Here is a 144,179-nt window from a genome sequence, read left to right as displayed (position 1 = left end):
ATCAATAGGTTCACACAACTAAGATATTTCTCTACAAAAAATCAGGTAACTGATTTATCGTCGATGAATACAAGGAATTAATCAGAGACAATAATCAATAAGTCGTAGTCAACATAGTATCTGACAATAGTGTTCATCAATAGAAGTCGCCAGATCACATTACCACACAAGGTTGTAATTATTAAGATAAAATACCAAAGACGATGAGAAACACTACACAGTGTGATTGTCGTTCGAAAAGGTATGATATCTATACAAGAATACTGAAAATCAATATCTTGCACAAAAGAAAGTGAGTGCTTCTATGTCACTGTGATTGATTATTCGGAAACATGTCGATCAACCACCACTCCCACTCTTCACAATAATCGCATGGACACCTAACAAAGTAGTCTCCGTTGTCAATATGACTCAAAACAATAATCATTAATTTCTTGAACTGATCCCGTGTCTTGATTTGACTATTCCCAGTCTTCGGACCCGCTTCCTACACCAAACATTGTTTCACGTTAATTTACAACTGTCGTTAGTCATGCGTAACTCATGTACCAGCCACCCCAATCGAAGTCGATCCACAACCTCATCAATTAATCAATGATATTTGTTTAGTACCCTATGCGTAACCTCATTATTATTTACTTGATCTTTTAATGACACACGAGCAGTGCTTCTAATATATTTACTAATTAATAATGATTATTAGATGTATTCAACTTGTTGGTGGTCACTAGTCCTATATATTCTGTTGGGATTGTAAAATCAACCTCATGGGTAAACCAATCATTTGGTGGAGGGCAATGGGAGAGAAATGGATCATTTGGTATACTCCTCCTACCTTTTTTTATCCGATTAGTTACTACAGCATCATACAATTATCATCTCTAATTATTTACTACTACAAATGTTTTTTATTTTAGTCCATAATAATAGTCTTTTATTTATCTATCATACATTGTACTCGATTTTTCTTTTCTTTAATATAGCAATATATCTGGCCTAGATAATTTTGACTTGCTTCATCCATCATTGTCAACATCACTGAATATTAATAACAAGAATAGTTATGATTATAATTCATTGTCAGATTCTCCTATCATCAGTACAAGTGATTATGATGATAATATTATCATTGAAAAGTTCTATTCCTTACAACGTATTTACAAACCGATAGTAATTCATTGTCAAAAACAAATAACCAATGAAACTACCACTGACAACAATATTCATCGTCAATTGCATTATGACTTGCATCTACCGAAGTTGCCTAGTTCCGACAGTTTATTATTTCGTATTATTCTTAGTCTGGCCAATTCTGATATTTGGCAAAGTCATCTATTCTTATCGAATTGGTGTGATAATAATAGTAATAATTCAAATAAGTCGTCATCGAATGAAAGTGGAGGTGTTGACAAGTGGAGTACTTTTATGTGTTGCTATGCTGCTAATAATAAGAAGAATAACTCTTCAGATATTTTATTCAGTATCGATGACGATGATGATGATGATTACGGTGATGATGACGATGATGGTGATGATGAGGACCGTAGTCGTGATTATGGACGTGATTTTCACAGTAATATTAATTCTAATAGTAGTGACAAAAGTGTCATTGATAGGAATTTTCAAAGCAGAATATTAACGAAGCCATTGCCTTTACCAAGTATGTTAATTTAATTTCTTCTTATCAGTAAATAAGGTTGTAAAGATTGTTGGGTTTTCTTATTGAGATCACGAATCAATCAATGTTAGACCACCATTGGAAACCTGGATGATCGCGCAATATCGTGGAGCTAGACATTAACAGCGTTCGATCTCAGCTCAGCGGCGTTCGCACGAGCCCGTGGGTTCGAATCCTACGTGCAGGATCTTGGATGCACACTGCTGAGGAGTCGCATACTAGAACGAAATGGCCGTCTTGTACTTCCAGGTTTTCAATGGTGATTTAACATTGTTCGGTTCATGGTCTCGACAAAAAATGATTTATTCTCCCTAGAAAAAATTGGTTTTTTTCAGTGGGTAGCGGGTTTCAATAGGTCGCGTACCTTTGAGTAACATTTGTTGGGCGAATTAATTAGTTGCTCCAAGGTAAGATCAGCCCATTAATTCGCCAGTCATTAGTTAATCTGAACCCTTTCAAGAGGTGTGCAGCCCTCTTGGCTTGGATTTGTGTGATAATCCTGTTTAGTAATTTTAGTTCCTGATGTACATTGCTCGAAATCACAACATTGTAATTTGACTTATTCACTAGGTTCTTATGTTATGATCAGCCATACCCTATAAGTAAGGGCTAATGATACTGGTAACCAATCACCTAAACTGCGAAGTAGTTGGGACGGGGCTGAAACTCGAGACTCAATGGCTAAAACTAAACGTCTTAATTACTGAGCCAACGGTCCACAATCTCGATGACTCAGATGTATTTCATTATTTAATTCTTGTATTTTAATATTATCTCATATGTTTTAATCGCTAATCCCTTTCTTCCTCTTTCAAACCCTCATCGTTCCACCTCTCTGCTTAATTTTGCCTACTTTTAGTGTAATAATATGATTATCTTCACTCATATGTTTTCTGTAGACCTTAGTAATTTTTTTTCTGCTCATATGAAGCGTAGTAGTAGTAAATTAAACTGATGCAATTTTTTGCCAGATCCTATAATGTTAAATGACTAACTGATTAGAGTGCTCAGATTCTGTGTAACTTGAGATATCAATTGCAATTAAGAATTAAAAATTTCTCTATCGCTAAATAAATTTCTATTTTGAACCGATTATCTGGAATAAATCTATGTACATCAGTTTAGCTGAGCATACCTGTTTGGGAAAATATATCACTAATCGATTACTCAAATAAATGCAGACGCGGTTGGGGCTTTGACTTACGAATTAGAGCCAAAGTGTCCACATGTTACCTTAAAGTCGGCATAATAAATGGGTTCCATGCTTTGACTCTCTATAGTGAATAAACCTATCACTTATTTATCCAAGGTCATCATAGTCTGTATAAGTCGAAGATCGACGAAGATTACAAGTTTTGGACCATAAATGTCCTCAAAGAAGTGCTTGGGTATCGTGGGACAACCCGTTGAGTAGTGGTGAGGTTGTGGATCGACTTCGATTGGGGTGGCTGGTACATGAGTTACGCATGACTAACGACAGTTGTAAATTAACGTGAAACAATGTTTGGTGTAGGAAGCGGGTCCGAAGACTGGGAATAGTCAAATCAAGACACGGGATCAGTTCAAGAAATTAATGATTATTGTTTTGAGTCATATTGACAACGGAGACTACTTTGTTAGGTGTCCATGCGATTATTGTGAAGAGTGGGAGTGGTGGTTGATCGACATGTTTCCGAATAATCAATCACAGTGACATAGAAGCACTCACTTTCTTTTGTGCAAGATATTGATTTTCAGTATTCTTGTATAGATATCATATCTTTCTGAACGACAATCACACTTAAATGTTTCTCGTTATGATTGATAGTACATTACTTAGACCCATTTGCTGATTACCTTGTCGATTCTATCTTTTTTGTGGTAATGTGATGTGGAAATCTGGGCTTACCAGCATTTGTGCTAGGATTTTTTGATGACAGTGACTAATATACTGATACGCAATATAATATGGAACAGTAACCAGGGTTAATGTTATGGTCTGTCATCCAACTGCTAAACTGAAGATATAAAAGAATATTGTTCTACTTTCCGCCAACTGTTTGTAAGTAATAATTTGTTGTTCAAGCTTTCTATTTTGTCTTTTTTTCTCTGTACATATAGAACTGTGTGATACTTGTCTACCACCTTCCGCTCCATCAATTACATATTTGAATCAGGCTCTAGGTTCATTGATTTCTTCCAAATATGATGATCATCATGCTTCAATGTGTTCTACAAATACAACAGTCAGCCGAACGTCTGATAATATATGCAAACCGAAATCAATGATATCCAATTCGGATCAAAAGTTTGGGATATTACGTTGTTTAATTTGTAAATTTCGAACAAATAATCATAAATCACTTATTGAACATCTTATCGGTAGTCCACCATTAAATCATACAAAATGTGGTCTATGCGGCCAATTGTTATTTGCTAATCAACCATCACTTTGTTCAGTTAAAGCGCATCTACTCTTACATTTAGGCTGTTTTTTAATGTGCCCTCAATGTGGATTTACGGTAGGTTTATTTATTTAATTATTTTTCAGTTGTGCGCAAAATACAAATCTGTTTATTGACTTTCTACAAGATCATCATAGAGATCCATTCTAATGGTTTCATGTTGTTTTTTTTAAATCATAGTTTGTCATCTGGTATAGAATAACTTAATTGTGATTTTCAACAAGACAATAGTATCATTAATAAATAAATAAAAATAAAATAGATCACATTATTTCAGATCACAAATCATGTTCTTCAAACCTCATATTTCAAATATAGAAAGTTGGTTACTATTCAGTACTTAAAACATTTAAATCAGTCTTTCCATTGTTAGATTCCTGGTTTGGGATCCCACCTTATATACATATATATGATTTAGTCACATAATTTGTACAGAATGTTAAATTTCAAGATAATTAAGTACTGAAATCAGGAAGAATGTGTCCTTAAAGTTTGAAATCTTTCAGGAATATGGGCCTACATGAACACTTGAACTTTGAAATGCGCCAGCGAGCTTAATAAAAAAATAGGTGTCAAGTGTAAGACTAGCTGATGCGTAGCTTCGAACTAGAATGTAATATTCTTTCTTCAATTTCCCGATTTTCAAAAATTTTCCTACTAGAATCTTCTGATCATGGTTGACTTGATAGAATATTACGTAGAAAAAATAAGAACCAGTGTAAGTATATTGTAACTGTAAACGATAGTTATCTTTAAAGTAATCAACCAATCAAAAACCATAAATCAATAATTTGTAAGGGAAAATAATATTAAAAAGAATAATATCCAGATTTCACATTTTTAATGGATTAACTTGAATGTTTAATAGGTTCTAATGTCTTTATACAAAAAGTGTATAGTGTATAAACTCATCTATATGGCTCCATATCATTCACTTTTTGCTATCGTTATAGAACAATCGAAATAGTATTTAAGTTGTTCACACATACCTTGGACATTATTTGTGAGAATATCAGTTAAACAAATGTACAAAATCTTGCTTATACACAACCATTCAAATGTTCATAGATATTTGTCGCCTACTCGATCTTATCCTGTATAAATTACTGTTCGTGAAAGGACGGATTTCTTCACTTCAAGAAAAAGTTTTGATGCTTTTTGATTCCATCCAATAAAAAGATAATTTCAAACTCGTTAATACATTTGAATGTATTTCTGTACACTACTGATATTGTCTGTGAGTGAAGAAAAATGAGACAGTCACGTCTTCAGGTGTCACTATTGTTGTCAATGAAAATCTATAGAAATAAACTGATTTTTCTACAGTTCAAAGCTTACTTAGACAAATGATCGAAATGCAGACGAAAATATCGACGGGACTCATATGGTTCCTGTACTGTACTGTTGTATACTATTAGTATTTAGTTCTAACGAACCCCATGATCTTGATATCAGTATTTCGATGTTGGCTGATTTATCCCTATAGTATAGGCCCATCAAATAACTTGAAGTAGATGGGGTTTTTTAGCCGAAAACACTTAGTCATTTAACCCAAGACTGTCTAAACAATATTACATTCAATCAGCATCTGGAAATGTGTTCTAATGACAGACGAAAATCATTGAACCTTGGTTCTTATAGAATGCTTCTTAAGCTCTTCTTTTCGTCGTTCGCCTGAAACTTGGGTTTCTTGATTCTCACACTCTCCTAATGAAGACAATTTTCTTCTCTCATTATTTTGCGAAGGCTCCTGTCAGGCGGTCTGTGAATCAGATTTACCCGAATGCAGAACCTATAAAAATGCGGCATCATATAACAGCATTTCCAATGAAAGAGTAAACTTAATACATTCTAGATAATCCATAACCCTCCTCCTATGGCGACGAATATAAATAAGCGTTTTCAATATAATATTTTTGTTCATTCAGTGCATAATTTTTAACGTCAATTAATTTGTATACCTTCCCTTTTCTCTCTAAATATTTTCTAATTACAAACATGTTAATAATGAATGAAGCCTCCATTACATTTGCCGCCAGACTGTGCAGAATTATGTTTACGTGTTCATCTGCGTTTTGTTTGTTATCATTTCAATTTGAAAGAAATATTTCGATGTAATTATTGTGATGGGGATGGTAAAGCTTATCCTACTTATGATAACTTGTGTCACCATCATTTGGGACATCATGTAAAGCGAATATATTCATGTTTATGGTGTGCACAACAAACACGTAGTAATAATTCTGAGAGTCATAATAATAATAATAATACAAATTATACTAGTACCAAAGCTTTTCAGATATCAGAGACAACAGGTGATAATGCCTCAATTCCAGTTCATGACGTCTTAAAAAGAAAACTCACATCTGCAGCACACCATACGGCTTCTATTCATATGAATAAAGAAAATATCAAATTGACATGTTCCACGACTACATCCCATACAAATTCACGTTCTAATTCCTGTAAGTTGTGGCTTTTTTATTTTTCCATTAAAAAATTAACATTTATGACTACTGTTACTACTAGCCCAAGTGATGTCTCAGTGATTGTAAAGCGCTGGGTTTTTAACCACTAAATATATCTAGAATGCTATTCTGTCTATTTGGGTTTGAGAGTTATGTTCATAGGTATACTTACTTACTTACTTACTTACTTACTTACTTACTTACTTACTTACTTACTTACTTACTTACTTACTTACTTACTTACTTACTTACTTACTTACTTACTTACTCTACTCACTTACTCACTCACTTACTACTCACTCACTTACTCACTACTACTCACTCACTCACTACCACTCACTCACTCACTCACTCACTCACTCACTCACTCACCACTCACTCACTCACTCACTCACTTACTCACTCACTCACTCACTCACTCACTCACTCACTCACTACTTACTCACTCACTCACTCACTCACTCACTCACTTCACTCACTCACTACTACTCACTCACTCACTCACCTACTCACTCACTCACTCACTCACTCACTCACTCACTCACTACACTCACTCACTCACTCACTCACTTCACTCTACTCACTCACTCACTCACTCACTCACTCACTCACTCACTCACTCACTCACTCACTCACTCACTCACTCACTCACTTACACTCACTCACTCACTCACTCACTCACTACACTCACTCACTCACTCACTCACTCACTCACTCACTCACTCACTCACTTACTCACTCACTACTCACTACTCACTCACTCACTCACTCACTCACTCACTCACTCACTCACTCACTCACTCACTCACTCACTCACTCACTCACTCACTCACTCACTCACACTCACTCACTCACTTCACTACTACTACTACTTACTTACTCACTTACTCACTCACTTACTTACTTACTTACTTACTTACTTACTTACTTACTTACTTACTTACTTACTTACTTACTTACTTACTTACTTACTTACTTACTTACTTACGCCTGTTACTCCTCGTGAAGGAGCATAGACCGCTCACCAGCATTCTCCATCCAACCCTGTCCTGTGCAATCCAATCCAGCTCCTTCCAATTCTTATTCATCCTTTTCACATTTGCTTTTATTTCCCGACGTAATGTGTTCTTAGGCCTTCCTCTTTTCCGCTTCCCCTCAGGATTCCAAGTTAGGGTTTGTCTCGTGATGCAGTTTGACGATTTGCGTAATGTATGTCCTATCCATTCCCATCGTCTTTTCCTAATTTCTTCTTCAGCTGGAAGCTGATTTGTTCTCTCCCACAAAAGGCTGTTGCTGATGGTATCCGGCCAATGGATGTTGAGTATCTTGCGACATCAATCGGTTCATGATCTCAATCAAAAACTTAATAATCTCCACAACCCCTATACTAGTATTTATAAATACTTGTACCTTCTTGATGGTGGTTGTTGTAGTTCTCCAAGTTTCAGCTCCATACAGTAGAACTGCCTTGACGTTCGTATTGAAGATTCTCACTTTGATATTGGTTGAAAGTTGTTTTGAGTTCCATATGTTCTTCAACTGTAGGAATGCTGTCCTTGTTTTGCCAATCCTCGCCTTTACGTCTGCATCTGAACCTCCTTGTTCATCGATGATGCTTCCTAGGTATGTGAAGGACTCTACATCTTCCAGAGTTTCGCCATTAAGAGTGATTGAATTGCTGTTCTCCGCTTTGAATTTGAGAACCTTAGTTTTCCGTTTGTGTATGCTGAGGCCTACTGATACAGAGACTGCTGCTACACTGGCTGTCATTATCTGCATTCGTTCGTGTGTATGCGATAGGATGGCTAGGTCATCTGCGAAGTCCAAATCGTCTAGTTGATTTTGAGCTGTCCATTGTATTCCGTGTTTTCCCTCAGATGTTGAGGTCTTCATAATCCAGTCGATCACCAGAAGAAAGAGGAAGGGAGAGAGTAGACAGCCTTGTCTGACTCCGGTCCTCACTTGGAATGCATCTGTCAGCTGTCCTCCATGCACGACTTTGCATTGTAGTCCGTCATATGGGTTCTGGATAATATTGACAATCTTCTCAGGAACTCCGTAGTGTCGAAGAAGTTTCCATAACGTCCTCCTATCCACACTGTCAAATGCCTTTTCATAATCAATGAAGTTGATGTATAGTAACGAGTTCCACTCAACTGATTGTTCGACGATGATCCGTAGTGTTGCAATTTGGTCTGTGCATGACCGATCCTTACGGGATCCAGCTTGTCGATCTCGAAGCTGGGCGTCTACTGCATCTTTCATCCGGTTCAGCAACACTCTGTTGAAGACCTTCCCTGGTATTGACAGTAGTGTAATGCCTCTGTAGTTCTCACATTTGCTCAGATCTCCTTTCTTTGGAATCTTGACGAGGTGCCCTTCTTTCCAGTCCGTCGGCACTTGTTCCTCCTCCCAAATCTTTTTGAATAGAAGGTAAAGCATGTCTGTAGTTACTTCGATGTCTGACTTCAGTGCTTCAGCTGATGTGTTGTCGGGTCCCGCTACTTTCCCGTTCTTAATTTGTCTGACGGCCATTCTGATTTCTTCCTTCGTTGGTGGGTTGACGTCTATGGGAAGATCTATGTGTGCTGCTTCGATGTTCGGTGGATTCATTGGAGCCGGTCTATTCAGGAGTTCCTCGAAGTATTCTACCCATCTGTTCCGCTGTTGTTAAATTTCAGTGATTGGCCTGCCTTCTTTGTCTTTGACCGGTCTCTCTGGTTTACTATATTTCACTGCTAGTTTCTTTGTTTTATCGCAAAGCTGTTTCATATTTCATTCTCTAGCAGCTTTTTCTGCCGTCGTTGCTAGTTCTTCCACGTATTTCTTCTTGTCGGTTCTAATGCTTTTCTTCACTTGCTTGTTTGCTTCTGTGTATTCAGCTCGTGATTGGACTTTCTCTGCTCGTGTTCGGCTGTTGTTTATTGCTGCCTTCTTGTTCTTCCTTTCTTTGATCTTGTCCAGAGTTTCTATAGAGATCCACTCCTTATGATGGTGTTTCTTTAGGCCCAGAACCTCCTGACACGTTGAAGTTAATGCTTCTTTAATGCCTTTCCAGTTGTCCTCCGTAGTAGTTTCTCCTTCCTTCAGTAAATCTTGTAAGGCTTGGAACCTGTTGTTGAGAGCTATCTTGAATTCATTGAGTCTGTCAGTATCTCGCAGGAAGGCTGTATTGAACCTTTGTAGTGCTGTTTGTCCAGTTGTCCAGTTCTTTTTTAGCTTCAGTTTTAAATTGGCTACAACTAGGTGGTGATCTGAAGCTATGTCAGCTCCTCTCCTGGTCCTCACATCTTCCATTGTCCTTCGGAATTTTTTGTTGATGCAAATATGATCTATCTGGTTCTCTGTAGTGTGGTCCGGTGAGATCCATGTAGCCTTGTGTATACGCTTGTGTGGAAATATTGTGCCCCGTATGACCAATTTGTTGAATGCACATAGATTTGCAAATCCTTCTCCATCTTCGTTTCTCTCTCCCAGTCCATGTCGTCCCATGATATCTTCATATCCGGTGTTGTCTGTTCCGACTTTGGCGTTTAGATCTCCCATCAGAATGGTGAGGTCCTTTCTTGGGCATTTCTCTATGATTGACTGCAGCCGCTCGTAGAATTGATCTTTAATGTCGTCGTTGCTATCATTGGTGGGTGCACAACATTGGATAATATTCATTGTGATCCCCTCCTTTGTTTTGAATGATGCTTTGATGATTCTAAATATGTGAGATTCACATCCTACAAGTGCATTTCGTGCTACTTTGGACAGCATTAGAGCAACTCCCTGTGTGTGTGGAGCATTTTCCTCTTCGTGACCGGAGTATAGCAGCATCTCTCCCGTAGCTAGCCTTTTCTGTCCAGCTTGGGTCCAGTGGGTTTCGCTGATTCTCAGTACTGCCAAATTGTATCTCCTCATTTCCGTCGCTATTTGACTGATCTTCCCGGTCTCCCACATTGTTCGGACGTTCCATGTACCTACAAAAATTTTTGCTCTGGTTGTTAGAAGGGGCATCGGCCTCATGGCTTCCGAAGGAACTCGCCTTTCACCATGAGGCGTCATAATTCTTCTAAATGAAGACCTAACTTCCAGGGCAGAGTTAAAATGGTTTGAATTATTTTTTCTGGTTAGCGTTTTTTAGCGAGTTAGTTTTCTACGGGATGGGGACGCTAACTCCATGCCCAACCCTCCTCCTTTACCCGGGCTTGGGACCGGCAGTAACTCTAGAAGAGCTACAGGCGGAGTTTTCATAGGTGTAGACTACCTGATTTAGGTCCGCGTGAATGACATGTCGCAGAAGCGTTCGCAATAGCGTACGTATATTTACCCTTTATATTCCTTTAGAATATGAGTCTCGAAGTTTCGTAACACTGTTACTACTCGTACTATTCTGGGATATATCTTTAAATAATTCTACCTCGTTGTGTAGCATGACAATTTGAAGTGGTGCATATGTGTGTCAGGTTCTACGTTGCGTGCGATTGACTGACAAACTAAGGTTTACGCGGCCGGGAAAAATATCAGGTACCTAATCCCCCACCCATCCTACACGTAAAGACATGCAGAAGAATGTTATTTATTTATTTTAACACATAGATATCGGTACAAGGAGGCACCAAATAGATATGCGCCACACAAATCATCCGATTTGTGTGAGGGCTGGGATACTGCCCTGGTGCCCAAACCGAGGCAGGTACAGAAAAATGTTTCTCAGAGCTTATAGTACATAAGCCTCCACCACTTAAACTTGTGTTACTACTTGTGGATTTCACAATTAGTTTGAATATCACCGTTCTTAAAGAGCCGTTCTCTAATGCACAACTCAATAGTAATATAGTCCGACAACATTGCCTATCACTGGGTCATCAATTCACAAATTACTTATGAGTTTCAACTATCAGGAGACTCATTTTTGACCGCATCTTATCAGCTAGCATCAAGCAACATGAGCTAAAACATCAAGTCAATCAAACTAAAAGTCGTAAATAGGCGAGCAATTGGACGTTGATACTATTACGAATGTAACAATGGTGATAGATTATTTCGCAAATATTCACTGAATATTTAAATGATCTTTTAATTTCTTTGGATGTTTGACTGATTATTAATGAGAGATTTGGATTATCAAACAAACAACTATCCTCAGTATTGGGTTGTGGAGATTTTTGAGTTTCATTGTAATAATGAACTGATCAATGTTAAACCACTATTGAAAACCTGGAAGCACTAGACAGTCGTTTCGTCTTAATATAAAACTCCTCGGCGGCGCGTCTCCACAACTGCAGACGTGGGGTTCGAACCCAAGACTTTCGGCTCATGATTTCAATGAACTTTAACAATCTCCACAACTCGCTACTGACAATTATCATGTGCTCACCAGTGATTAGAATCGAGAGGGAATTCTTGGAGTTCTAGTTAAAAGCCGTGACCAATGGAGCTGATGATTATCAGGTGTGTGGCGGTTGCCCACTAAAGACAATGGAAGATGGTCGCGCAATGTCGTAAATTGGTTGAAGTTAGATATTGATATCATTGGATGTTGACTCAGTGGTCTAGAAGTTAAGTTTTTTGTGCACGAAACTGAAGTTTCTGGGTTTGAGTCTCGCGTCCATGGTCGTGGATGCGTACTACTGGAGAGTCCTATATTGAGAAGAAACGGTCGGCAGTTACCAGACGAAGCTTCTGCTTCTAACTCTTTGGCACGCTCCGACCACCAGGCTTCTCGCAAGCTTTGCCCAGTTTTATTGCGTAATACTCATCGTTTTCGGTCAAACTCACGGTCATCCTGCGTAGACTGACAGGCTTCAATGAGTTGTAAGGAGCCTGAAGAAACACAGTGCTTGTAGATTTGATGTTTCGCGAAGCCCAGCGCGGTTTGATATTTAGTTGCAACAGGAACTGCAACCAATTTACTGACATCAATCCGTTTATGACGATAAACTTGTTGGCCACTGAAAAGTAAGGTAAGATTAGCACAAACAAGGGCATGATCAGAGTCCAAATAGGTACTCCAAAAGGAGCGGCAGTCTTGTACATAACCACCCCAGTGGTGGCTGATCGCGATGTGATCAATCTGAGTCTAGGTTTGAGATGCAGAGGAAGCACACCAGTTGTCACATCGGTGATGATTGTGCCGGTAGTTAGTGTTAGCCAGAAACATGTTGTAGTCTGTGCACAGTTACAGTAGACAATCACCGTTATCTGTCCTGCGACCAACAAGTCTCCATCGGCCACCCAAACGACTCTCATCCGTGCCTAGATGCCCGACCTGAGCATTCAAGTCGCCGGCTAGTACTACAATATCTGTCGAACGCACTTTCTGTAGAAGAACAGTTAACTGGTGGTAAAATCCACCCTTGATTGCATCCGGGTTGGAATCTGTCGGGGCATAAGCGGAGATGACGAAAAGAGATCGTTTCTCACACCGACTTCTCACTTTGATGGAACCTTCTAATCTAACAGCACATAACCGACTGTTAATGGGGATCCAATCGATTTGTGCTGTCTCATCTCTAGCGCTTAGTGCGACACCAGCGCCAACAAAACCAAACGACATTGTCACAGGGTCCCTGAAGAAACGCACGTAAAACAAGTTTTTTAAAGCGACAGATGGAGAGCGAGTTTTTAGTACTTCACCTGAGTCTTGAATACGGGTCTCGGATAGATAACAGTCGTCGATATTAAGACTTTCCAAAGGCATAGCCAGCCCTATCTGTTGTCCGATTTGCATTAGTGTGCGAGAGTTGAAGGAAGCCAGTTTGAATGCTAAACATGATTTGAAAAAGTTTTTCACTATTCGTATTCGGTGGTAGCATTCAACTTTCGACCAGACAATGACTCGAGGATAGATAGGACAGGGTTTCCATTATAGGCGAGCTGCTGTATAAGTCGTAAAATAAGGATACACAAAGTGAGAATAGAAGAGAGTAGATAATTGACGTAGTACATAAAAAATGGATTGAAGCGAGAATAGTATTTCTCGTATTAATTGTCATTTCATTTGATTTGTGTATGGGCTGCAATAATACCCAGGTGTGCAGACCGAAGCAAATGGTTTTCTTAGGGGTCCACACCCAGAGCGTTTGATCTATAGGTCTAATCCACAAAACGGTTGAGTAACATCAGGAGATGCAGTTGCATGGTAGCCAGTGACTAACGATTGATTCATGCGCCATTTGTTCCTTCAGGATCTACTGATTTAGAGGATATCTTTACGTTTAAACTCATGACTCATATGATAATGCAAGTGAAAATAGAATATCACAACTCACCTCAATAGATGTACATAACAACAATACTTTCAATAAAACCGGAGTAATACACTTAAAGTTAGGTTGACTGTAACATATGAGTCATAAAAAATCAAAATAAATCGATACATTTAGACAAAGACTGTATAATAATACCCTAAAACAAGCTATTTTGATTATTAGAATAGGAATGACCACCCACTTTTCACACATAAGCGGTATTTGTATTGTGTTCTATACTTATGTATATCCATTACCGATTTCTTTGATAGCCATTCCTGACTTGAGTTATTTACATTCTGATTTACGCTACTGAGTGAGATCATTGTAATTTTACCAAATGATGTTAATATTAGCCTACGCATATGAACTTTTGTTTAGCTTAGTCGTAACACTTGTTATTTTCTATGGCCCGCCAAATATCAAGTGACAAAATTGCCAATCTGAATACCGACTCTTGTGGCCTTATTCCTGTGCTAAATCAATGACGCGTCAACCAGTTGTAACAGCCTTTCGTCAACTCTGAATCATCATTGGTCCCCTGTATCACAGCTTCTCGCCTAGCCCTACCTGTTCGGTCCAGAGCACAATATCAGCTTACACTGTATGAATAATATATTTCAGACATACGTGGTTTATATACATGCAAACCAGACCGCATCACACCATAAAATGAAAAATAATAATCATAGAGGATCAAGCCAAAGGTAGCTGCGAGTACAGGAGACTGTGTAACTAATAGATTGAGGAAAAAATAGGAGTAGTAAATTGTATAACAGTAGCCAATAGGTCAAATAAAAGCTTATGATAAAATAGAAATATAAGTGTGTATAATGTAGTTTCTGAATACTTATACAACAAGAGTATATATAATAAATAAACAGTTCCCAGAAGTTACCCATAATTTAATCTTCGGATTTGACAACACTTGTGTAGCGGTGTGCAGTCAATGTTAGATTCTGATAGGGCTATATGTTCGTACTCGTTTATCTCCAAATTCTTTCGACTAGTAGTCAGTACTGCATCACTGCTCCTTATGCAAAATATAAATTTAAAGCTCGAATTTATAAACCATTATTTGATTAACATGTTAAAGTTCCTACAAGATTATTGCAAATATAGTTTCCCAATGTTGTGCCTGTGCTAACAAAATTAAATGTAGGTTTTGAACGTCTTATCAGTTTTGTTTACTCTGTTATAACGATGGTCGAATTTAAATTGCCTTTTTATTTTACTCAATTTCGAATTTCTTTTCGCTTTTTTTTACGTGTTATCAAAATGATAACGTCGAAGCAGCTCATGGTTCGGTCAATAATTCAATTCTTAATAAGACTCAAAATATTTTTCGTTCCAATTCCATCCAAGAATTTTTATGTCATTTCAAAAATGTTCATTGGTCTTCTATAGTTCCCAGTGCTATCGAAAAAACTAATAAATGCGGTGCTGTCCAACATGAAATTCAACAATCATCAGATAACATCTTAACTATTGATGTTCCAGAGTCGCCACCACCACGTTCTCTTCATCCCGCTGTCGTTGTTATAGGTAATAAACAAACATCTTCAGTCAATAATGATGTTCGTAAAGTTGGTAATTGTGTTGGTAATGATGGTGTTACTTCTTCAGATCCACAGAAATCATCCAAATACTCGGATGTTATACAAATGATAGATGAATTACAAAAGATTCACACTAATGACAATAATAAAAATGTTAAAAATAAGTTATCTATGAATTTAGCTCCAAAGGTTGATTATGGTATAGAACTTCAATGTATTGAATGCTCTAAAGAATTTAGTACGAGAGAACACTATATGGAACATTTTCAAGTAAGTAGTTGTTGGATTTTTTGTGAAACCAACATAGAGGGTTTTGTAGAAATTATTCACTATTTTTCAAGTTTTACATCATGGACTAACGACGTTTAACAAAATAATCATTTGAAATTAGATAGAGCTGGACCCAATATTTCATTACCTATCACCTAGAACCTTCGAGCTTCGGAGGCCACTGCGTTACTCTTCAGACCATTGAATTGTAGTGTATTCAATGGTTTCGTTTTCTCGTGAACCATGAATTACCTTTTTTTGCTATCGTTATAGCTTCTACTTTTCAGATTTGTGTTTAGTGCAAAAACTTCGTGTTCTTCTTATAAATTGTTAACTTACTGATTTTCCATTTAACATTCACATTGATTCGATTGTTTAGTACCAGTAATCTACGAATTACTTATCATCTAACCAGTAAACTCGTGAACTTCATTTTTCAAACTTTAAGATGGATTAATCGTATCACTTTCATAATACTCCCCATTTATGGGAATACACTTGCCCAGTATCCGTTGCCATTCTCTATCTGATCCCCAGTACTGTCGTTACATGACCATTTTGCATTCTGGAAACATAAAGAAATCTTGAGGTGTTGTGTCTTTTTCTTCTGATTAGTAGCCAGGTTAAAATTGAATTCCGAATCATCCGTATAGTTTGCAAATGCTGTCGAATCAATATGTACTTTCTTCTAAGACTTTTCATTTCTGCTGTTGTATTTTTGGCGTGCGAGATCGTGGACGCGCACTGCCGAGGAGTCCCATACTAGGGCGAAACAGTCATCCTATGCTTTCAGGTTTTCATTGATGGGCTAAGATTGACCAGTTCATCATCTCAATAGAAACCAAGAACCAGAACATAAACAATACACAATCAGGACAACTTTAATTCCTCGCCGATAGTTTACATTTTCCTCAAAACAGAAATAAACAATTTTGACATTTTTCTCTCCTATTATAGTGATAAAAGACAGCAAGATATAAGCACATTATATTGAGTTTTCTAGCAAGCTCTTCTTCATACTTATTTTATTAATTACAACAATCACATATGGGTTTCGTGGATATTATAGTAATTTAATAGTAGAATTCATGAGTCAATTGAAGTTAGACCACCATGAAAAACCTGGAAGCAATGGAAGGCCGTTTCGTCCTAGTATGGGACTCCTCGGCAGTGTGCATCCAAGATCCTGCACGTAGGTAATAGAAGGGCAGAAATGAAATGATGTCAAAAACAAATATGAATAAAATCATGAGTATCTGAACCATATATATAGAAAGATGGGGGATAATATTTTCTAACATGAGATATAATAACTATGATTATAGCTTAAGGCCAAGGTAAAAGTAAGACCTACTTCTTTTGTACTCACAGTTCTGGCTTCAACTCTTGGATGACAAGAGCTTCTACTGTTTTAAGGAGTTGGATTCGAAGGAATCTAGATAGATGTGAACGAACTATGTAAACAACTTTTAAATCAACCTATGGTTCAGTAGAGTGATTAGAGCTGATTAGATGTTCAAGACTAAAACTTCTAAATGCTTTCTACTCACCCTTGTAGAACTACACTGTGACATGTTCTTGTATCCGAGTTGAAAACAAGCGCTGACTATGCCGTATGTACCTTGCTCCACTTACTCCAATACTTTCAAACTGCCTGACATCAGAATGATAAGTCAAGTTTCCATTCGTTGAATTCATCTTGTAACACCACTCAAGCTGCCAAGAAAAAGCTGATTATAAAGTCTGTTTTACATACATAAAGTTTGCTGATCATCAGTTTTATGATCACCCCGTTAATTCTCACGCGTTTCTTTCCTTTCAACCCTTTCTTTCCCTATGCTATACAACTTTTAACCATTTAGATGTGGTAACACTACACATGATCATCCCTCCACTACTTTGCCCTATTTTTATTATGTCTGGCTGCCTTTAATACTTATGGTATGTACTGTTCGATTAACGGTAGATGTCTACTGAATCAATCAATAGGGTTTTCACCGTGATATGTCCATTATTATTGTGTTACAATAACCATGCTAGTGAATTAGATATTGGTGAACTTTTGCACCTATTACATCATAAATGCTCTAAAAAGTATCATTTTCAAATCAGAAAGGTTATTTGAAAAATTGGTGTAGAGAAATTCAATTAATCAAAGTAAATCATGTGGATAAAATGCATAGTAGGAGAAATTGATTCAGATGATCACATTAAAATCACCCGATGTTATTATCATCATGTGTAATAAGCGAGGTGTCGTCCGAGTCTAATTATGGTAAGCATCTCATGCAAATTATGTAAATTGGGAATGGGGAAGGGCAGATATAAATATAATTAGAGATATAGATAGAAAGACAGTCCAGCTCAGTTTTTCTCCATCGGTTTTTCTAAATAAATTTATTTTGGATTGATTGAAGTTAGACATTGACATCATTAGATGCTGGCTCAACTTTATAGAGGTTAAGTGTTCGCATGTGAAATCGTAGGTTCCGGATTCGATTCCTGCGTGTAGAGCTGTGAATGGTCACTGCTGAGGAATCCCCTATTTGAACGGGACGGCTGTCCCATACTTCTAGGTCCTCAGTAGTGGTCAGTTCGTGATTTCATTAGCGAAAATTTATTTGTTCCAATTTCTCTTCGTTTTTTTTTGTTAATTATAACTTGTTTTCTGCTCACTCCACTCTACCATCCTTTACTTCTCTAGAAAGAACATGCATCAAAATGTAATCGTGAATGCTTTTATCGTTGTTTTGGTGCATGTAAACGTCTTCTACCAAATATTCATGATTTTCGTGAACATTTAACTGAATGTCGTCATGCGCAATCTATATTTTATTCAACATTTGGTCATTTCTATAACAAAGATAAAGCATTTGATTTGTTCAGTGTTGATTCATTGCCAATAAATGTAGAGAACAATAATAATAATAATAAGCAGCATACAATTGATGAACGCCAAGAACAATTAAATGTAAATAATACTGATCGAATATATTCAAGCAACGTGCATAAAATTAATAAACATAATATTGATGATAATAGTAATACTATACAGGGTTGTAAATTATGTTTCTGTGCTTATTGTGGAATTGGTTCACAAAAAAAATCTATGATGAATTCTTCGTCTATAAATTTACCAGATCCAGTATTACCTAGTTTAGAATCCTGTACATCAGATGACGGTAAGATCTGTATATGTATATGTCACATTTGTATTAGGATTTTAATATAATTTCACTTCATTTTTATGCTTTATATTCTTTTGATTCCCCTGTTTATTGTGTGACTTAATGATTATTATATAATTTGGAAAGTACATGAACATTAAAACATGATTAATTTTATAACCTTTATGAAAAAAAGACTAGAATAAAAGTGTTACTTAGGGAATTTTCCTAAAATAAGGCTTCAGAGAGCATGAGTAACAAAGATTGGTGACTAATCACATTTTCACAAATTCAGTGTAATCCAATACACAGAATTATGCGATAAACTTAAAGCTGGATTAAATAATTTAATATTTATGTAACAATTCTCCTACAATCCATTTCGATTATGTTTAATTTTGGTTAAGCCCTTTTATTGACTTATTTAACAGACAATTTTATTCGGACAATAACAATTCATTTATTTCTTTGTACTATTTTAATCACTATCTTGTCTGTATAAATGTGTACTTTTGATCACATACAACAACCTGCGTATATATCTGTCTCTAGCATAAATGTTGATCGCTTAAATATCGCTCGATGATTCATTCTCTTTATCATGTATATGTGTGCTGGAATCCTAATAATAGCCTTTGCCTTGCATTGATTCGATTTGACTATAAATTCATATATCTCTCTCCCCCCCACACACACACATTAGCCTCCCCGCTTCAAATCCACTCGATGTGCTTGTTACTTCGTTATGTGTGCTATCCGTTGATAAATTGTAGTCGCCCTTCTTATTGCCTTCTGAATTCAAACGCCTTTGGGAATTTATATGCTGAAGGTTATCAAGGTGATTAATTAGCGAAGCTAAGCCACTACAGTCAACATTCTATACTATCCTACTCAACTGAAGTTACCTGTAATTGTTTGTATTCTCTCTTCATTGTTGACAATAATTACGGTTGAAATGAATTGATGTCGAAATATACTAAAACACCTGTAACTAAAATGTAATGTTACTGTCAATAGAAACTAATCAACTCCAGCATCGCTAAGACCAACCCCCTACAATCAAATATAATAATGTGAACTAATTTTAAACTAATCAATGCCTATCTGTACACAATAATTGTTTTGTGGTTGTAACACTTTGAAGTATAAAGCAATAACTACTTCGTTAGAACTTTAATGTATGCATCAAATATTAGAATGGAATTAAATCGAATTGACCGAGTCTTATGTAGTATGAAATACTCATCATAGATTCCATTCCTAACCATAATCTTTAAATCAATGTACTAAAAATGGCTAATCAAGGATTGTATACATGATGACATGATTATTAATATTTTTCCATACAGCAGGCCACCATTGATTCAACTTACCACTTCAATCCAAAAACTAGAATAGTATTTTTGGTAAAAGTATAGTATACTGATACTCAAAATGAAGACGACGCAACATGTATTTTAAGCGGAATTTGAAGTGAAAATCGAGAGTATTTGGTTTTTAAAATGTTTGAAATCAATGAAAATATCTATTACTCAATCAGAAAGGGAATTTTAAGTAGTACATGAACTAAATTTCGAAACATACTTGATCTGAAGGTAAATTGTGTGTTAAAGTACCAGGTGTTGTTTATTGTAAAAAGAAGGTTGGTAAAACATTGCGTTATAGTGTATATCAGTTGGTGATGAAAACCTAACTGGAGTGATAACCCTAACTCACAACACTCGCCTGACTCCTTGTGTGTATATTTATTTATGAACTACCTTTTCATAGTTATTTCCGTTACTTTATATTGTTAATTGTTGTAGAACTAGACACCGTTTCCTGATTGGTTAATAAATCGCCCAAGGTCATCTGAGCATTATATTTTTATCGTATTTTTATCATTTTAATTAAAACACTAGCATTTTAACCTCAAATCTATCGCTCCAGTGCACCAGCTTACCTAATTGGATTGCTGTTATAACTTGTTGGTTTGTGCCCCTATCACTGTATAGCGTAATTATATCGCCAACTATAGAGCAGTGAATTATCGATCGGACCAACGACACATAAACCCTGTACGAGCAGTCTAGAGCCCTTATCGATCCTGATTCCCGCCTAACCCTGCCTGTTAAGTCCAGAACATCAATCTCAGCCTCTGTGATATGAATCACGTATTTCAAACATACTGGGTTTATATACCAAGTAAACGGACTACATCGTACCATGAAATGTGAAACAACATTTGTACAAGATTTAGCCAAATGTGTCTGTGAATAAGGGAGATAGTAATTGATAGACAGGGCATAAATCAAGAATGGTAAATCATATAATAATAGTTCATATGTCAAAATAAAGCTCATAATAAGAGGGACACGAATATGAATAATTTAGTAAATTAATAGTTATACGATAAAAATGTACGTATAGTAATAGACCAGAAATAGATCCCAGCAGTTACCATTCATTATTCTCATCGGGATATAACAATTACTTAATAAGTCGAATGCAAATGATCTTTCACACTATTGATTCTTTCTTTTCCACAGGTAATTCTATCCCAAATATCAGTAACATTACAACGAACACCACAAGTAACAATAATGATGATAATAGTAATAGCCAATTGAATAATGGTGTTAACGTTGTCCTACAATCACAGTTTTCAGTAGATAGTTTCAGCACTGGTTATTTATCGGAAGATGATCATACTGGATTTGATACAACTAAACAACCAATGCATAACAACACAATTAATAATCATAATACTAATGTCCAGCGATATAATCTTTACACACCAAAATATTTTTCTAATTTAATTAACTTACACATTCATGAGAATAGTTGTCATTATTCAAGACGAAATAAATTAATTGCATGTCCATGGTGTCATATACGTATGACTTGTAGAAAAAAGGATAAAACTCGTGCTACCCATATGCATTTATTCTCACATCTTCATGAACATTGGTAAGTTTAATTGGTTTGAATTGAGTGGTTTGTTTGATGGTTTACTGTTTTTCACGTGTTTTTCTCGTTTGTTTGTTTGTTTTCGGTTAGAATTGTTGAACTCAGTAAGTAGATCAATCTCTTGGTCTATTAATACTAACATGAATTGACTCTCTTTCTTTATGGATTTCAATGGCATCCAACTGAAATCAATCATAATTAACATAGAGGATTTGATAAGAAAAAAAATATTCATCTTTACAATTTATTACCTTCCACATATTATACGTACATTAACGTAGTTAGACCATCAAATTTCTCTTCAACTATGTATGATTGATATTTATAATGAAGCATAAATATGTTAAACTTTATTCTATATATGGCATCATGTATACATGAATGTATTTCAGTACTTCTGAAGTTAACACAGGTGTTCACCACTCTCCGTATGACAAAGTTAGACAATTTTTTTGGAACAAAATCAATTTCTAAGAAAAGTGTTTATAACAATCGTTTTTTGTTTAGATTACATAACTATATGATTAACTGTTTCCCTAATACTAAGCGTTCTTGCTAATCATCCATTAGATGATCTTTTTCGTTGGTAGATTAAAATTACTATGTTTATATATCTATTAATCTTATCATTATGGTGTGTACTTGACTTTGAGCCATATTCTAAGTGTGCCCCCAAATGCCCTGGTACGGTCGAGAGTGGGTAGAGTCCGCTCTCCTTCTCGAAATGCTTTCACATGGCCACGCATATATAGCCTCTGTCAGGGAAGTCCTACTCACTGCCTTCTCGTGGCAGGGGTGTTGTTTACGAAAATGAGAGGACGAAAAGCGAATGTCCGGCGCTTTAACCGGATTCCAAACCAATGGTGTACATGGGCTCCAGTATCCTCCTGTGGGAACATATGGCGTATGGAACAATCTTGGTCACCGGCTTTTATGGGACTGCATCTCCTCACTATGCTCCACTGCCTTTTGGATCATACCTTCAGGTCGAAGGCTCGGGGTGTGACCCCCTAAGAAAGCCACCTGCTTCGGTTTGGGCACCCGGGCAGTATCACAGCCCTCACACATGTCGAATGAGATTTGTGTGGCGCATATGTATTAGGTGCCTCCTTGTACCAATATCTATGTGTTAAGATAAATAAGTAAATAAGATTCTAAGTGTAAAGGCTAGTAACACTAGTACCCTATTGTCCAAACTGAAATAGATGGGTGGAGTCATTATTCGAGCCTGATATTTAGTGTGTGAAAATTGAATGGATTAATCGTGCACGGAATTACCGCTCCACTAAAATTCCCCGATATTTGTTGTACTGAATTCCGTAGATTTAAAAAAAAAGTAATTCCATAGTTATCTGTTGTTCACATATGTGCATCAAATAAAATGTAAATATATACTGATGATCAACTGATCATTAATGTTCAAAGTAGGTTGTCTACTCGTTCATGAGTAAATAAAACAGTTTTGTAAGAAAAAGTTTTAAAGAGTTCAATGATAGATACATATTTAAGAAAAAAACCACTTTATCTACTCTAATGTGAACAATTTCCGTAGTCTTTCACGTATTGTTTCATTCAGTTATGCAACTTTGATTGTCTGGTTGGACAATTTCACAGATTTGTAGTTATAATCAGCGTACTGAATTACGTTAGTGTGACAAAATCACTTGTCTTTAATAGCTAACTTTTTCTAGGGTTTCCAGATATTACATCTTATTCATGAACTTGTCATGTGTATATTCACATTTGTGTTACATCCACAGTTGAGTAGTTATTTGGTCACAGTAGCTAATTGGATAACGCAGTGGCGTTTGAAGTAAATTTTACTGGGTTTGAATCCCGTAGGGAACGTCAACTCCAGCCGACCAGTCCCAAATAGGACAAAACTCACGTCCTGCACTCCACTGCTAGCCACATGTCATCTGTACTGTATCAACTTGTGTCATAATGGTTATATCCAAGCAATTCTCACATACACTAACCAAGACTGATCAAATTTCAGTCAAAAATGCTAACAACGGAATGATCCAAATGATTTCAAATTGAATTCAAGTATTTAGACAAAAATATATTAACAGAATACTACAATGTATTCCGAGATTATTTTCCATGATATGTTAATTCTCACCCCAATAAAATCATGTGATCGAACTTAGTCGGTTGTTTAATGGGCTCTGATGACATTGTATTGTATTTTGAGCATTTCTGTCTACTCAGAATATAGTCACTGTTTGTTTGCTTTTATTTACTCTCTCTCTCTCTCTCTCTCTCTCACCTATATACACATACTCGTCTTTTTTCTGTTTATTTATCCTCCTTTAAGTATGGCTACTTGGTGTCTTGAACGTATGCGTAAGTGGAATGAGAATGCCAAAGGTTAGTTTTTGTTTACCTTTCTGACAACCATTGTTGTATCTGAATTATTCTTCAGTATATTATATGTGAACAATGAAAATGACATAGTTTCTTGATGATAAAAACAAGAAGTACGAGAATTAATAAAATGGTTGAACTACACAGTCTACAGTCTGTAAACAACATAGTAATGACTTGTAAGCTTAATGTGTGCGATTCTGTGAATATTGACTAATGAATCATAGTTTAATTATCATTATTCACATAGTTGTATCATATTGTTGTCAGCGGTTTAGATGTTACACTTTCTAAAATATACCAAATCACTATGCAAATGAGAAGACAGAGATGGTGGAGAAGATTTGTAGCTCAGGTGGATGATTCAAGTGAAGTTTTGTTTTCTTATCTGGATGGTTTAGTCGTGGAGCTTTCATTGTTCTTCTGAACAACATTATCAGCACATACTTCAGGTAGAAGTTGACTTCACTGAAGAAGACCGAGAGGAATATGACTTTGGCGTAACCCCTTAATTGACTTTCTACAATAGTATGCTCTTGTTCATAATTTCTTATTTATTGCATAACCTTTTGACGGCATATATACCGTGTTTAACATTTTTTCCCTGTATATTTTGTGATAATGTCAACTCATGCAATGTTTATTATACTCTGTTTTGTTTATAAGTTCTGCCAAATTGTGTATGTGGATTGGCTTTGCTCGATTCTCCACAGGCTATTTTATCACATGCCGGAGTTCACTTATTATATACAAACAAATACAGTTCTTCCAATATTATCCCAAATTCACTACAACATCGTTCATACAAACACTCGTTGTCATCATCACCATTAAAATCCCAACTAAATTCTTCTGAAGAATGCTTATTACCCAAACCTAGTGATCATATTCCCTGTCCCATAAAAATCTATCGACACGTAAGTTATGTAAACCTGTTTTAATTCATTACTTAGTCAATCGAATGTAAATATTGAATATCTTGAAACCATTTTGTGATTGCTACACATTCAAAAATTGTTTCCATACTAAATTATATTTCATTATGCAATCAAACATTATACTAAGTGAGAAAAGTAACCATACATCACAAAATGATTATTATTTTCCGTTCATAATCTTTATTATTTTGAAAAATGTGGAATTTCTTTCTTGTTCATACCTTGTTAACATGTAGAATAGATGGAATGTAGCTAGCAGTTGAATCTAGGACGCTTGTTTCAGGTGGATAACCATCTCATAGCCGATACGGTTGCGGGTGGGTTTCCTGGAGTTTTGGTGAGAGTCTAATCCGTGTCAGGTGGAGACCGTTATCCACTTCATACAATGGATGGAGGGTTACACAAGATTATGGATCGATCGAAGTTAGACATTAACACCTTTATAAGCCAACTCAGTGGTCTGGAGGTTAGGCGTACCCGCGCGAGACAGAAGGTCCTGGGTTCGAGCCCCTTTTGTATGTGCTTGTGGATACGCACTGCTCGGGAGTCCTATACTAGGACGAAGCGGCCGTCCAGTGTTTTCAGTTTTTTAATGATGTTCTAGCTTAGATCGACTCATGAATTCAACTAATAAAGTTAATACAATCCCTACAGATCTCCAAAATTGGTGATTGGTCATTTATCACTAGCCTTATAAATATATATATATATAATAAATTAATTATTGCACATTGTTCTACTATGATTCAACGTCATCTGATAGTCTTATTTTACGGTTAAAAAAGATCTACCAGAAAACTGATGTAATCGAATCTCAAACCTTATCAACTTCATTGTTTATTCACAAGATGTTTTTTGTTGTAACACAATAATGTGTATACATTCATACGACGACATATTGTTATTGTTACCCGTTATGTTGGCACTCTCCGTCTTATATTTTTCTCTCAAAACAGTTTCTTTTTTAATCATTAGTATGTGAAAAATGAATCAGGCATGAATTAGCCAATGAATGAGGTCAAAAGTGCAATCATGTGAAAAATTAACATAGATACTATTGCTATTGCAACACTATGCATAATATTATATTGTGTGTTAAATATACATTAATTAACTAATTAGATTATAAAATTACCATGGTATGTATGGTTGGAATATTCTAGTCAATTCTTTTTTGTTATTATTTTCTTATTTGCTTATTATATAAGATATAGATGGACAGTTTACATATGTGTTTATAATTAATTGTGTTATCAATTACGGTTGTCGTTGTTGTTAATGATGATGATGATGATCGTATTTTCTTTCAAAATCTACTTTTCCATTGGTCATATTATATTATTGTAATATTTCATTGTTTAATGCTAACTATTCATAGGATTACATGAACGTGGACTTGTATAATGAACTAATTTTAGTTAGATATCCAATAAAGATCAAGAAAGACAGTCAGTAGTTATTAGTATTAATGGGTTTTTTTTGTTTGAATTCTTGAAATTCTTAGTAGTTGTGTTGTATATTCCTTACACTACCACCAGGTTATAGATTGAATGTAAGAATTCAGAATGAGCATTTTTACTAAATTACCATTGAATAGATTAAATTACTAACATTAATCAAATTGTAATTAGTAAATAACCTACATCCAGGTTTTCAATGGTGGTCTAACATTCAATAATTTCATGATCTCTATGCAAACTAAACTATCTCCACAAACCACCTATACTGATATGTTCTAATAAATAAAGACATTAATTAACATTGTGCTCTCCTTTATATAATACACATTTGTGATGGATTTGTTTATAAAGAAAAAAAGAGATAAACAACAACAACAACAAAATGCACACACACACACGCACACTTATAAAGAAGGTATTCTTCTACTTATGGGGTCATAAATAGTTGTTTTTCTTGTAAGAACTTTCTGCATTGTGTTGTTGTTTACAATAAGCATGATCATTAAGAAAAAAAGGTTTGTTTAAATAAATAAATAAATAATCTTTTTTTTTTAAGAAAGGATAATAAGTTAAACATTCCATTTTATATCTGTTCTGTGTTCTTAATTAACTCACAATTCTGTACTACTGAAATCTGTTTTCTTTTTGTTTTGAAATTTTTGTCGGTCATTTTCGTTTGTTTTTCTTTTCTTTTCTTTTCTTTTTTTTCTAATAGTGATATATTAATTAAAAAATATATAAAGAAAAATAGAATAACGTTTTGTTTGGCTTATATTAAACTTAATTATAACCTATTTTAAATGAGCTAACTAATTAAGCTGTGTATTGTTCTATGTTGACTACAAATATGTTTATCTATCTCTTTCTATTTGTTTATTTTCAATGTACAAGAATACACATATTTATACACCATGGTAATATTATGTCAGAAATGAAGTATATGGGGTGATTATGAGAAAAGGTTATAATGAACTGTAAAAATTCAACACAAAATGTTTTTTGTATTTTTCTTCTGGAATTTTTATATGTTTATTGAGAAGGTTATCTTTTACTTCACTGTAAACTATGTTTTTCTTTTTCTTAGTTAAAGAATTAATTAATACTAATAAATATCTGGTTTATGTTCTATTCTGTCATTCAATAACAGAATGCACTTATAAATACTTGAATATTCAGGGACTTGAAGGTTTATAAACACTTGTCAATATAGTCGATTCTTAAACTATTTTCTTGACAAGTATTCATCAGTCAGTTAGTTAGTCAGTAACAACGTAGAACTTCGTACGTACATACATCATTTCGAGTTGCCATACCACATTAGCACAGAGATGCAGTTGTCGATTCAAATCGCGTAGTGGTAGAAGTAGTAAGAGTATAAACATGCTTGCATTGTTGCTTAGAGTGGTCAGAAGACTTTAGATTTTGTCAGGGTCTTCACCAAATAGAACTATGTCATTGGCATATTCTAGATCAAAAAGTGAATCTCCCGGTAGAAGTTCAACCCCTGGAAATTTAGACCATGTTGATTGAATCTATGGATTTAGTTTAAACTATAAAAGGTTGCTGTGATCACAATTTCATTTTAACATCAATATATCTTACACGTTATTCTGTGTTACGTTTGAAGCGATTACGAGTTCACCTAGTCTGAGAACGGAACAAAGACTCTGTAAGCAAAGACCAATAAGCTAGCTATTCTGACACGTCTCAATCCTGCTAACTAGAGAGAGAAGTCCAAGTTCGAAATAGGGAAATATATTCCGCGAGCGGCCAGAAACACAAGCAGTAACAACAGGCACAAATCAAACGTATATATTCAGTATAAAATTGTCCTCGGTAAGAGGAATTTTTAAAATATAATGAAAAAATAATGTATTTACCAAGTGAGTTCTGGGGATCTAACATCTTCCAACAAACTGAATTCAAGGAAAATGGATCATGTTTATAAAATTTAAAATGATGAAATTTCACCCTAACAATAGATACCTGGTCATTTTTGGTGTTATAAACAGCTAATATTGACATGTTGTATGTCATATTAACTTACGTAATATATGACTAAATTATACAATTATCATCTATATTATTATATTACTGCCCAAAAGTAGAGTAATATGTGTTTGAATATCACTTGAACATTCAAAATACAAGTGTATATGGATTATGAACACTAAACATTGGACTGATTAAATACAGTCCGCGTATCTCATATCTTATTGTCTAGAAATATTCTATATTGAATGATTGGAAAAAGTCGGTAAGAAACTCCGCTTGACATAGGTCTCATGCTAGTTAACTTCCATCAGCAAGGCGTACCTACAGTTATGAGGGAAGTACAGCCACCCAACTGTAAGACGGGAACCCGCTTTACTGTTGGGGATGTTAGATACCCAGAACTCACTTGGTAAATACCTTACTTCTAAAATTTGAATTTCTGTTTTCGCGCCGAAAGCGCTTTTCTTACCTTTATGTCGTATTTCCCATTTGGGAGAATCTTAAACGCTATTGGTCCGTTGTATCTCTTAGTATGGTTTTTTGTAACGCTTCTCAAGGACAGTTTTATACTGTATATATACGTTTGACTTGTGCCTGTCGTTATCGCTCGTGCTTCTGGCTGCTTGCGGAATATATTTCTCCGTTCGAGCTTCGACTTCTCTCTCTAGTTAGCGGGGCTAGGACACATCAGAATATCTAGCTCATCGGTCTTTGTTCCGTCCGCAGACTAGGTCAACTCGTATTCGCTTCAAACATAGCATTTACCCAGCCTCATAGTCTGAGCCGTTACTACTAAGCTATTCAGACAGCGATTGATCTCTTGTAGGAATGAAATGCTTCCAGTTGATTGATCATGGAGTTATTTAGTGATTTATTTAGATAATTCGATGCATTTTAATAATTGTCAGTTGTATCCAACACTTTCCACTTCTTCCCATAATAGTTAGAATGTTTCCACATCAATCTCCTTAGGAACTTGCTACCTCAACATTGTTTTTTATGCTGTATCTACCGAAGAAGGTGATCCATCAGCTTTCATATGACTATTGATTTTTTAACATAATGTCGAATTTTATATTCTGATCGGTTGTCATTAATAGTAGTCATATTGGTAGTATTTAGTTTATTGTACATCTCTTGCCTGTTTACTTATTATTCCACTTTTCACTATTTTTTTTCCTTTAACAGTTGTATGGAATACGAATTATGATTTTCAGTCAAGTTTAAGTTAACAGATTGAGCACTGTTTCCATATTTTTGTTAGTTATCAGTTTTAAAAAGTGTTTTGGTGATTTTTCAATTTTTTTTTTGTATTGCTTTCTGTTACTTTCTTAAATTATTCTGGCTTAATAGCCGACTCTGGGGTCTTATTATTGAGTTTTGTAGATGGGTGGATCATTCATGGTTCAGAAATATCTCCTGTGTAATTTTATGCGGGTTTATGGTTATTTGTACATTCTGAATTTTCCATAAAAGATTTGCGCTTTTCAAGGTTACGGGTTTTCTGTTGATATTAACACGTGTTATTGATTGCACCATACATGGTTTATCTAATCTAGTGATCGCTAGATCAGCAGTGGTAATGTGTTCTAGCTGAAGGGGATTTTTTGGAGAATTGGTTTAATTTGTTGGTTGTATTCATCATAGATTGGTCTCACAGTAAGGGAGCTATTAAAAGCCAGCGGCCGATGAACAGGTGTTTCGTCCTGGTTTGGGACTCTCCAATAATCTGACTCGGTAGTTCCAATAATCAAGTGTCTATCATGAGACGTAAAGGTCCTGGTCTCAGTCCCTGATTGAGTTGTAGGTACGCGTTACCACTGAGGAGTCTCATACTAGGATGAAGTAGCTGACCAGTGCTTTCTTACTCTCTATGATACTCCAACTAAGGTCAATCTGTGATGAATAAAACCTCACAATCATTAGTAATTTCTGAATGTTCCTAGAATTTACTGTTCTTCAAAGATTACTATTATTTTAATCCTATTCACTGAATATTTTCGAAAATGTTCCTTTGTTCATAATTTTGCCTTGTAGTTACGATTCGGTGTTTCCGCGAAATTCGATACCCCTCTTTCCGAGTTTAGTCATCGAAGTTCATATTTCACATGTCCTGTGTGTATGACTAAGCTAAATACTCGTTGGGCTTTAACACAGCATGCTTTTTCTGAGCATTGGGTAAGTGAAGTGTATTATACGTACCTTTTTAGCAATTGTTTAATTGTAATAGAAATTAATGTCACAAAGAGCTATTTGGTTTTATTTTTAACTGTAAATAAGGATAAGAAATTGATTGGTTTCGTAGTGAATCTTCACCAGCTGATGTGCTAGGGATATGTATTATGTAGGCTCAATCACCGGATACCTCGTTGGGCTATATTGGCTGGTGTTAGAGTAAACTTAAAAGATGCTCTAGGCAACCAAATCAAAACTTGGCATCGTTTCATAAAGTTATTTACTGTTGGCCTAAGCCGTGTACGTAGACGTAGATTACCTGGTTGAGGTGCGCATGACTTTCGTAACCAATTGTTAGAGCCTGGGTGACAGCTCAGAATCATCCACACTGGCGCGGGCGCATTCATTGTTTATTTTTCCTTAGTTCGTAAATCGCGAAATCCCATATAAACTTTTAGTTTTTTTCCACCTAACCTTTCCTACCGGTACTATTCTGACTATGATATCAATGTTGATAAATTTATCTTGACGTTCTTATGTGGTGTGCCAACTTGAGCTGACATACAAATGTATCAGGTTCTATATTATATATGATTGAAACAGCATGTAACCATTAAGTGATTTTTAATCCTGCTAGTAATTTAGTACTTGTTCTTCTTATTAGTTGTGACCTTTCCACTCGTGTACCTTTGTATATATGTGCTTGCATGTATTCTGGTATACCTTATTTATTGTACTACATGTAAAGGGATTCAAACTAATTTACAAATTCGTCCGTGGATTTGGTTGGTCATATCAATATCCAATCTACACTCACTCATTTCCTCGTTTCGGATTTGTCTGCCCATGTGCATCCTTAAAATGTATCCATATTTTCCTCTATTATTACAATGAAGTCTAATGATCTCTGTTTGAAAACAATATTGTCAGCTTATTCATTATGTTAATGCAAAACCTTGAGGGATTTTCTTCTTGATTAAACTCATCTTCCAATTTAATGCTTTCTTTTGTATGTTTTTCTCTCTGTTTTCTTAGGGCACTCTTTGTTATATTTGTTGTATTTATACTGTTAAACCGACTGAAGAAAATTCCTCAGCAGAGAGAAATAATCATAATACAAACCCTCCAAATCTATCTACTATATCCTCGTCCTCCTTCTGTCCGTCGTCGTCATCACCATCAACTGCAGCATCAGTAGCAACATTTGACAGAAGTAATCGAAACGATAAATCAAAATCGGATTTATCCACTACAACATTATGGGATCATATATTTCTTTGTATGAATAAACGTCTTGAATTGTTGACCACTTGTCATCACAGCACACCTACATCATCATCATCATTAATAGGATCAAGGAATGATCAAAATAATTCTGAATGTTCATTGGAAGAAATTCAATCAAATTTTGAGAAAGAAAATGATGGTAAATATTTTTATCATTATCATCATAAAAATAATAAAAATCTTAATAGTAATTGTATACTTTACTAATCATCATTGAAATGACGACTATCAGCTGTTTCTTGCGCAAAATCTGAAACGCGATGATGGATAGTTTATACCTTATTAAAACGCAGCAATATTTGTTTATTAACTCACTTCAAAGTTATAAAATGAAAAGGTCAAAATATAGAGAGCATGATGCATAGTTTTTCGAAGGTAAATAGAAGACTCTTCGTATTTGAAATTAAAGAGCTGATTAGGTAAACAGTCGTTTATTTGAAGCTACAAGGCATTCTTGCTGTATTCCTACGAATCTAGCCATTACTCCTAACTCTCATAGTCAGTACTGCATGTTCTAACTGTGAATCTTTATCCCAAGTTAAACTGCAAGACCGATTCGATTCTTTATTCAGAATCATGGATGCTCACTGCTGAAATGTCTCATTCTAGAACGAAGAAACCTTCCAGTGCTTCCATGCTTTCAGTAGTTTAATATTGATCGGCTCATGTTTTCAATGATATTCAATAATGTTTACTGGTTAGTGAAGAAAGCTCGCCTTTATTATTTTATGGACTCCGGTACTATTACTTAATAACGATTGTGTATACTTGATCGATTACTTTTTTGGAGTCATCAGCCACATCCCATCGGTTTTGTTGGCGGGTCGTTCTACGCAATCATCATAATCCAGTGATTGTGGGAATTCAGTATTAACATGTGTCTCATTCATAAGCGAACAGTGACCCACTGATGAGTTCATTATTATTGTGCATAGTTCATATGTATTTGTTTTTTTAATATTTCTTTCCCATGAATTGATTTCTTCTTTTCAAACTGCATACTTTATGTTTAGTCCGTTTTGTATATCATTCATTTCGGTAGTTTCATTTCTCACCTCTCGATAATATAAAATTTCACAATTTGGGCTGATGTAAATTTGCTTTGAGGTAAATAGAGCAAATCAGTGGATTAAAGTGGTTAAGATTTATGTGTTTCACATGTCTACTCATGTATATAGTGCTTATTGATAATGAGATTGGGAAACAATACATGGACCATGCAAATCAAGATATAATATTTAATTATAAAGTCATTGGCTGTTAGTCTAGACAATTTCGATAGCTAGAGATAACAGTCTAGGACCCATGAACTGACTAATCGTAATGAATCCTGAAAGATTTTATATGAAATCGGTCATATTGACTCTGTTACATACATTTTTTTTTGTGTTCCTCTAAATTTTGAATTACATATCTTGACTAATGTAGTGTACTTTTAATCTATAGCTTGATATCATAACATATGAGATCACTGAATTTTAGTAAAGAATCAAATATTCATTTGTATACACTAAAGTACTATTATTATTGCCTTATATAGAAAATATAGTTATAAACTTCTCAAACTTTCATAGTACACAATGAAATAAGCAATAAATAAATCTAATTTATTATTTGTAATATTAGTTGGTTAGACTAATCCACAAGGGATTGTGGACGGATTTTTTTCTCTTGTTCAAAAAGACTTTATAGAGTAGTAATAGTTTTCTATGAATCTGTATACATGCATATCATTCATTAATTCATGTGACTTTATCTTAGAATTTATGATAGATTTCGAAGTACTTCGCCCTTAATTCATAACCATTTCAATTGATGATATTTTCTACCATATTTATGATGTTTCTAATACTTACAGATTTATCAGTACCCAATACTACAATTGTTATTGACAGTTCACCAGAAAGTTGTGATCATGGTAAATTAGTTTCTTCACAGCAAAACAATTGGAGTTCGTGTTCTGGAGTTGTTAATACTTCTTCATCTTCTATCAGTACTAATATCACTAGTGTCATTACTACTTCTAATACAATGCTTAGTAATCCTCCTATTTTTGTTGTCTCAGTTGGTAATTCTGTTAGTTCATCAATTACAACTGCAACATCTTCATTCATGCCATCGACTGATAATTCTGACAAATATGTACATAAAATTTTCAATAAAAAATCATTGGAAATAAAAAATACATATCGTAAACGTTCCCTTCAAGTGAATAATACTTATGATCATGTTGATGATGATAATAATAATAATAATAATGATCGGGATTATGTTGGGGAAGAGAATGTTATTAGTGATTATGTTACAAATACTGACCATAGTATAAAATCAAAAAATCACATCGCAAACAACTGTAAATTGGTGATTAAATCGAAATCATCAGGATTGAATACTATACCACAGTCCACGTCTGATATTTCTAAAAAACGACGTCGTATCTCAAAAGATTTAGATGATCATACAAAGAACCATGATGCTTGTCATGATGAAATGGTAAAGAACAATTTAACTACTTGTAGTAGTAGTAGTACTATTAGTAGTGCTCCCACTACTCACAACATTACTACTACTACTAGTAGTATGAATTATTCTACCTTTTCTGGTAATTATTTACACAATTCCGATTTAGATGAACAAGAATGCTCAACTATTTGTCCTGATGATAACGTTAATACAGAAAAGTAGGTCTGTTTTTTTTGTGGTTATAAATATACTGGTTTATATTTATTTTAACAGCCTAATAGCTGTCAAGTATGGGTTGGTGTGTGTGTCGTTCAATCCATAGTAGGTAGGTGGGTGGATTTTATTTAGGAAATCATCCTCAAACTGCCATTAATTAACTCTCCGTATTCACTAGTCGGCTTTAGCCTTAGTTTTTAAATAAATAAAAGTCCTTATTCTTTAATAATATATTTGACCATTTAACCACTAATATCGTTTAGCTAAAGATTTCTCGATAAAGATAGGATAATAGCTAGAATTCGATAAGAAATTTGTCTATTTAATTATACTAGTAGTTGTTGATTTATACTCCTAAAAGCACCGACATGCCTAAAGATATGGAATCTCCTTATTTTGGAAATGCTCTTATATAGTCCCACATGTTTATTTCAGGACAATCCTACTCACTGGCTTGACATAGCGAAGGTCTTTTTCTACAAGAAAAATTGAATAGGTCAACGAACCAATGGTTTAGTCGTGAATGCACTTGACTTTCAAGTTAATAAATCACATGTACTTCGATTTGGAAAGTCAGTGAGTAATGTCTCCAGTTGTTGCCTAAGGATTCATATAAATTCAATATTATTCTATCAGACAGTATAAAATATTAAGTTAAAATATAAAACTGATGGATAATATCTCTAATGCATTCATCACAATAAATTATACTGATACGTTAGACCAATCTGGAATCGGCTAAATAATAATTGCATGTGACTGGTCAACAAAAGTCTTAAATTTCTTAGGAATCGATACACCATTCGTACCTTACTTGGATGAGTATACATACATGGTAATTCGATTTCAGTCTTTTCAGTAAAGTAGTCGGTTAGCCTCGTGTACAAGAAGATTGCATATTAGTATGAAGTCACACAGTATTTTCGTTGCCAATGATCAACTCAGTACAAAAAAACATAACTTCTCAGTACACTAGTGCATACTTGATTATTGAGTTGTATAAACTTAGAAATTGACCCTAACTAAAGAACATTAATATTATTAGCACTAGTCTTATCAAATTAATAATGTTAGATCGGAATTGGAGTTTGTGGAGATTGTAGTAATGTAAACAGTTGGATTCATGAGTCGATCTAAGCTAGACCACCATTGAAAAACTGGAAGCACTAGACGGTCGTTTCGTCCTGGTATGGGACTCCACAAACCATCAATCGGATAATATTCATCATGTGCTCACTAGTTACTGGCTTCAAGATGGATTTCCTAGAGTTCTAGTGAGAAGCTATAACCAGTGGAGTCCAATCCGGGTCGGGTAGAGAAAAGTATTTACCTCAAACAATAGATGAATGGTTGCACAAGATCATGGGTCAAGTAATAATGTTAGAGTCTATAATCACACTGTCTGTGTATCTTCATAAAACACATTTTATCAACTACACTTTGAAAAACTCTTCTTTATAGATAAGTAATCAGTATAGATAACTATTATCAGTTTGAACAGTTATAACGTGCTACACAAAATCATAACGTGTACTTACTAATTACTAGTTATAATTTTACAAACGTTTATACCTGTGAATAACAACATGACTTATTACCATTATTATTACTGTTATGCATACTATTACTTTCTGAAATATTTTCACTTCTCATAGAATTTGTGTAATTTGCGGTAAAAAACAAACAGCTGATACATGGGAAGAACATTGTCTATCTCATCGAAATCCTAAAATGGCATGGGACGGTGTTCGAATCTCTCAACCAAATCGACCAGCTTTCTGTGAAGTTAGACCTATTAAAGTCTATAGGTAAATTTTAATTTCCTCTATACCATAGGATTTTTTCAACAATTCGATATCAGGCTGTATTATCTATATTTCATGATGAAGTTTCAACATCATCTTGGTCATACAATACTCTATAGCCTCTTAATTGCTGTTCATTGTACAAACTTCAAATGTATGATTGACAAAAATGGCTATCCTGCAGGATTAATTCTAATTAGTTTTGACTTATTCCAGTTTATAAGGAACGAGAAATCGTAAGAGGAGTTTTAGATTAACTGTGAGTTTTTCTACTTTATTAAGAGTAGAAGGGCTGATGTTGCTACTCTGGCATTCTTACTGACAATTCTATCTCTCTGAGCTGATGGAGTGTGGCAACTCGGACTGATCCATACGTACTAAACAGTTTCTGTATTCGATCTCACACAGTGGTTTTGTGGAAGTGTATTATAATTAGTCATCATTTGTGCTTATAATAACCAACGATAATGTCCACCGATGAGATCTATTGTCGTTCTTTTTTTGAAAAAAAAATGTTCTCAGTAAGATGACGGAAAACTCGAACTACTCCTAATTTATCTTGTGAAGGGTTTGAATCATCTTCTGTATTTTAATCTTTTTTGGTTGACTTTTGATCAATCTTAGTTAACATGTGATCATCCTGTGCAGATCGCCTCGATACAATCATTTTATCATAATTTTTCTATAGGAATAAATAATGGTTATCAGTGGGATCCAGGATGGACGTCTCGTCCTATTTTATATCAACTTGCGACAAACTGACTATATCGGTGCGATCCGCACAACATCCACGTATGCCAACAAAAAGGTGGTCAAAATTCAGTCAAAAAAATTATCAAAAACAGGATAATTAAAAGTCTATACAAAATAAATTAAAATCTAACCCCTATTATACAATCTAGTGCCTATTTGAGCTTAATAGCTCAGTAAATAATGCAGTGAATTCTTGAATTGAAAAGTACATTGTGTTCAAATCCGCGTGTGAATATCAATATCCTCGAATGTTGCAAATACATCTAATTGATAATTTATAAAAATAGAATGAAACTAGCTTCTTAAATTTCACTGATAATCATAATTCATCTATATCCCATCAATCTACTTGTATTGTTTTGTTATCATATTTCAGATGTTACATTTGTTATAGACGATTTACTATTCGATCTTCATGTTTTCGTCATATGACCACTGTGCATCGTTTAAAAAAGTCGCAGTTAGATGCAAATCTTTTAACTGAATTATCTAGTCGTAAGTTTAACTTTTATTGTATTATGATTCCTATTTTATTAGAATTATTACAGTGATTGTTTTAAGATCTAATTGACGAGTCTTAAATAGGACGAAACACGCGTCCTGGATTTCACTGCTAGGCATCATGTTATCTTTGCGTATATCTCATCCAATGTTTCCAATCATTGATCATGTTCATCGATTGTATTCGAACTATTCATCAGTTAGAGTTGAATGTACTTAGCTTCAAGTGTGTCAAAAATTAAGGTAGGTCAAGAGCATGTTTTCAACCTGCTACCTAATTGCTAAAAGTTTAAACTCGTTAATCATTGAATCACTGTATCGGTGTATATGGGGTGAATGCACCAACGTACTTTTAAGATCTACTTTATTTTCAAATTATTGTTTAATTTTTTGATAATTAGTTATTTGTGTTTTCTTTACTCCATTTTAGCAAATTCAAAACGAACAAATTGTCCTGAATTGAATAAATTAAGTTCAGAGTTGGGAAATTGTTCACTTAGTTTATCAAATTACATCAATAATAGTAAAAGTCATATTTCACTGAAGAAACCTGTTAATATTACTAGTACTACTACTAATAGTAGTAGTATCACCACTACTACTACTTCTCCATTGAAGCATCATTCAATTTATAATAATATATCGAATACTGTTGATTCTAAAAAGAATAAAAATAGATCACTAGTGAATAGTAGTATGTCAAAATCGAAATATTATTGTTCTATATGTCATGTATCATTTATTTCTAATGAAAGTTTATCCAGACATTGTATGTCAGCTCATGGACAACAACGTAAACAGAGAGTATAGAATATCTATTTTTGTTTGTTTGTTTGTTTTATTTTATAATAAATTCTATAATTTTTTAACTGCATATTCAACATTACACTATAACATGTACATAGTTTACACATCATTATACACAGATAGATGATAGATGCACATTTTATTTTATTCCTTTTTTTTGTATTTTATATCTCGTTTACTGTTTTTCTTTTCTTTTGAGAAAAAGGGGATTTGTACAGATAGATGTAAGTGTGTGAGTGTGTATGTATGGTAGTAGTGTTCCTTCTCTTTTTTTTTACTTCTTCTTTTTCGTTGTTCTCATTTCCTTGTAATTATTAGTGCTTGTTTTTCTTCTAGATTGTACTTCTCTATTTTCTTTACATCTGTTCTCACATTACATATCAATAAAACACAATACCGTTAACAAATCATGTATGAAATACATGTCAACTATTCGTTGTGTATGTTCTCCCCCCCCTCCCCTTCTGTTCCATAATGTTCTCATTTTCTGTTTATTTATTTAGTAAAAAGTGGAAGAAAAAGCCTGATGTTTAAAAAAAAAAAGAAGGGGTAAATTCACAGTTATTCTCTTTATTGTTTTTTTCTTTTTTAAATTGAACTATTTTGTTTATTTTATTTATTTAAAAAAAAGAAAAAGAAAGTGTACAGTTTATTGAAACACAGTTGAACGTTTATGGTATCTGGGTGTGTGTGTGTGTGCGTATTGTTTGTTTATTTATTTATTTATTTGTTTTTAAAAGAAAGAAATTATCTTTAATTAAAAGTAAACAAGTTTACATTCAACTGAATAATAATCATGATACTACTGTTGTTATTTTCTTCTGTTTAACAATCGAATATGTTAGAATTATAGCGTGATTTCTAGTCTGATAACATGAATGTATAGTTTTATGTAATGAAGGAGGAGGGTAGAATAAATTCTATGCGACTATTCATATCTACATTTTCTGTTGTTTATTTTATATCAAATTAAAGAAAGTTAAAATTCTAATATGTTTGTATGTTTAAGTGATACCGTCAATGGTAAGAATTATTTAATTAGCAGTTTAAACAATATGAAAACAACTATTCAGTTCAATTGAATCACTACAATTTTGTGTATATGAACGTTTCTGTGCTAGAATTCATGAGATCATAAGTAGACAATGGTTCTTACTTGTACTCAACTGGTTAGCTACCAAATTAAGCCGCTTTGCTTATTCTGTGATGATATTAGTTGATTAATTTATAATATAATCAATTTGTCAACTTTTAATCAATATAAAGTAAATTAATGAAAAGAAATAATTGAATTGATAAAGATCATCTTGAATTGATTATTATGACATTAAATGAATCTTCATCTTTTCTTCCTGATGTTTCTTTTTTCTTTATTCTTGTTCGTATTCGGTCACATCTAGGATCCATCTCTTTTCTTTTTTCTTGTTTTACAATAACAAATTGATTTCTATAATAGTAAATCTTTTGGTACACATGATTGATGAAAACAAATTCACCTTTGTAGTTAACCGTCATACTCTTATACTTTCCTTGATTTTTCTTTCCTTAAAATATGAATATCATTTTAGTTATATAATTAGAAAGTTGAATTTGCATTAGGGTTTTTACTGATTGAAACTGAATAATTTTCATAGAAACTATTGTTTAACTTAGAATTAATGATCATTATTTCCACTACTACTACTACTACTACTACTACTACTACTACTACTTCTACTACTACTACTACTACTACTTCTACTACTTATTATTATTATTATTATTATTATTATTATTATGCAGTATACTATTCATGTACTCATAGTAGTTTTACAAAATATGTAAGTTACTATTATTACTGTATTAGTTTGTGTTGTTATAATTTTGTCAGTTTTGTATAATATAACAATGTTACTAATGATTAGTCTGTTATTAAGCATAAAAGAAATTGTAATGAAGATTTTATTTATAAAAGACCCTTATACTGATACAGATTTTCTATAATGGTCTATCTTTAATTGACTTATAATTTGAACTATTCAAATTACTATAATATCCACAAATACACCTTATGATAAAGAAGATATATGAATTTATAATTGCCAGTAATATGTATTATGTCTATCTAATACGAAGTTGAAAGTATAATTTAATCTATGTTAAGGAGATAATTATTTTATCTGTGTTACATATTATGCTGCTATACCTGTTTCGTCAGTTAATCTAGCTGAGATATGTGTTATGTGAACTCATTTACTATCTACTTCAACATGTAATGATCATTAGGGTTGATTAGATCAAAACATTATATCAATTTATAAAGTTTGATAGACTGTTGATCTTGGTGACGTTAGAAAGTGTAAATTTTCTTGTTGAAGTTAATGAAATAATCAATTGATTTTAATGGCTCTATATCTAATTCCAGATCAGAAAGCATTGTGTTTGAATTATGTTCGACTCACCACTTTAATGGTTCTATATCTGACTCCAGTTAAATCGTATGTTTGTTATTGAAATATACGTGATGCCAACACTCGTATATTTTTATCAACTTAACTTGCGTTAGAGAAGAACAGAATAAAATAGGCTAAATACGAGGATAAATCTTTATTGCGTATATTTCGTACACGTTGATTTGAACAGAGAATCGAAGTGAAGGAAACGAATGAATGAATAGGATGAACAATTAATACACATACGATCATATAAAAAACGGTCAGGGTTAATAAACGAATAATTGACAAGGTTAAAATGTGACTTGAGAAGAATAAATAAATTGGTCTGTTCAAAAGTTAGGATGGCCTATGTAGGTTTGACATGGTAGAAGCCTCTCCCGGCTTTGTGTAACTCGAAATTGGTGTCCCTGATCCTAATTTTGTGTATTTGTCTTCTAGATCTTATGTTTAACTATTCATTCTTCCATTTTATCTAAGTATATTCTGCATGTTTTATTGTTTGCTATTACTTTCGTTTTGGTTTCATTTTTTCTTGTCATCGGGTTGATTTAATTGGGTCACAGTGTTAATGTGTGAAGTGTGACAGCTTGGAACATTTAATATATCTACTAGGCCTCATGTGGATTACGACTAGTTGTATGTATATTACGATTTGTTCATTTTGATTACTCTGAATTGTGGACGATTGAGAGATTTTTTTTAATACAAAGAAGGATCTCCACGAAATAGGCAGATAGCACAACAGTATTGAGAATCAAAACTTGCGATTGAAGAAAGAAGACGATACTTCATGCGAGCTTTTACATCTCATGAGTATAGTATTACTTTGTAATTAGTCACCTGAAAAGCGTTGTTCGTCACGAATGGAATATCAGTTTCGAAGCTTTTGAAAATCAATCAGATACAGACGCATCATGATTGTAAAACTGAGTTAGGACCAGTAAAATTTGGGATTTATACAACGCAAAATATACAGAACGTATAGCAGCTCACATGCATTGAGTTTGTTCACATTGGATTTGGTTAAACCATTCTATTAACTTATTTAACAGACAGTCATTCGAACAACAACAAAAACATCTTATCTATATCATTGTAATTTTATTATTGTTGCGCTTGTATGAACATGTATGATTGAGCATGGCTTACCACCTACGTACATATTCAATTTGCTGGGTGTAGTGTTAGTCGCATAAATCATTCGATGACTCATTCATGTCACCTTCACTCGGATTGAAATTTCTATTCTTGATACAAGTTTGAGTGTTTAATGGTAACTTAACCAGAACCTTTGTACAATTTATTCTGTTGTTCTTTCCTCTTCCCGTTTTTTGAACTGCACTTTCCAGAGGATCAGCAAAAAAATACTTTCCAACCATTTAATTAGTGGTAGTATGTGAAGATTTCACATGCTCTATATTGTTTTGTTCACATAACTTCTTAAACTGTTCTGTTGCCAGAGTAAGTAGTATGTACTAATCCAAAACCACCTCGCCAAGATTTTGAACCATATCTGCAGAAATTTCAGTGACAAAAATAGGAAATATGTTATGATTATCCCTCAAAATCCATGTCGAAAACATGACAAAAGTTCTTTTGGTACTGGCCGTCGTTGTAATTCTGCTGTAATGGATAGTCTCGATGATTTTACACTTGTGGGATTGCCTTATGATTTCTTATGTATCTTGACTTATAATCAGTCATCATACATAAGCATAAACTGTATACTTAACTAGGTTTCTTCATCAATCAACACCCGAAACTTTGTAAACTATCAAAACTAGGATATCTGTCACGATTATTATCTACAAATTAATCTCTGCAACTGAAGTTCAAAGCTAAATTTCCCACTGAATATTGTGTTATGAATTCTCTTATTACAACTTAACTACTCTTATTGCTTAGTATTCTGGGCCACTCAATTCGCTCGACAAATTCCCAAATCAGAACACGGTTGGACAGGATACATAATTATATTCCAAATAAACAAGGTTCAATGAAAGTAGAAATCACAATTAGAAAAACGCTAGTATGTTTATGATTTTTACGTAAGATTCTAGACTATTCCGCAATATTCCTCTAAGAAATGACCAGTCAGTGTGCTCCAGAACAATCCTGTACGAAACATGCTTAGTCCAATCTATATCGCGCTAATCAATTGATTTTATGTAGTTTCATTTAAATGTTCTCATTTAGTGTGATTTCTGTTATCACTGGTTACAGTTAAATCGACAGTTTAAGTGAATCCCATAGCTGTTCAATAAACTTTATTGATTCATTTGCTGAGTTTCACTGATCACGATGCTTACCGATTGTTATAATTTATGGGAAAAAAATGGTTACAAATGAAGTGCAGAGCGTATAACAAGATAATGCTAGTAAATTGAATGAGATAATGTAAAATGTATTTTTACTGGTACGTGCGAAAAAAACATCAAATTTGGTTATTTATACTACTGTAGTTCAATCTAAGTACGAGTTTGAATGTGAATATGAACATATGAAGAACAGACATAAAATTATTAGAATAATAGAAATTTGTAGATCAGGTAAATTACTTTGATAGTGTTTCATCCTACCATTTTTACAATCCAGTCGGGAAGCTGTCATTGTCTGTTTTACTTGAAGTGAATGCTGATGATGTTCCACAGAACAATAAGAAAACCGTCCAACTTAAAGAAAACAATACCATTAAATAGAGAACTGTTCCCCGATTTACTTCATGAGTAAAGAATACGAGTGTCAAGGTCAACGTAATAACATATCTTAACGTTTATTACCAAAAGTAATTGGTTATTTCGCTGAAGAATTCAATATAGAAACACGTCATACAAAAATATTGATAATCGTTGTGTAAGATACCTATCGGAAATCACCAAATCAATTACTTTTCTTGCGAAAATAACATTTTTGCTTGAATTATATTCTCTATTCGAAAGCAGATGCAAGAAATTTATATTGAAACTACATTCAAAATAAATCGGTGATATAGAAATAGGAAGTTAAACTTAATTAGCCTGTATGGATGAGAAGCAAAATTAAAATGTTGTAGGAAGCAATTTCCTACAGGTTCAACTCTAAGCTATTCCCTAGACTGTCGAACACAGAATCTTGGTTCAACCAAAGTCAGAACAACTAAGCTATTTGGCTTGATAAACTTGATCTGTTTCGAACAGTAGCTAGAGAATAGGAAAAATGAGTCAACAAAGCTAATACTGTTTTATAATGAACATCAAATTGTGAATAAATAAGATACAATCATACAAGGTCAAGGAAGTTAGTGTGGTAGTGGACGTTTCACTTTACTATTAGTGAGTTTGTTTATCGATCGCATTTTACAAATGTATTTACATTGTTTTTCTGCATACGCAAGGTGGTTGGAGGTATTCAACAGAAAACTGGAACTAGGTTTCATGAGGTTTGGTATTCGTCAGAAATCCAAACCTGTGATTTTGCAGGAATTGATATTCCCAGTTCGATTTGAACCCTATAATGGATGCTTAAAAAGGAAAATTCCACTTGACCAATAAACTATCTATATTGTTATATCCTACTAAAGATTAAACTACGGGTAACTTCTGAGAACTATTAATGGACTAATATTATATATGTTGTATAACTGTTCACTAACTAGATTATGTTTATCTATATTCCTCTTATTATAAACTTTATTTTGACCTATAGATCACTTTGAAAAGAGCAAGAACAAACTTTCTAACAGAATAGCATGAATTCATTTTTATTTCGTTGGTTCTCGTCAGCTGCTTATAACCTGTGATATTTAAAGGTCATAATTACATAATGAATTTAAATGACTTACATGAAAGTGTTTGATTGGAAGTTATATTGAAGATATAGTAGTATAGTATAGCAAGGGTGTAAATAAATTGAATAGACTGAATATTGTAAATATATAACTTATGTGATGAAAGAACATTGTGACAACAGTTCAAACGGCCAGAAACAAGTAAACATTGATAGGGATAAAACTCAATGATGTGATCAGTGCAAGAAAGAGTTTTAAAGAAAAAAGAAAAAAAAATATTAAGATACAGCGAAGGAATATTAGTCACCAAGGGAAGGAAGGATTAATAACCATTTCCTTTTGAACACATAAATCAGGTTTTTGGCGTCTGATAGCAACTGCTTCAGAAAACTTCAGAAGACTGGAGTTTGGCTGCCTACTAATCACCTTGAATGATTGCAGTGTATCAACCTGATTTCCTGTATCAAGAAGATGTTTGGTGATTGCACTATTTAGAGTCTTACTTTCTCTTGTTCTGAGGCCTTTTGGAATATGTTCAAGAAATCTGAGATATGCTCTTCTTTCTGTTCGACCAATGTAACTGCTTTGGCAGGTACACGTAAATTTATAAATACAATTAGCGGTAACATGAAAAGGATGCTTATCAACCTTTGATTGAGTTATTGAACATGTTTTTTTTATACAGAATTAGAAGTTTGGCCGCCGGATACGTTATCATACGATTTACTGTTCTTAATTTATGTTCAGTTAATTGATGATTACCGTCTCCACCGTTCACAACCACTTTTTGGCTTGATCTTTTACAAATGTTTTTTCCTATCTTATGGTGTGATGCGGTCTGTTTAGTTGATATATAAACCAAGTATGTTTGAAATAAATGAGAGCTGTTATTGGTGTTCTGAACTCAAGTGGACGGGTTAGGTAAACAAAGAATTAATAAGGACGCTAGGCTGAACATCCCGGTCTATTTAATCTGTGCAAATTAATTCATTATTGACATGAGTAATGTCAAATCAATTCATAGTCTTTACAGTGTAATTTATTCATTTATGTTTAACACCATTTCTGTACCTTGTACACTTGTTTCATTGTGATCAGACTGTTTGAAATATGATACTTCTCCATAGCTCGTATTTCAACCTTAATATTTAGGCCATGGATGAATACCATTGAAAGTGTTTTGGTCATATAATAAAACAAAGTATTCAGGATAATTAAGCATCATCTTAACACTATAAAATAATAGTTCACGTTTGATTTAAGTCATATGAAATACATTTAATTTGTTAACGGAATTAGTACTTAAATTTACTTGGTATTGTTTACTTGAATCTTCCGATTGTTATTTAGGACTGTATTTGCTCAACCTCTTATTGGCATATTTTTGTCCTGTGTGGACAGCCTTGATATTGCCTTAATTCACAAGCTTTATAAGCAAAGATGGATAGCGGTTAGGATTGGAATCCAGGATGTGCGTTTCGTCCTATTTGGGACTCGTCAGGTGGATGCACCTGCATCTCAGAGTTGATATTCACTCTGCGACTCGAACCCAGTACCGTCCGCTTCAAACGCCATCTGTAGTGAACATTCTACAATCTAATGATAACATAGTATTTGTAGTAAGCCCTATGTGTTCGCACGGCGGTTTTTCTTCATTTAATTTTTTTCACCCCTTTTGAAATCGTTTTTCATCCCATTTCCCAAATTTTTCATTCCGTTTCGTCCAATTAAATGGTTAGTCTTAAATTTGTTATAATTGGTTGTTTATTTCTTAAAATTGATGTAAATTAGCAGTACTTGTCGATAGATCACCTTTTCTTCAAATTATGGACGATAGTAACGTACAAAATACGAGCTCTATCGTTTCTAGCGTTGTCGTGAACACATATAATATGTTCTTGAATACATTGTATCTGGTAGCGTTCCAGTCACTTGAAGCATTAAACAGTGTAATCAGAACTTATGAAAGAGCGATGTACTGCCGTTATGCAGTGCGAGATTCTCATAACTTCGCTCATCAAGTGGTTCACGGAAGGATGTCTCCAACGCTGTTGACGTTATCTCCAGCAATCGAGTCTCAGATGTAAGCCTCCACGTCCATGGATGTTACAATTTCGTCGAACCAACAGATGGGAAGTCTAAACTGTCAAACAAACGTGGATTTAGATGTCTTGTTAAGTAATGACAAGGATGAAATTGTCTCCATAAACTCAGAAAAAGTCAATGAACGAGACAACAATACTGACAAAAGTACCCACTACAACAGACTGTATGAAATTTACAATCTTGGATTTCTTGTCGCTTCAATGCAATGTTTCATTCATTTTGTGCTTGCGACGCACAACCACAATTCCATGAACTCCAGTCTGATGTGCGGTGTGATAACGAAGTAATAGTTACGCCATTGTTCAGGACAATCTGAAATGTTAAGGGACTCAGTGAAGGCCCTTTTCAGAGCCATGCACAATTCGATTTAGATTCTTGTTACAGTTAATTAAAAAAAGGCACCAAACAAGTTTTGTTCATCTCATTCTCGGTGAAGTAGTTTAACTGTTTCATTTGATAACTCCTTTCCTAAGTACAATAATTCAGTTACCACTGACGAAAAGGTCTTTTTATACCTTTAAGTGTTTACTGAAAATTAGTGCGAGTAAGTGTAAGTTATCATTAACGTTGATTTATTATACTCTCAGTCGGAAATTATGCACTAAGATCAGTTCACTGGTACAACAACATTGTCAAGTGAAGTAAGGCTGATGAATTATAATCAAGCCATAGTAATTAAGCTATGTAATCATTTGGGATTAATAATAATGTGATTATTGCTCACATATTAGTAATACCATTTTATCGAACTTTTTCCACGTCGTTGTCATCTAATGAACACTGAAGTGTTTAACACTAGTACATGCAAAAGTTAACAAGTGTGTTCCAATGTTTTTTTTTACATTGTTCAGCTAAACGAATATACGTTTTTATTTAATAATTTCAATGATTGAGATCATGAGTCATTTGAAGCTTGACCACCATGGAAAACCTGGAAGCACTGGACGGCCGTTTCATCCTATTATGGGACTACTCACTATTGCGCGTCCACGATCCTGCCTCATGAGATTCGAAAACCTATCGGTCTCACGCACGAACGCTTAACCTCTAAACCACTGAGCCAGCATTCAACGGTATTAATGTCTAACTTCAACTAATCCACGAAATTGAATGACATATCCATCACTATCTTCAGTGAGTTACTATCTCACAACAAACCCTCATGAATTATTACATTGAAATTAAACGTTGCTAACTGTCAATTGATACAGTTAACCTTATTCGCATTCAGCTGTATATAATGGACATAGAAATTTATTATGTCACACGTAAACCTGTTAATTTACACTTAATACAATCAATATGTCGATTACTTATCAAAAATGGTTGTTATAGTAACGTTTAACTGTTTCAGGTTTGATGTTAACTTATTCCCATAGAATTTGTTAGTGTCTCCCGAAATATGTTTAACAAATAAATCGAATAATTTAAAGAAAAAAAATGATTCCAGACATTAAATAAACAAAAAAACTGATGGAATACACTACATGTTGCTAATATATCGAGTCAGTGTTACTTTATGATAAACTAAATGGTGTACAGTTAACAGTAATGAATTTGCCAGCTTCAATTTCTCATATTTCAATTATGGATACCATTTACATTGTCATTTGGAAATTATATTGGAAAAATTAAAATAATGATTTGGTCTTATTGTATACTTACAAAATATTTGCTACTGACATTACTTAAAAACACCTACCGCTCACTTCCAAAGCTCTACGTTGTTACTGACTGACTGACTGACACTTCCAAAGGACAATAACTGATTTACATTACTGTACACTCAGAGAGGATTTATTGTCATAACTATATATATATATTGCTCAACTACATAGAATGGACAATGTTAAGTTGAAAACAGATTTTACTTTTGATGGATTTGCAAAATTACGTAACAACTACTCAATTATTTGTAGACTACTATGCTGATATACTACTATTATACTACAATATTGCCTTTATTATTGATACCGTTTTCAAAGAGAAATAAAACAACTTTTTTATATTTCGATAATGGAATGAGAAGACGAAGTTTATCAGAATTATGTGATGATATATTTACGCAATACATTTCGAACAATCTGATCACACCTAATATACTTGTTAAGAACATTTAGGTTGACATTAAATGGGCGGCAATTTTGGTTCCCTATCACCCATTTATTAGAAATTGTAGGGTGTGAAACAAAATATAGGAATCGGTGATTGGTGTATTTATTTTGCAATTGTGTACTCAAGTGATAATGAACAAACATTTTGTCACCTTTAACAATGTTGTAATTGATCGTAAACCGTTCATCTTTGTAATCTGATTAGTTGGAATCGAAATAGCATCAAGTGCTTTGATTGGATGTCCGGATTTTCATTTATTTACATTTGAAATTTAATGATAATGAATAATTCTTTTTGTGTAATCTTAGTCTTGAAAAAAATTTAGACTTTTGAAGAAAAAGACACCAACTTAATGGCACTACCGTGCAATCCTACTGTTAGTGAATGTGTATTAGGAGAAATTTTTGTTTTCCGATAAAGTATACCTTGAATTGAAGTCATTAGTTATCTTGACACGAATACTGATATGTATCACATAAAAAGAAAGTTGAGTGAAAAAGGGAACTGAAAATCGGTTTGAATATTTGATAACAGTGATTACTGAATTCGGTCGGTTGTCTAATGCTGAATACCAAATTAATAAACAAACTATCACCAAAGTGCGTGCATAAGTTTTTTACTAACACATATTCTGTTATTGGGAAAAAGAGATCAACATATCAATAATTCATTATGATAAATTACTGATTACAATATGTATAAATCAGGTGAACCAACCGTAAACCATGGGTTAATGAGACAATTTTGACGGTATATCAAAGAAGTAATAATGTTTCCGTAATATGCACTGATTATTTATTAAATGGTTGTTTTGTAAATGGTCATTCTTAATAAGAATTAGAAAAAGGTTAGATTTCAATGCGGTTAATTATAAAAGTCCATTGAAACGATTTATTGTTTTCACTTGTTAATTATTTGTAGTAATAAAAACTAGTGTGTTTAATCAGTCATGTGTGAATATTGTTAACCTCCGTAATATGATACCTGAACTATATCTACACATTAGGAATGTAACCATTTTTGACAAGCATTTGAAATATCAGTTTCACGAAGTGTCAATGAACAAGCCTACGTTGTTTGACTGACTCAGCAAATATCTATCGACATTAAACGTATAAATATGAATAAGGTTCCTTATTATCATTATTTTTGATTATCTCACATCCATCATTCCCAATTCGTTGATCATAATTACTTTGATAATCCCCTTCTTGTTACATATTACATTCAAACAAAAATTGTATTATTATCTCAATTGACAAGATTCAATTCTCCTACTAGGCATTTTATTCACACAAAGTTTTTTTTGACATTTTCAGTTTTACTATCATACTATTCTCTACTGATTGTGGCTGTAAATCATCCTGACCTTTATTGAATGACCTTTCTAATTTGCAAATATTACAATTTTTTGAAGTATATAGATATATCGTAACAGATGCAAACGTTCACCATTGTTAACACATTACATTGTCAAATTCATTAATGCCATGCCTTATTTTTGACCTTTGTAAAATATGATAATTATGGACTTATAACTGTATAGTGTGATGATGAAGTTACTGAAAACAATTGTTCGCTCAAATATTTATCATTTTTGAATATTCTATGGGAATTTTTTTAAGTGCTAAAATGTGATTATAGCAATAATTAATAGTTATAGAGGTGTGAAAATGAATACGGTGACAGAATCAGTATTTATGGATAACAATGAAGGCTTCGTTGACGATCAGACGTATTTCATACGTACGCATAGTTCTGGTTACAGGTTCATTTAATATAAATCCTAACTATAGCGCGCTCGTTTCAAAAAGGGCAGTGATTTTTGTACTTGTTTTGATTATACTTGCTTTGGGTACTTATTGCACCAAAAAGCATTCTTCGTCTACTTTAACTTAAAGTACTTTGGTTAAAGTTTGAAATTTTTTGCTAAATTTTGTCCTGAGTACCTTTTTTTTTACTCCTGACTAACACTTGTGTTCACATTGTGATCATTTTGTGTTTTTTTAAACCTTTAAAATCGAACTACAATGGTTGGTAAGACTCACAAATGTGGGCAACCAAATTGTTTGTTCCCCGTGGAGGAGGGAATGCAATGTGACGATTGTAAAAAGTGGTACCACAAAATGTGTACACGCCTAAGTCTGACGGCTTACAAAAGATGCTCGAAGCCTAACTCGCATTGGCTTTGTATGTTCTGCTGTACGGATAAAAAGGTACTAATTCAGGAGGCTATGTGCCTATTGGCTTTGGCCTGCAAGAAAAACGCTGGCGGAAGTAATAATAACAAGAACACTGACGGAGAAGAATGTGTCAATGTAGTAAGTGCTGCTACCGGACCCGTTAAACACCTGACTGCGGTTGACGGGAACGTGAAACCTCCGTTGACATTAACGAGGAATGAAGTGCCTCTTGATATTGACATTGGCAGTCATACACCTCTAGTCGAAATAGAAGATCCGGATAAAACTGTCACCGTTCCACGTAGTCCAGGTGTGGCTGTCCTGAGTGGTGATAAATGGACTTCAGTAAGGAGAAAAAGAAATGGACAGAAAAAGACTGTGGGCAAAACGCAGCTGGTCAGCAAGGCATTGGAAGGGATGCTATCAGAAGAAAAATCCTCACTGCGTGACAAGACAGATCTCTCTGAGAGATCAGTCATTTTTCATAAGATAAGAAAATCTTCAGATAAAGAACCAAAGGCGAGATTTGAACACGATCTCAATCAAATTAAGACATCACTAAGTAAACTAGTCCCAGATACAGTTTCAGGAGTCAGTATTTGTAAGCTTTATAGAATAGGAAAAAAGGTGGATTCCGAAAGTCCTCCGAAAAACCGCCTCCTGAAGGTTACATTCAACACGGTGGAAGAAAGGAACCTGATTCTAAGTAATTCACGTAAACTAATAGGATCCGGAATATATGTCCGTGAGGATCTCATCCTAGCAGATCATATTAACAGACGAGCTACAGAAGCGGAAATAAATGAACGTCGCCAAAACGGGGAACGAAACCTTGTTCTTAAGGGTTTTCAAGTTGTAAAAGTTGGGAGCAAAACGATCCCCAAGCCACTCTGGGTGGCAAGGGAAAGCTCTCCACAGACTTAAAGGTATGCTACACAAATGCTCTCACCCTACTAAATAAAATGGCGGAGCTCAAGTCAGTGGTGGATAAAGAAAAACCGGACGTTATTGCTGTCTCGGAAACTTGGTTAACGTCAGAAGTATTAGATAGTGAAATCCAGTTGACTGGTTTCATAGCCAGTAGGGCTGATAGGTTAAACCGTAGGGGAGGCGTGGTTATTCTGTACACGAAAAGTACCCTAACCATAAGATTAGCTGAGACAGTAGCACATGTTTCAGGGACATGTGAACTAGTGAGATGTAAGTTGAAATGTCGACGGCAAGATATTGAATTAGTTGTAGTATATCGCAGTCCAGAATGTGTAGCAGATGATTTTCTCCTAAGTAAACTTAAGTCCTGGTGTAACAACGGTAAAAGTCTTGTAGTAGGCGACTTTAATGCACCACATATAAACTGGGTTAACTTAGAAGTAGGGTCATCCATATCGTAGTTCGACTGCAAACTGTTAGAAACCTCGATTGGATTAGCATTATTCCAACACATTAGAGATCCCACAAGATACGACTTAAGAAACTCTTCTTCTCTTTTAGATTTAGTTTTCACACACGGCGATGACGTTGGTCAAATGGCTTTTCTCCCACCACTTGGGAGAAGTGACCATGCAGTCATCTTATTCAAATTCATGGCTGAGATTGCCTGTTAAACAGTTGCACCGGCCCTTCCCAACATATGGAAGGCAGATATGCAGGCATTTAACTCCGCAGCATCGGCTGAAAACTGGGAAATTGACTCAAAGGCATCAGTACAGGAGGCATGGACTCTATTCAGGAAGTTATACGATCGGGTAACTCAACCATACATACCCTGGACAGTTCCAAAGAAGAAGAAGCACGGTCTTCCCTGGATAGGCTGGGATATTCGACGTTTACTAAGACAAAAGAAGAAATGTTGGAACGTTGCTATCAGTCTTGGCACAGCAAGTACAATGGAATGCTACAGATCGGTAAGAAACACGTGTATAATTCAAATTCAGGAAGCTCAAAAAAACATGAAATACAATTGGCACAATCTGCACTCAAGCAGCCTAAGAGAACATTCTCATACATAAACTACAGAACAAGGATGCATCATTGGATTCCCAACCTAATTAAAGAAAGGAATGAATCTGAAATGATAGAGGAAGATCAGGAAAAAGTATAGTCTATGGCTGACTATTTTGGGGCAGTTTTCACTCAGGAACCTCCTCTAGACAAAGAACCAGACAAAAATAAAAAGTCAACAAACCAGCTGCTCACCGTGGACTTCGACCAAAACGATGTGCTTAAGGCTCTTAGCACCCTAAACATGGAGAAGTCAACAAGACCAGATGAACTACACCCCAAAATCTTGGGACATATTGCCCAATATATCGCAGTCCAACTGACTGTGATATTCAAAATGTCACTTGACCAAGGTGTGTTACCTATGGACTGGAAGGACGCAATCGTCACTCTCATACATAAAACAGGTCCACGACAAGTTCAATCGAATAACAGACCCGTAAGCCTCACCAGTGTGGTAATTAAAATACTGGAAAGAATAATCAAACGGACCATAACGACATTTATGGAAACCAATAACTTGCTGAACATGGCACAGCATGGTTTTAGAAAGGGTCTATCCTGTACAACGAACCTCCTTATAGCAAGGAAGTTCTGGATTATTGCGCTAGACAACGGAAACTCAGTGGATGTTGTCTACATAGATTTCAGTAAGGCTTTTGACAAGGTGCCAACTAATAGACTGCTACTGAAGTTGGAAAACCTTGGTATTTCCGGACCTCTTTTAAAATGGATTAAAGATTTCCTAGTACGTCGTAGACAAAAAGTAAGAATAAATTCCACCTGGAGACCAGTACTTAGTGGAGTACCCCAAGGTTCCGTCCTAGGTCCTTTACTTTTTATAATGTAGGTTAATGATCTTACAAGTATAGTACAGTCTCCAATGTTATTATACGCTGACGATGTAAAAATTTGGCGAGTAATAACTGGAGACAAAGACGCATTTACTCTTCAGACAGACTTAAATAATATGATAAACTGGTCTAAAGAGTGGCTGATGCCTATCAACGCGGAAAAGTGTGTCTACATGCACTTGGGGGATTCAAAGGTTAATACGTACAACATAGGGGATGTGTCATTACCCGTAGTCCGGTCTCATAAGGATCTAGGAGTGATAGTGAGTAATGATCTTAAGACGTCGGCTCATTGCCGGGAGGTCTCAGCCAAGAGGTTTCGAACCCTCTGGGCTTTAAAAAGGACATTCACTAAGTTAGATACTGCCATTTTCACCACAGTATACACATCCTTAGTGAGAACTAAGCTAGAGAACTGCTCTCAGGCTGCAAGCCCCTGTTTAAAAGGTGACTCGGACATACTAGAAAAAGTACAGAGGGCAGCTACCCGTGCGATTCCGGAACTCCGGGGTTTATCATACAAAGAGCGGCTTGAAAAACTGGACTTCTTTACTCTGTCCTATCGCAGACTAAGGGGAGATATAATTTTGATGTACAGAATACTGAGAAATGATTTCGGACCTAACTTATTCTCTCTCTTTCTTCCCACTAGATCAGGACACCTTAGAGGACATAGCAGGCGAGTAGAAAAGCCAAGAACGAACAAAATACCCGTGACATACAGGTTTTTACACCGCGTCATCAATACTTGGAACCTGCTGCCTGAAGCAGTGGTGTCCGCACCTTCAATTGACTCTTTCAAGGGAAGACTGGACACTCACAGAAGCATACTAGAAAAGAAATAACATAGGCCGTAGGCCTTCTGTCCTTACTACACAAATCTGAAATCTGAAATCTAATATAAAATTATTATTTTTGTATTCATGTAATAGAGAATATTCTTCTTTCTTTGCACACCTACTATATGACCTTTAATCACATGAATCATTTCAATGATGATGGCTTCAACTTGTTTTATATTGTCATTATTCTATTCATAAAGAAGATAATTTTCTTAATTGTGTTTACTCCTCTATGAGCTTTAATCACATTGATCATTGTAACCATCTTATTATATTCACTAATAAATGTAATCCTAAATTCATTGACCTAACGACAAAATTACAATTTTCACTATATTGAAATATTCCTATGAAAATGTACTAGAATGTACTATTATTAGATAGTTTACAAATGTGTTACTAATACATGAACGGTAATCACATTATTTTTAATCTAAAATTACTAGAATAGTGTTCATTAGATGACAAAATATTGTCTAAGTTTTCTTAACCTTTATATCTAATAAACGTTAGAAACAAGTTAACGAATACATGAGCAATAATCGCTTTTCGATTATTATTCTCTAAGGCATATCAAAATTCATTAGACATAACTAATTGCTTCATTACTTGACCTTTGCCATAGAACAAAAAAGGGAGATGGAAACAAAAAAATGTCAATCAAATTGTGGGCGGCCCCGAAAAGGGTCTTTACTCGTTCTCGCGGTCGGACGGCGTAACTATCAGTTGGTTATAGCGCCACACATCGGACAGTTCACTGCTCGTACTTTTGGTGATGGGTCGTAAGCACAAAACCTATGAAACATTGCTTCGCAAGGACAAAAAACCCAAGCAACTGCATCACCAGTTTCATATGGAGGCCGTGCAAGATTACATATATTAAACAAACGGTTGTCATCATTCTCTTCTTCATATTCGATGTCCCGTTCCGTGAACTCTTCGGAGTTAATAGAAACTACTTCCTCCTCGTCGTTACTGAACGTTTCATCCAAATCCACATTTCCTACATGCATCAAGGGCATTGGAACGTTAGTCGAAGTTCTGCATACAAGTTCAACGGCGTTGGTGGTAGTCTACCGTGAACTACTTGATATAGTTATAAACTGAACTTCATTGTTCCTCAGACATTAGCCTGACTAACGCATGCACCGAATTCTTGATGCTCGGCTGTCTCAATTGCATTGCGAAGTAATTCTCAATCGCAGTATGTGTTAAATAACTATCTGACTGTAACCACCTGCCACGTTAACATCAGTATTACTGTGTGTGCAGTAAGCCAATATGTGACGACATGGTATTCCGTTTCGGATATTTCGACCAATGATAATAAATTGTTAAAACTACAAACTAATGTTATGTAGCTTTTGATTTGCCTTTCAACCGTTCGAGTGAACATCAGGCGAAAAAAAGTTGTATCACTTTCGATCGTACCCTCTGCAATGACGGTTAATGGGTTAATGTTAATGAACGAAACACTTACCCTTTTTATAACACTTGAGCACACACTTGCAAAATAAATACACCAATCACCGATCCCTATATTTTGTTTCACACCCTACAATTTCTAATAAATGGGTGGTAGGAAACCAAAATTGCCGCCCATTTAATGTCAACCTAAATGTTCTTAACAAGTATATTAGGTGTGATCAGATTGTTCGAAATGTATTGCGCAAATATATCATCACATAATTCTGATAAACTTCGTCTTCGCATTGCATTTACGTAATTTATCAAAGGGACTAATTGTTTTTCATATTTAGAATTATTGTTTGCAAAAGCACCCAAGTATAAATATTATTTAAGAAAGCGTAAATGCTTATTCATTCGCCGATCCTTGACGTTTAGCGTGATTATTATATACCCTATTCATTATCCTATCACGATGATCTATTGTGATAATCAGAAGTATTTGAATTATAGTACGAACTAAGAATCCCAGAAATAACGTAATCGGATCAAGAAGTGCTAGATAAGCACGAACGAATGTACTGTATTTAGAATTCGAAATCAAGCATTTAACAAGTACAAAGCAATCATTAGTTCATTCAAACACCACATCCGTCACAGCTTAAATTGCAGTCTAAGTGTCTGTAATTGATTCTACGTCTTCTCAAGTTCATCCTGTGTCTGTCTGATAGTGTATTGGATAAAAACTCTGTAGTATCTAGAATGTGCTCATTAGTATTAGAATTAACAACCGAAATCGGAACAGACTCACCTGCTTCCTGGGATTGTGTAATCAGCATGCCGGTTGTGTACTGAAACCTCTGCTACCTAGAATTTGAACCATAGACTTAGACTATGCTCCCCCACGAAATGATGTTGGATCTTTATATCCCCAAGTTATGAACGACGTAGCTTCATTTAAAACATATATCTCACATTGACTAGAGTAAACATTAGAACTGTTTTTGTGATAAGGGTAAACAGTAGTTGATATGAAATCATCTGAATTGTAATCAAAATCGAGCTCACTTACCACTTGTGCTTCGCACTGACCAAGTTTCCCACAAGAAACAAATGCATTATGAGGACAAATAATATTTGATAGAACATCAAGATTTGATTTTTCTGAAATAGTTTCCTCAAATTTATCAAGAATGTCATTGCAAAGTAAAGGATCGTTAGAAAAATTAGCATCTTTCAAAACTACATCAGGTTTTCGATCATGAATAAGTTCATTCCAAAATCTTTTAATGATCTACATATTACTTCTCTTATCATGATAACTAACTGATAAGTCTTCTAATTGAACGATAGATTCGGTTCCTATGCTCTTCTAGTAACCCCCAGGTTAGATCTACACAACAACTTGAACACGAGAGTAAAAGCGCGAAATATGGAAGAAACGCTTTACTTTAAAAGGTTCGTTTATGTACAGAAAATCTAGGGTTTTTATAGGACTTTAGATGTCCTTGGGTTTCCCGGAAATTCTGGAACGCTAATAAACATAGCAGCAGCATAGGTAATTATCCAATCAGAAAAATGACTTGTGACTTCTCATTTTCTAGATGTTTCTGGCAAAACTTCTAATGAATGCTGATTGGATAAGATGCTGCTCAGAGTTTTCAGAGACTTTTTTGGTTGCTTTCGAGAAATTTTCTGTATCTCCTCAACACTAACGAAAGAGTGTATCCCGAGATATATTCACATACAGGAGTATAGCAGGGTGGTTAAACAGAATTGGTGTGTACCTTTTTCAGAAGTTAAAATTTTTTTTTAATCAAAACTTGGATGGACACAGTCAGACAGAATTATTGATTCAAAATAAAATTCAAATGTAAAAATGCAAATTATCATATCCAATCAAAACACTTTGTGCTATTTGGATGTAAACTAATCAGATTACAAAGATGAACAGTTTACAACCAATTAACAAATGGTTACAAATGACAAAATATTTATGCATTATCAAATGAGCACACACTTTCAAAAGCGAGTTTACCAATAACCTATTACACATTTTTTAAATCATAAACTAAAATTTCTCATCAACGAGGAGGGGGGATCAGAACCGCCGTGCAATAATTGTTAACCATTATTTGTAACTTTTTTCATACTGATACACTTTCATGTTTTGTTACCGTTCCTATTAACCATTTTGTGCCTATTCACTTAAGAGTGGTTATTCTCTTCCATAAATGTACTTTTCTATTTTGTGTATAGTTGTGTTTATATCTGTTATCCACTTACCTTAAAAGGTAGTTTGGACTGAGTCGCTAAATGACACATTGATCGATACATTCAATCGATCCAACTTTACAATATATGCATTTCTATTTGTGTTCAGATTCTTGATCCTGGGTTCGAGCCCCGCGTGATGCGGGATCGTGGATGCGCACTGCTGAGGAGTCCCATACTAGGACGAAACGGCCGTCCAGTGCTTCCAGGTTTTCAATGGTGGTCTAGTTTCAACTGACTCATGATTTCAATCTGTGAAATTTTCTATTTGTGTTCAAATTCTTGATCCTCATTTATCTGCTAACACCCAAGCGTAAAACAAATCATGACCAATATATTTTATACTGGACTTTTTCATATAACTCCGGCATAATTTATGCAACGGATCCACCCTCAGAATGTATAGGAAATTAATCTTGGATTAAAACTATAGTAAAGTCAAACATATTGCAGTCAGATGGTTTGGTAATGACCATCATAGCAGATCACATACATTTGAGTTTGTTCACATTGAATTTGGTTAAACCATTCTATTAACTTATTTAACAGACAGTCATTCGAACAACAACAAAAACATCTTATCTATATCATTGTAATTTTATTATTGTTGCGCTTGTATGAACATGTATGATTGAGCATGGCTTACCACCTACGTACATATTCAATTTGCTGGGTGTAGTGTTAGTCGCATAAATCATTCGATGACTCATTCATTTTCCCATGTATATATTTAGGTACATTTTAATCCCGTTCATTCGGCTCACTCGCTCGTTTGCTTGCTGTTCGGCTCTTGCATATCATTCATTCTTGCTTTGTATGCCTTTGGTTCTTGTGATCTGTATGTGGTGCGAGAATAAACGTAATCAACGCTTCGTATTCGTCTTCCGACTTAAACACCGTTGGGTGTTGTCTAGTAACGGTTATCAGGACGAGTTGTATTCGAAGTTTAAGAATTATATTGTTAACCGACCACCACACCATTTATAATGCTGAAGCATATTAAACACTTAATCAAAATTTTAATCCTATGGTGAATCGATATGATAGATTTATACAAATGGTTGTGTGAACATATCCGATCTTTGTATGTCTAACTGTAACTTTATCGATTATATTGAGTGAGTAATTGTGACTCTCCATTTGTCTACTGCTATATCCGGACGAAGACTGAAGAAGAAAGACTGGTAACTTCCAGGACTAATTTATAGACTATGTATGTATATCCTTACTGTATTCAGTAGCTAGATTATTTTTTTTATGATGAGCTTTCGATTGACCTATAAACTGCTATTGTATGACATACAATCATTAATTGTTGCCAGTTTATTAATCAGTCTCACATAGTCATAGCCACTTTCTGGCTTGATCATGTATAATTGTAATTTCTTTTCTCATGGTGTCATGTGATCGGGTATTTCTGTATATAAGCTACGTATGCTTAAAGTGTAATATTCGTACAGTGGATGCCTATTACTGTGCTCTAGACTTAACGGACAGAGCAAAGAGAGAAGCTACTGATCTAGGACCAATAAAAGCTTAGTGTTGACTCGAGGTTATTAGTACGGAACGGATTGTGATTGGTGTTCTTGTCACGTGAATTTAGACAGTGGCCGTCAATCATAACACCTACACTGCTCTATCTATTTTCATATTTGAATGAATTCACATTTAAATGTTGTGAATAAACTAGACGTGCTTCTTCAGTCTGTATCTATCTCTTGTCGCTTATCTGCTCAATTGCATGCAAGAAATATACGTTTCTGTAACACTTTCATATTTGATGTAGGATTTAATGTGTCCTACAGATATTCTACCAGAACTGTAAACGTGATATTGACGACTTAGAGTCTATGCAAAAGCTATGGTCAGAACAAGACAACTTGGTTTTAAACTTTATCTATTTCTAAATGTAAAAATAACAGTTTGATTAGTACAATAATTAAAGGAATTAAAGTCACTAAGTGAAACACATGAACATACTGACCAGTATTGAGTGTCTTGTTGTGACCTACTTTTATCAAGAGAACGCGATTGGTTTAATGGGAACAATTATTATTATAACCAATTGTACCAGTGATTGTTTCACTGTATTTGTTTGTTTAACTGTACTAAAAACATCCATTCTTCTTCCATTATCCTTCCGTTCTTACGCTCTTACGTTCGCCCACTGATTCCACTTGTACTCCTTTGGCACAATCTCGGTATTTTTTCGATACCACGAGATCGCCAACGAATATATCTCGTTATAACCTGCAACCGCCTTCCAATTTCTGGTACGCAACCTCCTTGTAGTGGTGTTCATAGTCAAATGCGACTCGACGCCACACTACAGTCTCATCGAAATGAATAAAAGTTGTGAGTCGCATTAATATGATAGGATAATAATATCCTTCAATTGGTAGGTCACATACAACAGGGATAGTTTACATACAATTCAGACCAGATTGACGTGGTGGACATAACTAACATTTGGCTTATTTTATCTTATAAACACTAAGGAGTTATTAATCAAAGACTATGTACACGAAGTTTTTAAGGATATATATATATTTATCATTCATCATTGTAATTTTATAGAGTCAAACAGTGCAACAAAAGTTTGATCGTTCTTACGTTTGTATAATGAATGATACTCGTTAGCTTTCTTAGTGTTGTAAATGAACAATTTAAAAAATATGTAAATATTATTTCGATAGAACAGTGTTCAATTCTGACACAAACACACAAATATCTTATACACGAACCCAATCAGTTAAAGAAGTGAGAAGGGAACTTTATTGACTTTCATAGAGTTTTGTTCTCTAAGTTGGATGGTTTTATCGTGGAGCTTTCATTGTTCTTCTGAATGAAATCATCAGTACTAATTTCACGTAGAAGACTGAATTGAATCAAGAAATATATATACACAGAATAGAAAGTTAAATCTTACTCAGTAACTTGTATTTGTCATTTATTCAATATGTGATTGATCCAATATATCAATCTGATATATGGGTGAGAATAATAATGATTAGTTGTTTGCTTAGTCAGACATGTAGGTAGTTTAACAAGTGTCAGATGAATTATATATTCCCTATCCTTATAATTATTGACTATTGATTATTCATTGTTCTTGGATTGTGTCGGGTTTTTGGTGTGGAAATATACTTACGTTCTAGTCAGGCTAATCACGTGTTCTTGATCTGAGTTGTGTTGAAGTCCAGTAGAATAAATACTGGAGGGGTGAGTCTAGTATAGATATTCGTCTAAGGTAAATTAACGTCCCATGCATGTAAATGTGGAAAACCAACCGTTATAACACAATTATATCGGTTTTACTTTGTCTAATGTTATAACGGTTGAGTTTCCACATTTACACGTGTGGGACGTTAATTTACCTAAGATGAATATCCACACTAGATTCCATCCCAGTGTCTATTCTACAGGACTTCAACACAACTCAGATCAAGAACACGTAATTAGCCTGGTTAGAACGTAAATATATTTCCACACCAAAAACCCGACACAATCCAACAACAATGAATAATCAATAATAAGTGGGACATGAATATGAACAGTTTAGTTATTGAACAATTATATGATAAAGATGTACTCATAGTATTGGTTCATAAATGGTTCCCAACAGTTACCATTTATCGTTTAAAGATCCCCGTCATATTAAAAGACTAGTATTTGAACGATGAATATTCTTTTCGATAAATTCTCTTCAGGTTCTACAATTACCCCATGTCCAAATTAATAATCCGAAAAATGGCCAGGTTAAGGGCAAAGTACATCGTTTAAAGCATGTGAATTTAGGATTGTGATAAACAAAATACAATAAAATTTTGATTGAGATCATGAACTGATTGATGTTAGACCACTATGGAAAACCTGGAAGCACTGGATGGCCGTTTCGTCCTATTGTGGGACACCTCAGCAGTGCGCAGTCACGATCGGTTCATGATCTCAATCAATAATAGTGCAATTACAATTCGATCGAATAAGTAAGACGTAATACGAAGGGATGAATGTGAAGTGAATGAATCATGTATAGGGGAGATTAATGATGTTTAACCAATAATTCGAATAATAATAATAATAATAATGATAATAATAATAATACGAAGATTTATGAATAAAAATAATAGGGACAATTACAATTGACTAAGAAAGGTCGTAGTCAAATTAGGTTATTCAATAGTTAAGATTACGATTGATTAAATGACCTTGATGTTGGCCAGGGGAGGAGGAGTGGTTGAATATATTTCTTCATCCGGATAGCTACTGCTTCAGCCGTTTGAAGGACTTTCAGTCTGACCAGTTTGGGCAAAAAATTACTTATAAATAATTGAAAAAGATTGGTTTATACTGGCACTATGAGCGGTTTGTACTAAATGGGGCAATATTGAGCTGTTCACCTTCTTCATCAAACCTTTGTTTAGCCACGCTGGAAGGTGTTCATGAGCACGAAAATGTAAATTCCTAGAACTTCGAACAATACAACTCGCTCCACAGGAGCAGTCGAACTGATAAATACAAAATGAGGTGGTCATTCTAGGTAATTCATCTTTTAGCCTAAGTGTCACCATTCGGCGCGTAGAAAATACTTATCGCAGTTCTCCGGCGTTAAAAGACTTTTGTATTGTCCTACGTAATCTCTGAGTTGGTATTTCACTAGCCGCATCCCCTCTGAATATTCGTATTATTGGTTAAACATCATTAATCTCCCCTATACATGATTCATTCACTTCACATTCATCCCTTCGTATTACGTCTTACTTATTCGATCGAATTGTAATTGCACTATTATTGATTGAGATCATGAACCGATCGTGACTGCGCACTGCTGAGGTGTCCCACAATAGGACGAAACGGCCATCCAGTGCTTCCAGGTTTTCCATAGTGGTCTAACATCAATCAGTTCATGATCTCAATCAAAATTTTATTGTATTTTGTTTATCACAATCCTAAATTCACATGCTTTAAACGATGTACTTTGCCCTTAACCTGGCCATTTTTCGGATTATTAATTTGGACATGGGGTAATTGTAGAACCTGAAGAGAATTTATCGAAAAGAATATTCTTCGTTCTAATAATAGATACCATTTATCATGATTATCGGGACATAACAACCATATATATTCGTACATGATCACTTAGTACTTTTTGGTTAAATTACGTTATTATTCCTGAGATTCCTAATTTGTACTATAATTGAAATACTTCTAATTATCACATTAATTCTAGTTTCAATTATTAGATTAACTTTATCTTCAATGTGTTATTGTTAATTATCGTGTATGTTCTCACTGAATTGTTGGTTCAGTATGTCTTCTTTTTTTCTTTTTGTTGTTGTTCTTTTTTTCCTTTTTTTTCTGTTTCTACATACTTTCACATTGATTTTCTAAATAGTTGGTTATTCATTAAAACTCATTTGGATAATGATTTCTCCAATCCTCTTTACAAAAACAAACGATTATTAGATTCAAGCTAGTTGCTTAGTTTTTATATAAAACGATCAAAACAAAAATAGAAAAAGAAAACAGATTTGAATTGTGTACTTTATGCTGAACAGAAATGTTGATATCTTTCTAGATCACTATTATTATTATTATTATTATTATTATTATTATTATTATTGCTGTTACCATTACTGTTATTACTATTATTACCACTACCATTATTAATATTATTACCATTACTATCACTGTTACTATTACCACCACTATTGTCATTAACATTACTATTATTATCACTAGTGTTATCATTACTATGATTATTATTACCATTACTATTATTGCCATTGCCATTATTATTATTATTATTATTATTATTATTACCATTTCTATTATCGTTACTATTATTACTTTTACCATTACTACGTAGTGACCTACTTTTACCAAGAGAACGCGATGGGTTTGATGGAAACAATTATTATTATAACCAATTGGACCAGTGATTGTTTTATTGTACTTGTTTATTTAACTGTACTAAAGATATTCTTCCTTCCGTAGATTGTGACCTTTCACGAAATAACGTTTGCTCAGTGATTCCGCTTGTACTCCTTTAGCACGATCTCGATATTCTTTCGATACCACGAGATCGCCAACAAATATATCTCACTACAACCTTCAATCGCCTTCTGATATCTGGTACGCAACTTTATTGTAATGGTAATCATAGTCAACCGCGACTCGACGCCACTCAACAACTATTATCATTACCATTACCATCACTATTATTATTACCATTACTATTATTATAACTATTGTTTCGTCTTACAAAGCATAAATATTTAACGCATATATACCACACAATAAAAAGAAAACACTTTGATGTTAAATTACTTTCAAGAATGTAATTGACTTTTCTACTTTTCTTTATTTCCAGGTATATAGAAGTGGTTAATGAAATCTTGAATTCTTTAACATTTAATGGAATTTAATTCAATTAAGTTATAAATTTTACTGTGAAAATATATTATCTACTTATAAATTCTATTTATTGTTTTATATTAATTAAATCATCATAGAATAATGAATAATTTATAAATAAATAGTTTATCGTTACTTTGTAGTAACCTACTTTTATCAAGAGAACGCGATTGGTGTAATGGAAACAATCATTATTATAACCAATTGTACCACGGATTGGTTTATTGTACTTGTTTGTTTAACTGTACTAAAGACATTCTTCTTTCTTCCGTTGGTTGTGACCTTGCATGGATTCGGTTACGTTCAGTAACCACACTTGTACTCCTTTGGCACGATCTCGGTATTCTTTCGATACCATGAGATCGCCAATAAATACATCTCGACTACAGCCATCAACTGCCTTCTGATATTTAGCCTACGGGGGATCTTATCGGTTAACTGGCACGTAGTCTTCTTGTAGTGGTGTTCATAGTCATTCGTGACTCGATGCCACACAAAAACTTTAATGTGAAGACAACTCATGACTGAACTCAAGGAAGCTCTAAGAAGAGTAGAAAGAGCTGAAGATATTCCATCCAATAATCGTTTGGAAGAATATTCCAGATTCCTTACGTGTTTCTTCCCTATTGGACAAATGCTAAAAACTCCCTGTATGCGGATTGAATGATTATAATGATGATTTGGTTTTTACTAAAAGCTACAAATATCTGAGAGTTCTGCACCATATTTGGCACTGTTTTGGAATAGCATTTCTTTCACTTGTCTTTTGTTTTCTCATTTGTGGCTTGGACGGTTCTAGCGTGTTAGTTATGTCCACAACCAACCAATCAAATCGTTGTTTAAGTGCCCACCACGCTGATCTGGTCTGAAGTGTCTGTAAACTATCCCTGTTGCATGTGACCTACCAATTGAAGGATATTATTATCCTATTATATTAATGCGACTCACAATTTTTATTCATTTCGATGAGACACTCAATACTGGTCAGTATGTTCATGTGTTTCACTTAGTGATTTTAATTCCTTTAATTATTGTACTAATCAAATTGTTATTTTTACATTTAGAAATAGATAAAGTTTAAAACCAAGTTGTTCTTGTTCTGACTATAGCTTTTACATAGACTCTGAGTCGTTAATATCACGCTTACAGTTCTGGTAGAATATCTGTAGGACAAATTAAATCTTACATAGCGTTAGAGTGCTCATTTTATACGCGGTATAAGAATGTAACCACGAGGTATAACAAACGGCACCGGGGATGGAATTCGAACCCACGCAAGGAGACCTCCCAATGAGATTGTTTTAGAAGTTGGCAACTGATAAGAGCGATGAAGAATATGATTATTGATTCATTCAAAATGATACTTACTCACTTCTACACTCAATTAAATTTCGATGGATTCAATTATCAATTACTTCAGTAGTTGGTGCTCTGCTGTATTCTGAGAATGTTTGACTCAGTTTCGGCATTTGTTTAGCATAAAATACATTTTAAGTTACAATTATTTCAATGTATTTAATAATCACTGTCAAAGACAAATTGTATGTAAAGATGTCTTTCTAAACAACATATGTCAACAGTAGTTACAGGACAAAAAATTTTTCCTAATCCATGTGAGTTTGGTCAGTAGTACTGCGGGTTTAATGTGAAAGATCAACTGAGTTTGTGAAACAGTTGTATAAAGCCTTGTGTTAGTATGGTGTTGTGCATCACAGAGCAAGTTATAACAGATTAGACGACAAATGATCCATGACAAAAGTTTAACATTCTGTCTCAAATCAATTTTAATCTAATAAAAATTATCATATCAGCGATATGTTCATCGATTTTTCCTGAAGTCTTTATTAAGCTGGCCAGAGATGCTCGACAGCTATAACCTTTACAAAGAGAAATAAATTCGGTGTTTACTGTTGATTATTAATCTATTTGAGAGTCTTCAAGATATCAACTCTGTGTTTTATTTACATTTTAGATTCTAACAACCACACTTTTAATGACACTAGTTTCTTTCATATATAAGTTTCTGATGTGTGACCAATGAAACTGAGAAGTGATTAGCTAGTAAGCAGACATAAAGTGATACTATTCAACATTGTGAATTCCATTCTACTTTGAGTTTCACTGTGTATGAAATGTTGATACTTTATGTGAATAAAATATTCTGTGTATTATCTTGTTTACAATTTTTGGTCGAGAATTGTGTATCTGTGTTAAATATGATCTTATCTGGTTGTTTGATCATCTCATATCTAGTGTATCGATTGAGTCTCTAATATATTGTAGGCCATTTCTCTTCAAATGATAAAAACCATTTTAACTCATCCGTTATATTATTGAAGACATTGGTGTTTAAAACGGACGTACACAATAATAACATGTTGTTATCACATATCCATATGTAGGTCAAGGGAAGAGTTACTAAGCCAATTTGTGTAAACACGATTAAAAATTACTAGTATTGTGGAGGAAAATGTTGTGCATGAACATTTTTTTTAAGGTAACGATGGTGAAATGTCTGACGATCCATACAGCGTCTCGCTCCATAGGTAATGCCCCAACTTGAAATGACCCATCATTATTTTTCCTAATACATCGTTGATTTATGTCTCTGATGAAAAGTGTATTTTTAACCACTATTTCATACAGCAATTTCCATGTTTACCATTCATTCTTACATATATTCATCCAAGCTTTACCTACTGAATGTCACATGGACATAACACATAACTTATCTCAAACTTTCGAAATTCCACACACCCTTCTTCAGCTGGTTTAAGTAACCAACTCATTTTATCCTTGGGATGATAAACTGTTATGGAGGAGGCAATATTGAGGAAGTTGAGACTTTCGGAGCCATTTTTCAGATTATTATGTCGTGATGAGCGGTGTCCAAGATCTGACACTGATGCATGACGTACTACGCACCAACCTTCCCATCCCTCCAACTGACTACTGAGTGGGAAGACAAGAATGAAAAAGAAAGTCTTTTGGGCCACCGAGTTACATAATAATCGTTTATGTATAAACATTCCTACTTCCTAGAGAATCAGTCTATTTTTCAGTTAGTGGTATGAACTTGTACTTTGGGACATACCAAGTGACCTTCTCACTGCCCTACTATATCATATTATTTATGTAGTTACGGTGTAATTAGTAAATAAATGTGGTTACGTTTCTATATTACTATTGTTTTGAGCTTTCGATGAACTCAATGACTGCTTGATGTTTTACCATTCCTCAATTTTTTGGACCTAATTATGTACTATTTGCTCTGCCCTGCACCACTTATGTTACGGTTGCGCTTAAACTGTAATTTCTTACCTGGTGTGCTGTGTGGTTAGTCATTTAAAGTTTATTGTTGTATAAGTTTTTAGTCATTGTTGGACTGGGTACAACAGATAACTAATCTACTTTCTATCTTCTAACTGGCTATTAGGTTAGGGGGGCCCGAGCACTAATGATTGTTGTGGCGTTGTTTGTTGTTCATCGGTTATCGTGTAAACTCGTGAAATAGGTTATCCGCCCAACTGATAAAATAGTACATGATATCGATTAGAATCCCTAGCCATAGCAAATCAGTTTCCTAAAATAGAACAAAAAACGTTGTAGTGAGTAAGTGACTAATCAGTTATTAAGATCTTTCCTATCTTTTCGAATAAAGTTCGATATTCATTAGGCCAAATCTACGTAGTAATCTTAGCTAAAAGTGCAATGAAATAGGATTATCCAATCTGATACACAGCAAGTGTTTGGAATAAAAACGTAGTTACCAAAGTTAGAGAGTTTAGGAAAACTTGATATTCTTTATTTAATCACTTAATAAACGGAGATGGGTGGTTATAATACAAATTTCCTTAACAAAATTACTATTTGCTGGCCTTATTTAAAATAGTTTGGTTTCTTAATAGGAATTTGTTTGAATTACAGCTGAGGCTATCCACAAGTTTTTAATATACAACAGATTTAATGTCCGATTGATTCCAACAATTGGCTATTTCCCCGTTCATTCAGTGGATGTGCGTAATATCGAAGAGTGTGTTTTACCAATTATTTCCGTTCAAATATCTAGAGTTTCTCCTATTCCCCTGGTATGAACATTTCAGTATTCCACAAGCTAGTGTAGTGACTCACATTTATCACGAGAACACGACTGGTTTAATAAAAACAATTATTATTATAACCAACTATACCAGTGCTTGTTTTAATGTGCTTTTGTTTGACTGTGCTAATGACAGCTATTTTGTGCTTCGTTTCTTTTATTTACACTTTGATTGTAACTTCGCGCGAATTCGGTTACGTTCTGTAACCAAGCTTGTATTCTGGCACGATCTCGGTATCCTTTCGATACCACGAGATCGCCAGCAAATATATCTCGATTTGGTCCATTAATTGCCTTCTGGTATTTGGCTTCTCGGGGATTTTATGGATTTATTTGGTTACGTTCAACCTACGCCTTCTGATTTACTTGGCACGTGTTTCTCTGTAGCGATGTTCATAGTCAATCCCAACTCGACACCACGCTACACTAGTGTCAAATTAATAGTTGTAAAAATAACTGAAACAGTAAGCAGTTTTATTCACGTAATCCTCAGGCTATCATTCCATAACACAATTTTGTCAGCCTATCAGTGAGTTATCAAGAACATCGTAAAATCTCCAAGAGATCATTTGTAAGAGTTCACTATGATCTTGTAGCGTGGTGTCGAGTTGAGATTAACTATGAACACTGCTACCAAGAAACACGTGCCAAATAGATCAGAAGGCGTAAGAAGCTCGTTCCAAATAACTCCATAAAATCCCCGAGAAGCCAAATACCAGAAGGCAATTAATGGACCAAATCGAGATATATTTGCTGGCGATCTCGTGGTATCGAAAGGATACCGAGATCGTGCCAGAATACAAGCTTGGTTACAGAACGTAACCGAATTCGCGCGAAGTTACAATCAAAGTGTAAATAAAAGAAACGAAGCACAAAATAGCTGTCATTAGCACAGTCAAACAAAAGCACATTAAAACAAGCACTGGTACAGTTGGTTATAATAATAATTGTTTTTATTAAACCAGTCGTGTTCTCGTGGTAAATGTGAGTCACTACAGGAGCCCCCCGCTAGAAAGGGTTTACACTTTCGATAAATAATGGTTTAAATCGTGGGACTGATCGGCTGACGAGCGATTGTAGGACGGAAGAATTGGCGAACAGGAAAGCGATCGTTGATCATCGAGTTGCCAACGAAGGTCGTTTTCGGAGAACGGTACCAGGAGCGATGTGCTGTATTTGTTGCTTGAGTTGGCATGCTACACCAGCGTGGTTTGTATCCAGAATCTGAAGAGGGCGTTCGTAGGGGTCCGGACCAGAAACGCTTCAGACGTAGGACGAAACCACGTTGAGCCAAAAGACCAGAAGCGACCGTAACGACCATGTTCGAGACCAAGCGTATGCCAAGCATTCGAAACCAAAATATCGACTGAGTTGACAAGAGCATGGGTGGCCAGTCCAGCTTTCGCCAAAGTTGACTGAAGTCGACGGAACCAAACGGAGAAGGTCGATGGCGTGGGCTCAGGAAACAAAAAGAAAATCAAAAAAGAGAAGAGTGTAGCATGCGTGTAGTATAGGAACAACCCTACACCGTATCGGTTGTTGACTGTGCGGCTAATCGCGGAAGCGTACGGGCAACCGTACTCGGCGACCGGAACGTGAGACGGTAGTCTCGTTCGTATTTCGTGAGCCTGCAATCTCATCCGAGGTCAGAGGCGGCGTGGTCTGCTGATCTGGACGTGAGACTGTCGTCTCGTCCGTAGACGGTGCAGATGACGCGTACTGTTGACCGGGACGTGAGAATGAGGTCTCAGGTGTATCTAGCGTGGGACCTGAAGAAGATTTAAGGATCCCGCTAGGTTTGATAGGTCTAGCATTGAATCTCAGGGTATCAGATATTGCACTGTCATCGACGTGTGCTGGTTTGAGACGATCAATGCTGACGATCTCGACGCGGCCGTGTCGATCAACCTTGAAGGTCTTTTCGTGACGAGCGATCATGTGAAAAGAGCCTTCGTAAGGTTGTTGCAAAGGTTTGCGTACCGAATCTACTCGTATGAAAACATGTGAACAGGTAGATAACTCTCGAGAGAGAGCGACCTGTCGATGTTGTATTCGAGTTGACATCGGAGACAGCGTTCGCATAAATGCAGACAGCCGATGGACGTAGTCTGATTTACCGAAATTAGGTCTGCTCCGTGGTGTGAAGACTTCTCCGGGCAGACGCAATGTCGTGCCGTATACCAGTTCAGCGGCGGAACATTGTATATCTGCCTTCAAGCTCGTTCGAATACCTAAGGGGACGAGCGATAAGGTTTCGTACCAGTTATCGTTCTCGTGTGCTCGTAGAGCACTTTTAAGTTGGCAATGAAACCGTTCAACTTAACCATTTGATGCTGGGAGGTAGACGTTAATGAGTATGCGAATGCATTCCGTACCAAACAGCCGGGTCAGCGAGGAGAATAGTTAATAGGGGAAAATTTCTCGAACAAAGCGTGGAATTCATCGTCACGCGAATAAAGTGACAAGGATTCGGTACACATACATGTGAGTCTATTATATTAATACTATTCTTATCGTTGTCCGTCATGTTGAGTATATTATATATTAAATATGAAAATATACGACAGACGTGGATAGATAAATCATAGACTCACCGAATTGGCTTCTTTGGAAGATTTGACCAGAAGCAGAGGCGTGTTCCAAAATACGGGTCACCAATTGTAGCGTGGTGTCGAGTTGAGATTAACTATGAACACTGCTACCAAGAAACACGTGCCAAATAGATCAGAAGGCGTAAGAAGCTCGTTCCAAATAACTCCATAAAATCCCCGAGAAGCCAAATACCAGAAGGCAATTAATGGACCAAATCGAGATATATTTGCTGGCGATCTCGTGGTATCGAAAGGATACCGAGATCGTGCCAGAATACAAGCTTGGTTACAGAACGTAACCGAATTCGCGCGAAGTTACAATCAAAGTGTAAATAAAAGAAACGAAGCACAAAATAGCTGTCATTAGCACAGTCAAACAAAAGCACATTAAAACAAGCACTGGTACAGTTGGTTATAATAATAATTGTTTTTATTAAACCAGTCGTGTTCTCGTGATAAATGTGAGTCACTACAATCTAATAGAAAACCTGAACTTGAATAAAAGACTTTAAATGGCTCTAAAATCAAAGGAATTTACAAAACTTTAAATCGAGCATTTGTTTCAGACTATGTAAAAAATGTATGACAGAGCATCCTTATGACGAATCAGTACTAAAAGATAATAGACTATTTGAAGTTTTGTTATGGCTTCGTATCTGATGGTCTACATACATTTTACTCCTTTTCTTCGAAACACTGAGGTTACTGGGACCACGTAGAGATGGTTAAACACGATTTATTTTGCAGATAGTTTCTCTTAGTATTTATAACATTCATAATTCCATCTAGTGTGTATATTTTCTGTTATTGATTTATAACAGTATATTTAAGTCGTAATGTTGATTTCTTAGTGCGAATAAACTTTGTTAGCTAGCTACAATTCCCATTATACATACTTCAATACTCACTACATTCACTTTTCTTTAAATTGTTGCTCATCATTTTGGTGTTCAACAAACCTGTTTTAAATATTTCTAGTTAGTGCTCCGAGATTTTCTCGATCTTTATACTGTCACAACACATTTTTGGCATATTAATTTTAATACCATGAAATTCGGATCCATCGGTACTGTTGTAATTTGGTAGCCTACTGTTATTTTTGGTACGTTGTCACCGTTATGTACGCATCGACTCTGTTGAGTCTACGATATTACTGCCTTTACTTAAAAATCAGGAAGCACTGCAATTTCTTAATCCTGCTGCTTATACTGAGAAACGGGAACCACTAAAATTCCCAAGACGTAAAGTAGGAACACGATAAAATGATCAAATGAAAATTTATTTACTCCTCAAATCACGTCTTCAAACAAGTCCCAAATCATATCCAAAACAACACCACCCCTAGACCATAGCACTATCATTTATATGCAAAATCTAATATACACAGCTACCGTAAAAACATTTTGGTGGCCTACTTTTATCAAGAGAAAGCGATTGGTTTGATGGAAACAATTATTATTATAACCAATTGGACCAGTGATTGTTTTATTGTACTTGTTTATTTAACTGTACTAAAGATATTCTTCCTTCCGTAGATTGTGACCTTTCACGAAATAACGTTTGCTCAGTGATTCCGCTTGTACTCCTTTAGCACGATCTCGATATTCTTTCGATACCACGAGATCGCCAACGAATATATCTTGCTACAACCTTCAATTGCCTTCTGATATCTGGTATGCAACCTTATTGTAATGGTGATCATAGTCAACCGCGACTCGACGCCACACTGCAACATAATAAACATAGTTCCCATGAATTGGAACAGGGAAAAAACAGTTAAGTAAATGTCAGAACATTATATCTCAAGTACTCATCCACTTCCTTATTTCCTATGGGCATTATATATATTTTTTCATATTGAACGTTGAAAAGCTTTGTGTGTTTGAAAAAAAATCCTGTGACCCAATGGACTCTCCGTGACTTAAATGAAAACCTCTTCAATACTAATCTGTTTTCTTCGGACGGTAGAATGAGGAGTATCCATCGCCCTGTAAATCTAATCCACACAAAGACTAATGGTATTCGAAATTAATATTTTGTATAGCTGACTCATATTCGTTCTCATTGTTTTTGACTATTTTCATCGATGTTACAGTTCAATTATTTAATTCTTTTACTTGAATTATTTCTGGTACACTACAACCAGTAGATTTCGTGTCACAAGTTTTTAGCTTAGTCGACCATATTTGATTAGAATAACCAAATACAGATTCAATGAAGAGCGAAAAAAGAAGAAGAAAAGAGAGTTTTAAGTTATCAGACTACAGGACCAAACTTAAGTGGAAATGAGAATAAATGCATACAGGACAGGTAAATATTTCAATGACGTCGAAATGAGCCTCAATCCAAGTAAGCAGGTCTGAAATTTTGCGAAGACTTTAACATGAATCATTACGATAACACTCTGGTGAGACCACCATATTCGAGTGGGGGCGATTACATAATGGATTCAATAAATTTAAGAACCCTAGATCAAATAGGTAGACAATACATCTCCGTTGGTATCAAACTAAAAAGCTTCCTCTGAGACATCAAGCTTAAGCTTTTGTGACCCTAGGCGTTCTGTGAGAGAACTGAAGGTCTTAGGTTAGATCCGTAATGGAGGCGTGGGTCAGCGCTCCCTGAGAATTTCGAAACCAGATTGAAACGGAAAGAAAACAATGAAAATCCCTCTGCAGCTTCTTTGCCGAACGGTAATTTCATTTATTTGTTCCTTCTCCCTTTTGTGTATTCCAACCTTTGTTCCGACCTCGTTTAACCATGTCTTTTGTTCTTCAGTCTTCCCCGTTTGAGCCTTTATTGTGTGATTTTGATTAAAGACTTATTTTTTGTTACCTAATTTTCTATTGCATGTTGCCGGACCATTGACAGTAAGGTCGTGTTTGACTAGGCTCAAGGTCACGGCGTGGTTCAGTTTGTGACTGTTAACCTTCTGACTGTCTGCTTGGGAGAATTGCTGCAATCCCTGCAGATAGATATTTGATCCCATCTTATTGGGAATATTTGTATTGATTCTCAGGTATCAAACCCTTTAGTATTAACTGTCTCTTTCATTGTTTAGCGCGCTACTTTGCGTTAGAGAAACTTCTGACTGTATAGCACAGGCTGTACCGTTTGAGGTATTTTGTATTTTTGATGTAATTTGTTCCGTTTTCTTAATTAGAACCGTTTATATTGAGCACAGAGTTTGTGTTTTGATATAATATAATACGAGTATCTCAAAGACGCGTTGTGAGCTATACAGAGGAACTTGGTCTGGTCTAATCGAATAAATTTTGGGTTCGCCAGTCCGTTGTTCCAACCGAATATTGGCTGTTCGGTCGTTACACAGACGTAACATCTCTCGGACCATCAAAATAGCTCAAGAAACAGTTCATGTTTTTTTGCGTACCATCATCTTGAACTAACTTGAAAGACTCAGGGTCTTATTCTGGCTTTCTCGCGGTTAGTAGCTCATAGTTTTTCGTCGATTGAACCTCCACAAAAAGGCCATCCCTCACCTTTGATGCATTATTGTAAGGGTTAAAAATCAGGTCTCCATTAATACTCTCTCATCTATACAACCTTAAATGGTCAAGATCAAATATGTCTGTCACTGAGGTGTTTGTAGCAACTCCATATAAATATCCTCAAATTACGTATTGTAGTTTTTGTCAATTAACGAGGTCTTCATCTTCAGAATAATCAAATCAGACACACTTGTCTTTTGGAGCTAGCAAGGTGCTCAGGATTCAGAGTTAAAATCCACTGAACATATGGGAAAAAATCAAAAACTTGGATAATAATGTCCAGTGAAAACCAGTCTGAAAGATTCCAAGTTCATTCATTCTAGCGTTTGCACTTATTAAGAAAAACTAAACGACAGGTCAAGCCAAAGTTTCTGTTTCTGCCAAGTATCATATATCCTCAATGGATAAAAGAAACGAGGGATTCCTTATGAGCAAAAGCTCTTCATCTCATTTGGGAGCTGATCGCCTAGCTCCAGCGTTTTTATTCATACTTAAATTTATAAACATCAAAACATAGGTGGACAGTACAATCGAACGCGAGGCATATAAATATAGGTAGGTTTTTAATAAACATCTTCGATCTTGAAAGCTTTACTGAACAATTAAGCGTTCAGTGGTAAGTCTCCCGAGTCGAAGATGGGTGATATGTCCATTGTTTGCCAACACATCATTCATATTACTTCTCTCAAGATGACTCAGTCTTGTTTGAAACACTCACGGAATATTTTTTCGGTCCATAGTCTCTACAGAGATCTAAGAAGATTATAAACTAGAACACACGAATTTAGGAAGATAAGATTATGTAGGCATCCATGTCTGGTGACTTTCTGTAAAACGCAACTATCCGACGGTTAACTGAGTTTGAGCTGACACTCAACAATATCTAGCTTTTTAGTACATGAAGCTGTAGAGAGCAGGATCGTGTTTTACGGATAGTCCACTTGGGGATCACTTGACTCGTTCGTTAAGATGCAGTAGAACAAGTAATAGTTATTCTCGTACGTTCCGATTATAATATGGAAAAAATAAACCCCCAAGTCGTCTGATTACTACTCTTATTGAGAGGCGTGCCCTGAAAATCAGAATGAAACGAATAGATTGTCGAACTACCTTGATAAAATATATGGTGTAGAGATGAGCTGATATATTATAACATCAACATTTGAACATAATAACTTTATTGTTATTTTTTAGTTAATATATCTTTCGGTCCACCACAATGAAAGAAGATTTCGGAATAAGAGACAAACTGACTGATTGGACCGAGACTCTTGAATAGTTATGTGGAAGCTTTTAATTAATGTCATATGTTTAAGCTGTCCTCATTTACAAAGGTCGATAATATTTAAACTATTTATTCCATTGCTTAATTTCGTCTGCATTTCATCACTACCCTCTTCGAAAGAGATCCTATTGTAGGGATTTGTCAACTGCCTCGATTGGCTGGACTCTCTGAGCATAGCACAATCATTTCGTGCATACGGACCCCTTAGATTTTTCAGTGCCATTAGATAGGGTTGACTATCAAATTCATTCCCTGCAACTAAAATACGCGGGTGATATTGGATATCTGGTGAAGTTGCTATGAGAGTACCCACGAGGAATAACAGGAACCGTGAGATTTCGTTCCGATTTATATGACCGTCTCACTATGACAACCGAAAAGTCACAAAACTTACTTTAAACCATTTCTCTTTTTACTATTAACTGGCGATTTTCTTATCATCCTACTCTCAAAATCTGCGATAAGTTTATCACCTTAAGATTTAAAATGAGATACAAGATCACCCAGGTATATACACTCTCTCAGTGGAATTAGAACGATAAAAATCTAGTGAAACTTTTACCATCCTAACGCCAGTATCTAGGGTTCCAATATTGGACGACAACGATGCATCAATTTGGCACTTTACATATGATTCTGGCATCACGACTGCAGTTGTTGAAAGAGACCTAGGAACTGCCTTTCAAGACAATTATGGTGCGACTAAAAATTATAATCTTTATGGAATTTTAGATAGCCTGTTCACCAAAATATTTACAGCCCTTATCAGTGATTGCCTCAAAGTCCAAGGCGTCAATGATTGAGTATTTCAGAGACTATATGGCTTAGAAATGGAGGACTAACCATTCTAATTATTCTCCGTCCTTATACGAAACATATTATGCTTTTGGTAAGAACATACTTGTTCTCCAAAGGTTCTTATGAGGCAGTATACCCTGAGTTCCATGATAGGGTGAGTCAACATGGACAATGATTTCAGTTCAACGAGTTTGGTTCATTAGCTATCACCATAGTTGTTACTATTATTATTATTGTTATTCACAAATAACTTATGGGTACATAAGTATTGTGAAGAAACTACTTCGAGTTTCTTCAAAAATGCAGTAATAAACAAGTTGCAATAATGTTAGCATTATATTTGAAAAAGAGAGTAATAATAATAGAATAATAATAAATCAGGTTCTTTGTAATTGAGAAGAATATTGAATTGAGTTTAAGGAAAGAAAGGAAGAAAGTAAAGGAATAGAAATAAAGGAGACGTGAAGTACGCAAGTAGTTTAGCAGGCGTGTTTATGAACACAGAACAAGAATAAACGACTATGTATATATCGTCAAATTAGTAAAACATTTGATAATGTGCCAACAAATAGACTGCTTTTGAATCTGGAAAACCTAGGTATTGCCGGACCTCCCTAAAGTAGCTTAAGGACTTTTTGGCAGATTGTAGACAGAAAATGAGAGTAAATCCGAAGCGCTCCACATGGAGACCAGTACTTTGTGGAGTACCTCAAGGTACTGCCCTGGGTCATTTTTATACTGCATGTAAACGATCCACCAAGTATAGTTGAGTCCTCAAAGTGACTATACGCTGACGATGTAAACATCTGAAGAGAAATAGCAGGAGGCGCATATGCGTGAGCACTTCAGACAGACTTAAATATTGTAATTAGCTGGTCTAAAGAGTGGCTGATGCCTATCAACATGGCAGTGCCTGAATACATTTCGGGGATACAAAAATAAGTAGGTACACCACAGGAGATGTGCCTGTACCCGTGAACTGGTCTCGAAAGGATCTTGAGGTGACAGTGAGTCACGATATTAAGACGACAGCGTATTGTCGGGAGGCCTCAGCTAAGGGGTTTGGAACCCTCTAGGCTTTAAAACGGACATTCACTAGATTAGATACTACAATGTTCACTACAGTATAAAAAACCTTAGTGAAAAATAAGCTTGATAACTGCGTTCGGACTCCAAGCCCCCGCTTAGAAGGAGTTTCATGTATCCTGGAAAAAGTACAGAAGGCAGTTGCCATGCACTTCCAGAACTCCAGGGTTTATTATACAAAGAGCAGCCTGAAAAGCCAGACCTCGTTACTCTGTCCTACTCCAGATTAAGAGGTGATCTGATTTTGATGTATATGATACTAGGAAATGATTATGGACCTAACAAATCTTCTCTTTGTCTCCCCACTAGATCTGGACATCTCAGAGGGCACAGCAAGTGAGTAGAAATGCCACGAACGAAAAAAATACCTGTGTCATACAGGTTTTCACACCAAGTTATCAATTCTCGGAGCCTGTTACCCAAAGCAATGGTGTCTGCACCTTCAACTGACCCATTTAAGGGAAAACTAGACACTTACAGAAGCATATTAAAAAAAGGAATAACATAGGCCGTATGCCTTTTGTCCTTACTAAACAAGCTAAAATCCCAATGTTTTCACTAGTTCAGTACAAAGATATTTAATATCCAATGTGACAAAAAAGTTTATAAAGTAGAATTCATAGATTCAGAAAGATGAAGGCTTGATAAAATAAATACCTTCTATTTATACCATTGGATATTGTTTTGTTTTGTCAAACCATTTTATGAATTGCTAATGCCGCTTGACTTTGCACATAGTTGATATCATGCCACCGAAGAAAGGTAAGAGCAAAAACCCCGTCAAAAAGCCAAAAAAGGTAGAAAAATTGACACCAAAAGAAGCCATTCTTGATTACCAGATAGGTAACCTCCGGGATGTGCTTTCTAGGCTGAAGTTTAAGAGAGAAACACTTAAAAATATGCTTATGGAGAAGTTGCAGATTCTCAACACACTTAAACTGGAAGGCGAAAAAATGCTCAAAGATACTTTATTGAAAGTTTCAAAAGTTTCAACATCTGATGACACTACTGTGTCAAGTGATGACGTAAAAAATTACTTGCTTGAAACGTGGAAGATGAGAGATTTGGAGGAAAATGAAGTTAACAAAATTCAAGATGAAATCAAATTAGCACAGGATCTTACAAAAGATGTTGTTTTGGAGCTCAAACAATGGCAAATGTATTCTGATGTAACGAAGAAATCAAATGAACTGCGTATCCAAATGTTAGAAACAGAGTATACTAATATGAAGCAACGTTTCGGATCAATGGTAGAATATTTGACCAAAGAGGAAAACCAGAGTTATTTGAATGTTCAAACAAATATCGAGTGTTCTTCGGAGCATATTAGAAACTCAGTAATTGAAAATGCTGTCGACACATTAAATAAATTATTTTCGCAACAAATGCTCCAAAACAAATGGTTGAAAATCGAAAAAGAATCACTTGATGAAAAGATGGAACGCATCATGAATGAAATTGGAAACCTTCAGAGAGAAAACATAGCTGCTGAAAAAGACATTTTCCACGTTAACTTCACACATATGTTGATACCTTTATCTTTTTGCGACATTCAGGTTACTGATGCAGATGATTTACATAAAAGTACTGTTCTCGACCTAAAACTAGACCAGGATGTGTTTGGTATTGAAAGTCATACAGGTAAGCGGAAAACTCACAGCGAGATTTTTCTAATCTGTTTTAGCCTTGAAAAACTTTGAAAATAAAACCTACCAAAATAGAAGACACCTAAATACTATAAACGAAAGACTGCTTACTTCTATCTGTAATCCTGATCTAAAGATTCTTCATAGATTAAACGAAGATGAGACATCAAATCAAACTGCCGAATCAGAAAGCCTTACAGCCTTTGGACCACTTGGGAAAAAAGTATGCTTCCTCCAAGGTCTTTCCGCTAAGATCGATCAACAGAGTAACTCATGTTCAGCTGAGCTTCAAGCCCAACTCAAGTTTAACCCAGAACTCGGCAACTGGCCTGTGAATAGAGACATGTTTCTTAAATATCTGTCAAATCACAAATGAAATAGTAATTCAAACATTGTGCTAGAATGTCATGATCTCCTAAGTAAAATGGTAAGTAGTCACCACTCTAGGTGAATGGATATTGTTCAAATATCATATCGGCATGATCAGTTTACCCGTAGTCTGTTGAAGCGTAAATCAGCATTACTGTATAAAATGCACTGTAAAAACATTCCAAATATGTGGACCACATCGCAACCTTTGGATACAAATTGTCTTATTTACTTCATTTCTGTTTATAACTTTTCTTTTTGTATTCATGCAAATTTTTGTTACTCCTTGGCATTACCCGCATTAAATAAAAGCTTAACATAGGATCACTAAGACAATTCTCATAGGCTTGTATAAACTAGTACTAAAATTGTAATTTGAGTTTGTGTTGCATTCCTTCACATGTTCGTTTATGTGCACCTTCCATCTGAAGCTAAACATTTTATAACATTAATTACCTAACCACCGTTTTAGCTTTTAACATTCATGAATTTTGTTTAATTGTGTTCGTAACTCTACTCTTTCAACACCCATTCTAGAACTTGCTTATATGTGAGGACAGGTACACTCTTATAAGATGACAGCAGTCCTTTTTAAATCAGCTTTAACCAACCCGAAACTTGAAATAGATTTTCAATAACCCTAATTATAACATAATATCAACTTAGAAAGATAAAATAAGTAAACTGAATATAAAAAAAGTAAAATGAACGTAACAGTATAACAATGGTGGAAAAAATAAACGAAAAAAAATGTTTTAGAAAAAAGAGTAAACTTTGTGTAATATTGGGATTTCGAAAATATGGGGTGATAAAAAACAAATTTACCAACCTCATCCCAACTGATTTTAAGCCATATCACCTAAGGTTTTCAGTCACTGATGGAAACTCTTATGTTGGCCTTACCCTAGTAGTCTGTACTTACAACAATAGTTTAAAATAACAATCAGAAACTATAGAATAGTCCACACCTTAATTAAGCTCTTTCCACCTTTTCTTTGACTGAACTATTCTTCAATGTTAGCAACCATTCACCTGTATGTTTTGTTTATAAATGTGTAACTGATAAAAGAGCATGTACAATATACCTCAGTTTATCTAGTTATAAGTATTTGATCTTTTCATCTATAAATAATATACGCAGTTTTGAATAATTCGCTGCTATTGAGTAAAGACGTAAGTAATATCTTATCTTACCGACCAGTAGTAATTATAAATGATAACTTCGAAAGCCAATTCGATTAACAGAAACTATCCAGAAGAGTAATAAATACAATTATCAAATGTAAGCTGATGGTTGAGGTTACAAGATAATTACAAACACTTGACTAATTTAAAGACCCTATATATATTATGCCAAGCTGAACGACAAAAAATCGAATGACATTAGATCTTTTACAAATGACTAACCGATAAAACATACCCTAATGTAATCTGACCATTAGATTGATCAGTTCGTTGATTTTATGAATACTTTGGGCAAGTCTTTATTTTTACATCATGAAAACAGATTAGAACGTCACATGGCTAGACGTTTTCTATTTCACAGTCAAACAAATAAATTTTAAGAAACGTTTATTTTATTTTACTTGTTGACACAACAACTTTCAAGCAAGCCTGTCGCTTAGAAGCGTTTCAAACCGACTTGAAAACCGAATGTTCAAGTTATTTCTAAACTTCCCCTCTCTTTGCTGTACCAGCAGGATTTTGAAAATCTCGTTCTCACTAAGAGTGAATCATTGTGAGATCTCACACACACTTTCATCAAAATAAACTTATACCATTGGTTTTCAAAAGACTGGGGGGATATAATCAGGACACATTGAATACTAACTTTATATTATAACTTATAACATACTAACCTATTACTTACTTACCTACACCTGTTACCCCTAGTAGAAGAGCATAGGCCACTCACCAGAATTCTCCATAGAATTATTGATGAATAGAGAATTACTTCATTAACATAATATTACAGTAAACACCAATTGATCGTACATATTTGTATTTATGCCAGAAATTTAATTGTGTAATTTTTAAGTAATGTTCTGCATTTTTCCACAATTTGTTTCGCATTTTAAATTTGAATGAGGCAAAAATGAGAATGATAATAGAATAATTCATGAGTTCTCGCTAGTTGTTCACAACGTCACTTACCTACTTCCTTACGCCTGTGACCTCTCATGGAGGAGCATAGGCGGCTCACCAGCATTCTGCATCCAACTCTGTCCTAAGCGATCCTTTCCAGTTGGTATTCATTCTTTTCTCATCTGCCTCCAATTCTCGACGCAGTATATTTTTAGTTTCCGACTTTTCCGTTTCTCTTTAGGTTTCCAAGTTAGCTCTTGTCTTGGGATGCAGTTTGGTGATTTCCGTAATGCATGTCCTATCCAATTCCATCGTCTTTTCCTACTGTCCTCATCAACTGTAAGTTGGTTTGTTCTCTTACATAGTAGGCTTTTGCTGATGCTATCCGGCCAACAGACATTGCACATATTTGACAGTAATTGTGCTAGCTCTCCAAGTTTCAGCTCCATACAGTATGGCTGTCTTAACGTTTGTAGTTTAGTTATTGGAAAATTGGTGATTCCATAAAAAAACTTCGCTGAAGTAACCTAATGTTCAGGTACTTAAAATAAAGCAATTAATGTAATAATTAATGAACCCAAACAATGTCAGTGGAAAAGAGGGATTATGAATAAAATCATATAAAACAATTCCTTTAATAATCATGTTTGGAATCATGAATAGCGTTACTATTGACATGAACCAAACCAACTAATTATGATTTCAATATCATGCATTGTGTCATTTAAATGACTGATTTTATATACATCTATTTTACTTTTTAAAATAAAGTCATGTACAACGATTTGCTTCAAATCCTATCTGAGCTTCTAATCGAATGAGAGAGTTACCCGGGGAAATTAGAGTCTAAAATAGAGATTTTGTTTAGAAAGCGGTATTGTTATCACGAAAATATGTGTAAGATAGTTACAAACCACTGTTCATAACGTGCCTCAAGTATTCAAAACGTTAGTTTACTTAGGAGTGGAAAATGCCGTCTGAAATAACCATATCAATATCAGCTATAAAACTTGATAATATAAATCATAGTCACCAAGTATGTCTAAAGTAAACAATAACCGTTGGAAACTAAGAACATGCAATATGTTAACTATTATACTTAAACGTACATTCAGTGAATGCGTGAAAACTGAAAACAACTATGATAACTTTTAACTTGCCGTACTAAGTAAACTGAATATTAGAAATTTATGTAAATACTTCAGAATGTTACAGAACGCAAAAGAGAGGTATGGTACGGCATAAACTTAAATGATAAAAGTGAACTAACTACTGAATATTCTTAAGTAGTGCAACGTACCACATAGAAGATTATCGATTGCGGAGAAATTTTGGTGTTTTGTTTTCTGAGCTGGATGGTTTGGTTGTGGAGCTTTCATTGTTATTCCGAATGATATCAGCACAAACTCTTACTTCATTCACCTGAGCCACAAATCTTTCCCACCATACCATTGAGAAGAAATGACGGTGAGATGAATAAGTAGAATTAACAATTTGTCTCACGCAATTATCACTGAAGTCTTTTTATAATCGGGCTCCCTTTTAAATCCAATGTTATTTACTAAACTCGCTCACTTTGCTGTTGTCCTTTTCTCATAACAATTCAGGTTTAAATTATTAAGTTCGAAGTAAAGACCGGTGTCAGGCAAGGTTGCTTACTCTCACCCTTTCTCTCTTTCTCCTTGTGATCAACTGGATCATGAAGACGTCAACATCTGAAGGGAAACACGGGATACAATGGACATCTAGAGTGCACCTGGACGATCTAGACTTCGCAGATGATCTGATTCTTCTATCGCACACGCAACAACAAATGCAGGAGAAGACGACCAGTGTAGCAGCAGCCTCAGCAGCAGTAGGTCTCAACATACACAAAGGGAAAAGCAAGATTCTCCGATACAACACAGCATGCACCAATAGAACCACACTTGATGGAGAAGCTTTGAAAGATGTAAAAACCTTTACATATTTGGGCAGCATCATTGATGAACACGGTGGATCTGATGCAGATGTGAAGGAGCGGAGCGGCAAATCAGGAGTAGCATATTTACAAGTGAAGAACATCTCGAATTTAAAACAACTGTCTGTCAACCAACACCATAGTCGGAATTGTCAATAAATATGTCAAGACAGTTCTAACGTATGGGACGGAAACTTGGAGAACTACGAAAGCCATAATTATACTAAATATAGTAACTCATAGTTGACATCACGGACTGATCTTAGTTGACCACATAAAACCATAAGGAATGATCCTAGCATTGGACTCATTAGTAGTAATACACATTTACGACCCTATCAAACCTAGGATTCTAATGTCTCATAGCATGCACAACCGATGAACTACTGAGTTGGCAATCGATAGTTGATACGTTTAACTTTAATCAGCTCGAAATATTATGTGAACATATTTCCAATTTTGGTACGTAAACCATTAGATACGCACTCAATAATCCAAAGGCAATGCACTGGTTGTGAAACTTGGTTATCCCGGGTTTAATACCTTGTAGTAGGGTTTTAGATGTTTATTGCCACTGAGTGGTCTTATGCTGGTTTCCAACGGTTGTGTACCGTTGGCCAGTACGTGATAAGGATTAAAAAAAGTCAACAACTGGACAAGAAATAGAAAATGTTTTCAGAAGAAGTCAACTAAGGAAAAAGCAGGGCTATACATAATTTGAGATTAAGATTGAGCATAAACAATAATTAATATAATTTACAATAAGTGAAATTGTAGTATTTACATTATCTTTCAAAACTTTCCGAAATGATGTTATCAATCAATAAGTGTGCAGTGACCTTTTACCAAGAGAACGCGATTGGTTTATTGAAAACAATTATTATTATAAATAATTGTACCAGTGATTGTTTTACTGCACTTGTTTGTTTAACTACTAAAAACATCCTTTCTTCCGATGATTGTGACCTTGCACGAGTTCGGTTACGTTCAGTAACCACACTTGTACTCCTTTGGCGCGATCTCGGTATTCTTTCGAAACCACGAGATCGCCAATAAATATATCTCGACTACGGCCATCAAATGCCTTCTGATATTTGGCCTACGGGGGATCTTATCAGTTAACTGGCACGTAGTCTTCCTGTAGCGGTGATAATAGTCAACCGCGACTCGACGCTACACTACAATAGGTCAATATATTTGGTGTGAATGGGGACAAGTTGGACCAAATGACCACGTCCGCAAGGCTGAGCCATTCCAAACCGATCGAAAAGTTCCCGCGTTCATCTCTGTCAACATTCTCTCCCTGTCGAACTTTGACTGAGAATTTTCTCAGTTATCTTATGTTCAGCTTTGAGGATCGTGTGGTTAGAATCAATACCACTAAAAGTGTAATGTTTAATCACCACAAATAATTTGCTACGCAAACTGTCCTCAGTCAAATGACCACTGGAAATCAGGACGTACTGGATATCTCTACCATGTCAGCAAAGAACTCTTCTGTGACAGTGAGCACCATCGTAGGTCAAACTCCGAACCTTCAAATATCTCGGCTACTTCTCAACTAAATTAGTTTCACATATTACAATATTTCTATTAAATTAAGGACTCTTTGTTCAGGATTTTCTCACTTTGCTCTCAATCTGACAACATCTGTTTGTATAGTATCACAGTCTTTTTCCTTCACCAGGTACTCGTCTATCCGTAACCTTTACAGTGTGTTTTATAAATATCTAGAGATTTTCATTTCTCTTACGGCATACATAATAACCTTTGAATAACACATTCGGTCTGAAGATATAACAATGTAGCCGATACAATGATCTGGAGGTTACGTAGATTGACCATGCTTGGATGGTCGAGCTATACCATCTAGATTAATTGTTCCCACATCCACCTAACATTCTTCAAGCGTCCAACGGTTCACTGATAGTGTGATTCAAAACTAATGTCACTACAAGCAGTCTAGTTATCCGACAAGCCTCATCTAGTGGGAAAAACTGACGCCCTTCGAAAGCCACGAGGCTGGTGCCTCTTTTGATAAACAGAGCATCAGTAAACATAGGACACGGAATATTCAAGCAATGTAGAAGTCCAGGAGGGTCTGTAGTGGCATTGGGCCCTAACTGCATAGTCCTCAAAGCTGAACACGAGACAGTTGAGGAAGTAGATATTGAACATTTAACTCGGAGAAAAATCCAACGATGAGGAAGACGGGTACAAGGAATTGAATTAACTCGAGTTGATAGGATGGAATGGCTCGGCCTTGCAGGCGTGGTCCCTGTCAAACGTTACCTCATATCTTTTATTCATATTAAATATGTTGTTCCGTCTCTAGCCTAAGCTTGTCCTTCATCATGTATTGGTAATTGTTACGATGCAGTGAGTTGATCTAGACGATGATGTGACCTCCACGTAAGATCTTATAGATTAGGCAGTTATATCATGACAAATCTACAATATTAGGATTAGGTCTATTATTAGAGCAGTACTAATATCATAGTAGAACATAATTCTACAGGTCCTAAAATAGTCAAAAATGGAAAGATATCTGACTGTGTTTGGAAATGATGAGACTTAGCAAGATCAAGTTAGACAAAAAGCTGACCCAGAGACAGATGCTGTTGTATTTTGGTCATGAAAAAATATACTTTGGATTGATGCTGTCCTCAGAAAAGTTAGAATTCCTAACAGGATTATTATTATTATTCACAAACGGTTAATTGATACATAAGTGTTGTGAAACACACGAATTCATGATCAAGAAAGCATCCTTCAAAACAAAGGAAGGATGGTTTACAATGAATATTGTTTGCAGCTTTACTCGTCCACCAATGATATAAGTGAACATGACAAAGATCAGTTTCAATACAGGCTGCAGTCCATCACAGAAAAAAACACAGGAAAAGACCTAACCATCATAAAGAGGGATCTGAACATCAAGATGGGCTAGACAACACTGAGTGTGGACGTATCATGAGACGATGTGGATTGCGGCAATGAAGTGAGAGTGATGAGATACTGACGGATCTATATTCATTCAAGAACACAGTCAAAGGTGTCAGCGTACTCCCTGCACGTGCATGTCATATGGATACCATTGTACCACACTACGGTAAATCAGTTCGATGACATATGAATAAATAAAAAACTCGCGAAGTCGCATAAAAAATGTAAAACAACGAAAAGTACTTGTATAACTCTAGATCATCATACTGTAGTGAGTGCGTATGATAATTATTGCCCTATATGCGATGACAAGGGACAAGTACATTTAGTAAGTACTCAAATCCCAATATTCCCAAAGATATTTTTAAGCGAGTGAGTTGACTGTGATATGCATAAGTAATAAATAGAATTGTAGCGGCAAATAAACCCCCAAAATAAATAGTTCTGTAGGTAATCGACATTTGATGCTGACCTCATTGGTTTTAAAGGACACATCTAGCTGAATTCGCTTGGTCACGCATCCGCACATACCGTGCTACATATCTCCTACAGACGTTAGCCAGCTTAGATTAACGGCGTTCCGATATATTGGTAGCCTTTCAAATAAATCTTGAAGACCCTTCACTCCTGACTTCCGGTGTGATGGGTGGCATCTTTAGAACCAAAGTAAGATAGAGTTAAATGGACACAAAAGAACTGGAACAATATGAATAATGAATTTATTGTAGAACCAGACCTATATGTAACTGAATTGGATTTATATCAGTACTGTCATTTAGGATCACTAGCATGTGTATTGCTACAGATATAGTATTGGCAATATAATGAAATAATTTTAGGAACTGGTTACACTAGTTCAGTCTGTATTGTATTTAAGTGAGCGCAAACTGTCCGAAGTCTTAGTTGATCAAGGGGTCCGAAATATATGCGAATCAAAGTAATAATGAGATATGACTAATATGTAGACGGATAGACTGTCAAACTGAAAAGGTATATTATAGAGATCTACATGTAAGATATTTGAATTAATCACTCACTGAGTACAGGTTAACTAGCAATTTGTTTGACGGTCACATCTCCAGCCAGATATTGTGTTCCAAAGTGAGTATACAATTGTGAAGATGCAAACGTAGTGTGTGCTACGGATGTCGACAGATAAAAGTATTACCTATCACCAGTCGAAAGTGAAACACCTGGAGGTAGAAGGTTAAGAAGATCGAAGAAAAGAGAACGCGAAAAAGGAATGATTGGTGTGGAAATGAAGGAACAATGAAGTCTGAGACGATTGACTGACATTTTGCAAATGAAATATGAAGTTCCCAGAATTTACTAGAATATTCTGTAATTTTGTATTCAAATACATTCGATTGTCCCCAAATGCGTTCTCGTTCGCTACACAACATGTCTGTATTAGGCGCTATACGGAGCTGTAGCTCAAGCTATAGAAATGTTAGATAGTAAAACAACCAACCCCAAGCCCTACAAAATCTACCAGAAAAGATAATGAAACACTCAAGATAATAACTGAAAATGGTTAAAAAGGCATAAACTTCAACAAATTAGGCTGAACTAGGTCCAAAGTGGTCCCAATATGACAGCAGATAGTGGACATTTTGGGCAAGAATCGCGAAGGAAAAATAAGAAAACCGTAGCAAAATGTAAAGAAACCAGATGCAGCTTATTTTTGAGAGCAGACTCTATTAAGAAGTATTTAGCAAGACATATCGCAATGCTTAAATTTAAGTGTTGGTGGACTTGTGATGCTATCGACTTCGTAAACCTATAGTAGGTATTGACTCAGGTTTTCAATAAATAATATTGATGACTTAATTCATCTTCCAGCTATTATTGGTGTTTGGTGTCTCGTTCTATGTTTCGTACGAAACCACCGCAGTGGTCGTTTAGTGGCCCATGGATCTGACTCCAAGAAGATCGTAATGAATGTTTGTTATCACCTATCCTCGTATACAAACATCGACTTAAATCGCGTTAGTCAATAACGGAATTAAATAAGTCAAATAACGAGAATAGACTTTCGAATACATATATTTTGTATATGAAGCGAATGGAATACAGAAGAGAAAGGATGCAGAGTGGAGATGGTAGGTAAGCAAACTCCATTTTTTAGCCAGGCGTTACTCAATATTTATAGGCAGACAAAATAAACTACAGACATGTGATTAGACATGGGATACGAAGTGTGCACACATATACGCTCATATAAAAACAGTCAAGACTGATAAGCGAATAATTAGCAAGGTCAAAATGTGACTCAAATAGAATGAATAGATTGGGCTGTCCGAAAGTTAGAATAGAGTATATGGACTTAACATAATAACTGACACTACAGTCGCCTACATAAGGACGTGTATAACATTAAATATGTAATAACTCCGGAATTATTTCCAGTGATACAAATCTCTCGCAGAAATCAAGTCGCGTTTGCACCACAACATGAAAGTTGCTGTCAGCATGGACAAAGACGCACACGTCCTAACAATCCATCCATGCTCAAAGCAGTAAGAAAAAAGCTAGTATTATTTTCCATACAGAGCCAGAAAGCTGCCAAATGCGGTTGCAACCCAAATAAAAGGGATTTTTCGCCATGAACCTTTCAACACGTCACTCCTGTAATTTAGTGGCCGATAGAAATTGTACAGTAATTAATGACCACAAACCGTTCAGCTTTTTTTAACAGTCGAGCCATAAGTACTTCCCACCTGGCTTGAGAAACCTAGCTTATCTATATCAGTTCACTTACTAGACTTAACTCGGTCAATATTGTTAGAGATTTCTGCTTACAGTAAGTTCCTTGTATCGTTTCTCTTATTCATATATGGATATTATTTTAGTCCTGATCGTGGTCAATCAAGAGAACTTGACTTTACCAATCCTAAGTTTTAAGGGATCATATATTTCGTACATTTCACTGTGTAAGTCATTTTCCTTTACATTGAAAATAATAACAAGTTGTATTTTCAGGTGATTAGTGCTTTGCGTTGTATTACATCAGGAGACTAGTCAAGGGCGAGTTCATGCTCAAGCCGCTGATTTTAAGTGCGCAGCGGATAAACCTTCTTTACTCTTCCTCAAAGTTTACAACGTTTCGTCACTCATTTGTTATGACCAGTCCTGAAGATCTCAGTAGTTCAGTATGTAGTTTCTTTATGGTCAACATATTCTTCATAGGAAATACAAGCTTTCATCACCAAAGTTAAAAGTTTACCCGGTGGGACTAACATTCAGCAAGATGAAGCTGAAAAAGCGGCTCATTTGTACCTCAGAGCTCGCAAGAGAGATGTGGAGCGTGCTGTGGAATTGTATAAAGCTAACAAGGTATGCAGGTGTTTTGAAAGCATGAATTATTGTGACCTCCACATTGAAGTATATTATTGCTGCTAATTTTATGATAAACTTGATATAAAGTGTGAAAAGTATGGCGCTAGTCCGCTTTTTATTTACCTGCCCATTGCAGATTGCTTCTGCGTCAAATGAACTTGCACTTCGCCTGATCCCTTGCGTGATATTCAACTAGAACTGTCTAGTTTATTTACCGAAGTATCTAATGCTCGATTTAGTCGGAATACTATTGTCTAAATCTTGCTTCTCTCAATTATTAAAAGTAGAAATGACTGAACAAATGTGCTGGAAATACTGATAACTGGATGGTATGAAGCGATATCGAAAATAGGGAGAGGCTTACGACAGCTAGTTCGTTCACTAACTATTAGTCAGTCAGCTACAATGTAGGACCACTAGTAGATTACTTATAACCTTTTGATGTTGAACTTAAGTAAATCATTACCGTGACGCTTAAGAAATGAAGGTTTCTACGGCAGTAAAACAGTTTATATGTAACAATGTAGCACAATAACTATGATACCTATTAGTCTTTTTATCCATTTCATGATTACTAAATACAATAAAGAAACAAGAAAATCTATTTAACAATGTATCAGGAGTCCTGTCCTTAATTTATGAGTACCCTTCAGTTTAAAATGTCACTCAACGATCCAGAATTTTTCTAGCTAATAAACTTCAAACAACTACTTGTTGTATGTGAGTTAGTGGTATCATTCTGCTGCTAACACGAAAGTAGGTGATGCAGAGTTTGAAGTTGCAATCAAAACCCCCTTACGATGTTCAAATTTATTCGGGTTAGTTGACTTATTCTTGTTGCTAAAGTTGGGTAAATTCTGTACACTCTAGAGAAATCCCTTTGTTTTCAGTAAATATTTAGATGGGTCTTTTTTGGCAGTCTATAACTGGTCAATATTTTGAACCATTCTTGAGTAAACATTAGGGATTAATTTAACTGGTATTAATTTGTAGTCCCTTGTATTCCTATAACCTTATTGTCATAATAACCAATTCCATTATTCGAGGTAGCGAAAGGGGCCTAGTGAATTTATGGGTCAGTGAAACTTATCTCTTAATTTTTTTTTATTCTCAAATTTAGCACACCGTTTTAAAAATTTTTCTCTAGTTCTTCTACATAACGGGTTATTTAATATCGCTTTCTAATAAATTCGTCTATTTGCTGCGATTATACCAATCTCGAAGTCGTTAGCAAAAAAGACTAATAAATTGGTAAAAAATACACAACTTACCATTTTCTAGTCCACAATTTTAACCTAACACAATCCGATGTTAGACGTTTTTACTGTTCACGTTGAGTTGTCGTATTTGAACTAATTAGTATTGAAACTTGATCTTCAAGGTTGTGCCAAGAATTTTCATAGTCTTTACATCAAAATATGAACCTAAGTTTGTTGGTCAAATTTATCTGATATAATCAGTTCAGTTTCGAACTATACCATTTCTTCATTTAAAATTTACATGACAAATTTACGATACAATACTTCAGTAAATTAAAAGGGATGTCAATCAAACCAGGCAAATCCAACAATATATTATAATGGGACCCACTTTCCAAGTACAAGTCTATGTACTCAGTTTTGAACCATAGTGTAATGACCAGTAATACGATCCACGGCCGTGCAAACATATGACTAGCTTAATAAATGACAAGTATTTTAACCCAGAAACTAAGATAGAAATAAAACTACAGTGTTTACAGACCGGTTAACTAAATGTCAATCAATGATGAACAATAGAATTTGATCTATAGTAAGTAATGGGCAATCATCACATTGGTTGCAACTTAGTGACCAATCACCATAACTAATTGGGCGAAAAAGTCTTTGAAAAAAAACCCTGATCGGTTCAAACCTCAAATATCATGTCTTACACATGTATTATTGGGTAAAATTGTGTAAGCTCAATGCTTGATTGATGCGTATGACCTCTATATTCGATTTTTCTTATTTAACACATGACGGTTAGTTGAAAAAAGTAAGCTCTTAGCAACTGGAATGCAAGTATTTGAATATGATTTAAAGGTTGCATTCGAAACTGTGCAAGAGGTGATTTTCTGTAGTATAACTTCAGTAATTTTAAACATATTACTAGTGACTACATGTATCATTAATTAAAACTTATAAGACGTCATCAGTCAGTCAGCCACAACATAGGACCAGGCACATATATGCATCGGTCCAAGTTGCCACATCTCATTAGCGCAACAAGGTGAACACCAAATTCATATCAGTCACTTCAGTGATAGTAATGTATAAAAGAAAGATTGTGTATAAGGATATAATGCAGGAAGGAAGAATTAGTTCGTAGAAATAAAGATATGAAGCGATTTTAATCTCATAGTTTAAGGGAAGACAGAGTGTATACACCTACACCATTGTGATCGATTCTGAGTCATATCAACAAGAGTTTCCAGCCATTGGTTACGATAGTCACGCGGACACCAACCAAGTAATCCGCATTTACTAACACGGCTCAGACTAGAAGTTAGTGACTTCAAGGACTGATACCACGTTTTAGTTTGGCCGCCCCTAACTTTCTTCCAACCATTCCCAACACTAGTCAGCATTGCGCGTTGTGGTGATCGGTGTTCAGGCATACGCAACATGTGGCCCAACCATCTCAGTCGATGGAAATTTACAACCTCATCAGTTGATTTACCATCATTCCCTAATACCCTGCGTCTAACCTCACTATTACTTACCCGGTGATCCTAGCAGACGCCAGCAATATTTCTAAGGCATCTGTGGTCAAATACTAGTAGCTTATGAGTGTCTTCTACTCTTAATGGCCATGTTTCGCTGCCGTAAATTAAAACGAAACGGACTGCCGCGCAGTATACTCGTCCTTTTATTGATAGACGGATATCTCGCCTTCGCCACAGGTGACGTGAGTTGGAAAAAGCCAAACGAGCTTTTCGAATCCGTGCTGAGATTTCGTCCGATACCAACCCATTAGGGCTGATCAGACTTCCAAGATACGTGAAGTTGTCAACGCGTTCGACTACTTCACTCCCTATCCTTAGTTCAGGTGTTAACGCAGGCCAGTCCTGAAGCAACAACTTGCATTTAGAGGGAGAGAAGCGCATTCCAAACATCCTGGCATTGTTGCTCAGTGCTACCAGAAGACTGCATTTTGTCAGCGTCTTCACCAAACAGGACTATGTCATCTGCGTATTCTAAGTCGATAAGTGGACCTCCTGGATGGAGATCAATACCCGAGAATTCAGTCGACGAGAACGTTATTTCCATCAGTAGGTCTATGATGAAGTTAAACAGAAATGGAGAAAGTGGACAGCCTTGACGGACACCACTTGATGTTGCAAAAGCAGATGACAGTTCGCCATAAGCTCTGACTCGACTAGTAGTGTTCGAGTAAAGAGCCTTCACAAGGTTTATGTACTTCTGAGGTAAGCCTTTCAATGACAGACACTGCCACAGAACTTCTCGGTTCACAGAGTCAAATGCTGCTTTCAAGTCAAGAAACACCACCACTGTCGGACGCCGATAAGTATGCCTTTGTTCTAAAACCTGATGAATGGTGGATATGTGGTCGATGCAGCCACGACCATGTCTGAGGCCAGCTTGACTCTCTCGTGTTTGCAGTTCACGAGTCTTAGTTAGGCGTCTGATAATTATCGAGGATAGTATTTTGGATACTATATAGTTAAACTAATCCCTCTATGGTTATCACAGGATGATTTTAACCCTCTCTTATATATTGGGACGATAAGTGATTGTGACCGGTCAGATGGAATAACGTCTGACTCCCAGATCTTAGCTAAAATATTAGTCAACCTGATCGCTAAAATTGGACCACCATCCTTAAAGACCTCTGGAGCCAATCCATCTGGACCAGCTGCCCTTCCTCGTTTCAGATTAGCTATAGCTTTTTGAACTTCAACTAGAGTTGGGGGGCCTACTTCAATGTTCCATTCAGGCTGCTTGGGAATAGTGGGTAGTTGTAGAGTAGCTGAAGACCAGCTGAACTTCTCCTTAAAGTGTTCCGCCCATCGTTCTAAACGTCGGGGCTGAGAGCAGATAAGTATAATCTTTTTCCGAGGTCGTCTCACTTACACGTGACTTCATTCCAGTTTCTTTTATTAGTCTGAAAAGCTGTCTGGTGTTACTTACAACCTCTGCCTTTTACATCCCTTTTGCTTTCGTTGCCCACCGCTGCTCACGGTCGTTCCTTAGACTTTTGGTTAGCCTAGATCTGATTTGTTTACTCTCTTCGTCGTGTTCAGAGCCTGATGGGATGAGTTTACGAGAATCTATCAGTGTAATAGACTCGGTAGAAACCCATTGGTTTTTCGTAACCCTTTGGTTTAAATCACTCATAGATGTCGCTGCTGTTTCCACGGTTGTCCGTATATCTTTCCAAGCAACATTTGGATCAGCCTCGTTTTCGGGACTACATAAGTGTGACTTCAGTTGTTCCTGGAATCTACTTTTGTCTTTCTCGTCACTGAGTCCAACTCTATATATAAGACTTCATACCAAAGATCTGTTGTCTCGCACGAGAATCATTCAACTTCCGAACAACAAAATGACTTCGGACAGTCCTTCTAGATCGATTTTTGTGAGGAAACTGTCAGACATTTGAAAAGCATAGGTCTTAAACCCTCTGTTAGTAACGGGACATATTGTACCGAATACATCAAAAACACTAACATCCATCCGATAATGCCAAATGTCTACTCGAAGTGTGTAAATAAATTGATTCCCTGCACAAAAGTTGTAGAAAAATGGTATGAAAGAAGGGGAGAAAGGTTCAAAATAGTTAAATATATGCAGCTCTACTGGCTGGTTGTGGTTTGGAGGTAGGTTAGGAGCCGCCTAAACAAAACGTGGCATTAGTCCATGAAGTCATTAACTGTTGGTCTAAGACATTATTCTTAACAATTTCATTCCGCTGTATTTATGTGCTCTCCCAATCAATTCGAATCAGTGCTCATATGTTCCAGGTTCTACGTTGCTTGTGACTGACTCAAATGTTTTTCAGTCTTGTCCACTACATGAGCACTGTCGACAGAATGTGTAAAAGATAGAGCTATACTCAGTCATGGATATAATCGTTCTATTTATTAATTTATACGTCCATTATATACTGCTAAACTGACTTACTGGTTAAAACATTCATCTTTAAACCACTAAGTCACAAGTTTGAAGTCCACTCCATCTATTTTTTATGAGAATTGAGGAACAGTATCACTGTCCTTCATACAAGTAGTATTGTTTAATATCCTGATTACAATAAAACTACACCTAATATATGAGTTTGACTATTCCTCAAGATCTTAAGCGTTAATGGTATGATCAGTATTCTTTCATCTAATAAGTAATATATATTCAATGCATTTGTATTGTTTGTCTATAAGTAAATAAAATGTAAACCTACTCGTTGTTTATGTTTCTCAATTGATTTTCTATTTTTAGCGAATGCGCTATACTGAAAATGTAGATTCAATCGATCCTTTAGAAGATGGAGTTCGACGTGAACTTTTATCTGGTAAATTTACTGTATTAGTAAGTTTAGTCGGTAATGAGTTGCGACTTTCGTTTTTTGTTTGATTGAAACTTTTTATTATGCACTTTTAATTAATTAATTATTATTTCACAGAATTAATAAGTAGTCTGTTCCTCTTAGTAGTAGTAAGGTTGACTTGTTGTTTTTTGTTTTGTAAAATAAATAGTCGTAGATTTTCATCAGTTCCTTATTCGTCTGTTATTGTATGTTTGAAGTTTAACTGATATCAGTATAAACATAGTACTGTACTACGGGTATGTATTTTAGCAATTTGTCCACCTCTATCAATCAAACTCAACGTAGAACCTGGTGCTTGTGTACATCGTTCCAAGTTGCCATACTCCATTGGCGCATCGAAATGAAACTGTTAGGGCCAATACCAGAGTAGTAGAGGTAGTAACACTATGAGTGGTGATTGGAAAGATTATCCATAGAAGTTATACAATTCCAGAAGTGCATGTGAATTAGTGAAATAAAAATTATGTGAAATTGAGGAACCTAGAATCTGAGGTAAGCCATTTGTCCAACTTTACTTCACATAATTCAGTCTAATCAAATCAAATCAATATTTTTAACCATCACATAATAAGTGTATCGTATTGTATAGTTCATGAGTCTGTTTCATTATTCGATAAACTAATTAAAAAACCCTAAACTTCACAAAGTTTGGTTAATCACTATTTTCTTCACTCATGTTCCCATAGCTCTTTAGTCATTACTCACAGATGTCGGGACTTGGGGCATATGATATTGAAATCATGATGTAAGTAATCCTGAGATTAGGCACAGGGTACTGAGCAAAAGTACTAGATCCATTGACTAGTTTACAAACCATCAACTAAAGTGGTCGAGACACGTTTAACATATGTTTTGTACAACACCACCCACTCTGATGCTCTGCGCCTACTGGTATATAAGTAGGGTAGTAAAAAAAATTAGAATTGAGCAGATCTAATACAATACATCACTTCATAATGATTATTGGTCAGAGCCTTCTTGGTAGGTGAAAAATTCTATGTTGGAATTGGCACAAAAACTTGTTTTTGGCTGGAGATACTGGGTATTGCATTGCATAATCGATTAAGACGGTACAGTTGCGTTAATTTCTTCTCTCTAAATCTTATATTTTGTATCATTTCACCCCACACCTTCATATGTTTCTTTAAACTATATGTTTCCAAGAATAGCTTTTTATTTGCATTCGATATTTTCTCTCTCATCCCTCTCTTGTTTCCAGTTTTCTCTGTTTTCGTGTTGACATAAGCTGTGAAAACGTAAACTAACACACAGATTATGTGTTGATCAGGACTATCTGACAACTGAATGGATAATCAAGTTGTTAGGTTAAGTTAATTTTATAAAACGATAGATCTGGCGAATTTCATGTTTTGTAAATGCCAGTAGTTGAAGTTAAGTTCTTAAGATCATGTTCTCCACTCTATCACAAACCGTCGTCAAGTTTCTTTGCTTTCTATGGGACATTTAAAGAATAACCATTCAGACACCCTGTCTTCCTCAATAATAATGGGTTCTAACCATATTTCAGTTGATTAATGTCCAACAAACTCTTTATTAGACTTTCAGCTTAACCATCATGGCAAAAACGTTTTATCTCGATTTTTTGTATTTATGTATGTATTTTAGTGGTTAACATCTGTTAGCTTGCTTAAAAGTTATTTAGCTCTAATTAACTTCTGAGAAAAAGTTTACTGATACTATATTGAGAAAAGCAGCAATGTTTGTACCAATTTTTTTATTGACATTAAATAACAAGAGTTAAAAAGAAAAGAAATGAAGTTAATAAGTTCAACTAGGTTTATATTCGTTCTAATGATGAAATGATCATTTATGGTTTATCTAATTAGTATGTACAACACGAAAACTAAGTCCTATATAGTGTGCCAAAATACGGAAATCCTGGCATATACAATTAGTTACCTTAATTAAACATATCTGTAGTTCGTTCTTAAAACTATTTAAGTCTGTTTTCAGTAAAATCATGAACAGATCCAAGTCAGACCACCATTGAAGACCTAGAAGCACTTCACGACCATTTCGCTCTAGCATAGGATTCCTTAGATGTGCGCAACCACGACCTCGCGTGCGAATGCTTGACTTCTAAACCACAGGATTCAACGATGTTGATGCCAAACCTCAATTAATCCACAATATCGTGCGATCGACACGGATTTGTTCCACTAGTCATGGCTTTCATTAGAACTCCGGAAATTTCCTTTTAAAGCTAGTCACTAGTAAGGGCATGATAATCGTCAGTAAGGGGTTGTGAAAACTGTTAAATTTGACCGAAATCAACGTTAGATTATCATTAAGAACCTGGAAGCAATGTACGACCGTTTTGTCCTTGCACGAAACTTTGCAGTGCGCATCCACGATCTTGCACATGGAACTCGAACGCATTTTTTGAATAATCAATATTGTTTCACGATCATCAGCTTCTTTTTCTATGTATTTTCATTTGCCTACCTTTAAAGTAAAGGTACCAATTTGGTCTTATTTAAAAATGTCATGTAGCGTTTAAAGTGAAGGAGTTTCGTAGTTCACTAGTATTTGAATATATGTATCTTCAGTGAATTCATGAAAACAACTGAGTAAACAATGCCAAAATTTAAACATTCAATATTTCTGTATTAAATGCTGTAAATCATAGACGATAAAGTTTGTAAATATTCATTAATGCAATGTGATAGCTTTGTAATATTTTCATCGAGTTGTACGTTAATTTTTGCGTGGTGACTGACCTTTAGTTATAACCTACATCATCTTGTAACATGTTAAGTAGTTTCTAATCAAACCTTTTCTCTAATTGGTTTAATTGATATATGGTTTTTTTACTGGCTTGATAATTTTTGCATATTTGTATATGCTTGGTTTGTTGAATATTTTACTGATAGATAATAATAATAATAATACCAATCGACCATCTCTTTAGTAATGATCCTTTGTATTAATTAAACCATCATAAAACAGATTCACCTGACTAAGGTTTGAAATTCTTCGACTATATATATATATATATATATATATATATATATATATATATATATATATATATATATATGACGTATAGTTCTAGTGTTGTTTAACATTTACACCCTTTTCTCTCATTCGACTTTTTTTAATACTTTTCTCGAATTTTGTTGCTTGCCTAAATGCAATAACTGTATCGATTTTTAACTGTAAAATACTATTAAACATTTTACGAAACAATATAGTTACTAGAGATGCTTCAATATCTTTTCTCTATGGCATACACACTTTTTATGTCTTAGGGGCTAATAAAAAAAGTATAGTTCATTTGAAACTTGTTTTCATATATGAACTAGGAAAATGTACCTATTTTTCTGTAGTCATGTATGTGTATGTATCTTTAAAATTGAACGGATGTTCAGAAATCGTCTAAAAATGTTTATTGATGTTGCTTATTGCATGATCATGGGACATTTAACTTTTTTTGGAATTATTCAGCATAAGATGTTTCTAAATTAATTTAGATTTAAGTTTCACACTTGCAATACATGTGATTTCTTTAAAGTGAATAATATTAGAACTTATCAGATGAATCGTCTTCATATACATTTGTACAACTGTTGTCATAAAATACCGTTGACAATAATCTCAACTCTTGTAAGTGAGTGACTTCATGAATCATCTATCCCTCAACAGACTTTCCTTTTTTAAAAATTTGATTTTAAACAAAGTCCTTAACAGTTAGTGAGTTTTTATTCTAGTTGATGAAGTTGCAAACTAGTTGTTGCATAATAGTAAGAATTCAAATCTTAAAATGAATAAACCGGACTTTTTTTCTTGTTGGATAGAGACAGACGACATTCACATGATCATTTTTATCATTAATAATATAACTTTTTTTTCCAGCCCACTCTTCCTGATGATGAAATGGATGCGACTGTTGCTATATTTACAGCTTATCGTCATTGGCCTCCTTTAACTACACATAGAGATACTTTAAAAGGTGTTCTATATCAGTTAGATGCAGTAATGATGGAGTAAGTAATTCTTTCTTTGTGCATTTCAATCGAGAATATATCCGAATAAACTATTTATTTGAATAAGATAATAATAATAACACATTAACATGTGTTCATTTCCCTGTTAATTTATTTGTAAATGCTTATATTTCCCTGTTGTCGAGGTTAATGGCCGCAAATAACTATTTTCTATTTCTCTTCTAATAAAGATTAAACATTTCCAGTCTTATAACTTTAAAAAAAACAACAAAAATTTATCACAATCTAATATTATTATAATTTTGAACTTTTTCCATTTGACCCATTCTCCCTGTTACCATAGTACCATAGTATTTTTTCTATTGTAGTTTTACACCTGTTGAAATTTATCATTAATATTGTTTTTATTTTCTTACAATCACATGAATTTTAATGTTAAAATAATAATTCAATTAGGGTAAACGTCGTCTTCTTGTCGTCATGAGAATATTATGTATGGAATTAAGTGTTAACTTATACAGTAATTCTATTCATGGAAATATATCACTGTCCAAGAAATTCATAATAATAATATACGTATACTTTTAAAAAAATCTTATAAATTAAAACAAAACAGTTATGGATTACTATTGGATTTTTTGGCTAGTCTTTCGTCTAACTGATGAATGCAATCATTGTGTTGACTTTCTTTACAAACTATGGGAGTATTCTGTTTTTTCTTCTGTCTCTTTTTTCAAATGGTATATCATACAGAATAGAAATACATCTAGTTTGATTTCTATTTAGATGGAGTTTTGTTCTCTAAGCTGGTTGGTTTGGTCGTGGAGCCTTGGTTGTTCTTCTGAACGACATCATCAGCACAAACTTCAGGTAGAAGTGAAGTGTTCAGATTTCTCCACATATGACTCACAGCTTGTCCAGTCGACCTCGATCTTGATTGGTTATTGTTGACCTTTAACTTTCTTATTTTGATTGTATCCACAGTTGTCCATATGCATTGATATAAGCGAGGATATGTCATGGTGTTTGACTGCTGGTTGATGTTCGTGCAGGTGAAGATGGAGGGGTCGTCCACTTTGTCCGTTGTAGTGTTTTTCGCAGTTGGAACAATTTATTTTCGTAGATGGTGTTCGGCATTTCTTTTCATTTCGTCCATCGGTATGCATAGGATTGATTGAAGTGATTTTGCTGGTTTGTGTACTACACCTATCCTAAACGGCTTCAATAATCTCGTTGTAATTCCTGACATCTTTTATATGTGGCAGGATGATCCGTTTGTTGATTTCTGTACTTGATTTTGTTTCTGCTGATGCCTTGAGTCGATATTTTTTGATAAAGTTGATTGCGTAGCCGTTCCTTTAAAAGATAGTCTCTAGATATTTTTCTTCATTTTTCCACGCTCCAAGTGTGTTACAATGTTTCCTCGCCCTCTTGAATAAAGTTTGTACGCAGTTGATTTCGTGAGTTCTTGCGTTGTTGCTACTGCAATTGTTTTATAAAATACTGATAATTGATTTTAAAAAATATCTTCTGTACACCCATAAAAGTGGATATGACATGATACTCAAGCTAAATTACAAAAAAAGAAACACTTATCGCTGATGCGGACTGTATATGAAAGTATTTGATGTGATTCAATGCATAGTCAAAGATGTTTGTGTAGCTAAAAGGCATTCTCCCACTTTAAATTCTAGCTCTGAATCTCAACACCTAGCTTTTATAAGTTTATAAACAAAACTGTAACTAAGCATCATTGCATCATAGTTGATGGCAGTTCGTGATGAAAACCCCAACCTTTGTAACCAAAGATGAATAGTGACTAGCAGTGGAATCCAGGATGCGCGTTTCGTCCCACTTGGGACTCGTCGACTGAATGTACTTGCATCTCAGAGTTGATGTTCACTCTGGGACTCGAATCCAGTACCTTTATTTTTTAACTTTAGTTCGCCTAATATACCCAAATTTAACCCTTCTTTGTTTACTATAACCAATGATGCAACATGTAATCACATCAAAGCTATTCATTCACTGTTATGCTATTGCTTTTTGTTGTTAATTCTTCTTTTTAACTAAATATTTTGTTTCTGATTGACTAATTAAGTAGTTCCAGATCATCAGTATACTACACTCTTATCATAATTAATTGAAGGAAGTCAATACAATCTGTTTTGACTATCGATGGTTTATGGAGATTATTGAATTTCATAGGTAATATCACATATAGATTTCAGTTAGACACCCATTTAAAACTATAAAGCACTGGTCAACTATTTCCTCGTAGTAATAGATATACCATAGCAATGCACATCCATGACTCCGCCAGAAGTTGAACCCAGGATTTTCAGATCTCGTGGTAAGCACTACACTTTCAGACCACTAAACAAGAATCCAATAGTTTAGATTTCAAACTTTAATCACAATTCACTCACTGCCACAGCGAAGCCCCATACTAGGATGAATTAGCTATCCAGTGTTTCCTACTTTTCAATGATATTCTCACTATAATCAGTCTATGATGTAAACTATGAAAATCTAGTTTAAAGGGTAAAAATTTAATGAATGAATCAAATACAGTATTATAACATCAATATTTAAAATTCCAATGGTTTACAAACTTCAATGATTATAACTTGTTCAGGTCATTGGTTTGAATTTAGGACCATGTAAAATTTTAGTTTAGACATATGATTAATGACATCACTACTATTGATACGTCTGTATCATTAATAATTTCTGAGGTTGTGTTCATCTTTTGTATCATAACTCTTTCGGTGAAAGTATAATATACTTACACTCTTGAGTTAACTAATCAGAACCAAAATGACGCCTCGTGTTTTGTTCGAAGCTAAAAAGTTCAATGTTAGATAATGTGTATGTTTTTATTAACCAGGTGAAAATGGGCAATATTTGGTTCTTAAAATCAATGAATATATATATTATACAAGGGAATTTTGTATGGTGTTTAAACTGAATTTTGAAACACCTACTCCTAAGGCAGATCGTCTGTTAAAGTACCAGATATTGTTCACTGAGTAATCGAAAGTGTTTAATAAAGCTAGATAATGTTCCCCGTTTCTCACTCTAAGTATCATCCTTAAGTTTCTCAAGTTTGTAAACAGAAGGTTGATAAAGCGTTGTATTGTAGCTGTTTTTAGTTCGTGTTAAAAACCCTGACCGTAATTTGTAAACTCAAATACCTAACCTTGACTTTTTTGCATTATGACTGATATCAGTTAGTGACGAAAACCTATGAGGTGATGACGCTACTCACAACAATGACCCAATCCCTAATACGTATCCATGTATGTAAACTTACTCCCTTTTTCTTAACTACAAGGAATAATTTGAATTTTGACGGTTAATTATTGCAATGAAAGCTGTTATTTCATTATTTCGCATTGTTAATTGTTTTGGAACTGGAAAGCGTTTCCTAATTGGCTGATAATTCACCGAATTTCTACGTCTTTACTCTATAGCTTTAAAAATCGTATCTATTCTGGACATTAAAATATTGGTAGGCCATCAAAACTTCTTAGATAGGATCTACATAATGCAACTATACAAATTTACTGAATCATTAGTTCTAAACTGATTGTGACTCTTCCATGTTCTGACGTGTTCTTAATCACATGCCGATATAGATGATTGAATAAATACACTGTCTGTATTTATTAAATAGTTTGACAATATCGTTAAGGTCTATGTATAATTTAATGAAAGGAACATGTTTTGACAAAATTATTATCGTATTTTGACAATTAATCTAATTAAAACTTTCAATCACTTATAATTTGTACATGCATTGCATAGATTATCAGATAAATCTCTTGTATTCTTAATGAAAATGTTATTTGATTCACTTGATAAAAACCGCTTAGTTTGTTTTTCATCAAGTATCACTGTTTTCATGTAATGAATACATTGATATATATGTGTGTAAACATTTATGGAAAAAAACACATATGATCGTAAACTGTATGTATCGTTATTTTGTATACACACCTTCACTATATATTTGCACAAAATAGTGGTATGGATACTTGTTATATCCTGCAGAGAATATAATTGGTTATTTCTCCATGTACAAATGAATAAGAACGGATACGAGTCGATGTAAAGGAAGAAGGCAAGACCACAGATGGAAATTTTATTATACACCTACCACGAATTCAAAAACTATTTTAATACAACAATTTATATCAGATTTGTCTATCTGATCACTTGGCAAATATAAATATATTTAACTAGGTAGAGGTTGATATAAATTAATCAGTGACTAAATCCATGCACACATTTTACAATTTCAACAGACTTGATTTGATTAATTAACAATACAATGAATTACTGAGTTACATATTTTCCGCTAGTAGTATTAGTATTTTTGCCCCACGGTAAAGTGTATTTACGAAAAATTGAGTATCTGCTTATACAATGCAGAGAATGGGAAACCGAATAGAGTGAACGTCTACCACACAACAACACATCGACGTTAGTAATCCAGGCACCAACATGAGGTAAAGAAGAGATTTTCAGAATTTCTTTATCATCTGAACGGAAGTCAACAATTGAAATTAAATAACTTTGTTTATACAGTAACGTGCGACAACTTGGGAACACATAACGTAGCTAACTAAGAACAACAACTAATCTGATAGCAGCAAGGGCTTCTGCGGAAATGTAAATAGGAAAAGTGTTTGATTGAAGTTATTCCCTAGAGAAAAAACAACGAGACCATAACAGGTTGGAGAGCTAATCAGAATCGATTTTGGGATTTGAAAATCACGACCCATATTCGAATCCATAACGAACACCTACAATCGGTTTACTGGGCATTTCAAAGATGTTTTGATTTAGCATCTGCAACAAATGGGATTGTTGAGAAGCTCCACTATTTGTAATTGTGGAGTCGAAATGACTCCTTCAACCATGTTTAGAGCATTGCAATAACGTAGCATTTCGGTTCATATATGTTGAGGAAGGAAATCATTAAAAATGAGGACATTTCCTCGTTCTCGAGACATGTCATATGTATTTTCATAGACTGGATAGTGAAAGGACCAGTGACTTTGGCTACTATTCTTGCTAATGTTACTGCAGCTTTGACAGTCCAGTGATACGGGTATTACAAGGAAATATGTGTTATCAGCATGAAAAACTTAAATTACTCGTTTAAAGTTGTAGAATGTATGGTAGAAATCGACGAAACGTTTACTAAGAAACGTTGAATTTTAACTTTTCACTTCCGTTTGGAATATAAAGCTATTCTGGAAATCTCTTCTTCTTTATTTATTTTTATTTAACTTAACACATAGATATTGGTACAATGAGGGACCAGATAGAAATGAGACACATAAATCATTCGACTTGTGTGAGAGCTGAAATACTGCCCGGATGCCCAGAACGAAGCAGGTGGTTTTCTTAGGGGGCCACACCCGGCGCCTCCGCCCTGAAGGTCTGATCCATAAGGCAGCGAGGAAACGTAAGGAGATGCAGTCCCATGGTAGCCGGTGACCAACGATCGGTTCATACACCATTTGTTCCTTCAGGATCCTGGAGCCCATGTGCACCATTGGTTTGGAATCAGGGTTTTCCAACTCCCCTAGGTGGACCCTCCATGTTCACCAACCCGGTTAGAGCGCTGGAAATTCTCTTTTCGTCCTCTCAATTTGGTAAACAACATCCCCGCCACAAGAAGGCAATGAGTAGGAGTTCCCTGGCAGAGGCTATATACGCGTGGCCATGTGAAAGCATTTCGAGGGGGAGAGCTGACTCTCCCCACTCTCGGCCGTACGAGGGCATTGGGGGGCCTCTTCTTCTTTACCTCATGTTAGTGCCTGGATTACTAACGTCGATGTGTTGTTGTGTGGTAGACGTTCACTCTATTCGGTTTCCCATTTTCTGCATTGTATAAGCAGATACTCAATTTTTCGTAAATACACTTTACCGTGGGGCAACCGGAAACCCGAATATGTAACCGTTTTTGCAAAAATACTAATACTGCTAATAATAATTATTATTAACTGTAGTTTGGGACCGAGTAGAGAAGTTTATACTTTATAAATGAAAGATAAATAATGTGTTGGTGTGGGTCACCGGGTTATTCTATATACAGGGAAACCATAGTGACTCATATCAATATGGGTCATCTTTAGCTCTATACTGTTGTTGGTATGACTTTAATGTATCGGGCATACAAAGCGTCCATGAAAGTAGTTCTGATTCATGTCTGTAAAACCTGGGCCTTCTGAACCATTGATCTTCAGCGACTTCGTGTTTGATTATCGCCATGCGAATGATTTCTCACATTTGACACCAACACCATGTATTTAATCTTGAAGTTCTGAATCTAAGAGAAAAGCAACCAGGTGGTTAGTCTTCTGCGTGATTCCGTGATGTGAAAGATACCTGTATAGGACTAACATCTATCGGTTACGATTCTTTGGTTAGAGTCCTAAAGCACATACAATTCAGCCTATTACTGTCCTATGATTTCTGAAATTAACTTGTTGTCTAAGTAATATAACATTTTTTGCAAACTGTTTACACGTGCGCTATTTTTTTCTTTCTTTTAAATCCCGAAATAAAATAACAAATATTTACTTAAATATAGTGAACAGTCGCAAAGAAAAGGGCTTGTGGTACTGTACGATATGCGTGATACAAAATATTCCAATTTCGATTATCATCTTTGCATCAAATTGTTGAATTTATTCAAAGTAAGTTTTGTTTTTGGTGGCTTATCTATTTAATTTCATGGTAATCTTCATCGTAAAATGTAATCGTCACCTAATGTAGAGTGCTACTGTAATTCAAGGTAGCACTACTCGATGGAGGTTTGATTCTTATTTACCCAGTGACACACCAACTAGAGATCGAATATGGGTTGTGTCATCAATTCTCACATGAGACGAATAAAAGTCACCTGTACACTTATCGACTGAGTTGAATCGATTATTGAAGAGCTGTTTACAGTTTTTTTAATTACTGTCAGACAATTAGACAAAGTATTATTGGTGATTTCGGTATCGATTGTCACATGCCTTGCCATACGCACACACGCACACTGTTTACTTTCCGATTGATTCAATGTGATTTAGAAAAAATCTCACAGAAGATGATAGTTCGTTTAGATAAAACTCATTAGTTGTTTGTATTTGTGAATTTAGCGAAACTAAAATCTGAATTGTTATGATTGAATGTTCATTGTTTGATTCAATGTGACCTACAGCTTTGCAGAGAGTAAAGGCTTATTTCTGTACCATAGGTTTTCCTCTAGGCTCACTCTTAAACAAATAGGTATCATTATAATCCTCATTTTTAGAAGGAACACTAGTTATAGAGATTATTATTATTACTCGTAGGTTCAATGTCAAGTCATTTGTGTGTTTTCTCAACAAATGTCAAATATTCCCTTTATATTCTAAAGATTTCAAATTTGATGCCAGTAGCGATGGAATAAATGCAAAACTTATTAATGGTTGGTGACTTATTGTTGTCGAGGTTCAGAACTGCAATCAGTCAGTTTCTGTCGCCATACGTACATTCTGAACGAATTGCCTTTTGTCACAAGTTTTAATATATTTAAATTTTAGTTGTCAATGCAAACCATTATGTGCGTTCCGTCCCACCTTAGACTCGTCAATGTACTTCGATTTAATTATTTTTTCATGGCTGTGCGCTAATATATTTATGTATGATTTACAACAATGAAATAATACTCATCGACTAGTTATTTTATGTAATAATTATATAATGACATATTGATTATAAAATAACATTGAGCAACCGGAAGAAAGAGGATTATAATAATCAAAGTTATTATTCGGAAATGAAACAGTTGCTACGTTGCATAATATATAAAAAGAAGAAACTAACAAAATATTTTGATGAAAGGTCAGTATTACAGTAGTTATGTAAGACATCAAGGGACGAATGTTGAGAATAGGTAAAATACAAAGGTGGAAGGAATTAGAAAATAGTCTAAATATTACTGAAAGAGATTTCATCAAAGTTCTGCTACCAACCCACTCCTATACCGGTAGACAAGGTAGCGAGAGTAGTTGCACAAACATCTTTCGGATGTAAAGGTTTAGTTTGTGAGCATGGATTCCAATGGCTTCAGAAATGTGCAAAAGACGAACTCGTAAACCATGTGGTAAATTTGATGGAATATGGTGGATAACCATAAAAGCTTTATTCAATCCAACTTGATGACCTATGTCCACCAAGTGAGCGAGAATAGAACTCTTAATCACTCCTACCTGTCCTTTGCTCAACCAAGACGGATGGTGTTCTGTTATGAAATGATGGACTTGCCGAATTGTACGCCCTATAAAACTGGCTCCACAGGAGTAGTTGAATTGGTAAACACATATGGATGTAGCGAATTCAGGCAATATCCTTACTATGGGACGGTTGTAAAAAACGTCACTCAGTACGGCCGCATTAAGTGTTTTCTGTACCGCTTTTTTTAACCATTGAGTCACAATTTCCTCGGTAGAATCATTTGGGAATTGTAATTTTAAGAGCTCTCTCGAAATGCTTTCACTCGGCCACGCGTATATAGCCTCTGCCAGGGAACTCCTACTCATTGCCTTCTTGTGGCGGGGATGTTGTTTACCAAATTGAGAGGACGAAAAGAGAATTTCCAGCGCTCTAACCGGGTTGGTGAACATGGAGGGTCCACCTAGGGGAGTTGGAAAACCCTGATTCCAAACCAATGGTGCACATGGGCTCCAGGATCCTGAAGGAACAAATGGTGTATGAACCGATCGTTGGTCACCGGCTACCATGGGACTGCATCTCCTTACGTTTCCTCGCTGCCTTATGGATCAGACCTTCAGGGCGGAGGCGCCGGGTGTGGCCCCCTAAGAAAACCACCTGCTTCGTTCTGGGCATCCGGGCAGTATTTCAGCTCTCACACAAGTCGAATGATTTATGTGTCTCATTTCTATCTGGTCCCTCATTGTACCAATATCTATGCGTTTGATAAATAAATACATAGTGCACTCACACATTTAAAAAAATTATCATATCGTTTCGTTTTACCACAAATAAAGTTGTTTAGTTAATATATCAGTTAAAAAAAGCCTAACTAACTTGAGTCATAACTGATTGGTTGATGTAGCAGTGTGCGATAATTTAGTTGCAATCATTCAATAATTCATCATAGTGTCACAGTTGCTATTAATACTTATTTACACTTTTTGGTATGGTATAAACACAAGTAATATTACAGTCACAATGAAAAACCTTTGACTTTGGAACTACACTAGTTTCGGGAACAGATACTTATTACGATTTTAAAACTTGCTTAATAAGATTCGATCATCATTCGGAATTAGACAAATACGAGAATGTTTTATATTCAGCAGTTAATCAGTACAAGTATCTCAGTCACTCCAATAAAATGATCGTTTATTATCCTAATAGTTCATTAGTAACATTTTTCACATTGGTGATGTTAGGTCAAATACAACAGGGAACACCAGGACCCTGAAAATTGTAGATATACACCTTGTTTTGGACTGCCAACTATCATGAAGCCCAAGTTTGATTTCTCTTGCCGATCGCTTCCAAACATATATCATGTTTAATTTAAACGGTCTTTGTATTTCGTGCAAATCAACTCTCAGTTAGTCTTCTCGTTATTTGTCTTTATGTCTCATATAGCCTCTTGATTATAGATACTCAGGATTGCAGCCTTAGACCTGTAAGTTGAAAGTTGATAAGTGATACTCATAATCCGTTGCTCTGAAACTAATTCAGTTAGGATTTATCAGCTTGTCGATGCCACTAATGAACTTTCGATGAAAATGTTCCTTTTTATTCACGTTTATATGTCGATTTTTTATCCCTTGTATGACTTATCTCTTGTGTTATATGCTTAGAGGCAACCGGTAGAAAACCGATCCTTTGAACATGGTGTAATCTGCAATCTTAAGAGCACTTATACTCTTTGTGAGATTCTAATATTACGCATACTCAACTATTACCTATGTCGACGCTCGATGTTTTATGGTATAGTAGTAGATCTAAAAAAGGCTATAGACGGCCAAAACAAGACTTACTATCAATCCATAAAGTCATTGACTATAGTGCTTGGCCCCGTTGCTATCTCTAAACTACCTGTGATTGAAGTCCATGGGATTATCGTAAACCATGGTTTGAGACTTTTGATGAAGTAGGTCCGAATCAGTTCGAATATAGCACGTGCCTTCACTCTTAATCTCCCCATAGTTCAAGAGTTTGTAAATCATATCCTGTACGCCTAATCTTCATTTTTCCTACTACTTTGATATTCATCTTTATAGTTTCATCTCGATTTACTGATTTTATGTGGCAACCAACTTAGACTGGTAGACATAAGCAAAATTTAAAATCTAGTACATATGCCTGTGCATTGCTTTTTTGTGTTTGAAGTTGGACTTACCTATTAAGTATAAATATTAGCTACAGAACGTTTTTCTCTCTGATATGCATTTTTCATTTGTTTTTTTTTGTCCATGTATGTGCAATGTTTATGTCACTCTTATCCTCTACATAGGGTGTTTATCCAGCTCGTCTACGTAAAGTGATTATCATTGAACCACCATTTTGGTTTCGAGCTCCATTCAATGTACTGCGATTATTTGTTCGTGAAAAAATGCGAGATCGGGTAAGTTTTTAATTGGATTCTATTTAAATAGTCAACAATTATCAATTTTAGTATGGGGATTTGTGATGATTGTAGTATCTTAACAGTTGCATTCACGAGTTGATATAAGCTAGACCACCATTGACAACCTGGAAGCACTGGATGGCCATTTCGTCCCTGTATGGGACTCCTCAGCAGTGCTCATCCACGATACTGCATATATATATATATATATATATATATATATATATATATATATATATATATATATAGAGTAGATGATATTCGTAGGTTACTAGTATTTGATCATAGGTGTCTTCGAAACATTGCTCGTATATCCTGGGACCATCGAGTAAGTAACGCAGTTGTTAGGAAACGGGTACTAGGTAAGGGTGGCAAATCAATTGATGACGTAGTGAAACTTGAGATGGCTGGGACATGTGTTACGTATGCCCAACCATCGACTGCCTCGACGTGCGATGTTCAGTGGTATATGAGTGGAGTAGGTTGGAAGAAAGCTAGGGGCGGCCAGATCAAAACATGACACAAGTCCATGAAGTCACTGACAAGTGGACTGAGTCATGTTGGTAGGTGTAGACTACCTGGTTGGGGACCGCGAGATGATAGCAACCGATGGTTAGAGACCCTGAATGACATGGCTAAAAATCGTTTGCAATGGCGCAGGTGCATCCACTCTCTGTGTTCTCCCAAATTCTAATCTTCTGAATCCTTCATGTCCGTTTCTTCCTGTTTCCAAATTTATTTCACTGGATTACACTCTTTTAAATAACATCTCCAAACCCTAATCTTCCCGATTACTGCTTATACTCTTATTACCTCTACCACTACGGGATTTGAATCGACAACTGCATCTCTGTGCTAATGTGGTGTGGCAACTCGAACTGATGTACGTACGTACGAAGTTCTACGTTGTTATTGACTGATGTATATATATATATATACGATTTGATAAGAACTATTTTATGGGTGGAATTACCAGTGTAAAAATGTCTTAAAGTGTAAGAGGATTTGTTGAAATATTCCATGTTTCCTACTCAAAATTCATCACTGTAACGATAAATGTAATATGAATTTGAATAATAATAATAATAATAATAATAATAATAATAATAATAATAATAATATTATTATTATTATTATTATTATTATTATTATTATTATTATTGAATAACACTAGCACATGATCCTATACTCAATTATTATCCACAGTTTTGCGTGTGTGTGTTTGACAGAGAGATACATGGAAAGGGCTAGTGAATGATATAGTCTAATAATTGCCAAAACTGAAGTGAATAGAAGAGAATTTTTATTGGAAGTTTTTATTGACTGTAAGGTAAAAAATATTTTTAAACCATTCATTAGACCTACACAGTTGTAATGAGTTTTAAATTATATCACATTTAAGAATTATGTAACTACTGATTTTTACTTTCTCTTATCAGAAGTTTAATACCAGCGTGTTTTAATCTTTACTTTATTGCATAATTTTAATACAATAACAAAATTACGTGTAGTTATCACAAACTTCTGTATTGATATTATTTTATGAAACCGTTTTTAGTTTATTCACATTTGTATATATTAATAGGTTAGACATATTCCAATTTTTCTAATTGAATTGATAAATTACATACTCAAGCTAACTCGATACTCCATTTTGTTGTTGTTTTATCAAGCATTTGTACGGGATAATTGTGTGATTGACACTTGAATAGACTTAATGTGATTTGGAATCCCTCAACAATCGGTAAACTTGTTAAAGTAGACTTAATCTATTCAGAGATGAGAATAAACCCTGGACAAGTAAGTAATATGATCAAACGGAAAGGTAATCAGTAGAAAACTCCAACTAATCAATGGTATGCTTGTTGACAACCGCAAATTGAATTCAACATTCAGCTAATAAGCTGTCCATAACTTATGGAGAGATTATAATTGTTTTTATTCCTCTCTTTGTTCTGGCGATAATGTCGAGACAGGCAGTTAGTCAGTTATAAGGGACATACAAATTGACATTCTTGTGCTTCGATCAAAGTTACCTGCCACAAAACATTAACACAGTGATACGAAGTTATTACAATGAATACCAAAAAAGTAGAAGAATTAGTATAAGTATAACCCTGCGAACTACAACCACGTAATCCATAACTACCAACACATCTCAGCGCAACAGTGGATAATTTCTTAGATTAATGCCATGCCATGTTTTAAACGCTTTTTGCTTACTTCCAATCTATTTCTACAGCAGTCAATATCACGCATCGATATAGACAATTGTCGGGCATACGTAAAACATGTCTCTACCACTTCAGTCGATGAATATTCATAGCCTCATTAACTGATTTATCATCTTCTCTTTGTACTCTATGCTTAACCTCATTATTACTTGGTCGTTTCACGACGTGCGAGCATTTCTTCGAAGATACAATCAAAAATTTCCAATCAACACATATTCTATTTTATAAACAATGTTTCATAGCGTTAATGTAAAACTTGGTATTTAAACCCAAAATATATTCGTAGGTTATCACTGGTAGTTGATCATAGATGTCTTCGAAGCATCGTTCGCGTATGTTGGTACCACTAATTGAGTTATTCTGAGGGCTAGTCTCTGGGCATCAAACAAAGGCAATGAGTTGTTAATGGTGTGAATGTGTATCGAATGATACGGTTTCAAGAATAAAATACCATGAATCTTTTTACTGTTAAACCAACTATTGAACTCACGAGGAATATATATCTCACCACCAACGACAAGATGAGGAAATCGTTCTCCTATGCCATAAATCCCTTTGCCAACACTACCATTAACTCTACTATGCACTGCTACTAGCAACCTTGTAAGATAAATTGTTGTAGTTCTTATCATAAGTGGTTCGTAAAATAACGAAATATACACACCTTTCAATCCATATATATATATATATATATATATATATATATATATATATATATATATATAAAAATAGACATTCTTGCGTTTGCCATGACCGAAAGCTAGCAAATTTTTCATGGCTTTCCACTCATTTCTTTCTTCAAGTCAAACAGAAAATGTTGTTTAAATCTTGATTTAGGCAAAGCAGTTTCACTGGGAAAAAATCATTCGTTTCTCTGTGTTCTGTCTCTAATGTTGTTGTTCACCTGTATATCCTAGAAACAGATTTATTATTAATTAATTTATTATTATTATTATTATTATTATTATTATTATTATTACTATTATTATTATTATTATGTGCATAATACACTGACAAATTAATTATTCAATTGACTTAGTTATTTAGTTATTAGACTCTTATCCCTTCGACGCGTAATGATTTCATGCGTGGGTGGAAATACACGGAATAGAAAATTATTTATCATATGCATGTGTCTGTCTATCTCCTGTATATTGCTTTTATTACCTTACACACCTGTAGTTTATGTATGAAAATGAGTAGTAGGAGGATAAGAGTTTAATGTCTTACTTGATGATATTCCCATGTACAAAAACTATTTACATTTGTTTATTTGAATGAATGTTGGTTGATTGTATGATTCTGTTTAGTAAATGGATAGTAGGTAAGAGAACATGCGCATATACATTGAATAAATCCTTCTTTCTTTTTTTTTCATTTTTCATATGTTCTGGTTTTAATCTGTGTGTTTGAATGTACACATTTTTGTCCATATGATGTTTTTTAGGCTGATGGATACATTTTGGCTGCAATTTATTTTTGCAAATCACAATATCATATAAATTTAACATATTTATCATTTTGTGATGGGATAACTAATTATTTATCAATATTCGATGGATGTTTTAGTGTTAAATATGTTCGTTTGTGTAGTATATACGCATGTGTACGTGCGTGTTCTATTAAAAGGTGTTCCATATCTTAGATGAATTAGGTGGCATTCTATTAAAAATATGCATCGGTGAGAAATTTTTTGCATGTCTTCAGCTAAATAAAAATACTACAACCTCCATAAATTCCCTAAATTGGTAAATGATAAAACACTGCAGACGCATGTAAACATACAGACGTTATGATCATATTGACACTTAAATATTTCAATGGTTAAGATCATGAGTCAGTTGAAGCTAGACTACCATGGAAAACCTGGGCGCATTGGACGACCGTTTCGTCCTATTGTGGGACTCCTCAGCAATGCGCATCCACGACCTCGCCCCCCCTGCGAGATTCGAACCCAGGGCCTACTAGTTTCGCGCGCGATCACTTAACCACTAGACCACTTAAATATTTCACTAATAAGATGATCAATTGAGCAGAAATCAAGCTAGAATGATAATGTACTTATACAAAGTATAAGGCCAGTCAGTACACATTAAAGTCAGTATAGGATCCGTTTCACGCCTGAAGTAGTCTCCTAGGTCGTTCTACGTGTTTGTGCGTCTTTGGTCCGATCAATAATTCGCTACCCTTAATCCGCAGCATTTATTTTTCACGTTGTAACAATATATATATATATATATATATATATATATATATATATATATATATATATATATATATATATATATATAGTAATATGTGATGATCTTGGGAAATAATAGAATTTCAATGATTAAGATCATGAGTCAGTTGAAGCTAGACCACCACGGAAAACCTGGATGCCGGCTCAGTGGTCTAGTGGTTACGTGTTCGCGCGCGAAACCAGTAGGTCTTGGGTTCGAATCTCGCGGTGGGGCGAGGTCGTGGATGCGCACTGCTGAGGAGTCCTACAATAGGACGAAACGGCCGTCCAGTGCTTCCAGGTTTTCAAAGGTGGTGATCTAACATCAATCGGTTCATGGTCTCAATCAAGAACTAAATATAGTAAGTTGTCTATTGACACTGACTTTAATTTATTACTATGAATTTATTCAATGACTGTATGTATTGTAATTTAGATTTACTCAATATAAAGCTTCTTAAATCTTTTAACATTTCTAAACGATCTGATGACATGAATTTGGATGTAGTATATTGATTTTATTTGTTAAGTTAATTAACCTATACATGGATATATTTATTTCTATGGATTCATTCTCATATTTTTTTAATTGTTGTACCAATAAAAGGAATGATTTCTTGTTTAGTTTAAAAGTTAATTTTACTTTTTTCTTCATCTCAAATCGACAACGTTACAATTTAAAAATCAATAAAAATTAATGAAGATAGTAGTAACTCCCAGTTGTCTTGTTATTGTTAAGAAGTTCTAAAGTATTCTTTAGGAAAAACTATAGGAACTCAGCAAACACTGAGAAATATTTTATCTAGTCAACGTTGAATAGAAGTTTTTCAGGGATATCTAGAAATTAAAGTTACATGTCACGTTTCTGATTGGGTGATTACCTATCCTGTTACTATATTTAGTTCAATTCCAGAAACTTCCGGAAGCCCGAGGTCGTATGTAACTCAGTAAATACCCTCGTTTTTTCTGTACACAAACTAAACTTAAAGTAAAGAGTTCTTTTTGCACATCGCTCTTTTTCTTTTGTGTTATTAAAAGCGACTATTAAGACGGACCAAGCATTTATTTAGCAGACTTTCCAGTTATAGTCTGAGGAGATAATACAAACAGTATACACCACGACTCTAGAACTTGTGACTGTAGGTGTTTTCTTGTGTACAATAGGTTATCTATTTCATTTAAGGTGAGAAAAATCAACAACAGAATATGAGGTAGTCTAATCAGCTTTCTTTACATTTCTATACTTCATCTTATATCTTACCTAAATTTTGAAGATTTGCTCTAGAAGAAGAGAGAGTTGTGTGAAGTGCTTTTGCCCATATTATTAAGTCCTTTCAGTCCGTTATACATTTACATATTTTGTTAATTTAATGGTGGATTCTAATAGCTAGAAAATAGTTGATTATCAATCAAGGGTATGCCACTTGCTTAAATCCTGTTTGATGTGCTTTGGTTTGACCTTAATTCCACATGCCTTTAAATGTTCTGAAAAATAATTTTAAATTCATTTTATATTTACCTTCTGCTTTCTGCTAATTATCAGTTTACAGGTGCCTTATAGAATCACATAATTTCCAAATATTCAAATTCTCCCTTTTCCGCCCTCGCCTAGTACGGGTTCGTGTCGAAAACGTATCCCAAGTGTTTGTACATCACTTTATCTAGTTCGGTTTAGGTATCCGGGATTCACACTTCACATACTATACACATATTATGCTTTAAGTCTACTCTTGTTAATTAATTGATTTCGATAGTTGAATTTATGAATCGATCTAAGATGGACCACCACTGAAAACCTGTAAGCACTAGACGGCCATTTCGTCATAGTTTGGGACTCCTCAGCATTGTGCATCCACGACATCGCACCTGAGACTCAATTACAAGACTTTCGATCTCGCGCACTAACGCTTAACCTCCATACCACTGGGCTGGCATCCAAATGTGTTAATGTCTAATTTCAATCGATCCATAACTGTACCCCACACAGATGAACCCTACTGGTCACGGCTTATAACTAGAAGTCCAGGAGGTCTTGGGTTCGCGTGCCTTTGGCGCGGCATTGTTGATGCGCATTGCTGAAGAGTCCCATACTAGGACGAAACGGCCATCAAGTGCTTCTAGGTTTTCAGTGGTGGTCTAGCTTAGATCGACTCATGAATTCAACTATTAAAATTACTACAATCTCCACGATTCCATATTTCTGATAATTAATTAATTATTTAATTGACTAGCTAATCAATTAAATATATTCATCTAATCCAATTTTATTGATTTGATTTTAATTTTTAGATATACTCTGTTGGTTATGATGAATTAAATGTACATTTGCCAAATTCCACATTGAAACGTTTATTTGGTCAATTAACATTAAACCAACATTTTGATTGGCTATTAAATTGTTTTAAACGTACTGGTCATTTTTCACGTATGCCAACTGATTATTTTAAATTGTCACAATTATCATCATTAAGACCATCTGATTCAATTTATTCAGCATTACATAATCCTTTATTAGGCAATGAATTGGTTGTTCAACTTGATTTATACAATAATAATTATAATCATGAAAATGTCGATGATAATACTGACAAAATAATTACTAGTAATACTATTACTAATGGTAGTATTAATAGTAAGGATATTTCTCTGTCTTCTATTCATGGATCATTACGTGTTCCTATGAAAAATCGACGATGTTCAGATGACTTTTTACATACAACTATCATAACATCTTCGTCATCATCAGCTATAACGACAATATCCAGATCATCATTATCTTCCATGGTTCATGGATCAGCACAACCACAATATTATAACACAATAAATGGAAGTATTTCACCATTATCACGACTAATAGGGGATGCTGTTGGTTTACAAACATCACCATTACCACGTCGTGGAGTATTAACTAATAATCGTATGACTGATTCAATGTTTGAAACATCTATTAGTCATAATAATAAAGATTGTACATCATCATCAACATCATCTATGTTTCATAATGAACGACGTGTATTCTATCGATCTGATCGTCATCTTTCTCATTCCAACTCATTTAGACACAGAACCAATACAATAACAACATTAGCTAATAATATCAGTAGTATTAGTAATGGTTCAATATATTCCACTCATTCACCTTCATCTAAAGATCAATTATGTGTTACAAATCCTTTATCGGAAACACGTTTGTCTGTATCAGAATTTATCACTAGAGTGCAAAGTGTTGGTTCTATTGGATTAACTTTAGAATTTGATGCATTGTTTAAAGATAGTCCTGTGAAAGGTGCTTGTACGCGTTTTGCGTAAGTTGTTTACAATTGTTTATTGTTTGAAAGAAAAATCACTTATTCATTGATATCTCAATAGCACAATAAAAAGGATTTATCTTTGTTATAGATTTCTGTAGAAGTAGTAATAATAATTGTTGTAGTATTAATGGCAAGACTTTACTATACCGATGGACTTCAGCAAATTTATGGGTTGCCTTGAGATTAGATAGTCAGTGATAACCAATACGAATGCAGCTTTCATTTAAGAGCTCTAAAATGTAAAAACCATAGAAATACAGAGGATTAGAAGTTTTCAAACCATTAATGAAATTAGTAATGCTGTGTATCAATAATTCAGGCTGAAATCAGGATGGACCTGGATTCTTAGCCCTGCATCTTCTAAAACGCAACTCCTGACCTTGACAACCCTAAACCCCAGCTCCTAACCATAGAACTCGACCATACCTCCTTACCCTAAGACGTCCTAACCCTAACTTCTAACTATTAAACCTCAAGACTTTGGCTCCTAACCATACTACTTCTCAACACTGGTCATCAACACTAATATTTCTAACCATAACCCTGGTTCCTAACCCCCAAATGCCCTGGTATGGCCGAGAGTGGGGTGGGCCCACCCTCCCTCTCGAAATGCTCTCACACGGCCACATGTATACAGCCTCTTCCAGGGAAGTCCTACTCACTGCCTTCTCATGGCGGGGGTGTTGTTTACGAAATTGAGAGGATAAAAAGCGAATGTCCGGCGCTTTAACTGAATTCCAAACCAATGGTGCACATGGGCTCCAGTATCCTGAAGGAACAAATGGCATATAAACCAATCGTTGGTCACCGGCTACCATGGGACTGCATCTCCTTACGATGCTCCACTGCTTTGTGGGTCAGACCTTCAGGTCGAAGGCTCGGGGAGTGGCCCTCTAAGAAAACCACCTGCTTCGTTCTGGGCACTCGGACAGTATCACAGCCCTCACACAAATCGAATGATTTATGTGGCGCATATCTACTTGGTGCCTCCTTGTACCAATGTTTATGTGTTTAACTAATAATAATAATAATAAGTTCCTAACCCTAGAACTTCGTAACGGTAGATACTAACCCTAAAACTCGTAACCTTAACACTCCTAACCCAAACAAACTGACCTTAACAGTTCATTCCACAAGGAAAATATCACCCAATCCTTTCAAAATACGAGATATGGTGAGAATCATGAGCTTTATTAACAAGCTATCTGGAATAGCGCTTTAAATTTGCTCCTCAGTCTTATTTTGCCTTTGGTCTTACAATATTACTTATGTGCTTTTTCTTTTCATCAAGTTGTCTCACATTCCACTTAGTCACTAGTTGTAGCTGTGCATGATTCAGTGGAAGAAATATTTGAATTTCAACCAGGAACATTTTTTGTAGCTTGACATTTCTCAGTCTGTATACACTAATTTACATGGCGTCGAACCCAAGACCTTCATTCTCAATTTTTATCACCGTAGTATCGTATGTTTTCCTCTTGATTGTATATCTTAGTTTAAGAGAGACAGTTCAATTCATCAACGGTTCTGTTACTTTTCGTTCTTTTTTTCTGTTTTTCTGATGATTTTTTACATCAGAAATTAACGTTAGATATATAGTGAATCAAGGTGATACAAAATACTTATTACATTTGGGTAATTTACACTTTTTGCGCTCGTCATATGACCTAAAGGTTTTGATGATTTGAATGAAACCAAATGAGAAAAACAAATTTGTACTAATTATATATGTCAAAGAAAAGACTTTGAAACACTTCCAATGCGATCAGTTATGTATGGTTTTAAAAGTAATTCCCAATAAAAAAATTCTCAGGCTTAATGTTAAGTCACGTGTATGTCAAATTGTAAACAGATCATTATGTGAATGTTAGTAATTAGTTAGATCATTCTGTATAAAAGAGTTAGTTTAAACTAATGAAGTGTTGAACAAATTGATGAATAGAGAATTACTTCATTAACATAATATTACAATAAACACTAATTGATCGTACATATTTGTATTTATGCCAGAAATTTAATTGTGTAATTTTTAAGTAATGTTCTGCATTTTTCCACAATTTGTTTCGCATTTTAAATTTGAATGTGGCAAAAATAAGAATGGTAATAGAATAATCGATGAGTTCCCGCTAGTTGTTCACAACGTTACTTACCTACTTCCTTACGCATGTGACCTCTCATGGAGGAGTATAGGTCGCTCACCAGCATCCTCCATCGAACTCTATAGGGAAACCCTTTCCAGTTGCTATTCATCCTTTTCTTGTCTACTTCCGATTCTCGATACAGTCTGTTCCGTGGTCTTCCTTTTTTCCGTTTCCCTTCAGGATTCCAAATTAGCTCTTGCCTTGTGATTCAGTTTCATGATTTCCTCGATGTATGTCCTATCCACTTCCAACGTCTTCTCCTAATTCCCTCTTCAACTGGAAGTTGGTTTGTTCTCTCTCACAGTAGGCTGTTACTGATGGTATCCGGCCAACGGATACTAAATATCTTGTGTAGACAATTGTTTTTAAATACTTGTACATTTTCGATGATGGTTGTGATAGTTCTCCAAGTTTCAGCTCCATACAGTAGAACTGTCTTCACGTTCATATTAAAGATTCTGATTTTGATATTGGTTGACAAACAGTTGTTTCGAGTTCCATATGTTCTTCAACTGTAGAAATGCTGCCCTAACTTTGCCAACCCTTACGTTTGGGTCTGCATAGATGATGCTAACCAGGTATGTGAAAGTTCCACCAAGTGTGATTGGGTTGGTGTTCTCCGTGTTGTATTTAAGGATTCTGCTTTCTCCTTTGTGTATGTTGAGGCCTACTGCTGAAGAGGTAGAGGTTTCTGCTACACTGGTTGTCTTGACCTGCATTCGTTGATGTGTATGGGATAGAAAGGCCAGGCCATCTGGGAAGTCCAAATCGTCTAATGGATCCAAGCCATCCATTGTATTCGGTGCTCTCCCTCAGATATCGAGGTCTTCATAATCCAGTTGACCGTCAGAAGAAAGAAGAAGGAGGAGAGTATGCAGCCTTGTCTGACTCCGCTCCTCACTTGGGATGTATCTGTCAGCTGTCCTCCGTGCACCAATTTGCAGTGTAGTCCGTCGTATGAATTACAGATGATGTTGACGATCTTCTCAGTAACCTCACAGTGTCGAAGAAGGCTCTATAAGGTCCTTATATCCACACTGTCAAACACCTCATAGTCAATGAAGTTGATGTATAATGACGAATTCCATTCAATTGATTGCTCAACAGTAATTCGTGGTGTCACGAATCGGTCTGTGTACGACCGATCCTTACGAAATCCAGCCTATTGATATCGAAACCGGACGTCCACTGAATCTTTCATCCGGTTCAACAACACTATTGAAAACTTTTCATGGCATCGATAATCATGTGACACTTCTGTAGTTCTCACATTTGCTCAGGTCTATTTTTTTTTGGAATTTTGATGAGATATGCTTCTTTTCAGCCTGTCTGTGGCACTTGTTCCTCTTCCCAAATCCTTACTGAATAGAACGTGGAGCATGTTTGCAGTTGCTTGTATTTCTGACTTCAGTGCTTCAGATGATATGTTGTCATGTCCTGCTGCTTTTCCACTGTTGATTTATCTGATGGCCATCCTGATTTCTTGGATCGTTAGTGGGATGACATAGAAAAATATTATTCAATCATTTAAAAAAAACATATACATACCTTTAAACCAGAAAGTGTAACGCAACAATTTTTTTGAAACTGAAGTTATCAAGACAAAATTAAATGGATAACTGCGTTTTTTGTTTGAATATATAAGTTCAACTTAAGTAGTTTTATCGCTACAACTTCAATAGAGCGTAATTAATGCGAGGTCATTTTGTTTATCGATCAGCTTGAATAACTGAGAAACTTAAACATGAGATGTTCACATTTCAAACAAATAGTGAACAATCGCATTATTTATTTATAATCGCATTACTGGAAATATTCTATTTTTCCAGCTTTAAATGTCGTGGAATGTGCTCAGAAATGCAGATACTTAACTGTTTTATTCTATTGTTCCAATGTATTTCCTTTGGTCAGTTTATGTAAACTGGTAAACACAGTTGAAGATAACATACAACAGTAATTTGTTCACATTTGATTGTCGTAATATTTTACAGTCAATAGTGAATATGTACAATTTGAACCAGATATAAGGGAAAAAAGAAAAGTATTAACAAAAGATAATTAATGCACCATACATTTTTAATCCATTCACTCCTATTTATTTGATCTTTGCAGTACATACTGCTGATGGATTTGAAACCAGACTACTTCATTCTTGCCCTGGTACGGTCAAGGGTAAGGAGAGCCCACTCATCCTGTCGAAATGCTCTCACATGACCACGTGTATACAACCACTGCCAGGGAAGTCCTACTCACTGCCTTCTCTCAACAGCTGTGTTATTTACGAAACCGAGAGGACGAAAAGCGAATGTCTGGCACTCTAACCGGGTTGATGTACACAGAGGATCTAGCTAGGGGATTTGGAAAAACCTTATTCCGAACCAATGGTGCAAATGGGCTCCAGTATCCTGAGGGAACAAATGGCCTATGAATCTACTGCTGGTCACCGGCCACCATGGGACTGCATCTCTTGACGTTACTCCACTGCCTTGTGAATAAGATCTCTAGATCAAAGGATTGTTGTATGACTCCCCAAGAAAACCACCTTCATTTTGGGCATCCGGACAGTATTCCAACCCTCATACAAATAGAATCATTTGTGTGGCACATATATATTTGATGCTGTGGCAAGCCCATTTGGCCACTGTATCATCTGTCTATTCATTGTAACTTAGACTCTTAATTCACTATGTTAATTTCGGTGTGTATGATCGAATGCATGTCTGTACATTAACTCTTAAGCTATCCTCCTATTGGTTTCAATGTGCAGATAATCGATAATTTATCCACACCCGATTAACTCGCAAAAATATATATGGGTTTTAAACAGACACACACTCACTCACTCTGTTTCATCGTGTGCTTGCTCACCGTACGCTTGTGGATTTTTATTACTCATTAACAATAAACTATCTCTATAACTGGTGTTCAGGCTTCTCAATAATCTCGAGTAAATCCGTAATTCTACTAGGAGATTAAGCCTACCTTAAATACTCAGTTTACGGGATATTATTTATTGGAGTCAGATATTGAGGACATTAGCCTCCACAATGCCTTTTTGTACCAATGTTTATGTGTTTAAATAAATAAAAATTCACTTAAGGTTAATTTACCATGAAAATTATCTGTAAATTGTTTAAAATTCTTTAAAAAATCACCTTAGTAAATGATATGTCGATCTTGATGTATTTCTGTATAATGGAGTAGTCACAGTTCGATCCAAAACGTGTTGGTTTCATTCAATTTTTTTTGTTTGTTTTTGGTGTGAAGATTTATTATCTGTAGATGTACTTCCATTCTATTATTGGCATTCACACTAAAATTCATACCATTTACTCCAATAGAGATTGATTACATTCAACCCTTATCAAAAGCGTGAAAAAAAACACATCATTACAAACAACAATATGTGTTTATTATTGTTTGTTTTCAATCGTATCACTCTACCATTTTATACATTAATCAGTAGTAATAATAGCCGTAATATATTGGTAGTTATCTGAATAATCCCATATTTAACTTAAACATACAAACATGTAAGTGAATTAGATAAATATTCTAGAAATAGTTTTTTAAAAAAAGGAAAGTGTTTCACCTTGATAATTTGAATTTAGGCGACATAAAAATACTCGTATATTTTTCTCCTTTTTTATTATTATTATCTAAGCATCACATATCATCATCCATTTGTCCATTTGTTGATATCATCTTACAGTTCATTACGTTTTGGTCTCAATTTATTATCAAATATATTTTGTTTATATTCAATCAACCGATAAGATAGTTGGATTAACCATTATTATTATTATTATTAGTAGTAGTAGTAGCAGTTGTTGTTGTTGTTGTTGTAGCAATAGTGGTAGTAGTACTTGTAATGTTATGTCATATACTATTGACTTATAATACAAGGTGATTAGAAAAGTGATCAATAGAAAATCATGCACCAAAAAAATTTTCATTCTAATATTGGTACTTATCAACAAAGTCTATCTGTAATACTGAAGGAATTGATGTTTTCTTTGTGATTTTTGAGACTTGTATATCACAGTCAGATAGAGGTTAATTTTAGTCAAATTGATTAATGGAATTCAATCCACATAGTACACTAGACAACATAATGTTTGTTATTAATAATTAGTGTATAAACCTAAGCATCATTCTATAGAAAAGATTATACACACAACTTATTCATTTTTCATCGATACTTTGATTTGATAATAATGTTGTTTGATTGTATCAAAATATTGAAAGTTAACAATAAAATTATAGGATTTCATATCCATAGTTATCAGATATTGTATGTAATTAGTTTTCATATTCCATATACTTTCAGAAATCTATCCTTCTTCAAGAAGTTTAATTAGTTAGTCAGCTAGTTATAAATAATCCCAGAATTTATATTAATAAAATGAAATCCGAAGAGGTTGTAATGGAATGATGTTAATGGTTTTTTAAAAAAAACATAACCAGAAATATTATATACACTCAATCATGTCCTAATTATTGTATTCAGAAAAAGTGAAGAAGCTGAAAAGATTCCTTTTCAGTTAACATTCAGTAGGAATGTCTCAGAGGGTTCTAAAAAGATTTTAGATTCTGCGTCATACTCTGTTTGAATAATTAGTTATCTTTGCTACTAATTTTAGTAGGCTTCTGGAATATCATTGTCACGTTTAAACCTAGAAATAGCTTTTTTGTTCTGTACTTAAACTACCCATGGTAGTTGGTTTTTTCATACATCCTTTCATTTGTCTCCTGTTCAGAACTCAAATGTAGGAGTTATCTGGGTAACTAGGAAGTGGTAGTCAAGTGTTCAAGTACCAGACTTATCAGGTGGCGGGAAAAACTTTATTCCTAATGAGTAAAATAGAACAAAATGAAAGTATATAATAGAACGGTTACATTTACAGTATTTTCACAGACGTTCAAGATATCATTGAACGTCTATAACTGTCTACATCTCATCAGTTATCCCTGACCCTAAGCAATATGCAGGATATGGCTAAATTTGTGTAATAAACTTGATCGATGAAGGCTTACAACCTTTTCAATAAAACCCCCTACATTCAACCTCCCTGTTGTTCTTTAATAATGGTTACGTCATATTCAAACAATCCTTTGAAAATATTTACGGTCACGCAATTAGAACATCTCATGTCTTCCACTTGTTTTAGTGAATAAGAAGTAAGACGACTGATCTGTTTCTTTGTAATCAACAGTTTGATCGAACTAACTTCTAAAAATACTTATTTTGAAAAAAAAACAGCTGATGTTATAGGCAATGTCTTCTAATGGTCAACTTTCATCAACTTAACATCTGTGCTTCATATTCAATTTCTCATCATCCAATAATATGTTTGTTTAAAACAACTGTCACCGTCTAATTGGTTATGAATTAACCCTTTATGACTTGTAATAAAAATATTGTTGCTTAATTAATTGATGATAAGCACCAATCGATCGATTAATAATTTACAGTGATATGATTTGTGGCCAAATGATAGTTGCCCATGGGACTAAATTATCCTTCAGACTGGTGGTTTTGTCTTTTGATATCAATTCAGTTGGATTGGGGAGTAACTTAGGTCAATAAGTTTTTCTTCTAACAAAACAAAATGCTCATATACAAGGCATTAGATAAAAGAAATAATTAAAAGTCATCTAACGGATAAACGATTAAATCATATGAAGACTAGTTAGGTCATTCAATCTGTGATTTTTTTTAATAGCTTTATTGTTAAGCTTAATTCCGGATCAGTTATTATTATAAATATAAAGAAATTAACGTAGATCTGTTTCTTTTTCTGGTCGTTTTTCTAAAATCCTAATATTTTCATGTTCAATATGTTTTCTTTTCTTGTTAATGATTTCAAAACAAAAACAAAAGTCTACCACTATTATATCGTCGATGAATAAGTACATTCCTATCAAAATGTTAGATTTAAAATGCAATTTTGACTGAAGCTGATTAATTCATCAGTGTTCATTTATGTTTTATCCATTATGACTGTATTTTCTCTTTATTTATTTATTTATGTTTATGTATATAGTCAAGCATCAAACAAACGTCGTAACCGTTATCTAGATGTTCCTTGTTTAGATTCAACTGCTGTGGAACTATCAGACAATACTTATATACATGCAAATTGGGTTGATGGTTATCAATGTCCACGTGCATATATATTAGCTCAAGGTAAATTTTTAAAATTTGTTTTTATTGTTTAATTTTATAAGCGATAAACATTAACTACCATCGAATACGGATAGTGGCTAGCAGTGGAATCCAGAATGTGCGTTTCGTCCTATTTGGGACTCGTCGGCTGGATGTACCTGTATCTCAGAGTTGATGTTCACCCTGGGACTCGAACCCAGTGACACTCGCTTCAGTTGCCAGTCGTAAAACTCAATGGGAAGATTCAAGCGAAACAATACTAAGTGAATTTAAATTCACCCCATTGTACAAGCAAGTGGCTATCGGGACTCAGTAGCTGAGTGTTAAACGCGATGACGCTTGAAGCGAGTGGTACTGGGTTCGAGTCCCAGAGTGGACATCAACTACCATCAATTTCATAATTTTTCAGATTGATACATTTCAGATTATTTCTTTTTAAATTATTTGAAAATTTAATTATAAAGAGTGTTATTTGAAAACAATATTCAATGAAGATTTACATTCTGAATTAAAGATTCGTTGATTGAAAAATGAATTGTGCCAGACATATGTTTGGTTGAATTAATGTTAGTTAGTTTGTGGTGAAATTTACTTTGAAATTGTAAAAAGACTATTTATGACATGCTAAATGATTTATTAATACCTATAACTAAGAAAATAACAATTTTGTGTTCATTTATTACCTAACCTTATAATAGTATTTCATAGTTAAGTCAAGGTAAAAGTGATGTAAATCACCACCTACCAATGACTTTAGCTTGCATATTAACTAATTTTAAATCAAGACTGGTTCATTGAATTCTGACTTATGTATGTATTAATGTACTAGGTGAGAGTTGAAAGTATCAGCCTTCATCTCCTGTGTGTGTGTGTGTGGTTGAAGTCAGGTCTTCAAAATTATAGATTATACAATTGTTTCTGTAGAAGTGAAAGTATTCTGAGGTATAGAAATTGTCACAATAGTGTAAAACAATACGAGGAGTGTAATTTCAAATGATTTATACGAAAAGAGGAATATCAATTCTTGAATCTAAACGATACTAGTAATACTTTCATCATAAGGACAGTGTGGAACTCATTATTTCACTCAAGACACTTAATATGAATACAGATTAGGACGTTCCCGTTTTTTATCGATAATTTCTTTCATTAGAATCAATCTAGTTTTTCGACTTCGTCAGATACAAATGTTAAACAGTAATGAATTTAATTTTATTAACCGTAAATATTTAGTTGATTGAAATTAGTCGTCCGAAATCTTTGAATCTAATTTCTGCTCCATTTGGTAATCACTTATCAACAAGATATGTCTGAAATCCTGAAGAGACTTATCAGTAAAATTCGACCAGAGCTAAACACTAGACAAATACGTTCTTGCTTATTACTCGAGGATCAGCTAAACTTAAGGTTTTTTTTTAAAAATCGACTAGAATACAACCTCACTTATTACATTATTAAGTACAGGAAAACAAACACAACCACTATATGTCTTATAGGCTGGTGGTTTTCATCATGAATTCAATAATATTTGTAAGGATAGTGTAGAATAACACTGAAAATCAGTTTGTATTGTGTTGGGGAGATCCAGAAAACTCCTCGAAATAAAAGCCAAGAAAATCTCTGAAAATACTGAAAAGCATCTTATCTAATCAACATTCACTAGAAGTTTTGCCAGAAACATCCAGAAAGTGAAAAGTTACATGTGGAGTTTCTGGTTGGATGATTATTTATGCTGTTATTATGTTTAGTAGCACTCCAGGATTTTCGGGAAACCCAAGGACATCTAAAATAATATAAAAACCCTAGATTTTCTGTACATAAACGAACCTTTGGAGTATAGCGTTTTCTACCATATTTCACGCCTTTTCTCTCGAGTTCAAGTCGTTGTGTAGATTTAGCCTGGGGTTTACTAGAATAGGTTAGGAACCGAATCTATCGTTCAATTAGAGGACTTATCATATTTTCAGTCATTTCGTCCTAAGTCTTGGCTACTATTCAGAAGAGTGTTGTATCCTTCTCTGAACTTCACCCTGGAAATTCAATCTAAGTCTCACAATATGTGCATACATATGTCCATACTTCATACTTATTTTTAGTAACTCCCTTTTGGTTTAGTTATATAATTAACTTTTTTCTTGAAGAAACAATAATACTTAAATTTTGTCTGTCTAATTTATGATGGATCGTTAATGTTTAATTGAATTATGATCAGAATTCACCATGGATAAAATTAAAACAAGTTAGTAGTCAATACTGAAATTATACCACACACATCTATACACCCTCAAGTAAATTGTAAATTAGATCGCTTAATAACTTAGGCCAATACAAGAATAGGTCAAGGTCAATGAGAACTGTTCTGTTTCTATCCTTCTTCCTTTAAAATTTAAGGTGTGTTGATTGATTTCGCTCTCTTGTTTGTTTAAATTAAGAGAACGTGGTGATAGTGATAGTAATTGATTGTAATTGGTCAGTGCTTCTTATCAATTGGAAAATTCAATTCAAAACATGTTCAGCGCTACAATAAAGGAAGTTTTTGTTAAGCTGACATTGTCACGTTTCTTTTTAAAACAGAAAATTGTAACAATCCCACTAAATCAGAGCTCAAGAATAACAACGATAAAAAATACACTATTCAATCTTTTTATTCCTGATTGAATTTTGTTAAGTCTGTTAATTCAACGCTTGACCCGATTTACTAGACGCTTCTTACAACGCCAAACTGAATCTACGTAGTAAAGTGAACACAAGAGAAAAGGTGCAAAGTGTAGAAGAACGTATTGCTCCGACGTTAAGGTATATACAGAAAGACGTGCATATTTAGACCAATGAACGTAATCTTGATCATCTAGGAGCATATTAAATATAACAGTAAAGAACATTATTCAATCAAATATTTGACACGTATTCTATCATCCTTCTAGATGTTTCGAAGAAACTCTTTAACACTGTTTTCTGAGCCCCTATTGACTTTTCCGAGGAGTATTTTGGGACTCCTTAACAAATTTTATTTGCCCAGTTTTTCAATATGATCGTCGTCTAATAATTTAACATTGGAACAATTCGATGAGATTTTTTTCAATTCCTTTTTATACACTGTAACTCAAATTATTCTATACTTCATTTAAATATGTTAGTGTCAATAATTATAAATGAGAATAGGGAGAATCAAAACAATTCCTTTCACTTTTGTCCTCTGAATAATTCCTGTTTATCTGTTTATTACTATCACTGTTCATTATTACATAATGTCTAGATTATAAACTGACTAACATAAATAAGAAAAAACCCATCGGGAATCAAGAAATCACACGACAGAGTAGAGTAGTAGCTTAGCGATTAAGACATCTATCATTAATTAAGCCACGAGTTCAAACTTCGATCCACCTACATCGGTTTGGGAAACCTGGTTACATCAATAGCCTGAACACTTAAACTGTAATTCGAAGCTAAATGCACAAATCTCTACACGATATATACGTTAAAGATGTAAACACTATGTGAAAAATCATTGAACAAGGCAAGATATCAATGTCTTAAACATTTATAATTCACTAGGCCTAACACTGCTGATGATATTGTTTTTTTTATCTTTACTTTTTTTTAATGAACCATGATACTGAAATTATACAGTTTACCACAATTATCAAATTCGAAATTCAATAATATCAGAAAGTTATTTGTCTGTTGTTTCTGGTTATATACCCAATTCTCTCTCATTCCATTCTTATCGAGCTATCAATATGATGGCTCTAGATAAATAACAGAATCTGTAGCCATTTGTTTCATCTCGTGCTATTATTATTATTCTTGAGTCAGTCAGTTAGTCATAGTCAACGTTAAGCCTGATACCAGTGCTCACCAAATCAGGTTATCACACCCCACACCGATACAAAAAGAGAGCTACTGTGATCGATTTTATGGTATGTCACTCAGAGTATCGAGCAGGTAGATTATGATTATTACGAGGACCTTAACAAGGAAGTCTACATCTACTGAAATGGTTCACATAAGAACTCATTGACTTCATTGCTTGATGCATTGTTTTAATTTTTTAAACGCAGTACGTTCTGCTCAATCATTCTGAGAACATTATTTGTATTACTCATTATGAACTTGTTTGTATTAAACAGATATGTAGATAGATATTAGAGATAACAGCCTCCCAATGCCCTGGTACGGCCGAGAGTGGGGAGAGTCCGCTCTCCCTCTCCAAATGCTCTCTCATATAGCCTCTGCCAGGGAAGTCCTACTCATTGCCTTCTCGTGGCGGGGGTGTTGTTTACAAAAATGAGAGGACGAAAAGCGAATGTCCGGCGCTTTAACCGGATTCCAAACCAATGGTGCACATGGGCTCCACCATCCTGAGGGAACAAATGGCGTATGAACCAATTGTTGGTCACCGGCTACCATGGGACTGCATCTCCTCACGATGCTCCACTGCTTTGTGGGTCAGACCTTCAGGTCGAAGGCTCGGGGAGTGGCCCCCTAAGAAAACCACCTGGTACGGTTTGGGCACCCGGGTAGTATCACAGCCCTCACACATGTCGAATGAGATTTGTGTGGCGCATATCTACTTGGTGCCTCCTTGTACCAATATCTATGTGTTAAAATAAATAAATAATTAATTAAGGATAACAAGATAAGTTAGGCTACGATATTAGGGCTTCGACAACATTGGGTAATTGAATACAGAGCAGTCGGGATAAGTGGACACGAAAATCGGGACTCGATTTTCGTGCCGATTGACACTTACCAACAAGGAGTACTTAAGATCATTAAGGGACTGTCGCTCTCTGTTGGATTCGAATCATTATCATCCAGTTCCAGTCAGAGACATAACCATTGAACTACTTAAACGGCAACCGACTGTCGGTATGACCAAGATAGTTTCACTACTTGACCATCACGTAACAACCAGTGTCATATTCGTCCAGTCTAAATAAGCCGTCAGCACGTATACTATGTTTCAATGTTAGTTGGTTAGATGCTATCTGTAAAATCCAAATAGCACCAAATATTAGGCTTTTATGAAATTAGTTACTACTCTGTAGTTAATATGATTTCAGAAATTTATTTAGAATCTATGTATTAACACATCGCTTATCATCTGTATTCAAATAAATTCTTATTACTTATTGTAAAATATCAAATCATTATCCAGATATCTGATTGTGATAATACCACTTCACTATCGAATTAAAATAATTCATCTCCTGTCAGGTTTCCTCGTCGCTGTTTATTCGTTTTACAAATACAGGTGTGTATTTTTTTTTCGTTTCTAGAATAGTATTAGTAATCAAAATATGTGTGAATTGATTGAATATACATACAAAACAACCAAGTGTCTTAATCATTTTTCCTACTTTTCACACAGTCTGAAGATAGTTTAAATCTAGGTCAACTGATTTCGACTAAAGATTGATTAAAGGTCGGTTAGCTTTAAATAACTTTTTAATTGGAGTTCCAAACTCAACATTCTGAGCTTATCACTACCCCACCAGTTATCCAATATGGTGATCTTCAATTCTCACGGTGAACACAATACTTTCCGACGATTTAGTTAGCATTTAATAGCCAACATTTCTGTGTTCAGTTATTTTGTGGTATAACGTGAATATCTTTTAACACCATTGGTGATGCGTCTTACTGACGGCATACCAGTAATATAGTCGACAAGTGAACTACTACAGTATCTGTGCTATTCTAGTACAAATGTATTACGTCTTCACTGTTATGTTGAAGTATATGAATGGTAATATACTCATCAAAAAAATCGTGAAGCTATTTATTTCAAGTATAATTGCTTACATACAAAAGTTCGTACTCAAATACGAAACCATCCTTCGGTATTTGTTTTATTTAAATACAACTACTAATAAGTAGTGTGGGTCTTTATGCAGAAATATCTACAACAATAGACATTAATAGTAAATCAACCCTTGAAGCCACAAAATACTAGTTTTTCCCAAACCTTAGTTTGAATTACTTCCCTTCATTCGCGTACTTCATAAACACTATGGTTTTTTAACTACATCGAAATACTTTCAGATGGTCTCTTGTTCTTTCTGACTCAGATCATTTCATGATAGATTGTCTCTGAGATCTATCTCTAAAGTACACCTTAGTTTCCATCCTAAGTAACCTAAGGCTTTCTGAACAAGTCAAGATCAGTGATGTTTTGCACTATAAAATTAGTCCATCCCATTTTGAAATTTATTATCAGCTGCAAACAGACTAATATTGCAAACAATAATTGGGTTATAATCGAATGTCTGTCATAATTAACAAAATTAGAATGAAACAATAAGACGGAAGATGGTTTGTGTTAGTTGTGAGAAAATAGACTATTGACCTCATTTTGACTTGGTCGATGGAATTCGATGAGCACTAAAGAACTAGACAAATATGTCACTGGCCACTACTTTGTGGCCAATTAAATGTAAATATCTTCTCTAATGTGTCAGACTAAAACTGGGTGACACGACCTCAAAGAGAGAGAAGTTAAACATATTTCCCTTTTGTACACATTCGTCAGAAACTTATAATAGCGATAGCCTCGGCACATCGAAGTGTAAGGTGACATTCATTGTTTTTCAATTGTTTATGAACACCCGAAAAATGCCTACTTCATGTTTATTATTTAATATCTGTCGATAGCAGTTATGGGAATTGTGATTCATTTCGGACATAGGTTTCTCCAGAGCTATTCCAGAAATTCCGTAGTTTGCATCACAAACTAATTTTAGTCAACCACTAAAAATCAAGACTCACTATACCACCATTTTGTCATAGTTACATTACATACCCACAACCTCACCGAGGTTTGAACCCAGGATTATCAGCTCACTGCTAACGCCTCCGACTTTAGACCAATGTCGGCATCCGCTGGTTCCTATTCGAGTTAATCTCACTAGTGTAATGTTTTTTTCAGAAGGATCCGAACAAATCTCTATGCCGTACGGAACCACTCTTCTGTTTTTTTTTTAAAATTCCTCTTCCCGTTAGTTTATTCCCTTATTTATATAAATAGTGTATGTTGATACACAAAGATTTCATCATTGTCACTATACTTCTCTCATTTTCAATCAAGGCCCATTAGAGAATACAATACGTGAATTTTGGATGACTGTTTGGGAGCATAAAGTCATCACTATTATAATGCTTACCAAGTTAGTATGTCTATTAATTAATTATTAATTTTTATTATCAATTATTCTTTTCATATCCGACTTAAGCGGAGATACCATGCCTTTTGAACGACCCTGAGCAATTCTAACATTTCAATCACTTGTATTAGCGTGTTGAATTGCAGGTGATACCAATGAACAAATTTTTCCAGTAAACGAAAAAAAGCAGGATGTATATGCACATTTTACATTGTTTAAGAACTTAAGAAAATTTTAAAAAGGTCATATATTTTAAAATCTCAGTACGCTTTTAATAGAAGAATCCATTCATATGATTCTACAGCTTTTGATCTCTGGGGTTATGATGATGTCTAAGATATTCCCTACGTCGCCTGTCTTATAGTTTACGAACTGTCATTTGTCCATCACAACGTGATGCTTGTAACCAAATCCCTATAAACACTTATTAGCTTTCCACTCATCAGTATACGTTATCAGCCCTGGCTGGACATACTCCCTGTTGACAGGTATCAAGGTTGAAACCTGTCATTTTCTAACATATTGAAAGTTTCTTTTTTGAAGACTTCTATCTAAAATGCCGAAACCTGCGTAGTAGGTTATAAGGGACTCCTACTTACCAAGCATACTTTAAAACTTGTTCCACTACTATATTTCCGCTTAATCTATTTCTACAATCTTTCCCATACTTCCAAGCGATAGATAAACATCATCAGGATAGGTTTGTGGAGATTGTTGAGTTCCGTTGAAATCGTGGGCCGATCAATGTTGGACCACCATAGAAAACTTGAAAACGAGAGACTGAAGGTCCTGGGCTCAGTTCCACTGTGCGTGGTCGCGAATGCGCACTGCCTAGGACGAAACAGCCGTCCAGCACTTCGAGGTTTCAAAGGTGGCCTAACATTTATTGGTTCATGATTCCAAAGATAAATCTAAAGTCAGAGATTTGTGCGAACTTATGCCTCGGAAATACTGATACTGTGGCAGTGTCAAAACATTTACTGTCAGCTAAAGCAGCTTTAAGAGTACCCTTTCCTACCATTATTCAGTTAGTAGTAATTAACATTATCTACATCGATGTTAGATTCGAATAAACGAAGCAAGTACCCATTCCTGCTAATTTCTCTCTTCAGCATGCATTGCTTCGCATATATTTTGTTTATCCATTGTGAATAAGAAAATAACTTATTAATTATTTGCTCTGGTTATAAAAAATATTATTTAGAGTTGTCGAAGGTCAACGTCCTAAATGTGCATTGTATTGGCCAACAAGAAATTCTTCTCCCTCCTTGTCAAAAGATCAATCTATTCCCCGTAGTAGTGTTCACCCAGTGGATACAAAAATGACCCCAACAATCAGTGCTACTTATGGAGAATTTCAAGTGACTAATTGTGGTGAATCTATTGAAGCTGGTGGTTTATACAAACGAAGTGTTTTAGAAGTGACATGTAAATCTTCCGTAAATGATGTCCATAATTCTACTACTCGTATTGGTGTCAGTAGATTGGAACGCAATCGACAAAAATCTAAAATGAATGTTCAAAATTCTCTCAAGGTAAATATTACATAACAGTGTAAATTCCAATATCCTTTCCTCATTTTCTCAAGGTAGTGCCTACAATTCATTTCATACAATAATCGTTATTATTCTTTATCAAATAGATATACTTTAGGAAACTTGCAGAAAAAAATAAGCTAATTGATCGGGATTGAAACACCACTATTACTACTAGTACTTCTATCAATTATCTGAGATCGTATAAATTATCAAACTTCCCTCTTCATCTAATTGAAATCAGTATCCAACATGTAGTTTCATATGCAAAAAATGTATGGGGACGGCTTAACTAAATTAAATAATTATTGTGTCTCCATACATACTGTCAGTATATTAGTACTACTACTGTTCGTTTCTCTATCATCGTATTGTATTTCTGCCTATTTGTTGTGGCTAATGAATGAGTAAAACTTCTACCTTCATCACAACGTCTCACCAAACCGGAATATCACTAAATGATATCACACTTCATACTTTCAATTCATATGATGCTGTAGACCCGATAATTAGGCAAACCCAGTTCTTAATTAAGAGGTTCGGTGCCCGAGTCCTGTGTGCGGGGTCGTGGATGCGCACTGCCAGAGTCCCATACTAGGACGAAACGGTCATCCAGTGCTCCCAGGTTTTCAATGGTAGTCTAGCTTTATATATATAGTTACTTAATAGTCATACAATAAGAATATTAGTGTAATATTAGTCCATGCGTAGTTCCTAATGGCTACCATTCATTCATTCCCGTCCGGATATAACATGAAGGATTGTAATAATTATGATTATTGATAACAATATGAGAAAGTTTGTGGAGATTGTCCAGTTTGTAATTTCTTTCAGTCATGGACTGATTTTAGCCAAATAATCGGTTATATCCCATGATCGTTGGTTTCGAATACGATTATACACGCTCCCGCACATTCATTTATCCAACCAACAACGAGATCGATACTACTGAAGAGTGACTCAGAAACTTTGAGTGACAAGATCTATAGGTGCACACATATACCTGGTATATGATACATTTGTCGGGATGTCTCAAACACTGGGGAATATAGTCTGAAACATTGACTCGGGGCATAATTGGCTTCTTCAAACAACGCACCTTATTTATAATTCCTCAACAACTATTTGACCTTGTGATTGCATATGGGAACAGATAAGTGATATGTCTTCACTTGGTCGGCATATTACAACTAGTTGAAACTAGGAAGTTACTAATCAGCTTTGTTTCATCTTTATATATGAGACACCTTAGCAAATCCACACTTCTGGACCTCTTCAGGAATCATCTGTTCTATGTAAACGGCAGTGTTTCCTAGCTTGAATTTGCTTTACACCAGGAATGATAAAGACAAATACTCTGACTAGATAAGTATACTCAGTAATTTCATATTCAACACATCGTCTAAAATAACATTTGTCGTCTTATAAATAAATTCGTTCATACACGTTGCGCTACTTTTAAGTATTGTGAACTGCTTCAAGTATACAAATGAACAAAGAGCTGAAGCTTAAGATGTCATGAGCTATAATATTCATCAAGAAAGTAAGCGATGTTTAATAGCTGGAGAAAAGGCTGTGTGACGTTACTATATAAAATGTTGAATTCGAGATGAAATGTAATCAGAAAGAGCATAGAGACATAAATAAGTCAATCAGAGGCAAAAAGTCAATAGACAGTGAGGTTAGTGCGATGATAAATCTTCAGACATCTTTATGTGACTTTCTAACTTTCTCGAAAAAACACTTTTCACAGCAGCTTTGCGATTAGCTTCCTCTAAAGAATCACTGTTTAGGAACAGTCTGAAAGACAAGCTCTCGCACTTGACAAGTTGTATGTCCAATGCTCCTACTCCTGTGATACTAACTATACAGGTCATTCGATGTAATTTCTATCCAAGATAATTCAAGAACATTTTCCTGCTGGGCTTTTAAATAAAGTGAAACGGATCAATGAGAAGCTCCATAGTCGAGCACTTTGTAAAAACAGATCGTTCGATATTTAAAAAATGTGATTTGAAAGGTAATCAGACACCTGTCAAACATTGACCCTTCACCTTCTTAGAATTGCGCAAGCATTTGCTATACATCTGAAAACGCAGAAACTCCTCATAAGAAAGAAACTTATCCAAACTCTCCTTGTGCCGCAGTCTTAACCTTCCTTTTTTTCTAAGGCCATCACCCTCTGTCCTCTCTCTTTAATTGATCTTTTACTCCGAATAGACATGTCTCTGTTTCCTTACTCTTTCTGACCACAGTTCATATCAACTTCAACGTTTTATCTGAACATATCACACAATCTTTCACAATCATTAAGAACATTTATTCGAAGATGATAAGTATCAGTTGTGTAGAATCTCAAGAATCACACGCATAGACATATTTTCCTCTATTGTTTGACTGATTGCATATTAATTGGATTTAATGGTCAAACTATTTTCTCAGTAAGGTGTTGTGAAAACTATTAAATTTCAACATAATCATGGATCGACAACCATTGAAAGCATAGAAGCACTGGACTTCCGTTTCGTCCTATTACGAAACTATCCATCAGTGCCCACCTACGAACACTAACACCGTGCCAGCTTATTGGTCTGAAAGTTAAGTGTTTGTGCGCGAGACTGAAGATCCTGGTTTCGATCAGTGCGTGCGTAATCGTAGATGCGTACCGCTAAGGAGTTCCATGCTAGGATGAAACGGCCGTCTAGTCTTTGCAGGTATTCAATGGTGGCCTAACTTAGATCAGTTTATAGTTTCTATGCAATTAGACTATTATTCTCTTAGTATATTTAGTAACTAACAGTGGGATCCAAGATGTACCAACCAGCGGGAAATTACGAATCCTTACTAATGTTTGCAGTTTAAGTTTACATTAATAATTGTAATCGTAAATTTCATTGTATATATATTTACTTCAAGATGATTGGTTTTACTTGACCTGTATATAAGTTGATATTAATAATACTAATAATAATAATTGTCATCACTATAATATTTATTTCGAAACATGAAGTTCACCACTACCTTACTGTTATTATATATCTAGTGCCCTGATGAAATTCAAATACACATGTACATTATACATTTGTATTCGTGTGTGTGTTTGTTTGTTTTCGTATGATTGTGGGAGATATAATGGTAGTAAAAACCTAAATCATTCATTATTTCATGTAATAAACTATATTGTTCAGTGTAATCTAATGTACTTCACTATATATTCAACGTTCCATCTATACGCACAAACATACATAGCTAATTTGACTTTAAACTACTAACTTAAATAACATCAAATTATATCTCTAAGTTGCTCTAATTGTAATTTTAAAATATTTAAACTAGTTGTTACTTGATAAATTAATGGACAATATGTCGACTTGTTTGGAAAAAATCTAGGTTCCGTGTTCAACTTTCACTGTGGATATCAACAGTACAAGGTGTTTATCCATCAGTTTTCCAATATTCAATAAGTGTGCGGTATCCAGCATCTTCGATTATTACGCCGTTCATTTAGTGTGTGATTGTTGCATATGTGAGTGTACTTTTCACAGGAAATTTCCTTTTAAGCTCTAGGTTTCACCGTATTTGTGTTTTCCATCCGACATACTGGGAGACGCTACACGGATGTAATAAATTTCAGATGCTTGGAAAGAAATCTTTAACGAAAATTACATACTTTTATGTAACACTCACATACTAAATAAACGGAAAATGTCCAAAAATGCTGGATAGTGTACACGTATAGAAGATTCGAAAACGGATACACAACCTCACACACATCAACACTAATATGACAGGAGTACATCTTGCTAGTAAATCCCAAATAGGGAGGAACGTATGCGTCCCTAATCTTTTCCAAAAATATGGTCACGAGGAAACAAATAGACTTAACATCGGTTAATACCATTGTGTTATTCAGAATATATAAATCAACAGAAAATACTTAGAAGCTGATCTCCGAGCTGCTTCAAATGACAGTTAAATTATCCTATTCTTATTCGAGCGATTGCAAGGCGATTTTTTAGCCATATCTTAAAGTGCTACGAATACATAGTACAAATTTATGTGTGGCTTATGTATAGATCATAAAACCGGGTATTATTGAACTGAACAACTTTAATCTGTCTAGTTGTTTGAATGTGATAAGTTAAACAGATATATATATTCCTGACAAGTCTTTTATATTGTCGACTTGCAAATGTCGTTAATAGGTGAATGAGAGTAGTTGTTGTAGATTCTACAAAAACGGATGTTTTTTGCACTCGAAGTTTTCTCAATATTCATCATAGTTATGATTGTTATTTTTCTCTATGTTTTCATCATTCATTTCCTCCATTTCAGGAATCCAATGATAATAATACTTTATCAGATAATAAGTTAACAGTGCATCATTATTTATATTTGGGTTGGCCGGATTTCGATGTTCCAGCGGATTCAGAAGAATTTTTGAAATTTCTACTCACTGTTAAACAAAGTCATAATTCAAGATCAGAATTATTATTCTCATCATCACTGTCATCGTCGTCGTCAGTATCACCACCAACAACAACGTCAACAGGATCGTCAAATCACAAAACAACTTCTCAATTGGATTCTCTATCCCCATTACTGGTACACTGTAGCGCTGGTATTGGTCGTACAGGTAGGTGTATATATACTGGTCATTGTGTTTTGTTTGAAGGTGATGATATATTGTTTGGTGTTCATCTTTCGTCATCATTCTAACAGTTATTTTACGGGATTTATTCACTAGTTTTGGAATGTTTGTGAAAACATTATGTGAAGCTACTGAGTTTGATTCCTGGAAGGATTGTGAATGCATACTGATAACGAGTTTTATAACGTAAACAATTGTCCTTAGTTTTCAAAGGTTCAGTTATTAACAAAAACAATAAACGACATTTATTGTCACTGATTGCTTTGTTCTGGTTCGAAACCCAAAATCATTCAACATACATACACCCACATGATTAAACTCAAAGATTCACAGCTTATTTGGACGGCTTTGCTGTTATCAAGCCCTCTGGGCTAGATGGCTCAGTCACAGAGTTTTTATTGTCATTCTAGACAAGATCTTCAATGCCTAATTCATGTAGAAGTGAGCTTCTTAGTTATTCCATAAGTGAAACGATGCGATAACATTGAGCCATTCAGGCTGCCACTGACCTCTTGTAGAGTGAGGTATTTACAGTTGAATAAACTGACCCCAATTAGTATACTTAACTAAACTATTGTTGTCTATGGAGGGAATTTACGGATTTTTTAAATGAAATTCTTCATATCCTATAAATGAATAATCTAAATCTCTATAAATGAATAGTATATTTGTAATATCCCAATGAGTAAAGAAATTAGATTCTCTGACGTTTCGTGACTTAGTGTAAGCCACTTCTTCAGAGAATAAATAACCGAATTAAAATTAATCCAAGTTTAAGTGGTACAACGGAACCGAAAGAATAATATTCTCATTGTGATATTACAAATATACTATTTATTTATAACAATCTACCCAATGCTCAATTTTTTCGAAATTATCAAGTCAAACCTTGGTAATGATACCTACAATCTAAATCTCTATTTATTAATTTAAACACATAAGTATTGGCACAAAAAGGTACCAAACATATGTGTGCCACACTTCTTCGTTCGACCCTCGTATGGGTTGGAATGCTACCCAGGTGCCCAAAACAAGGAAGGTGGTTTTCTTAGGGGGGCCACACCCGGAGCCTTGCACTTTAAGATTTGGTCCACAAGGCAGTGGAACAACGTTAAGAGATGCGGTCCCATGGTAACTTTGTGACCAACAATTGTTCTCTAAGGATCCTGGAGCCCATGTGCACCATTAGTTTGTAGTCAGGGTTTTCCAACTCCCCTAGGTGGACCCTCTGTGTACAGCAAGCCGGTTAAAGTTGCTGACATTCGTTTTTCGTCCTCTCAATCTCATAAATAATACCACTATTGAGAGAAGATAATGAGTAGAACTTCTCTAGCAGTGGTTGTATACACTTGGTAATATAAGAGCATTTTGAGAGGGAGAGCTGACTCTCCTCGCTCTCGGCCGTCACTTGGAGTCACTCTCTAACGTCTTTTATTTTATCCTATTTCAAAAAAGTTTTGCAACAGTGCACATATTCTTCGCAAGCATCATTGTATCTGTCAAATTCATTTATATACTTTTTTTTTAAAAAAAACCGTAGTCAGTTGCCTGTTTTCTTAATCTCTCATTACTTGTCTCATCATATCTTACTTAAATATCCTTTTGTAATTTTTTCAGAGATTGTTCAATTTTTAAACAAATTTGTTCTCATTTGCTTCTTCCTAGGAACATTTGTTACAACAGATATTTGTTTACAACAAGCAATAAATGAAGGTTATCTTGATGTACCAGATGTGATTAATCGATTAAGATGTCAACGTGCTGGGGCTGTACAAGTTGCTAAACAATATGCATTTATTCATCAAGCACTTGTATCACAATTATCAAAACAGCAAATCAATAAGCATGATGATAACCAGCACAGTTGTGGTGGAGGTAATAATAATGCTACTGTACTGTAAATATTCATCCCTTCTCTAAATCTACTCATCTATTATACCTTCAGTTATTTACTCATTGTGATAAACCAAAGAAGATTATTATTATTATTATTGTGCTTTTTTGTCGTTGTCTTTTTCTTGTATGACCTACTGATACCTCTCTCTTATTGGTGTGTGCCTTTTTTCGACTTTTTTCTTCTTTAGAAAAATTCCTTCACTATTTTGTGTGTTTTGTCTTTGGACAGTTCAATCCCTGTTTTGTTGTTGTGTATTTATTTTGTGTGTATGTATACATTTATACGTATGTTTGTTTTTTGTCACTGAGAGTTTTATTATTATCATTATTATAACAAATTGTTGTCTATTTCCCATTGAAATTGAGCACAGATATAACACTGATTTTCTTTTGTAAAACTGACTATATTCTCTCCTTTTTTCTTAATCAACTGATAACACATATTTATATTCTTTTCTTTCAATTTCTTCTCTGTGTGCAGTGCATCTACCCTAATTTTCTCTATCTCACACACACATATTTCGTACATACACAGAGACAAACTCACTCTGTTAATCACATTAGATCTTTTTCATAATTCGATTAAATCATTTGCATGTGTAAAATTCGATCATGATCACAATCGCATTAGTCATCATTCGATATAATAATAATAAGAGAAGCAGAAGTAAAACCCCCCTTCTTCTTTTTCACGAATTATCGACCCCCATCACCTACATTCAATATGTTTGATTGAATTTAATCATTGAAATTATTATTCAAAATAAAAATCAATAAATACACTTTGTAAATAATACTTTTTTGTGATTTATTGATTTTTCTTATATGAAATAAAATCAATAGATATATATAACATATTATCGCGCATTCAACTATCACTATATAGATATTATTATTATTATTATCTGAACTATTTCTCTATTTGCATTTCGATTAAACTATTCAGAAGAGTGCATTCTAGTTTATCTAAATTAAAACAAAGTCATAAAAATAACATGAAGTACATTTATTTGATGACAAGTTTGTATTATATACACTATTCTATCGATCTATCTATCTATCCAACCACCTACTTACTCACTTACTTACTTACCTATCTATCTATATCCATGATTTAGAAATTGTAAAATGTATACATTGTTTATGTTTATTATTATAATGAATGTACTATGTATTTTATCATTACAATGTTTTCTCATTCAGTATATATATATATATATATATATATATATATATATATATATTCTGTAAAAAAACATTTTTTTCCATTATTTTTCTATATACTACTATTATCATTTGGTTTGTATTGTATTAAACATATTAATTAATACTTCAAAAATGAATTGTTCTTCTCTCTTATATTCTTCTTCTTCTGTTTAAGAAAAATGACATATACATACTGTACAGTTAATTTGATCGTTTACTGTCATATATATATATAATGTCCTAGTTGAATATCTCCCAATGAATATAAACAGTCTATAGATATGTATTATTGAAACTTCATATATTTTGTTAACATCCATAACGATAATAATAATAATAATAATAATAATAATAATAATAATAATAATAATAATAATAATAATACTGTTTCCAAGACATGTAGACTCCTTAAATTTATGAGTTGGAAAAATGTCATATTTTACTAATATTTATCACTGGCTGACATCAATCACATGGTAACATTACATATACAGTTCATGCTAGTTTTTGTTTGTTTGGTTTATGTTTTCAATTCCATAACACAATTCATTGGGGATTCATTTCAGAGATCAAACACAATATTATTGATTAATATTAGTTGTATTTAAAATGTATTTTATTCATTCAATTATTGTATTGTACAAAATTAGATCATGTTTTTTTTTAAAATGAGATAACCAGTTGTTATTGTTTATTCATGGAAATTGTTTCGTATTTTCATTTTGATTATTCAATAAATAAATAGTTGATTGTGTGGAATTTCAATGTTTATTCAT

At 34.8% G+C, this 144,179-nt stretch overlaps 3 protein-coding genes across 4 annotated transcripts in view; 2 read left to right on the top strand and 1 right to left on the bottom strand.

Moving 5' to 3' along the window:
- Window positions 1–40,624, top strand: part of MS3_00009605 (uncharacterized protein) — a 55,778-nt gene extending 15,154 nt beyond the window's left edge. Inside the window, exons 8-21 of the mRNA XM_051217998.1 lie at window positions 984–1,660; window positions 3,779–4,179; window positions 6,140–6,587; window positions 15,125–15,657; window positions 18,362–18,839; window positions 21,353–21,773; window positions 24,094–24,146; window positions 24,810–25,060; window positions 30,574–30,714; window positions 31,747–32,137; window positions 33,857–34,679; window positions 36,333–36,485; window positions 37,612–37,730; window positions 38,167–40,624. Coding sequence (XP_051064431.1) covers window positions 984–1,660; window positions 3,779–4,179; window positions 6,140–6,587; window positions 15,125–15,657; window positions 18,362–18,839; window positions 21,353–21,773; window positions 24,094–24,146; window positions 24,810–25,060; window positions 30,574–30,714; window positions 31,747–32,137; window positions 33,857–34,679; window positions 36,333–36,485; window positions 37,612–37,730; window positions 38,167–38,546 — 5,269 coding nt within the window. The 3' untranslated portion in view covers window positions 38,547–40,624. The remainder of the gene's footprint in view (window positions 1–983; window positions 1,661–3,778; window positions 4,180–6,139; window positions 6,588–15,124; window positions 15,658–18,361; window positions 18,840–21,352; window positions 21,774–24,093; window positions 24,147–24,809; window positions 25,061–30,573; window positions 30,715–31,746; window positions 32,138–33,856; window positions 34,680–36,332; window positions 36,486–37,611; window positions 37,731–38,166) is intronic.
- On the bottom strand, window positions 6,270–27,839 carry MS3_00009607 (uncharacterized protein; the record flags this gene model as incomplete). Its single annotated transcript, XM_035731290.1, has 10 exons — window positions 6,270–6,365; window positions 6,487–6,509; window positions 12,357–12,529; window positions 12,761–13,343; window positions 14,459–14,563; window positions 18,795–18,846; window positions 20,198–20,213; window positions 21,758–21,955; window positions 27,157–27,249; window positions 27,835–27,839. 10 exons carry the CDS (start codon window positions 27,837–27,839, stop codon window positions 6,270–6,272), a joined length of 1,344 nt encoding a protein of 447 aa, XP_035588146.1.
- A 38,398-nt stretch (window positions 40,625–79,022) lies between the features above and the next one.
- CCDC83 (Coiled-coil domain containing 83) lies at window positions 79,023–143,068 on the top strand. 2 transcript variants are annotated; one of them, XM_051217996.1, is made up of 12 exons: window positions 90,330–90,469; window positions 90,507–90,653; window positions 96,134–96,223; window positions 100,119–100,249; window positions 106,821–106,926; window positions 110,757–110,867; window positions 117,615–118,630; window positions 126,825–126,967; window positions 134,040–134,118; window positions 135,320–135,650; window positions 139,986–140,286; window positions 141,967–143,068. In XM_051217996.1, the coding sequence occupies exons 4-12, from the start codon at window positions 100,140–100,142 to the stop codon at window positions 142,200–142,202; spliced, it is 2,433 nt and encodes an 810-aa protein (XP_051064429.1). In that variant the 5' UTR covers window positions 90,330–90,469; window positions 90,507–90,653; window positions 96,134–96,223; window positions 100,119–100,139; the 3' UTR covers window positions 142,203–143,068. The 2 variants fall into 2 exon arrangements, with proteins under 2 accessions (XP_051064430.1, XP_051064429.1); XM_051217997.1 differs by lacking the exons at window positions 90,330–90,469; window positions 90,507–90,653; window positions 96,134–96,223; ... (7 more) ...; window positions 139,986–140,286; window positions 141,967–143,068 and adding exons at window positions 79,023–79,952; window positions 79,996–80,384; window positions 82,653–83,102.
- Window positions 143,069–144,179: the final 1,111 nt, after the last annotated feature.

Source organism: Schistosoma haematobium, chromosome 7 (assembly GCF_000699445.3).
Source record: "Schistosoma haematobium chromosome 7, whole genome shotgun sequence".
Classification (NCBI taxonomy): Eukaryota; Metazoa; Platyhelminthes; class Trematoda; order Strigeidida; family Schistosomatidae; genus Schistosoma; species Schistosoma haematobium.
This window is presented reverse-complemented; position numbering and strand designations above follow the sequence as displayed.

What these genes read in the sequence shown, in the direction of transcription:
- CCDC83 (XM_051217996.1), top strand. Translation starts at nt 100,140, where the DNA reads ATGGATGCGACTGTTGCTATATTTACAGCTTATCGTCATTGGCCTCCT. An exon ending in TGCATATATATTAGCTCAAG is followed by an intron (nt 126,968 to 134,039) that starts GTAAATTTTTAA and finishes TTTTCAATCAAG; the next exon opens with GCCCATTAGAGAATACAATA. An exon ending in ACTATTATAATGCTTACCAA is followed by an intron (nt 134,119 to 135,319) that starts GTTAGTATGTCT and finishes AATATTATTTAG; the next exon opens with AGTTGTCGAAGGTCAACGTC.